The following is a 144,179-nucleotide window of genomic DNA, read 5'->3' on the forward strand; positions in this document are numbered from 1 at the left end:
TAAAGAAAAGTACAAATAATTATAAACCACAGGCTTCTTGTATATGACTTTCTTACAATTTGCATGAAAATAAAAATCTTTTTTTTTTCCATTCAGCAGATAACACCCTGCTGGTCTGGAAGGAAGGTGGTTGTATTGTGCAAATTTAGCAATGTACTTTGCTGGATTAAGTTAAAAATCTATTATTTACAAGTGTTTCCATATGAAAGCCATTGAGATATACAATAGTTTGTTCAAACAGCTTCCCCAGTCAGTGTCCTGGAGAAGTGGCACATCTTTTTTAGCAAAAGGGTAATTATGTTGTAAAACATATATATAAAGGACTGTGCTCATAGCATGTCATTATCACAAACACATTTAGATCAGCCAGGCAGCTAGCCATACAATGGTAAGAATGACTAGCATAGGGTATCCGCTTATTATATCTTTATCCATTCTGTCCCAAGGCTTCCTTTTTTCATTTTCAAAGTCTATCCGCAAATCAGAGAACGATGAGGTTTTGTTAGATACAATTGCTCTAAGAAAAGCATTACGCAATGGCGACGCGACAGATAAATCTTTAGCCAATTCACCAGATCTTTACTCAGCAGACGAAAGCTCAAACATGAAAGAGGAAGAGGAAAGAAGTATAAAGGTAAGTGAAACATATTTAATTTAAAAAATGGGAACTATATTCGTTTTACAATCTATTAATACATAACCAGCTTAATATACATAATCTAATGGATCTACAGTGTTTATAAAAAGTTGCTCTTACACATTCCGACTGTATTCTGCTTAATACAGTAATTTCCTGTGACCATCAGCTCCATCTAGTGGCCATAATGCTGGTTTTTCCCTATTGGGTATTTCTTAAAAAATACCTCATTATGGCCACTAGCTTGGGCTGAAAATTAGGAAACCAATATAATAAGCAAAATACGGTCAGAATGCATGAGGGCTGGGTGAATGCTTTTGACAAAATTCCTGATCATTTTTTATAACTAGAACCTTTTTGGATAGCATTTTAAATCCTCCCATGTGTATAGCTTGTCAATTTATATGGAAACATGAGAAACCAATATTTGCTTGTTATATATGCAGGTTCTGCTTCCTGCTTGAAAGTGCTCCACATTGACTGCATTTCTCTGCTCCTCTTTCCGAATGCAAATCTATTGCCGCGTACACACGGTCGTTTTTGACATTTTTCAGCATGTCCAAAAAAAGACATTTTTCCAACTTCATCATTAAAAACGATGTTGCCCACACACCATCGTTTTTGAAAAATGATGAACAAAGCGCGGTGACGTACAACACGTACGACGGCACTCTAAAGGGGAAGTTCTATTCGCCGTTGGGCTGCTTTTAGCCGATTCCGTGTTAGTAAAAGACGATTCGCGCTTTTTTGTCTGTTACAGCGTGATGAATGTGCTTACTCCATTACGAATGGTAGTTTTACCAGAACGAGTGCTCCCGTCTCATAACTCGCTTCTGGGCATGCGCGGGTTTAAAACGTCATTTTAGCCCACACACAATCATTTTTTACAACCCAAAAAATGACATTTTAAAAACCGCCTTTAAAAAATACAGCATGTTCGAATTTTTTTTTTTTTTTTTCGTTTTTCATAAGCCGATGATTTTAAATGACGTTTTTAAAAATGTCATTTTTTTTCATGCCGAAAAACTACCGTGTGTACGCGGCATATGGGTCTAGTCTTACCGTAATGAAAACAGGCTCTCTAAATTCATATCGCAGAGCAAGGGAATAAGGTCCTTTTCACACGGACAGATCCGTTTTTAGACATAGGCTTGCTCAGCGGGGATCGCTCCGTTGATTCCTGACAGATGACTAGTCCATCTCTGCACACTGTGGGGGGATCAGATGAAAATGGACCATCTGTCCATTTTCATCCGATCCGATAGATGGATGGATGGAAAGCAGGGTTTCCATCCGTATGTATTTAGCGGAGAGGGGCGGATTGGATGTCAGAGGACATGTCACTGCTGACATTCGTCGCTTCATAGAAATGTATGGAGCGTCTGTTCAGGTCCGCCTGAAAGACTGAGGCCCCGTACACACGACCGAGTTTCTCGGTCGTGTGTACACTTTTCACCGAGGAAACCGACGAAGATGTCGTCAGGCCAAAAAGAGAACTCTCTATTTCCTCGTTAGTCAATGGGAAAAGTTGGCTCGGCTAGATCCTTGGCGGCTTCACAAGGAACTCGACGAGCAAAACAATGTGTTTTTCCCGTCGAGTTTCTCGGACGTGTGTACGGGGCCTCACAGGCGGATCTGAACGGTCCGCCCGTGTGAAAGGGCCCTAACATATTAAGTATGGTAGGAGGAGAAAATGTAAACAGAAAGCTAATTTTTCAAATGTGTTTTAAAGGACAGTAAAATTTGATACAGACTAAAAGTCAGCTATTCTATAATATGATGCTCAAGTTACATTTCAATGCACAAATGCATGGTAGAATTGCAGATTTTCAGAGGTAAGAGGCACTGCTATACGCATATTTTTCGGGAGGTGTTGGGCAGTTACTAAACTCTTCTTTCATGTTTATCATGTAAGCATCCTTCTTGAAAGATGAAGCAGGAATCAGACTTAGAATGGTATAAAGTAGGGTTGTCCCGATACCGATACTAGTATCGGTATCGGGACCGATTCCGAGTTTTTTCGGCGGTACTCAGACGCCGATACCCTGCCCCGATACACAAATAGAATACTTAACCCCCCCGCCGCCGCCGCCGCCGCCGCAAACCACCGCCGCGATCCGCCGCCGTTACGCCGCATCCCCGCTACCGCCGACTGTGTAATACGGGCGGGAACATTACAGCTTTGAATAGCTGTAATGATTGGCGCCGCGCATAGACACTCCCCCTTGCTCGGGTGAACTGTCCAATCCCGAGCGAGGGGGAGTGTCTATACACGCAGCGCGGCTCCAATCATTAAAGCTATTCAAAGCTGTAATGTTCCTGGCCGTAGTACTGTACACAGTCGGCGGTAGCAGGTTAGCGGGCCATGGCTGCATATGGGGGGGAAACATGGCTGGATGGGGGGGAGACACATGGCTGGATGGGGGGGGAGACACATGGCTGGATGGGGGGGAGACACATGGCTGGATGGGGGGGAGACAGATGGCTGGATGGGGGGGAGACAGATGGCTGGATGGGGGGGAGACAGATGGCTGGATGGGGGGGAGACAGCTGAGCTTCCGTAGTGTACTTTTGCAGTTACTGTGGAGATGTAGGCATGGGCAGTAAAGCCCATTGTCACTATATCAGGCCAATTGCTTTCTGGGGGAAGTGATTTATTGGAAAGTTGGAAGTTTTATGATTACCATAGTTCCCATCAAAGAGATAATGGTGCAGGCAGTGTCTGGCCATTTCTGCATCCTCCCCTTGCATAGTTTGAAAAAAAAAAAAAAACACTTGGCCAAGTGTTTATGGAAGATCAAGATGACCACATTGCCTTAGGGTAGTTGAATGTTGACTACACATCCAAGTTTCCCTTTAAACCAAAGCTGAAGTTTTGCATATAGCTTTGTTAGCACATGGCAGACTCCTTGAGGAGCCTGCACATTGTCATTTCTCTTGTGACCATAATGCTCAAGCGCTATGATGTACACTTCCTGGTTTGATAGGTCTGTAACCTGGCCTCACTCCTTTTCACTACATAAACTTGCGTACACTACCTACTGTACCGCATTAACAGGCCACAAAGAAGCCTTAGAAAATATGTAGGAGCAAAATTCTAAATTTGACACATGGCTGGATGGGGGGGAGACAGATGGCTGGATGGGGGGGAGACAGATGGCTGGATGGGGGGGAGACAGATGGCTGGATGGGGGGGGAGACACATGGCTGGATGGGGGGGGGGGAGACACATGGCTGGATGGGGGGGAGACACAAGGCTGGATGGGGGGGAGACACAAGGCTGGATGGGGGGGAGACACAAGGCTGGATGGGAGGAGACACAAGGCTGGATGGGGGGGAGACACAAGGCTGGATGGGGGGGAGACACATAGCTGGATGGGGGGAGACACATGTCTGGATGGGGGGAGACAGATGGCTGGATGGGGGGGGAGACAGATGGCTGGATGGGGGGGGAGACAGATGGCTGGATAATGGGGGGACATGGCTGCATATGGGGGGGACATGGCTGGATATGGGGGGGGACATGGCTGCATATATGGGGGGGACATGGCTGGATATGGGGGGGACATGGCTGCATTTGTGGGGAGACATGGCTGCATTTGAGGGCACATTAAAAAAAAGTATCGGTATTCAGTATCGGCGACTACTTGAAAAAAAGTATCGGTACTTGTACTCAGTCCTAAAAAAGTGGTATCGGGACAACCCTAGTATAAAGGAAACCCAAGTTTTAAACCTCGGCTCACACTATAACCTGCATGTAAATAGCATAGGAACCACATTGTATTCCTGTGCAATTCAAATGCGATTCAGAATGGTGCCATTTGTGCCAATTGATTTTCAATGGGCTCAATACACACTGCTTTGCACCAGAGAAGTGCAGGCACCTTTTTGGGCTTCAACCCCAGTGTGGTGCGCGAAACGCACAGGGATCAGTGTTTTTTCCCTCACCGCTGTGTGAACCTACAGCTGGATCTTCCGGACACAACCAGTGAAAGCATTAGAAAAAGATGGTAAGTTAGATAACAATTGCATATGGTAACACAACTAAATACACCACTAACACCAGGTCAAGAACATCTCAAATTGATAAAAAAGTACATCTAGTATTTGAAAAAGTGTAAATATAATAATGATGATGATTTTTACAAAGCACATAGCCCCCTACTTTGAAAGAACTGTAGGGTTGGATACAAAAGTAAACAAAGGTGAAATCTGGGAACACAAAGCAACTTCCTGGATAAGCTGGCCCACCAAATGTTTGAATAAAACATATATATATATTCTAGAAGCTTCTTACATATTAATGTCCTCACAGATAAGGGAAACAAATTCTCCATTACATTTTTCCAGTTTTAATTTTATAAGAGTACAAAACATTATAATGTTTTTTCCTGTGTGTCATCCTATATTGTATGTTGACCTCCTCTCTTCTTTAAGCCAGCCTCATAGTTTAACTACAATTCTCAAGATTCTACCTGAGTTTTCCATGCTTTCCCTAGAAAGAAAGGGACATTAAATTACAATAGATAACATGGATAATTCAGGAAAAAGATCTGAAGCAAGATACTGCAATTAAACTGATGGGGAAGTTAGTGCTCCTCAATGAAAAGCAGAGGAGATGAGAACTAGCAGACAATTTCTCTGCCAAAGTCATACTATGATCATGCAAAGGTTGCACAATTTGCTTGAAGCTTGCCACTTGCTGGATTCAAGAGGTGAATGATACTTTATACTAAACTTTTTATTTAAAAAATAAATAAATATATATATGTATAAATATATATTTCCATACATGTCTGCTCAGAAGGGGTGTGATATTCTAGATAATGGCTCACCCAAGTTTTCCAAGTTGTCTAACCAATACGATATTTCCTCTTCTTAACTCTACTCATATATTCAAATAACCATTTTTTTGGGGGAAACACCCTATCCCAGCGATAAAAATTCCTGTTGTGATACATACCTAGTATGAATCTCCATCACCTGGTCTTAAAAGGCATCTCCCTCTTCTACAATGCCCTTCACTGTAAAACTACATTATGATCTATCCTACAACGGGAGACAAATTTACAGAATACCTACACACCAGAGCAGTGGCTCCAGTCGTTCAAATTCACTCATAGTATTTCATGATGTACCAACCCGTTGGGAGCTCTCTCTCAAAAAAAAATCTTGATGATGGTACCTTACAGCCTATCGGGTAGCCCAGTTCTACCCTTCGCAATCACCTCTATGCTGGCATAACTGTGGTCAAGTGGGTAACCTCCATTATACAGGGCGGCAAAGTGGTGTAGTGGGTAGCACGCCCGCCTAGCAGTAAAAAGGGTCGCTGGCTCAAATCTCAACCACGACACTACCTGCTTGCATGTTCTCCCTGTGCCTGTGTGGGCTACCTCTGGGCACTCTGGTTTCCTCCCACACTCCAAAGACATGCTAGGTGAATTGACTTCTGTCTAAAATTGGCCCTAGTAAATGAATGTGAGTTAGGGACCTTAGATTGTAAGCTCCTTGAGGGTAGGGACCGATGTGAATGTACAATGTATATGTAAAAGCGTTGCGTAAATCGACGACGCTATACAAGTACCTAAATAATAATTATACTCTATGTATGTCCTGTAAGAGTCTTACGAGCTTTTGGAACAGAGTATTTGGCCTAATTTCTTCTGTTACAGGTATACTAACTTCCCCCAACCCAGCTTTGGCCCTGCTAAATCTGGAAACTTTCCACCTTCCTTTCGTTTGGTAGTTGCCCACATACTGTTAGCATCCAGATCTGTAATAACCAAAAATGGGGGGGGGGGGGGGGGGGGGGGGGGGGGGAATGTCCATTAACCTAAAAAAAACGCTCTCATTGCATGTTGCTATATTTGGAAAGTTTGCAAGATCATGGGAACCACGATTATCCTGAGTTGATGCCTAATTGTATATATTTTGTTATAGACATCCCATTTCTTTAAGCCTCGTACCATTATCTGACCACAAGTTATATGATCTACCCACCCAGTCTGTCGCTGTATCTAATAGACTCTTTTTATTGCTTTACATGGTGTTGTACCTGCTTTTTTTATATTCTGTACACTATACCACTCTATATCTATGCATAAACAAATAAAAACAGTAAGTATATCTAAAAAAAAATGTATTACATATACAAAATATCTTTTCATTTTATTGTAGACATGATATACAGTATGTAGGCATTTGGTGGACAGTCTCTGATACAATATATATATAAAAAAAAGGGGTAACGTGTGAGTTCACACAAAAAAAATGAACCCTTTGTTACAATTCGATCGGTGTCATATATATATATATATATATATATTGTATACACACACAATTATCAAACGTATTGGGATGCCTTCCTTTACATACACACATGGGCGTCCGATCCATAGGGCAAGGAGGGGGTGAATTCACCCCCCCCCTGGAAAATCGAGAAGGTGTTGAAGAGTCTCGCAGCCGCAGGCTGTCTAAGCAGTCCCGGGCCGGACGTCACACAGGCACAGCGAGCAGAGTGAAGCCGCCTTCCCCTCCAGTGTTTATATGTAGACAGGGGGAGGGAACCTGCTGTGCCACGCTGATGGCTGATCTGAGGTACTGAATGGGACAGGGAGTCCGTCTGTGCTGAAGGGGGGACTGTGCGGAATGGAGGGGGGGGGGGAGTCCATCTGTGCTGAATGGAGGGATCTGTGCTGAAGGGGGGGGGCATACATTCTCTAGGCCAGAGCTACTAGCCAGGCCTCAAAGGTTACTCGCCACCAGTTGCCACACCCAACCCCTACAGAGGAGCATTAGCCGGCCGGATGATAAGAGGGCAGAGGGACAGCTTTGATTAAAATCGATGTGTGTTCCCGCTGCTCGGCGACACATACAGCCCTGCACCCTGGCCGGGGAACTTTGATTCATGTCATTCGTCCCGGGATTGAACAGGTGATCGGTCTATCAAATTCCCAGGGACCAGGGCTGTGTGACAGCGAGTGCGGGGAACATTCGGCTATTGCAAAGAAAGCCGCTAGTGATTTCCCCTGCGCTCTGAATCATACAGCCGGCTCTCTCTTCTCATCCCCTCCACAAGCACTGGGATAAGAAGTCCCTTACAACCCGTCGGCTGGCAGTGCTCACCCCTCTCTCCCAGGCAACCCTTCCTCGCCAGACCTCAATATCCACTCGCAAAATGCGAGCAGGCGAGATTTTTTTGGAGGGCTGCTCTAGGCTATATTTATATTGGCATGGAGTGAAGCTGAATTATCAAGAGCTATTTCACACTAGCAGCTGGCCGCGTTATCGGTAAAGCGCCGCTTTACCATTGTATTAGCTGTGCTATTCAGCCACTAGCGGGATGCTTTTGACCCCCGTTAGCATTTGAAGAAAGTGGTTAAATGCGACTAAAAAGCTCAGGCTGGACTTCTCCTTTAAGGGCAGGTATGTTTGCAGGTACCTCTGTCCAAAGCTGAACTCTTGCTTTTGTTACACATTACATAGTTTGTTTGGGTCTGGCCCAAACAAACCAACTATGTCCCTCACTAACATGTGAGGCCGCTGGATGTGTGGTATAAACTTTATTCAGCTGAGATTACATACAGCATTAAGTACTGTGTTCCGGGTTCGAACCGAGACCTTCACGTCTCATATCTGGAAGAGTCTGAGCGGTGCTCAGCTATTCAAAGAAAGATGCATTCTAGCGATGAATACACAGCTTACTCTGATTGGCTGAGTCAGAGGTTGTGACAGCCATCCTCTGATGAAGCTTGGTATTCATGGCTAGAATACATTGTTTTCCATGAATGGCTGAGCACTGATCAGATAGACTATTGTGCCATGACACAGGAAGTCTCAGCTCAAATCTGATACACAGTGAGGTATGTAGCCTCAGCTACATACAGTTTATATACTGCACATTCAGGGGCCTCACGTGTTAGTGAGGGACATAGTTCGTTTTGGCTAGCTTGGCCCAAACAAACTATGCAAAGTATAACAAAAAGCTGGAGTTCAGCGTTAAAAGGCACAGGAACACATTAGACGTTCAGCAAGAGCAATAACAGTGGAAGACATACAATGTGCCCCCACACATGCATACACACCCACTCTTGATGCTCCTTAAATGTTAGCAAGTACAGTCAGGAAAACTGAACTGCAAACTGCTCAGCATCCACCAAAAACTGAAAAGTCACTCTTGGTAAATCAGCCCTTTAACTTTAATTACCTGGAATTTTACAAAAACCATTACCTAATAGTGGTCCCTATTTGAAGAAAGTAAAAGTATTAAAAATGTATTTAAATATACTTTGAAAAACAGAATGTATTTGTTATTCCCATTCTTGCAAATCTATAATACATTTTTTTCCCCCCCAGAGTTTGGGTTCTCGTAACAGTTACTTCAGCCAAGATGTTCTTCCTATAAGCAGTGGAGTGAAGCAAATGGCCTTTTCACCACTTAAAAGCTCACTACGACATTTAGACACTGGGGATGAGAATGTTGAGTTGACTCATGAAAGAAGGGATACTGGAGAAGAGGAAAATAAGTTTCCCATTGGAAGGCGAGATTTTGACAGTAAGTATTAAAGCAGAACTTTTTTAATCCTTACGGTGCTAGCATTAGTAAATAGAAAAGCAAAGGATATTATATTTGCTTGTTATGAACTTTTTTTTTACATTTCTTCACTTACTTTCTTGTTGCCAGGCCTAGTCAAATATTTTCATACATCCCAGGAGTCTTAACCACTTCAATACAGGGCATTTTCACCCCCTTCCTGCCCAGACCAATTTTAGTTTTCAGCGCCGTCGCACTCTGTACACAATTGCGCAGTCATGCAACACTGTACCCAAATGAAATCTTTATGGGGGACTTCCCCCCCCCAAATTTTTTTTTACCATACAGTTTCTAATGGCTTAGCTTTCTTACCATGGATTAACCCATTCAAATTTTCCCGCAGCTTCTAAATTAGACAAAGCTACTAATATGCAAATCATTTGAGAGCCAGAGACTGGCACCCCCCCCCCCCCCCCTCTGCATATGGTGATCTGTGCCTTGACTGAAATCTATGGCTCTTAATGCCTCCAACCCAGAATCATTTCAAGGGGGTATCCAAAAAACTAAGGGTACCAAACCTAGGTCTTAAGGGAAATCATTTTTTCCCCACCGTTATGTAGGGGGAACTGCATAAATAAATGGGGAGGACATTAAATACCATGCCTGTGAGTCAAGGAAAACATGCTCTGTTGGTGACAAGAGCTGCGCATTTTTGCCTTAAAAGTGAAACGTCTTTTTTTTCCCCTAAAAGTGCAACACTATTATTTTAGGTTGCCAATTTAGCTGCAGTAGGGTTTACTTTTATTGCACTTCGGGAATTCATTAGACATGCAACATGGCAACCAAAAACAGAAGAGCACTTACCAACTCTCCTCCTGTTGTAGACCACAAGCACCCCACAATGTCAATGTCCTACATAAACTCCTTCCAGACTTTTGTGACCGGAAAAGGCCAGCATAGAGCAGTCTAGCTCAACATGTCAAACAATTGGGTAGATTGGAGACTCAAAATGCACAGCACAATGGAAACTCATGTGCAAACATTAATGATTTGAAATACCTTTGTTTGCCAAGAAATCTCTATGGATAAAATGCCTCAAGCATGTCCGATGCGGTGCCCAGAGGGCTGGCCCATAGAATTGTTCAGAGCCAGATTAAAGTGGAGTTCCACCCATAAATATAACATTACATCAGTAGTTTTAAAAAAAATTCATTAGTCCTTTACGGAAATTCTTTTTTTTTTTTTAGATGCCTTCAAAGTGTTGTTGCTAGGCAGAATAGTTAATCTTCCCACTTCCTGCACCTAGGTGCGTAATGCTTCCTAACCTACACCGCACAGACTCCTGGGAATGTAGTGGGTGCAGAGGCGTACCTAGAACATTTGGCACCCGGGGCGGATTCAATATCTGGCACCCCCCACGGTAAAATGTAAAAACACCCCACTGTGCCCCCTGCATCCTTCAATATCTCTTTGTCACTACTGTGTACCCCCTCTCCACATCTGCACCACGGGACCCCTTTACATTTCACAGCACTCTGGACCCCTTTACATTACACAGCACCCTGCATCTCTGGACCCCTTTACATTAAACAGCACCCTGCATCTCTGGACCCCTTACATTACACAGCACCCTGCACCTCTGGACCCCTTTACATTACACAGCACCCTGCATCACTGGACCCCTTTACATTACACAGCACCCTGCACCTGTGGACCCCTTTACATTACACAGCACCCTGCACCACTGGACCCCTTTACATTACACAGCACCCTGCACCACTGGACCCCTTTACATTACACAGCACCCTGCATCACTGGACCCCTTTACATTACACAGCACCTCTGGACCCCTTACATTACACACCACCCTGAACCTCTGGATCCCTTTAGATTACACAGCACCCTGCATCTCTGGACCCCTTACATTACACAGCACCCTTCACCTCTGGATCCCTTTACAATACACAGCACCCTGCATCTCTGGACCCCTTTACAATACACAGCACTCTGGACCCCTTTATATTACACATCACTCTGCATCTCTGGACCCCTTTAAATTACACAGCACCCTGCATCTCTGGACCCCTTTACATTACACACCACCCTGCACCTCTGGATCCCTTTACATTACACAGCACCCTGCATCTCTGGACCCCTTTACATTACACAGCACCTCTGGACCCCTTTACATTACACAGCACCCTGCACCACTGGTCCCCTTTACATTGCACAGCACCCTGCACCTCTGGACCCTTTTACATTACACAGCACCCTGCATCACTGGACCCCTTACATTACACAGCACCCTGCACCTCTGGACCCCTTTACATTACATAGCACCCTGCATCACTGGACCCCTTACATTACACAGCACCCTGCACCTCTTTACATTACACTGCACTTCTGGACCCCTTTACATTACACAGCACCCTGCATCTCTGGACCCCTTTACAATACACATCACCTCTGGACCCCTTTACATTACACAGCACCCTGCACCACTGCCCTTTACATTACACAGCACCCTGCACCTCTGGACCCCTTACATTACACAGCACCCTGCACCTCTGGACCCCTTACATTACACAGCACCTTGCACCTCTGGACCCCTTTACATTACACAACACCCTGCACCTCTGGACCCCTTTATATTACACAGCACCCTGCACCTCTGGCCCCTTTACATTACACAGCACCCTGCATCTCTGGACCCCTTTACATTACACTGCACCCCTTTACATTAGACTGCACCTCTGGACAGTGCAGACCCCTCCCTACAATACAGACTCCCCTACAGAACCCCCTTACAATACAGACCCCCCCTACAGTTCAGAACCCCCCTACAATACAGAACACCCCCAGAATACAGAACCCCCCCTCATATACAGAACCACCCCCTATACAGAGAACACACCCCCAGAATACAGAACCCCCAGAATACAGAATCCCCCCTCATATACAGAACCACCCCCTACAATACAGAACACCCCCGCCCCCCACAATACAGAACCCCCTCAGAATACAGAACCCCCCTATACAGATACCACCCCCCTACAATACATAACACCCCCCCCCCCACAATACAGAACCCCCCAGAATACAGAACCCCCCCTATACAGATACCACCCCCCTACAATACAGAACTCCCCCCACACAATACAGAACCCCCCTCATATACATAACCCCCCCATACAGATACCACCCCCTACAATACAGAACACCCCCCCCCAGAATACAGAACCCCCAGAATACAGAACCCCTCTCATATACAGAACCACCCCCTACAATACAGAACACCCCCCCCCAGAATACAGAACCCCCCCTATACAGATACCACCCCCCTACATTACAGAACCCCCCCCCCCACAATACAGAATACCCCCTATACAGATACCACCCCCTACAATACAGAAGACCCCCCCCCCACACAATACAGAACCCCCCCAGAATACAAAACCCCCCTCATATACAGATGCCACCCCCTACAATACAGAACATCCCCCCCAGAATACAGAACCCCCCTCATATACAGAACCCCCCTCATATACAGAACACCCCTCATATACAGAACACCCCCCCTCATATACAGAACACCTCCCCCTTACAATAGTGCACACACACCCCTTGCCTTCAGACCCATAATGCTGTCAGACAGATGATCATCAGCGCGCCGCGTGTTACACTACACACACAGGCAGCACAGCACAGGGGGAGGCGGCTGCAGCTTCACGCTCCTCGGCTGTGTGACTGTCAGTGTCAGACAGTCACAGCCGTATCTATCAGAGCCGCGGGCGCTGCGCTGCCACAAAGAAGGGGATAATTGCGGTCCCGGGTATGGGTACGGCTCGCACGAGTCACACCCGCCCCCCTGAAAAGCCACGCTTCAGCTGTGTCTTACCTAGACTGCCGCTAGCGCTGCCTCCCTGTTACCGCGCTATCATCATGCTGCACGCTACAGTCCCCTTCATTCGCGGAGGGGGGGCGTCGGCCTGACACCCCTCCAGGGTGTGGCACCCGGTGCGGCCCGCCCCATGCTTAGTACGCCTCTGAGTGGGTGTAACTTTCCAGGAGTCTGTGCACTCCCCAGTCTCAAAGAATCATGTGACTTGGACAGCACAGGTGCTGAAACCTGATCTGACACTGCTTGTGCAGCACTGAGCATGTGCTTGATCTGCAAGGCTGAAATCCAGGAAGATATACAGTCGGGCTTCATGATGCCCACACTTAAGATGGCCCCAGTCAATTTCTATTTTATAAAGTGTCTAAATGCTGTAACAACCTAACAAAACAGACCTTAGTTTACAGACTAACTTTACTAGAATACATTAAGCTTGTGTATTGCAGGGGTATTTAGATTTAAAAAGTGAAATTGTGGCCGGAACTCCGCTTTAAAACTGGAGCTGATCTATACATACCCGATAGAGAATAGGATTTTCAACACAAGAGTAAAATCTATTTCTTTGGGTACTGCACAGAACATGATTCTTCAAGTTAACTTTTTAGGAGCAGGTTACACATATTTAGGGTGTAGCATGTCCCAGTAGTTTTATAGCAAGCAATAGGGAGATCATAACAAAGGAGACCTGTAACCTGTACTTCAGGAAAGTTTTTACTGCAAGTCAAAAATCCCATTTTTTTTTAAAGTCGTACAGGATATAGCAGGGGGTCTTGAATTAAAATTCAAGGAGGTGCGGTCACTAAAATATTCTTTGGGCCGAGGTCCGAATCTCAAGTCCCCATCACAGTACTCCTTTACATCAGGAGTCAACATCATAGCGCTCATTTACATCAGGCATTCCCGTGCCTCCTTACATTAGATGTCTCCATCAGAGTCCCCCTCAACATAAAAGGGTCACGCTGATGGGCACATTTTTTTATTAAGGGGGACAACAAAACGTAATAGCTGCCCATCAGAGTTCCCCTTAATTCAAAATGTGCCCATCAATGTTGCTCTTAAAAAAAGGGACACGCTGATGGGCATATTTTAACATAAAATAAGGGTCATGCTGATGGGCATTGGTTATTTTAAGGGGCACACTGATGGGCTTATTTTATTTTAAGAGGCACGCTGATGGCTATATTTTTAATATGCACACTGATGGCTATATTTTATGTTAAGGGGGAACAACAAAATGTGTCCATCAGAGGGCCCCTTGACAAAAAAAAAAAAAAATGCCCAGCAGCGTGCACAATATAAAATATGCCCATTAGTGATCACTACCTACCTAACATGTGGCCCACATACCTTGAATGAGGGCACAACTGAAGGAGTAGCAGATATGATGTCACAGCCCTTTTTTGCAAAGAGTCAGGACCAGGTGTCCGAACACCGGGAACCGCGAGCAGCAGGGGGCGGGGTGAGCACGTGACTTCACACCCCTACTTGCAAGGAGAGCCAGGAACTGCGAGCTGCAAGGGGGCGGGGCACACGTGACATCACACCCCTACTCTGCCACGCAGCATTGCTGGGGAAACCCGCGGTCCCAGCAAACAACTGGTTGAGGACATTTATGATTATACTGGCAGCCTGGGCAGAAGCGTCACTCGGTCCTGGATCTGTTGTAATCATTAGGACTGTGAGGTCTAATAGAAAGCAAAAAAAAAAAAAAAAAAAAAAAAAAAAAAAGGGGGCAGACAAACAGGACCAAATTAAAAACAGGTCAAGAAGGGTTTAAAGGCAGCAGCTTATAACACCTGGCAGCCAAAGCTGGCATCGGGAGGATTGAACATCCACCTGATAGAACTTGCGTGTTAAACCGAAGACAAGGTGGTTACCTTGAAAATCTGAGACAGACACATTGGGGGTTATTTACGAAAGGCAAATCCACTTTGCACAAGTGCAAAGTGCACTTGAAAGGGGAGTTGCCAAAAAAATCTCAGGGATAGATCTGAAATGATAGAGAAGCTCTGCTGAAATTATGCAATCAACTGCAAGCTAAAATGCCGTTTTATTCTCCTTGCATGTCTCCCTCGGATCTACAGTGACTGCACTTTGCACTTGTAGTGCAAAGTGGATTTGTCTTAGTAAATAACCCCCATTATGCTGAAAATGCCTGTGAAACACTAAATAGATCTGGTAAGGTGCACAGGGAAGAGAGGAACCCTATCCCTCAAACAGACTCAAATTATAACTTGCTAAAACCATTTAGCAATGGTAGAGTCAGAAGCAAGGAGATGCCTGTTAAAACCCCTCAAATACAAAGAGGAACTGATCGGCAAGACAGACGATGTAAAATTTCCGTTGAAGGAAGGTGTCTTGGTAAAAAGGTGGGAGGGCTAGTCCTCCATAGGAAACAGTCTGGTGTGCATTTCAGGGATAGGGCTCCTCCATTGGCAGACCACAACCCCTCACCCTGCTGCCAACTCCAAGCATAAGTGTGCCCCAAGAAGATGAATTAGACTGTACCGTTTACAAGCTGCAGGGCTTGTGAATGAACCATGTGGCCGCTCAGTGAGAACTACAAGCCGTTAAACACAATGGCTGGCGGTAGTTCTAGTTTGTGCATTCACAGGAAACTGAATGAATGATGCGGTCATGTAGGTGGAGCCCTTCATGGCTGCGTAATTAGGAAATGGTGACAACTGGCACAAGGAGAAGATCTGGGGGAGAGGCTACAGAACATGTTGCATGTTCTACCCCAAATAAAGGTGGAACATGTAACAAAAAGGTGAACTTATCTTTTAGAAGAGGTCCACCAAAAAGACAAAAAAAAAAAAAAAAAAAAACACCTGAGGCTAGCAGCAAGATGAAGAGGTCATTATAAAAAGGGACTGTCCCAGCAGCTTTTTTGGGCCAGTGGCCAATCACCTGAAAGAGGCTGCATAGAACTCATAATAAAGACAAAAGATTCTGCATACGATTAAGAAAGTTTTTTTTACACTACAAGCTCCTCTCTAGCTGCTTTAATTTTTAACCTCTCAAATTACAAAGACTCCAACGTCGGCCATAGATGGGTTTATCTCTGCCGGTCTGAGATTCGACCCATCTATGGGCAGGCAGATTGTACCCAAGTCGATCCATCAATCGACTTGTGTCGAACCAGCAGATCTGACGATAACATTCAATTGCCAATGGCTATAGCTGCTGGCAATAATCAAAATCTCCCAGCATGCTGGTTGTACCAAAGTCGATCAATGGAACAGATGCATACCCAAAAGTCTCCTCTCAGCCAAGCCATCTGACCAGGGCGATCCGCCCTATAGGCTCACTATGCAAGCCGCTTAGGGCCATGCAAAGCTGTGGAGGGCCCCCCCCAAATTACTAGAGGCCCCGCCTGGTGAGAAGTCATTTTCAGCCCCTCACCCCGCTTCTCAACTCGCTCAACTGGCTGCATGGGGAGAAGAGGCAAGAAGTCGGCACCCCCAGCTTCTCACTTTAATGTAAGATGTCATTTCCAATAGCAGAACACCCCCTCCCCCCGCTTTTCAACTTTAATGCGACATGTAGTTTTGCTTAGGGCCCCAGGGAGGTCAGGATCGGCACTACATATGACCCCTCTATTTGGATGTTCCGCCTTCCCCCCAGCACTTCATCGCTCACAAAACTTCTCATAGCAGAGAAGTGCCAAACCTCAGCTAGAACACAATCAGATAGGGAAGGTAATTTACTTCTGTACAAACACTGACGAATTGCCAAACCCCTTCAAGAGCATGGTTAGAATATACTTCACCACTACCTCAGAACTCTACTACTCTTGGACTTTGTCCAGATCCCACACAGACTTGGAGTTGCTGCATGCCCAGTCCACCAGGCTGGAATGTCCCCTTTCCTTACTGTACCAGATCTTGCAAAAATAATCTTATCCAGACCCTCCAGCTTTTATAACGAAGTGGGAGAGGGAGTTGGATGGGTCCCCTGAGCATTTGGTTTGGAACAAGACACTGGCATACAAAATGTCCATTCGTTAGGCCAAGAGCGCAACTACAAGATATGATACAGTTGACCTGTACTCCTGCATGAGGAACCCAACTATCCCAGAAAAGTGTTGCAGATTCCTACATAGAACGGGCACCATGACCCAAGATCATTTTGAGATGAGATATTAAAGCTGTATGAAATGTTGGAAGGAAAGAAATTCCCCAAATATGCCTTAAATTACTGTCCTCTATGCTCCCTGGTACTTACAAAAATATAATAGAAAAAAAAACAAAAAAAAAAAAGAAAAGCTTGACAAGACACTTTTACAGCTGCAGTTTGTAAATCGCCGGATACAAGCAGAACCCTGAACTCCCTAGCTAAAATGGGAATGCCAAGGTGGCACATATGATTGCTAGGGAATAGATAAGTTGGAGTCACAAGCTCATTTGGATGGTATGGTCCCACTTGTTATTCATTTGACTTGGACTCCTAAGCATTGGCTTGGGTAGTTTACAGAGCCAACCTCTGGAAGAGGTTGGATAGCTGCATAACCCCCCCGCCCCCTCCTCCCTTTTTTACCCAAATATGCTCTCCACCCTTACCACTTTGTTGAATTTATTATTAGTTTAACGGTATCCATCAATTGTCAAGCTGCCACACCTTACTATGCCCATCTCCTTATGCCCCGTTTGCCATGTGTATTCTGTATTTGCACTCGGTTCGATTTCTGATACATTTGTGAGCCTTGTAAGAAAATGCCTACACCTTTGTGTGGTGTGAATTGAGCTCACAGAAAATTGGCTCAAATCGCACTACAAAACAATTGAATGAGATTTGAATAGGAATGCAGTGCAATTCCTACCCAAATCACATGAGGTGTCCTGCAACACATATAGGTAAACCCAACCTAATAGTTTAATGTTTGTGTTGCAAACATATCTATAAGCATTGTGAAAATAGTTTTCAGGAGTAGGGCTGGTTTTAAAGTGCTTTTTACTATATATATATATATATATATATATATATATATATATATATATATATATATATATATATATAAATAATCTGGGCACAGGTTCACTTTAACTATGGAGCTTCTGATAATAACTCAATTATCCATGAGATTTTAGAACAAGTAAGGTGGGAAGACTGTCTACTTATTCAAATAACTACATTGTAAATGGAGGTGACATTTCAGGTAGATGCTCCCCTTTGAGTGACATTTGTTTTGCTTCCAGTGTAAAAGATACATACAGGAGACACTGATTATTTTTGTTCTCTTCAGTGCTTAGGTGTATGCTTGGAAGAGTCTATAGACCATGCTGGCAGATATGAGATGAACAAGGATAAAAATCGATGAAAGGACATCCACCATGGACACATGAATACAATTTAACGTACAGGAAAAAGTGCATTGTGTACATTTATTAAATGTAAATAAAGTGATCAGTGCAATATAAAAACCATGTCATTTTCTGAAAAAAAAAAAAAAAAACATGATAAAATGCAATAAAAATAAATAAAACAAGCCACAAAACAATTTAACAGCTAAATAGTCAGGTATACAAACCATTTTAACTATGAAGAAAACAAAACAAAAAAACAACCTACAACCGGAAAAAGGTTGTTAACTTAGCTTGTCCCACAATATGCTTGTTCTTGGCTACAGCTTTAACTTTAGTTTTACTACTAGCTGCCTTTTCCTTTGTTTTTGTCAATCCAGCAAGCTTCTTTTGTGGAGGTTCATCTTCAATGTTGCCTTGGTCCTCACCAGTGTCCACTTGCTTTCTCTTTGAGCTCTTTTGGACTGACTGTTTACTGGGTTTTCCCTTCACATCTTTATTACCAGAGTCAATATTACCAGAACGTATGCCAAAGGTTTTCTTGCTTATATCACCTGCAGGTAAAATGAAAAAAAAAAAAAAAAAATAGAAAGGGAGGATTTATCCAAACTTGGCAGTAGTGTACTTTATTTCTTCTATAAACTAGCCATCTTCTCTGCCCATTACTGCAAACGTGACAGGTTTCCTTAACACAAACCTACAACTTCCATTATACTCACCTTCATAGTCATCCCCTGTTGTAGCTGCAGCAAAATGTCCAGTGCTTCAGGGTATGAGTGAACATCTTACAGGGTACAGTGCCAGTAAAACAGAAAAATGGCAAGGGGTGGCATAAAGAAGAGTAACTGGGGAAGGGAGTAGGTTGGTGGAAGTCAATCACACCTGGCAGATCCCACATGTGTTTCAGGTTTTTAGGAGACCCAAAAAGCCAAAATTTTGATTCTTACACCAAGTACACAATTTTCCCCCTCTTTTTTTTAGCTGCCTAGTCTGCACATTGTTTCCAAATAGACAAGACAATTTCAGGATTTACAGAAAGTGAAAAACACACACACACACACACACACACACACACACACACACACACACACTTTGGATGAATGGCAGCAGAAACATGGGTTCCCAAGTGAAGCCACCAATTTCTGACACACTAGATTACAGTAGTTTGTGCTTTTTACAAAATAGTGCCACCACATTTTGTGTATGTTTGAAAGATATGCGATACTACATAATCAATACCTATTGGTTCTTCATCAAAACAAAGCACTGGAACAAATTTTGGAGCTGGATGGATGCAAGTTGGAACTTGGCTCATACTTGGAAAATCTATCTTGGGCTGATATGCTGAGGTTTCTTTGTAAGTGCAGGAAAATTGAGATTTTATCAAGTTCTGCTTCAGCTGAAGGAAAAAAACAAACAAAAAACAAATATAATAATATCTAAATTTTTGTGGTGCAGCAACTCATGTCAACATGCTAATTACTCCAAGAGTATTAAGGGCAAGCAACAGGGGTTCTCTGAAGCCAACCCACCCAAACTAAATTAGACTCACTTTCATAGACCTGCCCAGTCATGATCATTCCCGACTAAAATTACCTAGCGTGTCCCAAAATAAAAAATGTAAGCACACAGTCTAACACCTTTAAAATAAAAAATTACATATTCGGTGAACCTTTTCCGATAAATACAAGATTTGTTGGTACTGTAGTGGCAATTTTATATAATCTTTATATTTTGCAAGAATACATTATCTGGTAGGATTAGAAGAGGTTTTGCATTCACTCATTACAATACCTTAGGTTTGTCTTTGTTAATGCACTTCTGGACACGCTGGCTGAGAGATTTGAGAGAAGATTCATTACACTGTTCAGGAGTCCTAGGAATTCAAATCAAAATATATGAACTTAAAAAGATGATTAATTTCATTTAGGAAATACACTGCATTAAAGCAGCATTAGGGTAAACTCCTGGGTCATTTCCCAACATCCAAATATTCTCCTGTTCTATTCACCATTTAGCTCCAACTCTCAGCTCACCAAAGTGGAGCTACCTGACATCTTTAACAAAAAAAAAAAAAAAAAAAAAAGATGCTTTTATCTCGGAATATGTGACCAAACCCCCCCCCCCCCCCAAAAAAAAAAAAAAAAAAAGAAAAGTACAAGTAAATACAACACATAATAGGTCAATACTCAAGGTTAAAAAAGGTGAATCATGATAAAAAAAGGTTTATAAAAATGCACTCCAACCACATATAGAGAATAGCAAACACTAAAATCGTATGACCACATTTCTCCAGCGGCAACTGTCCCAGCAAAAACTGGGAGAGAGAAACCCCCAACCCCCCCGAAAAAATTATCTGCGCATTATAAGTCTGCCAGAAATCGGTCTCCAATGCCCAGCTTACGGACCTCAGCGCTAAAAATCATCCCAGAACAATTAGGCCAGCATGCAGAAAATTGCACAAAATCCCGTCCTATCAGATACCTCAAGTATGCCATTATGCAGAAATTTCACCGGTTCCGTTCTCTATCCGTTGATGGTGCAAGACTACTGCTCTTTGCGGATTACTCAGTGGAAGGGACGACACAACGTAAGGCTCTCAGTGATTTGTTCCACACTACAGCAATAAAATCAAATTCACCCTTGCTTACCCGGCAGTCCTGCATAGCCAATCCCATGCAGGAGAACATTTTACCTTCACCTCCTCAGATAGCGGAGCTCTACAGTAACAATTCTTCCGATGGCCCATTTCTGCCACTGCTTCCTCGGCCTTACCTAGACACCAACACAGTCCAAATAAGCCTCCCTATAAACATAGTCGTTTTGCTCCCCAGGATGACTGCCCTGGAATTCGCTGAACAGCTTCTGTGTAACTTTGACATTACTGGAGATGTGCAGGAGAAGGGCAACTCTGCCCCTTTATCTTTCCTTCCCCAGAAATCCTCTTTACATTTTAGGGGGTACACTGTTGCATTTGTTAAAAGCACGTTGTCACTAAACAGGGGGGGGGGGTACCTGTGTAATTTAGGTATTTGCTCCCACTTCCGGGCATAGGTCTTCTGGAGACACACAGGTTCGATGACAGCAGGGACCAGCACGACTCACGCATGCGCAGTAGGGAACCAGAAAGTAAAGCCACAAGTTGACAAAAAAAAATGAAAGAAGAAGGAAAAAGGAAAAGGAAAAGAAAGAAAAGACAGAAGGAGACCCCCAATCCCCCCCCCCCCCCCCACAGGCTCATATCGTCCAATCTCCCTAATCAATGTAGACGTTAAAGTATCTAAAAATAGCCTCACGTCTAGCTCCATTACTCTCCTTTACTTCACCCAGCCAAAGCTGGTTTTGTTCCAGGATGTTCTGCCACCTTGAACATCCATAAGGTTTAGATGGCGCTGGAGTATGCCAAATCACACCCAGACCAAGAGGTGGCCATCTCACTTGATGCCAAAAAAGCTTAGACAATATCAGTTTGTCGTGGCTATTTAAAGTGATGGAAGTATTCGGTTTCTCGGCCCGATTACACTTGAGTGTATGCTTCCGACGGTTCACTTTGTCACTCGATTTAGTCCGACACAATCCCTTTGACAAAAAGGAACAAGTCAAGGATGCCCTCTCCCCTTCAATATAGCTATTGAGCCTCTATCAAGGATACTAAACTCAACTGACGGAGTCAGTGGCATCACTGTAGCCAACCAAGTATTCCGTTTTGCCCTACTCACGTACAATATCGACCCTCTTGTGGACTTTGACAAACTCAGAGCACTGACCTTTAGGCTCTAGAATAAAAATTGACAAAAAGCGATGTTTTACCATTACACCCCCAAACATCAGCTAAATGGAAGGTCATCATCCCCTTTTACCTTAGCAGCTCACCACATCACCTACTTGGGTATCCTTATAGGCCGAGAACCTTCCTCTTTATGGTCTTAACTACCCACCTCCAATAATAAAAATTGTAAGAGTTGGAAGCTTGGGCAACCCTTCCCCTCTCGCCATTTGGGAGATGTCACCTCTATAAAAAATTGTTTCGTTGGCATGTCCACTTAATCCAAAGCAAACCATACCCCTTTTATTAAAGCACTCCGAAGTACAGAAAATACATGAGGTACTTATGGCCACACGGTCAGCCATCTTACAATCAAACTCTAACACCCCACCTTAAAAAACAAGTGTTCGTTATCAAAAGACAATTATTGCATGGAGAGAAGTGCAGAGACTGTTGGGGCTTCCCTCAAGTACAGTGCCTTGCAAAAGTATTCACCCCCTTAGCTTTTTACCTATTTTGTTACATTACAGCAAAAATTACACACACACACACACACACACACACACACACACACACAGCCTTGCGAAAGTATTCGGCCCCCTTGAACTTTGCAACCTTTTGCCACATTTCAGGCTTCAAAACATAAAGATATAAAAAAAAAATTGAAGAATCAACAAGTGGGACACAATCAAAGTGGAACGAAATTTATTGGATATTTCAAAACTAACTACTAAAAAACTGAAAAATTGGGCATGCAAAATTATTCAGCCCCTTTACTTTCAGTGCAGCAAACTCTCTCCAGAAGTTCAGCGAGGATCTCTGAATGATCCAATGTTGACCTAAATGACTAATGATGATAAATAGAATCCACCTGTGTGTAATCAAGTCTCCGTATAAACGCACCTGCACTGTGATAGTCTCATGTAGTGATCTAATTTGTCCAATAAATGTAGTGATCATGTATAGTGTCCAGTACTCCGGTCAGATAATTAATATCTTAGATGTTTAGTATAATGACCATAAATTACGTTGTTCCGCAGCAACTCACACCAGGTTCTCCAGAGAACGCATTTAATGGATCTTCCAATAACATACAAAGTCCAAATTCCACAGACGATACAAGAATCCAACAGAGTATAATTCAGAATCCCATCTTCTCCTAGACCTGTGCAATGTTCATCATAGAGTGACAAAACTAGACTCCTTGAATGCCAGCTTGAGTCCTTCAGATATTGGACTCACACTGGAAGGGGGGGGGGGGTCAACCAAATGTTCCCATTGAATGAACATCCCACAAGTCTAATTAACATTAATAAACACTTCCTTATGTAAGGAAGTACCAGGCCACACACCTAGGTCTTCAGCTGTCCCTTTGATCTGTGTTTGACCACTAACCCTTTTGGTCAGCAAACACCTTTTCATGTGTAACCTTGAATGCCTGTATGTAAACCATGATATATATAATCTCATAACATTTTAAATACCTACACATCTATATTAATATTACAACATCTCAGAGGTCCGTTTAAAGCGTAGAGAGCATCATGAAGAACAAGGAACACACCAGGCAGGTCCGAGATACTGTTGGAGAAGTTTAAAGCCGGATTTGGATACAAAAGATTTCCCAAGCTTTAAACATCCCAAGGAGCACTGTGCAAGCGATAATATTGAAATGGGAGTATCAGACCACTGCAAATCTACGAAGACCTGGCCGTCCCTCTAAACTTTCAGCTCATACAAGGAGAAGACTGATCAGAGACGCAGCCAAGAGGCCCATGATCACTCTGGATGAACTGCAGAGATCTACAGCTGAGGTGGGAGACTCTGTCCATAGGACAACAATCAGTCGTATACTGCACAAATCTGGCCTTTATGGAAGCGTGGCAGGAAGAAAGACATTTCTTAAAGATATCCATAAAAAGGGTCGTTTAAAGTTTGCCACAAGCCACCTGGGAGACACACCAAACATGTGGAAGAAGGTGCTCTGGTCAGATGAAACCAAAATCGAACTTTTTGGCAACAATGCAAAACGTTATGTTTGGTGTAAAAGCAACACAGCTCATCACCCTGAACACACCGGGCCAGATTCAGGTACATTTACATTGCTCCGCGGTGACGCAACGTATCTGATTTACGTTACACCGCCGCAAGTTTACAGCGCAAGTGCCTGATTCACAAAGCTCTTACCTGTAAACTTGCGGCGGTGCAACGTGAATCCGCTCGGCGCAAGCCCACCCAATTCAAATATGGCGGTCACCATTTAAATTAGGCGCGTTTCCCCGCGCCGAACGTACTGCGCATGTTCCGTTGGGAAAATTACCCGACGTGCATTGCGCTAAATGACGTCGCACGGACGTCATTTGTTTAGACGTTAACGTAAATGGCGTCCAGCGCCATTCACGGACGACTTACGCAAACTACGTGATTTTTTAAATTTCTGTGCGGGAACGACAGCCATACTTAACATGGCTTAGAACACCTAGGAGGCAGCCCTAACTTTACGACGTGTATCGCTATGGAAACAACGTAAATTTAGATCGACGGGCATCGCGGACGTTCGTGAATTGCCGCAACTAGTCATTTGCATATTCTACACCGACCGCAATGGCCTCGCCACCTAGCGGCCGGCCTAGAATTGCATCCTAAGATCTGACGGTGTAAGTCAATTACACCTGTCGGATCTCAGGGCTATCTATGTGTAACTGATTCTATGAATCAGCCGCCTAGTTAGGACGGGCGGATCACAGAGATACGATGACGTATCAGGAGATACGCCGTCCGTATCTCTTTTGTGAATCTGGCCCACCATCCCCACTGTCAAACATGGTGGTGGCAGAATCATGGTTTGGGCCTGCTTTTCTTCAGCAGGGACAGGGAAGATGGTTAAAATTGATAGGAAGATGGATGGAGCCAAATACAGGACCATTCTGGAAGAAAACCTGATGGAGTCTGCAAAAGACCTGAGACTGGGATGGTGATTTGTCTTCCAACAAGACAATGATCCAAAACAAAGCAAAATCTACAATGGAATGGTTCACAAATAAACATATCCAGGTGTTAGAATGGCCAAGTCAAAGTCCAGACCTGAATCCAATCGAGAATCTGTGGAAAGAACTGAAAACCGCTGTTCAAACGCTCTCCATCCAACCTCACTGAGCTCGAGCGGTTTTGCAAGGAGGAATGGGCAAAAATGTCAGTCTCTCGATGTGCAAAACTGATGGAGACATACCCCAAGCGACTTACAGCTGTAATCGCAGCAAAAAGGTGGCGCTACAAAGTATTAACTTAAGGGGGGTCGAATAATTTTGCACGCCCCAATTTCAGTTTTTTTATTTGTTAAAAAAGTTTTAAATATCCAATAAATTTCGTTCCACTTCATGATTGTGTCCCACTTGTTGATTCTTCCAAAAAAATTACAGTTTTATATCTTTAAAGCCTGAAATGTGGCAAAAGGTCGCAAAGTTCAAGGGGGCCAAATACTTTCGCAAAGGCCCAGAGGCTGCAACACCTAAGCAAGAGGCACCACTAACCAAACACTGCCATGAAGACCAAGGAACTCTCCAAGCAAGTAAGGGACAATGTTGTTAAGAAGTACAAGTCAGGGATAGATATATATATATATATATATAGATATATATATATATATATATATATATATATACACACACACACATACATATACACACACACACACACACACACACAGGGCTCAAAATTTCAAGTCCTGAGCTACTAGCCAGGCCTCAAGAGTTACTCACCACTAGTTGCCCCACCTAATTCATACACTGCCCTGCGCCTAATTGCACCCGTAAACACGCCCTTGTAGATTATCTCATGGAATGACACTGTTAAATGTTTTATGCAGAATCAAGTTACAAAATTAAATATTACCAACAACAACTTTAACAAAATGGGGCAGGGCACTGGGGTCAGACCAGAGTGACAGGGCACTGGGGTCAGACCAGAGGGACAGGGCACTGGGGGCAGATCAGAGAAACAGGGCACTACAACTGGGTCTCTTCCCCATTCTCTTGCTGCCTCCTCTGCAACTCCCATCCATCCTCTCTCTCTCTCTCCCATTCATCTCATCATCAGGAGCCTGTGTGTGCGGCTCCACGCTTGGATGTCCCCACTTCCCCCTTTTATTCAGGTTGGCAGTGAGGAGAGGAGTTGCAGCACAGCAGGAGGGAGTACAATCCAGCACTGAGATCCACACAACTGCACAGCCATTGACACCATAGCACAGCGCACACTGACACCGCACAGCACACATTGAGACCAGTCTGCTCACAGTGCTCAGGCTGAACTGGACACTTACATAGAGCACAAGGAGAAGAAAACTGGAAGGCTGCCGCTGTCATGTCAGGGCAACTTTCAGTGAGCGCTGCACTGGAGTGGTAATTTTCGCAATCCTCCACCTCACTCATTACTTTCTGCTCTCCAACTACATTGGTCGGGGCCCGGGGGAGGGGGGGCAGGCTCAGAGAGGTCATACTGTTAGGTCCCATGGCTTAATGAGAATTGTAAGTAGAGCACCTGTGTACTGCTCTGCCTGTGCGCGGCTCACCAGACTACTTTTCCCGAGCATGCACCTTTCCTCTTTGGCCGCCAATCTCATCGGGACTCTAAGTGTAGGCACAGATTGGAGGGAGATTGGTCATGTAGCCCTGTCATCACTCGCCCCCAGCTTAAATCCACTCGCCAAATGATAGTAGGCGAGTGGAAATTTTGAGGGCTGTGTATATACAGGTAGTGCAGAATTATTAGGCAAGTTGTATTTTTGAGGATTCATTTTATTATTGAACAACAACCATGTTCTCAATGAACCCAAAAAACTCATTAATATCAAAGCTGAATATTTTTGGAAGTAGTTTTTAGTATGTTTTTAGTTTTAGCTATTTTAGGGGGATATCTGTGTGTGCAGGTGACTATTACTGTGCATAATTATTAGGCAACTTAACAAAAAAAAAAAATATATACCCATTTCAATTATCTATTTTTACCAGTGAAACCAATATAACATCTCAACATTCACAAATATACATTTCTGACATTCAAAAACAAAACAAAAACAAATCAGTGACCAATATAGCCACCTTTCTTTGCAAGGACACTCAAAAGCCTGCCATCCATGGATTCTGTCAGTGTTTTGATCTGTTCACCATCAACATTGCGTGCAGCAGCAACCGCAGCCTCCCAGACACTGTTCAGAGAGGTGTACTGTTTTCCCTCCTTGTAAATCTCACATTTGATGATGGGCCACAGGTTCTCAATGGGGTTCAGATCAGGTGAACAAGGAGGCCATGTCATTAGTTTTTCTTCTTTTATACCCTTTCTTGCCAGCCACGCTGTGGAGTACTTGGACGCGTGTGATGGAGCATTGTCCTGCATGAAAATCATGTTTTTCTTGAAGGATGCAGACTTCTTCCTGTACCACTGCTTGAAGAAGGTCTCTTCCATAATCTGGCAGTAGGACTGGGAGTTGAGCTTGACTCCATCCTCAACCCGAAAAGGCCCCACAAGCTCATCTTTGATGATACCAGCCCAAACCAGTACTCCACCTCCACCTTGCTGGCGTCTGAGTCGGACTGGAGCTCTCTGCCCTTTACCAATCCAGCCACGGGCCCATCCATCTGGCCCATCAAGACTCACTCTCATTTCAGCAGTCCATAAAACCCTAGAAAAATCAGTCTTGAGATATTTCTTGGCCCAGTCTTGACGTTTCAGCTTGTGTGTCTTGTTCAGTGGTGGTCGTCTTTCAGCCTTTCTTACCTTGGCCATGTCTCTGAGTATTGCACACCTTGTGCTTTTGGGCACTCCAGTGATGTTGCAGCTCTGAAATATGGCCAAACTGGTGGCAAGTGGCATCTTGGCAGCTGCACGCTTGACTTTTCTCAGTTCATGGGCAGTTATTTTGCGCCTTTGTTTTTCCACACGCTTCTTGCGACCCTGTTGACTATTTTGAATGAAACGCTTGATTGTTCGATGATCACGCTTCAGAAGCTTTGCAATTTTAAGAGTGCTGCATCCCTCTGCAAGATATCTCACTATTTTTGACTTTTCTGAGCCTGTCAAGTCCTTCTTTTGACCCATTTTGCCAAAGGAAAGGAAGTTGCCTAATAATTATGCACACCTGATATAGGGTGCTGATGTCATTAGACCACACCCCTTCTCATTACAGAGATGCACATCACCTAATATGCTTAATTGGTAGTAGGCTTTCGAGCCTATACAGCTTGGAGTAAGACAACATGCATAAAGAGGATGATGTGGTCAAAATACTCATTTGCCTAATAATTCTGCACTCCCTGTAATATATATATATATATATATATATATATATATATATATATATATATATATATATATAAAAATCTTTGATGATCCCTACAAGCACCAAATACATCATAACCAAATGGAAAGAACATGGCACAACAGCAAACCTGACAAGAGACGGTCGCACACCAAAACTCATGGACCAGGTAAGGAGGGCATTAATCAGAGGCAGCACAGAGACCTAAAAAGGTAACCCTGGAGGAGCTGCAGAGTTCCACAGCAGAGACTGGAGTATCTGTACATAGGACGACAATAAGCCGTACGCTCCATAGAGTTGGGCTTTATGGCAGATTGGCCAGAAAAAAAAAAAATTACTTCACACACACACACACACACACACACACACACACACACACACACACGATTTTGAGTTTGTGAAAAGGCACGTGGGAGACTCAAAAAATGAATGGAGGAAGGTTGCTCTGGTCTGAGACTAAAAATGAACTTTTTGGCCATCAGAAAAAAAAAAAGCCATGTCTGGCGCAAACCCAACACATCACCCAAAACTATCGCAGTTGGGACTGGCAAACTGGTCAGAGTTGAGGGAAAGATGGATGGTGCCAAATACAGGGATATTCTTGAGCAAAACCTGTACCACTGTGTGATTTGAGGCCATGACGAAGGTTCACCTTCCAGCAGAACAATGACCCCAAACACTGCTAAAGCAACACTTGAGTGGTTTAAGAGGAAACATGTAAATGGGTTAAAATAGCCTAGTCAAAGCCCAGACCTCAATTCAATAGAAAATCTGTGGTCAGACTTAAAGTTTGCTGTTCACAAGTGCAAACCATCCAACTTAAAGGAGCTGGAGCAGTTTTGCAAGAAGGAATGGGCAAATATCCAAAGAGACTTTGAGCTGTGATAGCCGCAAAAGGTGGCTCTACAAAGTATCAACTTTAGGGGGGGGGGGGGGTGAATAGTTATGCACAATGACTTATTGTGAAGCAAACAAATGGGACACCCCACACACACCCATCTTTAAAGTTGTGGGCATGTTCTGTAAATTAATGATGCAAATCCTCACCCAAGCCATGTGGGGGGGCGTGAATACTTTTGCAAGGCACATCTGCATTGGGAAATTTGATTACATATGCCTGCTGCCATTTTTTTTCTGTAGGTTTTCATCTGTAGGATGTGGAAACAAGGCTTAGCGACTCAACTATGGAGGAAAACAAACTTGGAGGTGCAGAAAATGGCAGCAGGTGCTCTGGTCTGAGAAGTAAAAAAATCGAAATTTGGTTGTAGTAGGAGGCAGTTAGTTCACCGAAGGGCTTGAGAGCGATACAATAATGAGTGTCTGCAGGAAACAGTGAAGCATGGTTGCGGTTCCTTGCAAGTCTGGGGCTGCATTTCTTGCAAATGGAGTTGGAGATTGTCAGAATCAATGGTGTCCTCAATGCTGAGAAACACAGGCAGATACTTATGGCATACCATCAGGGAGGTGTGCGATTGGCCCCAAATTTATTTTGCAGGACAATGGTCCCAAACATACAGCCAATGTCATCAAGAACCATCTTCAGTGTAAAGTCCTGGAACTGATGGTTTGGCCCCCACAGAGCTGTGGTGTCAACATTGACTCAGTTTAGGTTTACATGGAGACAGAAGAATTTGAGGCAGGCTACATACACACAAGAGATTATTCAGCGCTGAAAAAATAAACAAACTATACAATAAGAATGCTAGCCAGCACTTAGGACAAATTCAAATAAAACATCCCACAGTAACATGTGATATAAAAAGTGCAGCGCAAAAAATTACTTAATAAAAAATATATAAATAAAGTCCATAAGTGAAATAAGTGCAAGAAAAAAATCCAATAATTTTATACAGGTGTGAATCCAGAAACGTGACTAGAGTAAAGATCCTCCACCAGAAAGTACGGATGGGCCCCTCACCTCCTTAATTTGACCTCACAAAGCGTGGTAAGCTGATATCACAGATCCTGGTATCAAGGGTCAGTAGATGTCTGGTAACTCCGTATCCAAAAACAAACAGCCCAAGATTTGGCAGCAATAGGACATGTAGAACAAAGAGGAAAGAAATCTAGTGCTCTCTGTAGCTAAACCAGCATTTATTCAGGTAAAAATTTATTAAAATACACTCACATTGTATGGCACTCTCAGCCGAGTGCTAAGCTCCAAGCGGTACACTCAAACAGTGTGAAACGGCCAGGATCATCGTGAGTCAGCGATCGCGGGTGGCGTCACACATTGGCTCCTCCCTTCGAGCGCCATACAATGTGAGTGTATTTTAATCAATTTTTACCTGAATAAATGCTGGTTTAGCTACAGAGAGCACTAGACACCTGTATATGAAATTGGATTTTTTCTTGCACTTTTATACATTTATTTTTTATTAAGTAATTTTTTCCGCTGCACTTTTTACATCCACACAAGATCTGTGGTTAGCTTGAGTTCCTTCAAAAAACTACGCAAGTGTACCTAGAATTGATGAGGTTTTGATGGCAAGAGGGTGGTCAAACCATTATAGGCAAACACCAGAAAAAAATGCAGTGGGCTTTTACCATGGATTTCAATTTTCATAAAAAAAATTTTTAAAAACAAACATTGGCAAGTTATGAAAGGAAAAAAAAAAAAAAAAAAAAAAAAAAAAAAATCCATCAATACTAGGAAACAAATATCACAATAGCTTTTGAATATTGTGAATCCTCTTATTTGTCATATTTTGGTTTGATCAAATTGGGATTTTTTGCATGTGGGAAAAGTTTATCCTTTAATTAACCACTTAAGACCCGGAACAAAATGCAGCTAAAGGACCTGGCCAGGTTTTGCGATTCGGCACTGTGTCGCTTTAACAGACAATTGCACAGTCGTGCGACGTGACTGCCAAACAAAATTGGTGTCCTTTTTTCCCCCCCCCACAAATAGAGCTCTCTTTTGGTGGCATTTGATCACCTCTGGGGTTTTTAATTTTGTGCGCTATAAACAAAAGTAGAGCGACAATTTTGAAAAATGCAATGTTTTTTACTTTTTGCTATAATAAATATCCCCCAAAAATATATAAACAAACATTTTTTTCCCTCAGTTTAGGCCGGTACGTATTCTACCTATTTTTGGTAAAAAAAATAAATAAAAAAATATATATTTGCAATAAGCGTCTATCGGTTGGTTTGCAAAAAATTTATAGCGTTTACAAAATAGGGGATAGTTTTATTGCATTTTTATTTTACTACTACAGCATTTTTTTTTCGTGACTGACATTATGGCGGACACATCGGACAATTGACACATTTTTGGGACCTTTTTTTTTTCCCCCGGTGAAAATGACAAAGCATTTAAAATGCATTGTTTACTGTGAAAATTACAGTTGCAGTTTGGGAGTTAACCCCTTCAGCGCCCCCTGTGGTTATGTGTGACCTAATGTGTTTACAACTGTAGGGGGGTGTGGCTGTAGGTGTGACATCAATTGTGTCCCCCTATAAAAATGGATCACACGATTGATGCTGCCGCCACAGTGAAGAACGGGGGAGCTGTGTTTACACACGGCTCTCCCCGTTCTTCAGCTCCAGGGACCGATTGCGGGACTCCAGCGGCGATCGGGTCCCGCGGTCACGGAGCTTCGGGTCGCGGGAGCGCGCCCGCACGGCTGGGCTTTAAGGGCAAAGTACATATACGTTGATGTGCCCAGCCGTGCCATTCTGCCGACGTATATCGGCGTGAAGGGGTCCTTAGTTATGATCACCAATGACAAAAAGATTTTCCCTGTGGATAATATACATGTAGGAGTTCCAGCAAGTGGAGAATTCCATGAGTCACATTAGCTCTGCATCATCAAAGTCCAGTGTGCATGAGGCCCAAGGTGTTACATGGATCTAAAAAAGCATTTTTTTTTATATAAAATATTGCTATGTTATATTGGTTTACCTTACAACCTATTCAATAAAAATTATCAAAATGTTATATGTCACTTTACAGTTCTCCAGTGGTGAAGGGCTCACTCATCTGGCTTTGCCAGCACAGTACAGCCCCATAGCAAGTCTATGGATCTATAGGGAGCAGGCGCTGCCATCGACTATAAGGCCTCATTCACACGACGGATCGTTCAAGTCCGCATGTCAGTTTTGACGCGGACCTGAACGGCCGCTCCATGCAATCCTATGGAGCGTCGGATGTCAGCAGACATGTCCGCTGACATCCGATCCGCTAAACACAGACGTATGGGGGGGGGGGGGGGGGCACGTCCCCATCCGTATCGGATAAGACATGCTGTCCGTTTTCATCAGATCGCTCCATAGGAGATAGCGGTGCCCGACAAGCCCCTCCCCGCTCAGTGAGCAGGGAGGAGCTTGTCATCCGTGGGCTCAGCGGAGATCTGCGGACTGCTCTCCCGCTGAGCTGGCGGACTCCGTAGGAACGGAGTCCGCCTCGTATGAATGGGGCCTAAAAGAAAGACTGGTCAATGAAATCTCAGTAATGATACATCTGCAGGGGGGGGGGGCATTGTTTAAGTCAGGGGAAAAAAAATGTGCACCTTGTTTAAAAAGGGCACTTGTTTAACCAGTTTCCACAGGTTATTGGATATCTGTGGCCTCTCAACAGGTGGTCTTCACCACTAAGCAGCCACATGCATGCATCCATAGGGTACCATTTACTGTGGAGAGCACGCTAATTGTGCGCTCCTGGCACAGTAACTAAAGTGAAACTAGAAAGCTCCCAAAGTTTACTTGCAAATGTGAGCTTCAGCTCATGCGACTGCCAATCGTAGTCACATGATCTGAATACCCATCTCCACCTCCCAGCCTTTAGATCCACTATAAAGGTATGGGAGGTGGCAGCAGGAAGGTGTTAACAGAAACCATAACAAAATACAAGTCACCATGAGCACATTTCTTTTCCCCTATTAATTGGAGAGTTATCAGCGAGTTAGTGGGCACAACCCAAGGAAGAAGGCCATGCCTACGAATCACGTTATGGCAACTGTGCAACATCCCCCCCCCCCTAAATCTTGCTCATTTGTCCTCAAAGAGCAGTGCTGGACAGCGCCGGTCACTGGACCGGACGCATGCACATTAGAACCTGCATGGTGGGCAGTACCTAGGTATTAAATTGGCCAACACAGCCCAGAAGATGTATAAAATAAACTACGTTCCCTTATTAAATGAGATCAAGAGCGAATTAAAAAGAACGGTAAATAAACCCATATCATGGATAGGACGTATTAATATGCTGAAGATGGTTGTTGTCCCAAAAATTCTTTATACATTTTTATTAGTTCCCATAGCCCTCCCTCAGCAATTTTTGAGAATTCTCAATGCCCTGTTACTAAACTATGTCTGGAAAAATAAGAAGCACAGAATATCCCTCTCCACCTTAAAACAGGGAAAGCCACTCGGCGGTCTGGCAGTTCCGGACATTAAAAGCTATTATAAGGCAGCGGTCTTATCACGGGCCATAGAATGGGCACGGGATAGGAGGGACAAAAGGTGGGTGCAAATTGAGAAAGCATCAACAAGTAAATATTTGAATAATATTATTTGGATCCCTGCACAACACAGAGCACTAGATCACAAAACACAAGATTTAACACGGGACACTTTAAGAATGTGGGACAGGACCCTGACACAATTAGAGGGGAAATTTAATTCCCCATTAATGAACTTAAAAGAAAACTCTTATTTTGCACCAGGCGAAAATAAAATTGGAGGGAATTGGATTAAAGTAGACACTGTTCACTTAGGGGATATCATTAAAGACGGAGAAATAATGACCTATGAAGATTTGAGAGCCAAAACGGAATTTTGGAATCTAGATAGGTGGCATTATTCACAGTTGCACCACTTTGTGCGGCACCTCCCCCGCCCATTACGGACGGAGGCGGAGCTAACCCCACTTGAGAAGATTTGCAAAATTAAGAATTCAAAGGGCACTATCACTAAACTATATGAGTTATTGGTAAAGATAGGTTCACGGAGCGAAACACCCTTTATAGGTAAATGGGAAAGAGAGTTAGGAATCACAAGAGGGACAAATTGTTTTAAGAGGATTATGCACCTTACCCATGCATCCGCAATCGATATACGAACTGCTGAAACAAATTACAAGTGTATCTCAGGGTGGTATATCACCCCGGATAAAGCAAACAAATACAAAGCGGATCAGACCGCAGAGTGTTGGCGGGGCTGTTCAGAAAGAGGCACGATGGCCCACCTTTGGTGGTTATGCCCAAAAATACAAACCTACTGGGACATAATTTTGAGTCAAATCAAGGTTATTACGGGCGAAGATTTAAAGAGAGACCCTTGGGTCGTGCTCTTTCATTGCAGCCAAGAGGGAAAAAAAAAATATAAGCAGTCTTTACTTCCTCATCTTCTAAACGCTGCTAAGAAACTTATACCCAAAAAGTGGCAGGAGACGGAAAGTCCACACGTCTGGGACTGGATAGACGAAGTGGAGGAAACGTATAGGCTGGAAGAGTTAAAGGTCAGTCATCTAGAGATGATCGGTGAACATAGGGAGAAATGGGAAAAATGGAGAGATTATAAAAAAACTTGGAGTTATGCAGAGAGAGTAAGGTTAAGCTATTAACAAGCCATATGTAGTAGCATGAAAACTATAGCCTCTTCTTTTATGGTCATTTCCTTGAGGAAATCACATACTATTTATGATTGATAAATGCTAGAGAGTGCTCTAGTATCCTGAGGGATAAGTTTGAGATTCCTGGGAGCCAAGGGGTGGGGGGGGGGGGGTGTAAATAATTTAGTGCCATAATAGCAAGTTAATGTAATAAGCTATTTTTCCCTTTCTTCAATTTGCGAGTTGGCCTAAATAATTAAAAAAAAAACAAAAAAACACAAGGAACATAGAATGTATACCACATATGATGCAACCCACTAACGGAGACGTAAGAAGCATCAAATCATGAGCTGGTCTCTAGGATTGGACAAAAGCGGAGGTGGTAAAAAAAAAAAAAAAAAAAAAGAACCTGCATGGTGGTGGATAGCCTTGAATGTGCTGCCAGAATCCGGGCAGCTAGGTTGAATGTCCACGGCTCCCCCTTCCCCTGTCAAAATCTTGTGGTTATAAGTGCGGCCACAGTGGATTCCTTATGCTGTATCCATCTTCACACAAAGCAAGTTTGAACATTGTAGGGTTTTTAACATATTAAAAGCAGAGTTACACTAGGGCGGCTTTGCGCTTGTGTTTTGTCAAGATGTGTCCCTGCCACCCAGAGGATCCACAGAGAGCAGCAGCACCAACAGCCTTTGACTTGTCTAATTACCAATAGCCAGCTGGAGGGTTATACCAAACCGTTGATCGCTATTTTTGTGTGTGTGTGTGCATACAGAAACCATACAAGACTAACCAAATGTCAATATCATTTGGAGTGATAGAGGACTTAAAGTGGAGTTGCACCCAAAAGTGGAACTTTTGCTCATTTGTCTCCTCCCTCGCAGCTCAGCACCATGCCTCCCCCCCGGTGCCAGGCATGTAGAACGCAGCTGTGTCTTGCGCATGGGCAGCAGGGAACAAAATGCTTCACTTTCCCGGGTTTCCTTACCGGCAATTGCGGCGACAGTGTCGAACAGCTGATGGAAACGTCAATGGAAACGTCAACTGCAGTGCCGACATCGCTGGACATGCAAGTGTCCTATTAAAAGTCAGCAGCTGCAGTATGTGTAGCTGCTGGCTCAATTTTTTGCAGGGGTGGGCGCTTTAACTTTGCTCATATGGTTTATGGGAAAGTACCTATCAAAAAAAACTCTACGTACCTAAACAGTGACAGGATAGAAATGGATCCAAAGAGGGTGGCATCTTCAGCATATAATAAGTCAGCTTTGCTTTTGCTGGGTGGATTGGCAGCTTCTTCATCCAGAAGTACTAGCAACGTTTTTATGGTTTCCCTACCACATAAAGCTGTGCCTCGGTTGATTGCATGAATTCTAGGCTGTAAAGAGAAAAACAAATTCCATTATGCTTTAATACAAAAAAAAAAAAAAAAAAAAAAAGAAGGGGTTGTTTCTTAAAGGAAAGGTTTAGTACAGATTGTTTATATTAGGAATGAAATATAAATGCCCAAGCCACCAAGCTTTCTGTGGAGAGAAAGTGGGCAAAGGGAACAGGCCTTAGACAAAACCAGAGAGTCAGATTGCTTTTGGGTGAATGGGTTTGGATCAGAGACTGGAGTCTGCAGTTTCCCCTACGAAAACACTCCTCCCTGAGATGTCTAGGACGTGACCGAGATTATCCAAGCAGTAGGTCCATTTTATTTATTTGTATGCCTTTAGAATCACTTTATTGCTGGTTGCGATTGAAAGGTGTCAGAACACAGTGCATCACAATTTGTTGCATATTAGGCTACATAGCCGCAGACCGGTCCAGATTCTCATACTAAACTTGTGTCCAGAGCCAAAAAGTGCCTACAATGTGCACTTGAACATCACAACTGGAACACAAGAGCAATGGGAGAAGGTAGTCAGGTCTGATGAACTCAAGTTTGGAGGTGTTGATTTGCACTGTAAAAATTCTCCAGATCTCAAGCATCTGCGGGATGTGTTGGAAAAACAAGTCCAAACCATGGAGACTACATCACAAATTTCAGGACTTGATAAAAGGATCTGCTACCGACGGTTTTGTGCCAGACACCACAGCATACCTTCAGAGGCATCCTGGAATTTTGGCAGTTCTAGAATTAAAAAATGAAGGATTAGAAAAAAAAAAAAAAAAAAAATATATGCATCAAAAAGCTTACCCGTGCTGGACTGATTCCTGTGGAGCTCTCGTTTTTCTCTTCACTAGAATTAATAAGGTTTTTAATTCTCAGATCCAAACTGTGTGCAACCTCCATCACAGCTTCACTAAACAGATCCCCACTGCATCTTCCTTTAATAAGGTGCATCTTTATGGTTGACAAAATCCGCTCTGCTGCAGTTCTGAAAGACATAGGAAAGACCTAACCAAATGCCCTTATAAAAAATAGGCAATTACATCAAACAGGAATTGTTGGGGGGGGGGGGGGGGGGGAATATTGTATTCCAGTATGTCTTTTTAAAGTATCGAAGACCAGTATAGCAAAATTCCATCCAAACTTTCCTCTATAGTCCACCCTTTGAGTTTTGCAAAGAGTGCTGGGAGAGTCAGCAGCTGTCAAGATTTTATTGCTTTGTCTACTCAGGAGAATTACCTTCAATCCCATTACTACAACCTTAATGAAGAAAGGGCTCCTTACAGGTGCAAAAAAATATGGAACGTGTCAAGCAGAAGCATTGGCATAATAAAAATAATTTAATAAAGACATCACAAGTTAGGCTATAACAAGAAACCTCTTGTCAAAAGACCAGGAGCAGTCCAAAGGAACTGATAGAAACCATGTTGAGACCTCCACTGAACACACACACACACACGAAAAAAAAGAAAATGCAATCACAAAAGTAGTCAGGAGCAAGCAGCCCACTGAAATTAAACTCTTGATGGTCCTCAGATCCATGCCAGACTGGAGAAGCCAGGATTTATCCCATGAAGTGCAGCCTGAGATAGAAAGTCCTGGTTATGCACAAAGTTAAAAACAAAGAATCAAGAGAAGTTACCCTAAGCCACAAGAGCATTGGTTGGATTTCATCAGAGCACTCGCTGCAAAGACTAGGGGTATCCCTGGGACTGGAGACAGACAATCCAGTGCAGTTTGTGGCTGAATGTGGAGGCTAGAATGGCCACATCCTATATCACTACCGACAAAAGGAGGTTCTAAGCGGCTTGGACAAGCATCTGGAGTCCATATGTTGGAGACTGGGGAAGTGTGCCTACCAGGTTTCCATACTATGGACATGCACGGTGGTCAGTGCTGGAGCCATAAAGCCTGCCTAGGTCAGAAGCAGATTCACTTCCTTGTAATTTGTGAGCCATCGGATTACTGCCTGATGGTCCATGCAAGCCACCACATTAGCATAGCCTGACAGGAACCATATCGGATGACCTTAGACAAAAAAAAAAAAAAAAAAAAAAAAAAAAGTCAAAAAGGGGGTACCTGAATTTCTCAAAGTTCAATGATGTTAATTGAGAGGAGTTTTCCCCTTCCTACCAAGAAAGAACCAAGGACTTCACCCCAGACCTAGGAGCTGAAATTTCTCAGGAGCACCAATGAAGGAAGAAGTACTTGTCTGTGTACAATGCTGAACTCAGGACAAACCTGCTCTTTTCAAATAGGTGACTAGGAGGATTCAGAAACTGCACCCTAATATCCCACATTGCCAGAATAGTGAAAAGCCACAGCCTGTTGTGAAAATGAGCATACAGGACTGTCGAAGAGGAAGAGGACCCCCATTAGACCCAAGACACACACACACACACACACACACACACGAAATTTGGAACAAGGCTGGAAGTAGGATCAGGCTCAGATACTCAAAGCGATCAGAGTTCCCGAGACGTTTTACACACAACACACACACACACACACACACACTTTGCCTACCCCCATAGATAGCGTAGATCATTTGATGAGAACCCAAGAAAAAAGGTGTCACATTTGCCCTTAAAAGCTACGTTTATGGAGTGGGGGGGGGGGGGGGGCACACACACACACTTTCATTTACGGGTCAGGAAAAGGGTACATGAATTTGTCATAGGAGGCAGCAGGTATTTAGGCTGGAGTGTCCAAGCCAGACTCTGTCCAGCTTAGTGCATTTAAGCCTGATACAGAGGCTCAGTGATGCTACCTGCTCAGTCACTGCATCCATCACACAGACAGGCCCATAGGCATTTTGTTGAGGGGTAGGCAGAGCCTCATGGAGAACTTATACCAATTCCCCATCAGATCCATCTCCCATGGGATTTACAGCAGAGGGTAGTGGGTCGATACCATAGCCACTGTTCAGTACAGTAGCATCTAGGGCACAGGTGTCAAAAACAAGGCCTGTGGGCCGAATCCGACCCTCCAGGCCATTTCATGTGGCCCTCAAGACCCTAACTTTCTGCTTTTAAACAATGCATCCAGCTTCTTCCGAGCAGCAGCTCGAGGAAAGGGGGTGCACCAATGCAGGGGAGAGTGGGGGACTCAACTTCTAAGGCGAGTTGGCTCTTAACATCTAATGTAAGGGAAGGGAAGGATGTGCTGGACATCTAATCTTACAGATACAACCAGCCCTTTTGAGGGCAATCATAATTCTGATGTGGCCCTCGATGAAATTGAGTTTGACAGGGAGCTGCGGTGGCTCAACGCGATTGGCACTGCGCTGACAAGCCATTCACCTCTGCAGCTAGAGGTTCAGATCCCGGTCTCGGCTTCATGTGAATTGAGTTTGGTGGTCTCAGCCCGGCTCCCGGTGGGTGTGCTATGCAAGGTAAGCCTGTGCTTAGTACGCCCACCCCCCTCCCACAAAAACCACCACACCTACACACGCACTCTAAATTGGGTTAACACACGCACATTGACCACGCGGTCTCTAAAGAGAGGCGAAGGACTAATGGGGCTGGTTGAGCGGGCTAATCCTCTCACTCCCTTATAGGGAGTCCCTCTGCCCCGTTGGGCTTCAAAGCGGAGCAGGTAGGGCGGGCTGTGTGGGAGGACCCCCTCACACACCCGCCATTGCCACCCGGGGCATGGAGAAAGGTGGCAGATTGCCTCTGGGGGAGGCCTGCCTACTCCCAACTCCTGCAGTCCAGCTCCTCTCGAGCACACGCACAAAATACACTTTAAAAAAAAAAAAAAAAAAAAAAAAATTGAGTTTGACACCCCTGATCTAGGGAATCCAGCCACTGCCAATCACAAGACATGTGGACTCTGCATCACCATCAGGCTCCACCCACTGTCCAAGTTCAGCCCTATGTCATTGGTTGTCAAGTCCTAGCAACCAATAAATCAAATACACACAACTCTAATCTGTCTGTATTCCAACTTTAAGTTGGTCTTAACTACCTGAAGTCATTTTATTTGTTCTCCCCTTTTAAAAAAACACACACACACACACACACTAACCGGCAGCATAGCAACACATTGTAAATGTTACACATCTAAAACCTAGAAGATTGTCGTACATGTCATAGCTGTTAACCAAAACCGTTGCAGGGCTTTCGTGAATTTGGCTCATGACATTTTTAAATTTTACCATACTGCCAGAAAAGTGCCGTAAATGCTTTATTGAATTCTCCCCACTGCTTTCCATTTATAGTTTATATATTTTTAGCCAAACAATGAAAAAACACCATTCTTTGGCGCATGGCATGGAACTGCTTTTGTGAGTTACAGGAAAATAATCACAAAGGGAAAAATAAAAATAATTATTAAGGGCCATTGTGAGTTTAGAGTTTATGTACCAAAAACTGTTCTCCATAGCCAAAACAATATTTTCTCGAATGCATAAATCACAACACACAAAACCAGTGAATGATTTAAACATCTCAAAGCGCATATTCTCTGAAAGAAAATTCTTTACTGGAAAAAGACTAAAGCACTCTAGTGAGAAAATAGGGATATGGACAAATTCCAAATGCCTGTTAAAATGTAAAACAGATTCATAATTACAATTCCAAAAACTAGAAAGAATTTCACATTTTCTACTGGTCTGGACAACTGTTAAGACGATTTATAAAACCGAAACACACAGATGGTCTGAAAATTCTCTTGACTGCCATCTTAAGGATGGCTTTGAAAAAAAAAAAAAAAAAAAAAAAAAAAAAAACACAGAAAGGCCCAATAATGAGGTGTGCAGAAACTTGTTTCAAAAGACTCAAGGAACTCATGCACCTTGCAATCTTGAAGCCGTTTTAATGCATACCGTTAGATCAGTTGATTCGGTTGTCAGCGGGCTGGCCGGTGAGTAAAGCTTGGATCTTTCCTTGGTATTGTTTATAACAATCTGAAAGCATGCATGTCATTACTGTGAGGGGGCATTGGAGATTGACACTCTCAAAGCTCGTTTCTTAGCAGACTTAAAGCGGTGGTTCACCCTCCATAGCAGCTTTTTAGCATAAAATGAGGCATAGTAGCGCGAGCTACAGTATGCCTGTCTTGATTTTTTTTATCCCCGTACTCACAGTGCAATCCTACATTGAAGATTCCGTCTCCCCGCGGGGAATGGGCGTTCCTATCCAGACGGAGGATGCTTGACGGCCGGCTCTGGCACATCACGCTCCCCGAAGACAGCTGGAGTAGGTCTCGGCGCTACTAAACAAAACAGGCATACTGTAGCTCGCGCTACTATGCCTCATTTTATGCATTTGTTTATAGGGTGAACCCCCGCTTTAAGGAAATGTCTCTTAAATCAAAAGTGGGCAGAAGGTGCTTTTAACCCTTTGTGCACTTTATTAAATTTTGCATACTGCACTTCGAGGAGCCTTTCCTGGTAAATACTTGAATGCTAAAAATCAGCAAGTACAGTATTTGCATCTGCTGACTTTAAAACACAAGTGATGATGCTCTTTAAAAAGCAGGGGGTCTCCAAACTATTGCCCTCAATTTGTTCAAGGACTACAACTCCCATCATGCCTACTCATGTCTGTAAAATGTCAGAGTTATACAATGCGATGTGTAGTTCTGCAACAGCTGGAGGGCCATAGTTTGAAGATCCCTGCTTTAAAGGATTCAAGATGTCTAAACTGCAAATATTTTGTAAAATATTAGATTGCAAGCTCTTCTGAGCAAGGCCCTCTTAATCCTCTTGTATTATAACGGTTTTGTCTCCCTTTTATATTGTAAAGCGATGCGTAAACTGTTGGCGAATAATAAGATTGTTGTACACATTGCTCTTATATAAGCTGAAGTAGTTGGGGGGGGGGGGGGGGGGGGGGACACATTACATAAACACAGCTATACACACACACAAATGTCCAATGACTTTATACAACTGTTTAAAGCGGGATTCCACCCACAATTTTTTTTTTTTTAAGTCAGAAGCTACCAACAGTGTAGCTGCTGACTTTAAATAAGGACACTTACCTGTCCTACTCGCCCACACTGATGGGGGCCCCCCCCCCCCATGTCGATCCCTCGATCGGTACAGGTCCTGCGCAGCCATTCACACTAAGGGAAACAGGCAGTGAAGCCTTACGGCCCGTTTCCTACTGCGCGAGTCTCGCGCCGACTTGTGAATAGGCCCCATTCACTAGAAGATGAAGATAGACCGCGGGTACGGAAGAGGCAGATTACGGACTTCCGCATAGCAACGGGTATTTCGGGCGAGTATAACTTTTTTTTTAGGCTAAATTTTTCCTGGGTGGAACTCAACTTTAAGTATGTAATACACCGATATGAGTCAGAGTGTGCAGGTTACTAATGAACAATGGTCTAGTATATGAGGTGAGAGAAGACCTAAAGAAAACTGTAGATTTACCTTGCATTTTGTGTTTCCCCAAGGACTTCGCTGAGCTTGTCAATAAAATGAACAAACAGAGAAAGGCCCTTCAAATGTTTCCTTAATGGATCAGATTCAGATGGCGCATAGCCCTTTCCACCAAGCTCCAGGATCCTTATAAATGATGTTGCCGCCTAGCACAAAGAATCACTGTTAATTTCAGAGAATTTGCACACAAAAGATGCCACTAAAGTGCATGGAAAAAAAATAAAAAATAAAGTATTGTGCTATACATTTGGTTCCTAAAATAATGTAGCCACTGAGTGTTCAAAGGCACAGAAGCAGATCCATGCTAGTGTGGTTAGTTTGCATCGCCTCCCCTGACTTGGGATATGTGCCTACATTATGCACAGGTAACTATAGTCCTGTAGTCAGTTTCAGCTGCCACTCCCCCCTCCCCCATGCAGCCCTCCAGCGTGGCTGACAGGTGCAGAAGTCAATATCCTTATATGATGCCAGAAGCCACAGAGCATCTCCTGCCAAATCCCCCTCTAGCATGTGCGTGCAATGCATACTAGCACATTATGCCTTTAACCTTGCAGGATTTTATTTTTATTTTTTTAAACATTTACAACTGCTTTAAAACGAGTTGACCGTCTGATAATTAGTTAGCAATTAACAAAAACAAAATGCACATTACCAAATCACTTGACAGGTAAAAAATCAACAGCACCCATATACGTAATAAAGCTATTCAATTCGCTTTTGGATTTAGTCAGACCTCATTTACACTGGCGTACATCTGTGTTAAGGGCCATCTGTACCCACACAGGATGCCCAGATGTTCTGTGCAACCGTACGCAGGCAGTCCTATTCGTGTATTTTGGGATGAAGTGGCTGCACAGACAGCTACTGGTTTTCAGCACCTGCAGGGCTGTCAAATAGGGACAAGGGACTGTCCATACAGCTGCTGTATCCCAATAAAGATAAATGGTACTGCCAACACACAGATGCATGCAACACTTGTGCACCCCCCAGCGGATGAAGATTGTCCTTTGCAGGGGTGCATGCATAGACACGTCCATGTGAATGAGGCATCACATTTTCAACCTAAACACCACTCAAACAGTTGGTGAATTTTACATCTTCAAAATTTTCTATGCCACCCTCAAGCATCTTTAGTGCAGGATTTACAATACTCTGTCAATTAAAGTGTTACTAAACCCACAACAATAAAATCAGTCTGTATCTGCAGTAAAGCATGCTTGTTATACTCAATGTGGAACCTAAGGGGTTAATCCTCTGCATTGTGTAAAAAGGCCGTTTGATCCGATCCTCCCCTTTTTCTGTCTCCAAGTCATCTGCTTATAGTAAAGAGCCATAGAAGGCACTCTGCACATGCTCAGTTTGGTGTGTATTGAAAGATTTTCTTTTGGGAGGGTGCATATGATAAACACAGGGCCAATCAGCATGCCAGGGGACAAGCAGCCTCATAGGACAGTCAGAAGAATAAACTCTTCCTACAAGCTTTAACCAGTGCTCAGCAGGACACTGAGAATTTACAAGACTTTATTCTGCCTATAAAAAAAAAAAAAAAAAAAAAAAAAAAAAGGTAGGGGAGTGTACTGTGGGAGACCAGATATAGTGAATGCAGGATCTTGGGTTTAACACTTTAAGGGTGTGAGAACTGGCAAGTCCAATCTTTTTCCAATTCAGTCATATATGATCTATGAATAACTTACCAAGAACAAGGACATTTGCTTGTTTCTTGCAGCATGTTTAAGGTCTGTAAAGGCTTCTCTTTCCAGGCCTCTGTCTGGGCAGTTTAGGACTTGGGCTAGAGCAAGGTCATTTTTAGAATTCACTAGAAGACTTAAGTATGAACAAAAGATCCTTTGTACAACTTCTTTCCTCTGTAAAAAAAAAAAAACAATTTAATAGTAAATAATGTCATTTAATTTTTATTTTTTTCAAAAAATAAAAACCCAAACAAGGGGAGGGTAGAAGGTTTTAAACAAATACCTTTCTTAAATCCATATTCTTACATGGGGTTGAAACCGAGGCTATCCTGCACTCGTCTTCCAACTGGCTTCCAGATAGAAATTCCAGTAAGTGTTCCTATGAAAAGTAGTAATTTAAAACACTAGACGTCAAACTCAAAATTCTTGGCTGTTAAAATGTAAAATATTAATAAATAATAATTAGGCCCGCCATCTACTTTCTTTGCACTGCTAGAGCACCTAATCTGTATTTCAACAGACCAAACCTTCCTATCCTATAAAGCCAAGTAAGCTACCATCTTAGCCCATTTAAGCTGCCATGGTGCTATACATGTGATCAGTTAGGGCACCAGCTATTGGATGGCTTGACAGTTTGAGAGCCAACATTGGTACAATGGTAAACGTAACAGTTATACATTCTCATTCAAGGCATGCATCAAAATAAAAAAAAGTTGGTGTATTTAGTTTCAATTTAACTACAGCATTTCAGATCAATCCAACATATGTATCACTGTACGAAGCCTTTGCCATACAGTGCTGTGTTCCTGCAGCACAAATGAGACTTCTCATCTCCAAAACAAAGCACATTGGGTCGAGCGCTGCTCAGCCATTCACAGAAAGTCTTGTAATTTGCGATTGAATCCAAAAGTTCCTCTAATTGACTGAGGTGAAGAGATGGGCAGAGAACTTCACAATCTCTACCTCGGCCATTCAGAGGAAACTTTGCATTTCATTCATAAAATACAAAGCTTCTTGTGAATGGCTGAGCACAACTCAGCCCAACTGGAGCTACTGCATGTATATTAGGAAAAAAAAAAAAAAAAAAAAAAAAAAAATTATTACACACACCCTGGGGTGACATTTAGAGTGGCAAAATATACAGTGCAAGTTTGTGTAGTGGTTTCCCTCCCAACAGTCCATCGTCATGCAACTCCCGGTCACTCCTACTCTGATCCGGGGCTACAGCAGGAGCGGAGCGGACAGCACGGTGGTCACGTGACCTCCAGGCTGACAGAGGGAAATCTCAGCCCCTCCCACTGTAGCCCTGAAACAGTATTAAAGCGGCCGGGAGTCACGTGATGGGCCTAGATATACCGTATGTATGCGAGTATAACGCGCACCCCTAATTTTCGATAAAAAAATAAAAAAGTATAAAATCATTGTAATTGCCAAAAATCATTTATTGACAATGTATTGACCCCTGTATGTCCAGCCACCTACTGTTAATCACCGCGGCGCGGGAACATTACAGACAGCGTTCGTTTGAACAGCTGTTTTCCCTGCCACGCATAGACACTCGCGATTGGACAGATCCGTCCAAGGGGGAGTGTCTACGCGCGGCGGGGAACCCAGCTATTCAAACGAAAGCTGTCTGTAATGTGCCGCGGTGATTAACGTTGTAGTGGCATTGGTGGCTTCGGTAGCAGCAGCGGCGGGGGGGGCGGCTGCAAGGAGATACAAAAGGCTAGGTTTAAAGTGGAACGCCACTGCCACCCCAGTCCTCGTGTATAACGCGCACCCAAACTGATTTTTTTTTTGGGTATAAAATTTTGCGCGTTATACTCGAATAAATACGGTACATTTCAAAAGATGTATAGAAGCTTTTGGGAAGAGGATAGCGTCAGGAAAAGATTGCTTCTTATTTAAAAGACTGGCTCTTGTATTTTGTTAACATTTTACAGTTTTTTTTGGGTGAATGGGTATAATGTACCCAATAGCCATTCACATAGGGGGCTGCCCTCGTTAAATAGGGGCTTCCAGATTCCTATAAGCCCCCTGACAACCACCAGCTAGGGTTGTGGGGAAGAGACCCTTGTCCTCATCAACATGGGGGCAAGGTGCTTTGGGGTGGGGCACAGAGCCATGACCACACAATTGTCATTCACAGTGTGACAGTGCTGGAAGCTGAAAATTGACCTGGGCAGGAAGGGGGATGAACGTACCCAGTAGTGGAGGTACTTAAAAGGAAAAATAGAGACGCACACAAACTTAACAGAAAGAGAACACCAAACATTAGGTAAAGGGTGGAGAGCACACATACAGTCTTTTAACACTTACAGAAGAAAGGTTGCTTGCTTCTGGAGTACAACTCAGTTTTCCATGTATATCAATTAGATCCAGTGTATTGCCATTTTTCAATAAAAGGTTGTAGGTTTTTTGAACATCATCATAGTTCTCAGGAGCTACGGTGCCATCACGAATAAAGCCAAGTTTATCTTTAATCAAGTGTTTCCACATAAGCAGTACATCACTAAGGGAAGCTGTAAATTCTTCCCCATTCTAAATTGAGAGAAAAAAGAAATTTATATAGAGCACAATAGCCATTTTGAAGAAATTAAGAAAATAAAATAAAAAATGAGTGTCATTAAACCCTAGGACAAATACTTACCCAATTATAAAGCATACCAATCCTTAAGCCTAGGTTCAAACTGGTGCATGTGAAACACTGCATGCAATTTGTACAGAAAGCACACCGCATTCCTATGCACATAACATGCGATGTCCGAGTCGCGATTTGAGCCATACATCACGTATGGCTCAAATCGCATTTGCACCAAAATGGTGCAGGACACTCCCCCCATTGCAATCCGTTTTAGGGTGTCATTAATCCAGTGTTTCTCAATTCCAGTCCTCAGGCCCCAACCCGCCCCCCCCCCCCCCCCCCAACAGGTCAGGTTTTCCCTCAGATGAAAAGGCTGTGGTGATTACTAAGGCACCCTACAGTTGTGTACACACAACCCCTTCAGCGCCCCCTGTGGTCAACTCCCAAACTGTAACGGTCATTTCCACAGTAAACTATGCATTTTGAATGCATGTTTTGCTGTGAAAATGACAATGGTCCCAAAAATGTGTCAAAATTGTCCGCCATAATGTCGCAGTCACGGGGAAAAAAATAAAAATAAAAGCTGATCGTCGCCATTAGTAGTAAAAAAAAAAAAAAATTCTAAAAATGCAATAAAACTATCCCCTATTTTGTAAACACTATAAATTTTGCGCAAACCAACCGATAAACGCTTATTGCTATTTTTTTTTTACCAAAAACAGGTAGAAGAATATGTATCGGCCTTTTTATATATATTTTTGGGGGATATTTATTATAGCAAAAAGAAAAAATATTGCATTTTTTTCAAAATTGTTGCTCTAGCGCAAAAAAATAAAAACTGCAGAGGTGATCAAATACCACCAAAAGAAAGCCATTTGCGGAAAAAAAAAAGCCAATTTTGTTTGGGAGCCACGTCGCACGACCGTGCAATTGTCAGTTAAAGCGACGCAGTCCCGATTTTCAAACAGGGGCCTGGTCCTTTAGCTGCATTTTGGTCCGGGTCTTAAGTGGTTAAATGGTTGACCACTGTAAGCATGCAATCCCATTATTTGTATGTTCTGCCCCCAAATACTTACCTCACTCGATTCAGCACTGTGCCTGTCAGTAGGAGCCTTCTCACCCCTACATTAACGGGACAGAGGCAGCTGTGGGAGTCATTGGCTCCTGTCAATTAAATCCTGTGTGGAGGGAGTAGGGGGTGGGACTAAGCCACGCTGTGTGCGACTATGGACGCATGCAGTCTGGCATCGGAGCAAGCCCATAGATGTGCCATCAAAAGAATTGGCTTAGGGGGACACCAAAAGAGGTTTTACTCACATGTAAAAGCCATCTTAGTGTATGTTAAGCTGCTTGATTGCTTTTACAGGCGGCGGGACACTTTTCTCTCCCACCACCCTTCGGGTTTGCCCATCGTGGAGCTGGAAAATTAATCTGGTGGCAGTTTACCATAGAGCTGGCCATGGACCACATGGTTCCCAGTCATCTCTATGACCCCTGAAGGCTGAAAGCGACGTCACATCACTGCCTATTATCAGGCTTTCCAGCATAGAGAAAAAAAAAAAAAAAAAAAAAAAAAAGTGTGGGAAGTTCCAGACCCCAAATCTCTCCATAAAGAGGACCCATGCCCTATTCCTATTACAAAGGAGGTTTACATTCCTCGTAATAGCAATAAAAAAAGAAAAAGGGAAGTGTAAAAATAAAACCTTACAATTTTTAAAAGCACCCCCATCCCCTCATGCTTGCACAAAGAAGCGATTGCATATGTAGGTCATGCCCGCATATGTAAATGACGTTCTAACACTTTAGGTATCATTGAGAACATTAGAGCGAGAGCAATAATTCTAGCACAAGACCTCTAACCCTAAACTGATAACCTGTAAAAAAAAATTAAAGCATAGCCTATGGAGCACCAAAGTTTGGTGCCATTCCACAAGTGTGCACAATTTTAAAGTGTGACATTTTATATATCTATTTACTTGGTGTAACATCTTTCACATTATCCAAAAAGAATGGGGGTAAATACTGGTAGCACTTTTTTTTTTTTTTAAGTGGGTCCTTCTCTTTCATGAATGAAAAAAATAAATAAATAAATAAATAAAAAAAAAGGGTAGTAGGAGGCAATAGCTGGTTTAGGTAACAGTCATTGTAGGCAACTTTAACCACTTAAGCCCCGGACCAATATGCTGCCAAAGGCGTTTTTACAAATCGGCACTGCGTTGCTTTAACAGACAATTGCGCGGTCGTGCGACGTGGCTCCCAAACAAAATTTGCATCCTTTTCTTCCCACAAATAGAGCTTTCTTTTGATTGCCTCTGCGATTTATTTTTTGCACCATAAATAAAAATAGAGCGACATTATTGAAAGAAAAAAAAATACAATATTTTTTACTTTTTGTTAAGAAAAATCTAAATTTTAGTCAAAAATGTAGGCCAAAATGTATTCAGCCACATGTCTTTAGTTAAAAAAACAAAACAAAAAAAAAAAAAAAAAAAAATTAGCTACCTAGCGGCAACAGTGACACTAATACAGAGATCAGAAAACCGATCGCTTAGTGACACTGGCAATAGGGGGTGAAAGGGTTAACTAGGGCGGTGATCAAGGGGTTAAACCTTTATTAGGGGGGGGTACGGGGCTACCCTGGACCTAACACTAACTGCCTGTCACACTGACACTAAATGCAGTGATCAGTAAATATATGATCACTGCAATTAGTGACACTGACAGGGGGCTGGGGGGGGGGGGGTGATCAGAAGGGGTTAAGTGTGCCTATGTGTGTGGTGTCAGTGTAGTGTTGGTGCCACTTACTGTGATGTCTTCTCTCGTCGGATTGAAAATACCGCCGAGAGGAGAGCTGACATCACTTCCTCTGCCAGTGTTTACATTACACAGGCAGAGGAAGTCACACGGCGGGGGGTTGCCGGATTGGCTGGGAGCGATCACGAGGGGGCCGACAAAAACGAACAGCCGCCCCCTCATCACGGATCGCTCCCAGAGGTAAGACGCCCGCCGCATGTAGTGGGGGGGGGGGGGGTGTCCCGATCGGACCCGCAAAAAGGCAGGGACGTACATGTACGCCCATATGCCTGTACGTGCCATTCTGTGGACGTACATATACATGCGGCAGGCGTTAAGCAGTTAATGAGGTTTCAGTGTTCTCAAAAGACACAGAAACAGGTCCAGATAAAGTAGGTTTACCCATTGAGGACTACAGCATACTTTGCTTACCTTTTTGTTCACTTCTGCCGTTGCCAACTGTAACATAAGCAGCATGTCATCTGCACTGCATATGGTGGTCCTCTCACTGTCACACAGAAGGGAACACTGCTGCCTGAAACATTTAATCAAATCTAAAACACTCTGACGATCAGCCATCGCGACCTAATATTAAAAAAAAAAAAAAAAAAAAAAAAAAAAATGAGAACTCAGAAATAGAAATAAATATAGAGATAAAAATAGAGAACATAAGTAGACACACATGTTAGTAAACCTGGTAATTCAACTTCCAGGACAGCATACTAAAGTGTGGCTCTAAAATGGATTTATCATCAATTATTTTTTCCACTGGATGACAGATATCTGACTTGTATCTCATTGTAGACTTCTAGGAAAACCAGTGAGCCAATCACACAAGTATGAAATTATGTTTCTGGGGGACATTCTGTGTACAGAACACCTCCGGGTAGCCATATTGCATTTTCAGAAAATTACAGCAGAATATATATATATATATATATATATATATATATATTTCTACATCCCCCGCCCCAGAGTTACCCTTTAATAAAATTTTGTAAATTTCGATTTTGTTTCAAGTTGAGTAATTTTTCACTTTGTTGTTAATGTCTTTAGTAACCTATTTGTTTTTTTATGTGCAACCAACATGAAGAAAAAAAATATATAATAATGTTTTAATCATCATGGTTTGCATTAGGCTACACAGTCACATCAAGTCGATATTTTGCTTGCAGTGGTATAAGTAACAGTCTGCTGAATGGCAGAACATTTACTTGTATTTTTTTAGATTTGCAAGCATCACTTTATACCTGCAGTTATTTGCATACACTGATAATCAGGAAAACAACATTTAAACCAGAAATAAAACGTACACCTGCACTACCGCTGATAAATTACGGGCTGGGCGCTCCAAGGACATTTAAAAAGCCGACAGAGCCAGAACTGGCTGAAGCACAGTTGACACATACTAAGTACACTATAGGATGCCATCATTCAGTTGTTCTATTAATGATAAGACGATAGTATCATCTCAGCACAGAGGACGCCATACACACTATACTCACACTCTGCCCTTTCTCCTACAGCAACCGATCTGAACACCCAACACAACGGCTCGGCACATCCACTCTAGATTTAAACAATTTAAATGCTGCTCACGTGACCCGTCCTCTAGTCAATCAGCGGGCGCGACCTATTACCCGGAAGTAGAAGCCCTGTAGAGGCGTGATTGAGGACAGAGCTACGAATCTGCTGGCGGGAGTGGTATGTACATATAGTTGGTGACAGTATTTGTACGGGAATGTCGCTGTAGTTTACTGATATGTTTCTGGGTAATTCACAACAGGAGCATTGTTCCCATGAAGTCCTGTCTTCAACGCATGGATCTGTAACAAATAAGCTATGCGAATGGCAGTAGGTCACACTGGAGTGTCTCCCTGTTAAAGTCTATGGGCATTACTTTCTGTCATTCCTTTTAGTGTGTCCCAAAAAAATAGATCGATTGAAGGATACGTTCACCTTTTAACAAAAAATTATAAAGGCACGTTTTTTTGCAGGTAAAAAAAAAATGTGCATTTATATATATTCTTTTGTTTTAGGAGCCTGTAAAGCAGGCGTCGCAGGTCCCGTCCTCAGGACTAAGGATGCGCTCCAGCATGTTCGCACAGTCCACGCCAGGAAGTCTGCACGGTGCTGCGCTAATCGCAGACAGGGAGACATTGTCCCAATGCTCGGCTGCAGAGATCGAGAAATGTCTCCCTGCCTGTGATTAGCGCAGTGTAGACTTCCTGGCGGGCTCTGCACGTGGAGTGTGCGAACACGCTGGAGCTCATCCTTACTCAGGACCCACTTGGGCCCCTTTCACACGGGCAGATAGAATTCAGCTTTTAGCTGCCGATAGTTATCTACCGCAGCTTAAAGTGGGGGTTCACCCAAAAAAAATTTTTTAACATTAGATTCAGCCGAGTTGTCAGAATGAAAATCGGCTGTTTTTTTTTTATTTTATCGCCGTACATACCGTATTTTCACCTCCGCTTCCGGGTATGTCTTCTGCGGGACTGGGCGTTCCTAATTGATTGACAGGCTTCCGACCGTCACATACAGCGCGTCACGAGTTGCCGAAAGAAGACGAACGTCGGTGCGCAGGCGCCGTATAGAGCCGACTCGCAGTCCGACTTCTTTCGGCAACTTCTGACGCGTTGTATGCGACGGTCGGAAGCCTGTCAATCAATTAGGAACAGGCCAGAATTCCTATTTTTTTGTGGATTATCTCTATTATGTTGGTGGATAATGATGTTCAATGGGAATGGTGATTTGTGTGACTCAGTGCACATTCTGCGCCATTTGTATAGGTTCCTTGAAAAAAACGTTTCCAGTTTGAATTCTGCTGTACAAAATGTGGGCAAGTTGTTACAGTGGAAATGAAAACTCAGTTCCTGAATCTAAGGAAGCGGAAAGCATTGCCAACCTGAAAGGGAGTTTGATCCGTACCCGACAGATGCTGGCCATTATAAAGGAAGGTAGAGATATGGAGGTGCGGGCACCAGAGGAGAGTAGAGAGAAAAATATGTTGGCCTAGTTGTGAGCTGACACATTCCAAAAAGGAAACCCAGTTGCGTGATGTTTGGCATATCAGTTCAGAAGTAGCATTGCTAGAGCAGTGTACCTCCCTTAGCTTCCTGGGGGAACAACAGAAACCGATAGTCAGATACTGGTGGTAGGGGACTCCGTTATTAGGAGGACAGATAGGGCAATATGTCATAAAGACCATGATCACCGAACACTATGTTGTTTATTGGGCTCTCAGGTTCAGCACGTTGCGGATTGAATGGACAGATTGCTGGGGGTGACCCAGCTGTCATGGTACATATTGGTACAAATGACAAAGTCTGAGGAAGATGGAACATCCTAAAAAAACTATTTAGGGACTAAGGTGCTATATCAAAGAAAAGGACCTCCGAGGCAGTATGTCTTTTGAACACTTTTTTTTTTTTGCAAAAATGTGTTCGCTTTGCGTTTAAGTGTGGAGAGCATCAGAATAGGGGTGGGGGTTACAGAAAAAAAAATTGCAGTTAATGTTCCTTTACATGTTCAATCTAGGTGAAAACAGAAGACTAAATTCCAGAGGATGAAACAAGACAACGCCAGAGGTGCCACCTACACAGTGGACTGTGAAGACTATATACATGTGGTGGAGTTTAATCCCTTTGACTCTGAAAGCCCAGTGTCACTGATTGCCTATGGTGGAAACGATTATGTAGCTATTGCTTCTTGTAGATTTCAGGTAAGTACATTGTCATATTGTCTTGGCAGATTTTAATTAAATGGCAAAATTCTAATAACTTGCTTTAAAATCTTCTAACATTTTTATTGTGATGTACAGTGTAGTACATCCTATTCTATTTCCATTCCTGATCCTACTGAAACAATAGGACGATGTAGGGCAATAAAAGGCTGGCAGTCAATGTTAAACATAATTTTTTTTTTTTTACGAGTGATTAGGGTGGATGTACGGTAATCTTGCAGTCAGCCATTTAAGGTACCAGTAATCACCAATAGGATATCTTGTTTTTGCCTAGAAAAAATACTTGGCATTGTGTTTTTCTCCAGGCATTAAACATTTGCTTTGTTAAAGCTGAAATCCTGGAATTCAGCAACTTGTAAAAATTGCAGGCATGCTATGAGTTAAGTCCAGCAAATTGCATACAACCTTCTGAACTTCTCTTTTATTGAACAGCTGACAGGTTTATGTCACTCCTGGGCATTGGAAGCTGTCTTCCTGGATCACAATAAACCTGTCAGGTGTAAATGAAAGATTTAAGTTCATGAGGTGGCATGCACCTCACTGGACTTAACTCAAAGTATGCCTGCACTTTTTTTTTTACAACGTTTTTGAATTCCTGGAGTTCAGCTTTACAGAGGACCTGAACGGTGTAAGTTGTGCCCACAAAAAAGGCAAGCAGGGTTAACGTGTAAATTCACTTTTGTAACACGTTGCATGTTCCACTCATTTTTAGGGTGGAACATGAAACATGCTCCAACAACTGCAGCCTCTCTCCCCCCTCCCAGTGACAGTGGGCTGGGGATATTCTCCCCACACCTTTTGAAAACTGTGTAGCCGTGCAAAGCCACGTCATTCATTCGGTTTCCTTTACATGAATGCCTACAAGTACCATCAGCCATTGTAGCTGGCTGCTTGTAGTTTTCAATGAGCTGCAAGGATGCTGAGGAGCATCCTCATAGTTCATTGATCTTCCTGCTCTCAGGTAACTGCCTGCTTTATATGAGGTATGAGCAGACAGCTATTCTGAGTAGAGGTGCGCATCTTCACTGGTCTCTTGATTCGATTCCGCGATGACGAGCTCCCACTTCCGCTTGGGCCGCCTAGGCAGCCCTTCCTCCCTGCGATCTTCTGGGACACATCACAGGTCCCAGAAGATTGCCCAGCTATGCAGGACAGCGCAGTGAGACTTGCGCACCTGGCTGTGAAGCTGCAAGCTGTCACAGCCGGGTGCCCACAGTAGTATTGCCAGCTCCGTGGACAGGCGGGTGAGAGAATGGAGGGTTCAGGTGGCCACCTCGCTGGATTGTGGGACAGGCGAGTGTCTTTTTGCGCACAGTCGTGGAATGGCAACAAACTATGGTACCTAAAAACCTCCATAGGTGACGATTTAAAAAAAAAATACCGGTTACCAGGTTAGAGTTACAGAGGAGGCTTAGTGCTAAAATTTTTGCTCTCGATCTGTTAATCGCGGCAATACCTTGCATGTGTGATTTCAATACTGTTTACATATGCGGGTGCGACTTGCGTATGTGTTTTCTTTGCTGCGCGGGGGCGCTTAAAAAATAAATAAAAAAATCCCCATTTACTTATTTTATTACATTTTTTTTACATTTGTGTTTAAAAAAAAAAAAAAAGTTGATCACTTTTATTGCACATCCCTTGTGACAGTAATAGGTGGTGACAGGTACTCTTTATGGACCCCCTCCTTTGCACTTCAAAGTATTCAGATCGCCAAAAACTGTGATTGTATTTTTTATTTTTTTTTAAACTGGCGCCATTGGTAGCCGAGTAAACCGGAAGTGATGTTGTGACATCACTTCCGTGTTTACATAAGACTGGAACGAAACCGACGCTTCATGCCAGTCTGTCTCTAGCCACCGGAAGTGGCGACTCGTGGATCGGGTCTCCCGGTGAGACGGGAGGCCCGTTAAGTGTGGCGGAAGGGGGGGGGGTGTCTCCTCCGGAATAACAACCGAGCAGCTTTATGCCGCATCGGTTGTGATCCCTGAAAAGCCGACCGCCCGCTATAAGAACGGTACCAGGATGATGCCTGCAACTGCAGGCATCATCCCGGTATAACCCCCTAAAGCCGAGGCCGCATAGGCCTTAATGGCTCAGCGCACTCTCCTGGGAGGGGCAAGTCGGGATGACGTCACCTGACATAGATTTTTCCCGGTTGCATGCATCGATGCTGCATCAGGGACACCTGAATGGCGATGCAGTGATTTCATTTAGACACCCCTAATTCTGAGAGTTTGCAGGAGCTGGGCATTGCACACCTAATCTGTTGATCTCGGGTTTAATGCTCTGCAGACTCCTTAGAAAAAATAAGTGCACATTTTTTACCTTCAAAAATGTGCATTTATTTATTTTAAAGGTGGACTAATCCTTAAAAGGACGAGTTATCAGAGATGTCTGGTTTCTATGCAGCCATTACTTTCCCCATTACTGACTTATGCCTTTCTTTGCACTATGTCTCAATGTGAAGGCAGCCATAGAGCGGATCTGCATTTTTCTTTCTAGCAAATCCTAATTTATTGAGTTCAGGAGTACATACTGTATATGTTGTGTGATATATGTATCTCTTGACCCTCCCTCTTAGATTGTAAGCTCTAATGAGCAGGGTGCTCTGATTCATACTTTCCTACTGTATTAAATTGTATTGTAATTGTACTGTCTGTCCTCATGTTGTGAAGCGCTGTGTAAACTGTGCCACTAAATAAATCCTGTAAAATAATAATATATGTATTATGTATACACATTTCTGCTATTACAATCAAACTTCTCCTGTATTTTATTTGATAATATGGCTTGAATGCTTGAAGACAAACATTCTGTGATTCAGACTATGCAGTGCCTGTAACATTAAAGAGATCCTGTCAGGTCTCTGAAGATTTAAAAAACAAGGTCCCTACAACTAGGGTTGTCCCGATACCACTTTTTTAGGACCGAGTACAAGTACCGATACTTTTTTTCAAGTAGTCGCCGATACCGAATACCGATACTTTTTTTAAATGTGTCCCCAAATGCAGCCATGTCCCCCCCATATGCAGCCATGTCCCCCATATATGCAGCCATGTCCCTCTAGCCATGTCCCCCATATATGCAGCCATGTCCCCCATATATACAGCCATGTCCCTCTAGCCATGTCCCTCACATATGCAGCAATGTCCCTCTAGCCATGTCCCTCACATATGCAGCCATGTCCCTCACATATGCAGCCATGTCCCTCACATATGCAGCAATGTCCCTCACATATGCAGCAATGTCCCTCTAGCCATGTCCCTCACATATGCAGCAATGTCCCTCTAGCCATGTCCCTCGATGCGGCGGCACGATGCGGGGGGGGGAAGTATTCTATTTAGGTATCGGGGGTATTTGCGCGAGTACGAGTACTCCTGCAAATACTCGGTATCGGTCCCGATACCGATACTGGTATCGGTATCTGGACAACCCTACCTACAACAGATGGAATCTGTGCACTGTATGGTGTACTCTTTTTAGCAGGGAGACTTCCTTGCATCAGTGGATATTAGAGGTACCTGCCTACACATCTCTTGAGGATTTGTGATGAAGGGTTACCATTTCCAGTTTGTGGGCCTGCCGTTCGTTCTGACCACTGCCCCCAGAGTGGTCACCAAGGTCCTGACTCCAGTTCTGGGGCTCTTGCATACTCAGGGGCAGCACAGTGGTGTAGTGGTTAGCACGTTCACCTAGCAGCAAAAGGGTCGCTGGTTTGAATCCCAACCACGACACCATCTGCTTGGAGTTTGCATGTTCTCCCTGTGTCTGCATGGGTTTCCTCCGGGTTCTCCGGTTCCCTCCCACACTCCAAAGACATGCTAGTAGGTTAATGGATCCTGGCCAAATTGGCCCAGTATATATATGTATATATGTGTGTATGACTGTGTGTCCCAAGCGTGTCAAGATCCTACGGGGTAAATGACCCCACCAGCCAGGAAGACACTGGCTGCAAAAAGTGCCTAGAGGCGATTAAGTTTGCATGTGTAGTGCTATACAAGTCATTCATTCAGGGTGTCCCCATTATAGGATGATCTGAGCATGCAATCGCTTTGCTTCTGGAGACCAATGTGCCTCACATGGTGCACACTCTGGAAAGGCATGGATGGGTTCTGAATTTACAGAAGTCTGCCTTAATCCCAGTCTGGGACTTTGATTATCTGGGTGTGACCCTGAATACAGGCCTGGTGAGAGACCCCACCCCCGGAACAAATGTCTTTCTCTGAGGACTCACTCAAGACAACAAATCCCTCAATTTGCCATTGCCTGAAGGTTCTGGAAAAAATGGTTGCCGTCTTGCCCACTTTCATTCCAGGCCCCTCCAATGGAATGTCTTGATAGTATTAGACTAGAGGATGCACTCTTTGGATTCAACAATGCCATTATTCCCCAGCATGAGACTGAAACGGAGCAAAAACTGTCTTTGGACTGATTGACTTCCTCATGGATGCTGGAAATGGAAAAACTTTTCTCCCTCTATCTTTTAAGGTCCTGATCACAGGAGCCAGCCTGGTGGTCTAGGATGAGGTTCTGGGCTATGTTTTGGTCCAGGGAATTTGGTCACTGCAGGAGAGGTCATTGGACATCAACATCTTAGAACTGAGGGTGATTTGCCTTGCCCTACTACATTGTTCAGCGTAGCTGAAGGACCTCACTGTGAGGGTCCAGCCAGACAAAACCAAGGCAGTCATGTACAAAAATCATCAAGGAGGCACCAGAAGTCAGACAGTCCCAGGAGAAAGTTGATCTCATCCTGTCTTGGTAGGTGAAACGAGACAGGTTTGTCTCCAGGACCAGGAATCCTTGTGCGTTTGCGGTAGATGTTTTGGTAACACCGTACGACCAGTTCTCCCTAATATATGCCTTCCCTCCATTACAGTTTCTACCTTGCCTACTTCACTGGATTTGAGTGCAAGGAATTTTGGTGATTCTGATCCCAGGAAAACTTGGTACTCCAACATTAACATATCGGCAGACCCTAGCGTCCATCCTTCTTTACAGTGCTGGTCTTGATGGCATGGCTGTTGAAGCCAGGGTCCTAAAGGACATGGGAGTCTGATTCAGTTATTTCTACCCTTTTGAAGGGTAGGAAGGTGTGACTTCTAGAAAGAATTTACAACAGGGCTTTGAAGTCTTATTTTGCCTGGTGTGATGATCAGCGTTTTTGCTTTCTCTCATATATGTGATTGGCCACATCCTTGCATTTCTGTAGTCTGGATTTGATTTGGGACTGGCCTTAAATGGTAACTCCACATTCATGTGGGAAAAATATTGGCAATAAAAAATAGCATATACAATTGCGACAAAAGCCATATTGTAATTTATTGTTATTAAAAATTTCCTTTTTTTCTCTCTTAAAAAAATAAATTTCCTTTTTTAGTCTGTAGTGCTGTATTTTTTTTTAATGCAATTGAATGCAAATTCAATGGAATATGGCAACCTGGAGACATTCTGTACACATTTAGTGTACAAGTCAAATTTTAGGCATCTTTAGGCAATTTTTGTCAATCTTGTTTCAGAGATCAGTTGCTTCATTCTCTTTGGTGCTGGCCTTTATGCATGTCGCATTGTTCTTAATACTCCTTGACACTATCAATCCGTATTGCCATAATTCTCCATTTTAACCTATCTGGGATATTCCTTTATTTGTTCTTATTGCTATTACTTTCTTCATTCCATCTCAACCAGGACATTGTGCTACTGTGCTTCTGTCCTAAGCATCAGATGTCGGGGTGCAAGGCTCTTCACACCTTAATTGTGCTATTGGGTGTTACCTCAAGTGGACTGATGCAATTTGTCAGTGGGATTCCCTCTTTGTGCATCCTGAGGGCCCAAGAAAATGTCATGCAGCTTCCAAATATATCATCTCATGTCAGCTTATTTCTGAAGAGTGGTCAAGAGAAAAACCGAAGCCTTCCCTAAAGGGTTATGCCTAGGAGAAGACTTCCTGTCTTTCTTTCTTTTATTTTTATTTTTATTTTTTGGGCCTTTTGTACAGCCATTTGAATGTGGCAACATAACTCTATTGTAATAGAAATTAAGATACCCTGTGTTCAGTGATGTGATGTATTCCAAAAAAAGGATTTTACAGTTAAAACTGATCTCCAGGCTTCCTTTAACGTTAATTAGTTTGTTTTGGACCAAACTGATCCAAAAAAAATATTTCCTTCACTTATTGCTGCATTGGCTTTACGTGCTGTATGAACTGCGAAGATTGTGACATCATCAGCCCTCCTCTCCGCCTCTGCCAATAAGAGGACGTTTTTTTTTTTGGTATTCTTTCACAGAATACTAAGCTGCCCATGAATGACTGAGCGCTGCTCAAACCTACTCGGGTTTTGTTGTTGGTGTGAAATGGGAAATCTGTCTCGCAGCTGAAACCCAGCACTGTGTACTATATGCAGCTGGGGCTACATACAGTACTTGCAGGGTTGGAGCCAATGCAGCACGTTCACTTTTATTTATTTTCTAAATTTTAGCTCTCCTTTGTACCGATATACTATTAAAAGATCTTTTATTTTTTTTTAAATACCAAAAAGTAAGTTATCATACTCACCTAGGTGGCTGCAGCTTCGATCTGATGCTGCATCTTTTTTTCCCTTGGCTCAGATGTGAGAACCGAGCAATCAACCACCGGTCGCTTAGTTTTCCCCCTCTGCTCTGAGCATAGAGCCTTGACTGTCAGTCAGCGGTTCTTTGCTCTCACCTCCATCACTCACTGTAACGCTGGCTATAGGGGGGACGGGAGGGGCATCTGGGTGGATCCTGACCACATGGTCGGGATCTTTAGCAAGCCTTGACCGACTGAGTGACGTCAGCTGACAGTGGCTTTAGCCCACTGTCGGCTAAAAACATGTCACAGGAGTGAAGAACGATCTGTCCCCAAAAAAGTTCTGGCCAAAGTTCTCCCTTTTTAATGTAATTATTTTGCAGAAAAGAAAACGCTGCGCTATTCTACACATCCCGTACCTCAGTGTCAGTGCTTGTTTGTATTAAGGGGGGGGGGGGGAAGCTTCTCCATTACTTTCTGGATCGACCTTGGGATGTGAAAACTGTGAAGATGCAGTGAGGATTTCACGCACTGACCTGATTATAACACACTCTGCAGCTGCCCTCCCTCTTCCAGAAAATCGTTTTCACCTCCTCAGGTGCATGGTTTTCCAATGCAATCGATGATCACTGTTCTCAATAATGCACACTACCTCACTTTTATCTTGCATAGCTTGTTCATTTGGCAGAGTGTGCAGGAGCTCTCCTGAGTGATCCGATAATAACCTATGTAGATAGAGCTGTACAGTAGTATTGAAAACAGGAGAAGTATGTCCTGATTCTGTAAAGCTCACCATACACCTATACAATCTGATTGTGTTATCTCCTTTAGATTTACTATCAACTATGTAGTGCAAGGACCTGCCTGATTGGATAGATGTTGTGTCGTCCTAATAAAATAATTTTGGTAAATCTAACCAGATTGTTCAGTGCTTGTACAATCAAATTGTAAAGTGTATAGCCATCTTTTATGTACTTAAAATAAACTAGTTCCTCTTTTAGTGCCAGTAATTGTTAATAGCACTCAGGAGCAAACCAACATTTTTGCCACGTGAAAAAACAAGTGAAAAACGCAGCAAAACGCACAGTAAAAAGGTGCAAACTGCAACACACCAAAATGTCCCATGAGCTACTTTACCACGTGTAGGGCAGCCATTAAAATCAATGGGCTTCCTATAGATATCACAGGGGAAAACCAAAAAAACGGGTGTTAATGGGGCCCAAAAATGTAATTGGTGCATTTGCACAAGAACAATGAGGCTCCGTTCACATCTGTGCTTTTACCACACTTTTAGGTGAGTTTGCCATGCATTTGTCGCATGGCAAATGCATGCCTGCTACTCGTCTTGGGGTGCCTTTTAGCAAGCTGCACAGAAAACGCATGCTTTGCCATGCATTTCAAAAACACTGCAAATGTGCATTATGCTTGCATTGTCATTACTTGCTAAAAGGCACCACAAGTGCGAGTAGCAGGCATGCATTTGCCATGCGACAAACGCATGGCAAATGCACCTAAAAGCGTGCTAAAGCACACTATGGTCTGCTCCACAAAAAAAAAAGTTCTGGAGCTTCTCATTCATAGTGCCCTATGCGTGATGAGCAAAAAACGCCCACAAAAAACCCTGCATGCGGGAACATGACAGCTAAGTGTTTCTGTTCTCTTTATCCTCTAATGTACTTCTATAAAGATGGCCATACACTATGCAATCTAAACTATGGAATTGTATTACCCACCTGAACAACCCATTCAATTTGTATCAAATCGGGCAGGCCCTTGCACTACATAGCTAAAGGGGTATCTAAATGAGATTGTACAATTACAGTGGGTGGAAAATAAAAGGTGGTATAGTGACCCTTTCAGGCCCTCTTATGTGATGCAGCAAGGAAGTGCATGGGGGGGGGGGGGATACAATCTATAGCAAGTGTTGGAATCAAAAAGCATTTTTAAACATCCAAACAGATGAAAGTTTAAAGTGTCTATAGATGAGGCAAGGAAGAGGTGACATTGAGATTTCTGAGCCAGAAGTGACAATAGAAAACGCTTCTATTTATTATGAAAAGTGAAATTCTATCTGAAAGGGTGCACTTAGCCTTTAAAGTGACAGGAAACCTCTAGATCAGTTTTAACCAAAAATTCCTTTTTATTTGATTGAATGAAGATAAAACCTGAGATGTTTTCAATCTGAAAGCATTTTTACAGATGGCCACCTAGTGTTTGCAGTTTTGTATTTTGGGAGGTGTGCAGAGTTATATTGGTGTTCAGAATTGTAAAATGTCTGTCCCAGTCACATTGTCCTTTATTGGAAATGAACAATCAGGGATTCCTTCTCTTTTTAAAGGAATTTTTCTCACTTCCTGTTTTGGCTATGGGAGGATCGATAGGGCACAAATGGTTAAAAAAAAAAAAAAAGCTGACCGGGGTTACAACTATTTTTTTTACTCTGCCCAAAAACAACAAAAAATCCCATTTTAGTTTCCATTTAAATTAAGTTGTGGTTCATTCAAATATCACCCCCAGCATCCCTTCAATGTGGAATCTTAAGTGATTTCCTCAACATGGACACTGTAAATACAGTACTAAGCCCCTCTGGGGACACTTTCATTATCTAACAATAGTTACAGCAGAGACTTGGGGGTCTGTTTAAAGCCATTCTTTCTATATATGACTTGTTAAAGCCATTTCAAGTGGGTGGGGCGTAAATCGTCAGACCGGCTGAGGGAGGGTGAATAGGTGAACTTTTTGCAAGATAATGTGAGATTCTGGCATTGACCCCAAATTGTTAAGTGTATTAGTTAAAGAGGAACTGCAGTCTGCTCACATAATTTGGAATAAAAACATCTTTGCCATTCTGAAGCTTCCCCCCAACCAATTTGCATATTATTTTATATATATACTGTGATTCTGTACTTGCCAAATAGTCTGGCTGCATCCATTTTAGCTGTGGGCAGCTGAAGCTGCTGCCTGTTCACTTCCTGGATTTACACCTCCAGCTTTCATTGGCCCTCTTATGACTCATCCCCCCCTCTCTTCCTGGCAAACTCTCACAGGAGTGCGAGAGTGAACTGTGCATAATGTCATAAGCCTAGGCTTTTTACCAGACAAGAAACAGGAAGGGGGCTGTATAAGGTATGTACTGGCAGAAAAATAATGTTTTACTATCCAAAGTTAAAACAACAAGGGCAGAACATCTAATACAGGCATGTCCGAAGTCCGGCCCGCCTTCATGTTTAGTACGGCCCCCCTGGTGATTTGGATATATATATCTTCTGTGGCCCCCAGGGCCACAAAAGATATGTACTGTATTTATCGGCGCTGCCTCAGAGGGGACAGGGATGGGGGCGGGACAAACGCCTTCAGATTACATACTGGAGGATCTCCTGTTTACTCTCCGACATTTGTAATCGGAAGTCCTGTCTCCTGGGCTGCCATTGGACGACTGTTCTGTCTATTATAGGAGGCGGGACTTTGTATTAAGGAGGCCGCCGAGTAAACAGGAGATTCTCCTGTATGTAATCTGTTGGCACTCGTCCTGCCACCCTCACTGTCCTCTCTGAGGCTGCAGATGGGCATCGATCAGGCTGTACTAATGGCAATGGTGAGGCTTTAGATGGGCACTGACCCTTATTTAGCTTCACAGTTCTTTAATTAAAATGTACGTTTTTTTCCTGAAACTTCTTTCCTAAAGTGATGGTGCGTGTTATACACCGATAAATACGGTATATCCAAATAACACGCCCAAGATCATCTCTTCACCACACACAGCCACAAAGGCAATATAATTCTTGTTGGGTAGTGTATTAGTGCTCGGACGAACACACCTAGACCAAATTTTAATGGTTCAAATAATGTCAGGCAAAATGGTTGGCCCTCACACATGTTCACTTCATCAAATTTGGCCCTCTTTGAAAAAAGTTTGGACACCCCTGATCTAATAGATGGAAAGATGAAAAAATGACTGAAGGTCCGTTTTAAAGTTCTATTAAGCCAAAGGCATATTGCCTGAAATAGTCTTCAAAACAAAGTACATTTAAATTGGAAGAGAACAAAACCTTCTTGTTGTCTAAAATGTGACAGATATTTTATGTGCTAGTGAAACCTTTTGGAAGTTCATAAAAATATTATATTGACTTGTTTTATTAGTCCCAGATATGTAACTAATATAGGACTTTGTGTAACCACATAGGTTTTTGTGAAGTCCCTGAGCCAAGTTAGAGTAAGAATTTCGAGACTAACTTTTTTTTTTTTTCTAAAGCAACATCAAAATGTGTTTAGTAGACCTGTGGCTTGACATTGACAATTATAACCATAAAAATGTATACAAAAAAGTCATATGAGGATGTACATGAATGTGGGCATACTTCTAATGCAGCAGATGTGACGTTTACCTGACATTCACTGATAGTTAATCAATTGTCATTTAAAGCATGTGAAAAATTCCCCTGAAGTGAATGTCAGACCACCTGCTTTATAAATATGCTTCTAAAGTCGAGGGCTTACTCCATCAGGGACTGATGACTCTCTGGTCCGTCCTCGAAAGGTTTAAGGATTTTTATTATTTTATGATGTCAATCTGTTTATATTGCCAAAGAAGGATGGCATTCAGATGATCCTGAGACCCAGGTTGCTCAATGTCTTTGTGAAAGTCTGGCAGTGGGCAAACCATCACATTTCTGCTCTCTCCGTGTTCTACATTCCAGGAGTGGTAATGCCTATTACCTAAATGAGGACATTGTCTTTTCTTCTTCCGGTCCTCGACCAACACACCCTAATGCCGCGTACAAACGATCGGATTTTCCTTCGCAAATACCTTGTATTGTTTTTCCGATGGAATTCCGCTCAAGCTTAGCTTGCACGCACACACAGTCACACAAAAGTTCTCTGGACTTTTGACCGCCAAGAACACAGTAACGTACAACACTATGACGAGCCAGGAAAATTAAGTTCAATGCTTTTGTGCATCGGAATTGCTACAAACGTTCGGAATTTCCAATTGGAATTATTTCCATTGGAAAATTTGAGAACCAGCTCTCAAATTTTTGTTGGCGGAAATTCCAACAGGAAAAAGTCCGATGGATCCTACACACGGTCGGAATTTCCGACCAAAAGCTCACATCGGACTTTTTTTGTCGGAACATAAGCATATTCTCTAGATGTGTTTCAGGCTGTTCCGGTGTATCTGTTGGCTATGGCTTTGTTTTATTAAGACAGACTCTTTGTGGTCATCCATGGTCCACAAAAGGAGTTGGCACGTCCTGGGCCTTTTGTCGTCAGGTGTCTACGTCTTGGGTCTGTTAGGCGGCTACATGGTCATCTGTCCACACCTTCATTAAGTTCTAAATGGTGGATTTAGCTGCACCGTCAAATGTGTGTTTTGGCTGCAAGATTTTGCAATTTTTTTATTTCTGCCTTTTGGTGTTTTTTTTTATTTTTTTCTGGTTTTCCCACCCCTTTAATGGTCACTGCTTTGGGATGTCCCTAGGGTGAAGACTAGGGATGCACTGAAACTACTTTTTTATCAACAAGTAAGATTACCAATAACTTTTTTTTATCAGGTGCCAGCTGAATTGTCACCTGGTGGGCTGAGCAAGGCTGATATAGGAAGCATTCTGAAAGATGTTCCTTCATCCCCACGCTCCACTGCGGTGGTGCATCCAGGCTGTTCCTCCCTCCATGCACGACAGACTCCACAGGTGAAAATTCAGCTCTTGCAGACACACTGATGGCTAGCGGCAGGACTGGTGCAAACATTTTTGTCTACTTAGGCGAAGGAGCCCTAAGCCTCCTGGATATGTCCCCGATCGCTGTGAATTGTCCCCACTTCTAATAAAAGTCTGGAAAAAAAGCACCTCAGATCACCCCGATTGCTGCATCACTGTAGACCACTGCTCTGCTGCTGTACCGCCCTGCATACCTCTGTTCCCCACTGTATCACCCTGAATGCCCCTGCACACCTGTTCCCCACTGTACCTCCTAAATACCTATTCCTCACTGTGCAACCCTGCACTCCTGTTCCCCACTGCACCACCATGAATGCCTGTCTTCCTCTTTCCTGCACACCTGTTCCCCACTATACCCACCATGCACCCCTTTTCCCCACTGTACCCCACTCTACCTCCTACATACCTGTGCCCCTCTTATGTACATCTGTACCACCTTTTAACCCCTCTTCCCCACTATAGCCCCCCTGCGCACACCAGTTCCCCACTGTAATCTGTACTACCTACTGCTCTACTATTGTGATGTCGCACGATTTCAAAGCCACATTCAGTGTGAACCTAGACTAAGAGAAAATGGATGGGCAGCATAGATAAAAAGTAAGACTAAAATAAAACTATTATATCTTTCCTTCACTGGCCAGAGTGAACACAGAATACTGTCTGTAGGTGCCCCGAGGGCTGCAAATTGAGCATCGGGAAACTAATTTTTTTCTTGCGAAGTTGCCACTCTTTTTTTTTTTTATGTCTATTCACCATGCACACCTCTCAGTAATGCCTCTTGGAAAGAACACAGCCTCTTTTGGCACTTGAGGGGTTGTCACTCGCCAACAATTCTAAAAAAGTGCCCTGCACCAATGTCTTAACAGTACAAAATTAACAATTTAATTACATATAGAGATTGTCCATTACAAAGTTGCAAAATTTCTATTGCAACATTGCTACGTCTCCAACCCTAACAGGTTAGTTATTTAGGCTTGAAGCAATAAGCTTGATACCAAGCTTGATCAGAGTACTTTCTTTAGCAAAGAAACTCCGGTCAAGATTGGTATCAAGCTTGATAACAAATCTTGTAGGGTTTGAAACCTAGTAATGTTGCAATGAAGACTTTGCATTGCATATTTTCATGTAGAATAAAACAATTTTACATTGTTTTAAAGTTTGGTGTAGATCAATTTTTCACTCATTAGTACATGGCATGAATACATTCAGTGGATATATTCAAGTAACAAGATCTACAAACTCAATTAATGTTCTTTTATATAATTACAAAAAATTAACACTAGGAAAAACTACAGTTTCTTTGCAATGATTATAATAAAATTATTCTGAATATGTTGAAAGGACCAAGGTGATCAAAATCCCTTTATCAAAACACTGTGCAGTATAGCATTGGCTAAATGAAACAAACTATTTCTCTTTATGTCCTCACTTATTCAGACACGACACAAGAACCATTGGCTTTCTTGCTTAAGTATAAGCAGTTGTGAAGTACCAGGAAAGAAGTCTGACAATGTCCTTTTATTGGTGCCTTTTTAGGATTAAATGAATATTGTATTTTATACAAGGAAAATAAATATACAGTAATTGATAATGCACTTTATTTGATTTTCCTTTGGTAACCATTGCAGTGCTGTAGCAAAGTTGTTTTTATCAACTACCTCTACAGTATCTTACATTAAACGAGAATTGCATAACCTGTCAAAATACTACTAGTACCAGTTTACCACCTCTTACATCCTGAGTAAGCAAGCATATGAAAAGAAAGACCCCCGCTATTACAAATGTTGTCTAACAACATAATACTGATTGTATGTGTTTGACAGCCAAAACTGCTCATTGAAACAAATTGGGGGGGGGGGGGGGGGGGGCCCCGAATGTCGAAAGTCTGTAGTTCTCAAATGCATATATAAATCTTGACTGTTTTTAAGCGTTCATACCTGTTAACTCCTGTTTTTCCAGAAATAAAGATTTAAACCACGAAAATAAGATAAACTCACCGTGTCAGATGAGATGCCAGTCCTTTTGTTTTAATGAGCCTTCTTCCTGCACATTTTGCTTCATGATGTATTCCAGAATGTACATTGGAACCCTACAGCTAACTGCATAATCTTCACCATGTCATGTAGAAAGCTGCAAACGCTGTGGAGATGATCTGTCTGTGGTGCTGCAGTACAAGCAGCTTCACAGAAACTGGGTAAAAAGCGCAGCAACCAATCTAAGGGTTGTTGTGTTTTTTTAGCCAATGAGAACTGCAGTGTTTTGTAGAACGTCCTAATTGCCCCCTGAAGCTAGTTTGTCCTCCCCAATAGAATGCACTTATATTGATCATGTAGTAAAGGTGTATATTGTTAACTGAACACCATAAGGTTCTATTAAAATTGTTTTACATTGCCTTTAATTATAGATCAGATATCCCCACTCTGAACTTCACACCAGAGGTGATCACAGACACAATGAAAAGTTTAAAAAGCTTTATTGCAAAAACTTGGCAACACTTTACAGCATCATAGCAAGTGGTACCTGAAGGGACTTGCCTGATGTAGCACAATACATATGATGTACCAATCTATCTGCATAAGTAGTTCTATGTGAGCTTAGAGTATATAGGATGGAAGACCACCAACTATTCAGTTTGGCCCCCAGTCCCATGCACACAATGGCATTTCACCCTCCTCTACTTTCTTCTCCCCCACTTTATTTTACTTGCTTACCTTTTTGTATTTTTTTTGTTTGTACACGGTTTGTTGCACTGTATAACTGGTAAGGTGTAGGTCCTCGGGCCTGCCCTGCAAGTTTTGGGAGGGGGTGGACATGGCCTTTTGGCTTAGTTTGCCCTCTCCCATTGGGTTTCTCTTTGGGGGAGCTCCACTTAGTACTTGGGTGGGTCTGTTTCGGCATACCCTCCAGAGAAAAGGGTACGTCTGGTTTAGGCCAGATGGACCAAGTGTAAGCACCCTTGTCCCCGTCTGGAGCCTAACGCCCCAGGGAATTCAGGGCAAGACCCTCTGATTTTAGAGGGCTTGCCTTGTGTACACCCGTTGCATATTTTATGTCACCTATTTTATGGTGTGCAAATTTTTTGGGCACCGGTGAAGTTTTTGAGTGTGTTTCACACCCCATAGGCTTTCAATAAAAAATAAACCATCACTTGCTATTAGTAGCAACTAAACCTCATATGGGGGAAAAAAACAGTAATTGTGCATTTATTGGTGTCAACAATATGTGCAGCCACTTACTTGACAATTGACACTGGTGTTGAGCATGTTATAGCAATGGCATTTGGAACTGAAGCAACAGTAAATGTATAATCTCATAAACAATGGTATGGGTGACCAGCATTACCAATTTGTTGCCCTCCCATTTAGCCTGTCCACAACCCCTTGGGTTTCACCATAGTGTTTGCCCTGGTTTTGGCTCTGCTTTATGCTAATCCATGTAGTGGGGTACCTGGATGAAGAACCAGTTTTTTCGGTCCCTGACAGTTCCAGGTGGATCCTCTGTCTGAGGTCATTGCTGGACCTATCTCAGATTAAAACATTTGGGCTTGAATCTAGACACAGCCCTGTACAAAATCTTCCTGCCTTGGGTTTAAACTGCTGTCCCATTACGCTCAGCTCTGAATGAAGATATTGGGTCTCATTGTTCTCTCCTTCGAGGCTGTTCCATATGCCCAGTTTCACCCCAAACCATTGCAGCTTAACATTCTTGCAGCGTGGGACAGACTCTGTAATTAGACCACACCATTCGTCTGACCCCCAGGGCCAGACTGCCCTTGGCATGGTTGATTTCCATCTCTGAACAGGAGTTAGGGAAGCTTTCTCCTACAACTGTGGAGTGTTTTCGCGATGCCAACCTGTCAGGCTGGGATACTGTCCTGGGGACCCTCTTGGTGAAGGGAACATGGGCATCCAGAGAAAGCTCACCTTCCCATAAACATCCTTAAATTCAAACTGATTTGGTTGTCACTTCAATGTGGGACTCTTCTTCAAGGACAACCAACTAGAATCCAGTTAAACAATGCCACTGTCATGGTCTACGTCAATCCTCAAGGAGACGCTTGGCATCGTGCCACTCTTGATTCTCTCTTGGGTGGAACTTCACTGGCTCTGCCCACCGTTCACATCCCAGGTGTAGACAATTGGCAGAAAGACTTTATCTTTTGCCAGTGTCTGTATATGTGGGCTGGAGACCTCCATTCAGAGGTATCTCAAGCCTTTTGTCATAGATGGGGTACACTTGATGTAGATTTATTGGCATCCAGGTTCTGCAACTTACTGGACTTTTTTTTTTTACCAAATCCAGGAATGCTTTGTGGGCCTTTGCAGTGGATACTCTGGTGACTCCATGGAATCGGTTCAGCCTGTTCTATGGTTTTCTGCCCCACCTACTTCGCAGGATTGAGATAAAGGGCCTTCCGGTGATTCTCATAGCACCTAATTGGCCCAGGAGAATGAAGTGCTTAGACATACTCTAACTTCTGACAGACGCTCCGTGGGCACTTCTGGACGGTGCTGACCTCCTGTCACAAGTACCGGTGTTCCATCCTGCTTCTCAGTTTCTGGCCTAAGTGGTATGGCTGTGGAAGCCACAGTCCTGAGGGACAGTGGTCTGTTATATTAAAGTGATTGTAAAGTCTTGCTTAAGAAAATAATTAAACATGTTGTTATACTTGCCTCCGCTGTGCAGTTGGTTTTGCACAGAGCAGCCTGGACCCCCCTCTTCTCAGGTCTCTCTTTATTGCTCCTGGCCCCTCCCTCTTGTTTAGTACCCCCCACAACAAGTGGCTTGCTATGGGGGCACCCGAGCCGAATCACAGCTCCATGTGTCCAGACACAGAGCCCCGACCCGGCCCCTCTCTCTGCTGATTGGCTAACTGACTTTGACAGCTGCGGGAGCCAATGGCGCTGCTGCGGTGTCTCGGTCAATCAGGGGGAGAGTCCCGGATGGCTAAGACACTTGTGAACATCGCTGGAGAGAAAAGGGGCTCAGGTAAGTAATTAGGGGGTGCTATAGAGGCAGCTACACACGGAACATTTTTTTATCTTCATGCATTAAGATAATAAAATCCCAAAAATGCTGCCTTTACAACTCCTTTAAGGCTAGGAAGTCTAATTTTCATAAAGTCTACCATCCTACCTGAAAGTTGTATTTTGCTTGGTGCAAGGTGAGGGATTTCATTCTAGAAAGTGCTGGACCAACATCTGACCATGAGTAGCGTCAAAGGACAAATCTCAACCTCAGCCATTATGTTTCTACGTAGCTCACATGTCGCCTCCTGACTGATCCACTATGTCGCTTTTGGGACCTCAATCTTGTTCTCAGCTTTGCAGTAGCTGCCCTTTAAACATGCCCGTAAGATGGCTTTTCTTGTTGCTATCTAATCTGCAAGGACAGTCACTGAATTAGCAACCTTATTCCATAAGAAACACTTCTTAATTTTGCAGAGGGAGAAAGTTATTTTCAGGTCTAAGGTCTCCTTTTTCCCCCAGGGTGGTCCCTGCTTTCTACCTCCTATAAAGAGATGGTCTATTTCCTTATGTACGTCTCCAAACATCCTAGGGAAATTCCCTTGCACTGTTTGCACGCAGTGTGCCCTGTGAGTGGCAACTTAATTTCAGAAATCTGATTCCTTCTTTGTGCTTCCTGAGAGCTCTGGTAAGCGTCTCCCTGCATTTTACTCCAACTTTGCTAGGTGGATCAGACAAGTGATTAAGACCTCTTTTGATTCCACATTCAGGTGTATACTACAAGCTGCTCTGAATAAGTGTTGACTGCTTTTGGATGTCCTGGTCATAATGATATAAAGAAGCTCATGTCCTGTACCATACTGTATCATCAACCAGTAAAAACTTACCAGTAAAATCTGTGTCCTGGAACCAGTGCCGATCCTGACCTCCCCTGGGCCCTAAGCAAAATGAGGTGTCACATTAAACTTGAGAAACGGTGGGGGGGGGGGTGGCGCTACCGACCGTGACATGTGACATTAAAGATTAAGGTTGAGAAGTGGGGGAGGGGGTGTTCTGCTGTCGGAATTGACATCTTACATTAAAGTAATTTGGGGGGCCCTCCGCAAAGGGGCCCTAAGCGGCTTGCATAGTGAGCCTATAGGGGGCGGATCGGCCCTGCCTGGAACACGTTACAATACACAGGTCCTTCGCCAATGCTCTCACAATCTTCATATTATATGCTTCAAAACTTAAGGTAGGTGGGAGTGGGAAGGGTTATAAGAATGTGTCCCAGCAGCCAGTGTCAAGTCACCTGAATGTGGCTGCAAGTAATCCAGTTGTAATGATATAAAGAAGCCTGTGTCCTGTACTGTACTCCAGGAAATTGATTTTAGTGGTAAGGTAAAAATCCTATTTTATTAAATCTGTGTGTGCTGTATTGCAGAAATATTTGTATGCAGCTGTCTATAACATAAAAAATTTGTATTATTTGTAATACAGGAAGAAGATACCTCGGTAAATGGTATAGAGTTTAAGATTCTCAAAACATTTCACCATGAAGTAAGAGTGGATGCTATAACCTGGAGTCCAGAAACTAGATATGATACATTAACTCCCGTTTTAAAGTAAGTTTTAAAGTATTTATAAAAAAAAAAATATATACCATATTTGCCGGCGTATAAGGCGACCGGGCGTATAAGACGACCCCCTAATTTTACAGTTATTAAAAGATTTTTTGCCTGTATTAACCGTATAAGACGACCCCTATTCCGATGCTTCATATTTCTTTCTTTTGGAGCCATATTCTTCTTCATTCTTGCTGGAGCTGAAGCCAATCACGGCGATCGATGTATTCTACTAATGAATACAAAGCCTGCTTGGATTGGCAGAGGCTGTAACATCATCAGCCCACGCTTCTCTGACTCTCAAAGCCAATCCGAGCAGGCTACTGTATGTAGGCACTCGGATTGGCAGAGGTTGTTACCCCAATCCGAGCAGGCTCTGTATTCATTTGAATACATCGCTCACCGGGATTGGCTAAGCGGTATATACTGTTTGTAGCCAAAGCTACATACAGTATTACCGCACATGCAGCAGGCATTCGAGCAGCTGGCCCAGTGTATAAGACGACCCCTGCTTTTTGGCCAGTCTTTTTAACTGTAAAAGGTAGTCTTATACGCCAGCAAATACAGTACTATATAAAGCGGTTTTGTATGTATTAAAATTGATCTTTAAATTCCACTTATATATGCAAGAACATATCTTTATATCTCCTTCCTGCAATCCAGTGTAGTGTGTTTATTCATTCAGTTTTTGGTAAGCTGTACTGTTTTTAAATGAAGCCTGTACTAAGAAAAATAGAAATCTACCAACATGTATGAAGTACATTTTTGCAATGCTTTCACATTTTCCCATGTTTTATCCCTTGTCTCATCCCTTTTAAGACCGTGTGTGTGTGTTCGCGCAAGTGAGCCCAGGCTGCTGTATTTCACTTTTTATTGTAACAATGTTGTCATGATTTTTTAATATTGGTGAAGGTTTTACTGTTATTGTGACTAATAGCCATACATTTTTGGAATTGTGTCTCTTTTCTATTAACAAACTTTGTATCTATGACGCTGTGCGTTCCATATTGAAGCCCCTTTACAAGCCTTTGCATATTCTATTTGGCTTTGGGAACCCCAACCTACTAAGTTGAGTCGGTAAAATAAATACCATCTAAACTTTCAGTGTTGATATTTTCCCTATTTTATGTAATTTTGAATCATACTTTTCAGTAAGCCAACAATTTTGTAATAAAAATAATTTTTTGTCATTGGTCTTATGTAATAACCTAGTTTTCTGAGATCCTGAATTTTGGGTTTTCACTAGCTGAAAGCCATAGTTATCAAAATTTATAGGAGAGAAATTCTTGAAATGTATCTCTCCATGTGTATCCCATCTATATAAAATATGAAATTCACTTTTTGAATTCAAATTACTGAAATAAATTAACGTTTTGATGATATTCTAATATTATGAGATGCACCTGTACTTCTGCTAAAGAAAATGGATTGCACTTCCACCAGAAGGTCTACTACTGATGTTCGAAAAGGTTTCTTTCATCCATCCCAAGCCTCCAGTTCCAAATCTAAGACAGGAACGTGCATGGCCCTCCAAACGAACCAAAGCTTGTCGCAAGGGTTCTTCCCAGTGGCACCCCCCACTTCTCAGTGCACTCATGTTGTGGGTTAGCTGGACCTGACTTTAGACATGACCCAGAATCTTCCTGCCTTGAGACAAACTTCTGCCCAGCCATTCTCGTACCCAAGTTCTTCTGGCCCAAACAAAGCCATTAATCTTTGCCTGTATAAGACCCTTTTCACACTGTTAGCATGGCCGCGTTGGTGGTAAAGTGGCGCTTTACTGCTGCTATAGTAACGCTTTTCGGCTGATAGCAGCCTAGGAAAGGGTTAAAACCGACCGCAAATCGATGTGGCCGAATCGCTTTGCAGGCGTATCGGCAGCGCTGCTCATTGATTTCAATGGCAGGGGCGGTTTAGGAGCGGTGTATACACCGCTCCCACACCACCCCAAAGATGCTGCTTGCAGGACTTTTTTTTTTTTTTTTTTTTCAGTCTTGCAAGCACACCGCCCCAGTGTGACCGCACTCAGGCTTTCACACTGGGGTGACTTGAGAGGTGTTATTTTTAGCGCTAAAACACCTGAAAAGTGGACTTAATACCTCAACAAATACCTTCCAGGTCAAAAATTTCACATGGTTGGTAATTGCCTTTTTGAAACAAGGGAAATACATGGCAGCTGTAAATGTCCAAGATGCCTATCTACATGTTCCCATCCAGCTGCCTGCATCAGTTCTTTTTGTGCTTCGCAGTGGCAAACAATCACTTCCAGTTTGTTGCACTGAATTGTGGCCTATCCTCTGCTCCCAGAGTATTCACAAAGATCTTGGGCACACCCAGTTCACAGGCTACCTAGACATCCTTCTCCTGTAGGACTACTTTCCCATCCAGCTATCGGCTAACATCCACAGGACAGTTGAGATGCTTTTCACATTGAGATTTTTCCATGAGAATTCAAGGCCTCATAGTAACCTCCCTCGAGGCTGTAACTTTTTTACCAATTTCATTCAAGCGCTCTCCAACACAACAACCTGTCAACAGACATGCTCCTTCTCTCAATCTGCCCATGCGCCTGTCCAGCCAAGCAGGAAAACTATTCTAATTCCACAAAATTGGCTTAATAGATCTGGAACACAGACATACATAGGCTAATCCCCTATTCCATCCTGCTTCACTTTCTGTGACTTTAATGGGATGGCTGTTGAAGATCAGGTCTTAAAGGTAGAGAGGTCTTTGAGTTTATTGCCATCTTGCTAAAAGCAAGCACAGCCACTTTCTGCCATAGTACCTGGATATCCTCCTTCGCCTGATGTGAACAGAGGCACTTCAATCCAAGAGATTACTCAATGCCTCACATTCTGGCCTTCATCCAATCAGGACTTGACCAGAACTTGGCCTTAAGCGCTCTGAAAAGACAGGTCTCAGCCTTGCCCGTTTTCCTTTTATAGAACTCTGGCTTTACTCGCCCTTTTATATAACCTTTTCTTAAAAGCTTGAAGCACCCTTTGCTTCCTTGAGATCTAAACTTGATTATCTCTGTCCTGCCAAAACCACCCTCTGAACCCATAAGGGATATTCTCTTAGATTTCTTCTGCATAGTAGCCTTTTTGGTTGCTTTCACTGTAAGATGGTTCTATGAGTTGGCTGACCTCTCCTGTAAGGAGGTGTTCCTCATACTCCACACAGAAAATATTGCCTTACACCCAAGACCACATTTTCTTCCTAAAGTGAGATGGGACTTCAACCTCAATGAGGACATAGACCAGACCTATCATCCTTCTGCTCTGCTCCTAAGCATCTAAAAAAAAGAAGTATGAGAATTAAAAAAAAAAAAAAACACAATTCTTCTCACCTAGATGAATGCAGCATCGGTCCAATGCTGCACCTGTCCCCTGCTACTTCAAAAACTGAGAACCAAGCAATCAAAAAAAGCTGATTTCTCAGTCTTCAGTGAGCTGAGATTCGCTGACTGTCACTCACTGGCCCTCTGCTCTGCCCCTCCAGCGCTCACTGGAGCGCCGGGCTGTGCAGTGGGAGGGAGCGGCTGGCTCCGGCTCTCAGGAGCGTGCTGAGAGGCTAAGCCAGCTGCTGGTCCAGGCATCTGGATGAATGCTGACATTTAAGTTGGAATCACTTCAGAGCTTAGACCAGCTGAGTGACATCAGCCGACAGGCCACAGAAAAAGTTGGGCTAAAAGAGCTTAAGCCCCCATATCTCCTTTAAGTATACCTCAAGGCTAAAGCATTGATCATACAGATAGATTCCCTATTTGTTCACAGGACCTCATAAGGGACACCCTAGTTCCCAGTACACCATTGCAAGATTACTGGAGCTTATACTCCTAAAGGACAAATATCTTCCTGTGCTTTTACGTGCCCATTACACCAGATCAGTAGCTTAGCTGTGTAAGGCCACCACCTGGTCCCCTTGTTATACAAGGTCCTACTAGGTAGACATCCAATCCTCTGCGGATGCCGCTTTTGGCTTTGCAAGGTTTATGCAGTAGCACTGTAAATTTAAATCCTTTCTTAACCCTTGCTGTTGTTGGTCCTCTTGTCACAGTTCTGTTTGCCTAATTGTCCACCCTTTTCATTCATTGCTTGAACACGTATTGGGGTTTAGTTTATAAATACTTTGCTTGTGTCCTGTACTGTACAATTAAGATAAGAGACATTTTAACTTGCCTGTAAATTTCATAGCTTGGAGTATAGTACAGGACTCGTTTTGTGGCAAGCAATGCAGAGTGACCTAGGAGCTAGGAGTGGTGTAGGGTTATAGGAGAGGCTCCCGGGGGCATGTCCTCAAGACCTTTGTCAGTGTCCAGTTACCCGAATAATGAGCCTATATTCTAGGGTCTATGAATACGTTGACTGTGGACTATACTCCAGCATATAGAATTTACAGGCAAGTAAAAATTCTAACTTTTTTTTTTTTTTTTTTTTTTACTTATTAGATGTGACAAAACACTTTTTTGATCAATAGGAGTTTACTATTGGGATTTACAAACACGTTTTTAAAGGCTCATTCACATGAATTACTTTTTGTGTTGCTCTGGAGCAATCCATCTAAATTTTTGAGAATGGGGCCATTTTCACTGTGGTGAACTGCAAAACGCTACACTTTAACAACCTTGGGTCTTTTTGAATCATAGCTTTCAACACAATAAAACCTACAATAAGGTTTAGAGTGCTAAATGTGTTTCTTTTCAAACTAGATTTTGCACAGCTGCTGGAGATAAAACGTTAAGAGTATTCACATCTGACTTTCATGAACAGAATAAGTGCCAGGTAAGACTCAGACTGTAAAGTGTCCAAGCAGTTGCCGTTGCCATTAAAACCTGTGTCTCTACCAAACATGTAACAAAGTAGGCACATTAATCCACAGCAGATGCATCCCTTTTAGGGGTTGCAGAGCTTTATATGATTAAATGTATATTTTTGTTGTTGAGCCATGTAATCTATCAAAAACATCCAACTGCACCATGTTTAAAAGAGAAGTTGAAGATTTTCTTTTTCAAGAATCATACTTGGCTAGGTGGATGCAGCATTGGTCTGATGCTGCATATTTCCCCTGCTGGCTCTAAGACTGAGAACTGAGCAATAAAAGATTGCTGATCGCTTGATTCTCTGAGCCCTGTGAGCAGAGAGCTGATGACTGTCAGTCACCAGCTCTCTGCTCGCGGCTTGCTGAGAGGCTGAGCCAGGTGCTGGGGTTGTGGGTGGATCCCAACCATATTGTTGCGATCTTGCCCCAGCCTGGACTGGCTCTGTGATGTTTTTCGACAGCGGGCTTCAGCCCTCGGTCTGCTGACATAGGGTCACAGCAGTGCAGAACAAACTGCGCTCTTGTGATCCACGGGAAAAGTATAGCCAAGCAAGCTTTGGCTGTACTTCTGTACTTCTCCTTTAAATCCTGGGTGAAAGTTGCATGATTCTTGTTGGAAAATCTTGCTAATGTCCTATATTTTATCTTCATATTCAGTGAAGTGTATATAGTATGTTTAAAAAAAAAAAGACAGACGGGGGGCTCATTGGAATCTGGGATCCCCCTTCAATAAGAGGGCCCCCAGATCCCGGCCCCCTTACCCTATGTAAAGGAGTATGGGGTACATCGCTCCCCTACCCATTCACCTGGAAAAAAGTGTCAAAAATAAAACACACTACACAGGTTTTTAAAGTAATTTATTAGGCAGTAACAGGGGTCTCTTCCGACTTCTCCAGTTCTTCTCCCACTGTCCGTTGTCTTCTGCTGGGCTCCTCCGCTATCTTCTGCTCTTTTGCCCGGTCTTCTTCATTGTCTTCTTGCCTCTGCTCTTCAGTGCAGTGCGCAACAACTTATATTGGCATGGGGCGTGGTCCCCAGGTGATGTCACTCGATGACCCCGCCCCTTATTACGTCACCATCCTATCATGCCCCAGGTGGTGACATAAGGGGCTGGGTCACTGGATTACATCACCTGGTGACCACGCCTCATGCCACATGGCATTAGAGCGGGAGAGAGCGTTGCGTCAACATCGGAAGAAGAGCAGAGGGAAGATGATGATGAAGAAGAGCGGGCAAAAGAACAGGAGATGGCTGAGGAGCCCGGCAGAAGACACGGAGAAGAGGCCGGAGAGAGCGGAGATGTGGGAAGAGACCCCCGAAGTCGGAAGAGACCCCAGAGCTGCCTAATAAATTACTTTAAAAACCTGTGTAGTGTGTTTTATTTTTGACACTTTTTTTTTTCCAGGTGAATGGGTAGGGGAACGATGTACCCCATACTCATTCACATAGGGTGGGGGGCTGGGATCTGGGGGCCCCCTTATTAAAGGGGGATTCCAATGAGCCACCCCCCCATGTTGAGGGCATGCAGCCTGGTACGGTTCAGGAGGAGGGGGGGCACTCGCTCGTCCCCACCCCCTTTCCTGACCGGTCAGGCTGCGTGCTTGGATAAGAGTCTGGTATGGATTTTGGGGGGACTCTCACAACGTTCTTTCGGCGTAGGGGGTTCCCCTTAAAATCCATACCAGACCGAAGGGCCTGGTATGCTCTTAGAGGGGAACCCATGCGGTGTTTTTATTTTTTTTGTTTGACGTGGAGTTCCCCTCAAGATTCATACCAGAAACCGTGCCTGGTATTGTCGGGGCTTGAAGACTGATCCCTGTTCATTGAAGTGGGACGCATTTCGGACTTCAAGTCGCAGGGCAAAGTCGGATCCAAAGTAGTACGACTGTCGTGTCGTACCAGTGTGAGAACCCAGCCATAGAGTGATAATGCCAAATTTAACACACCTGCTCCCCATTCACACCTGAGATTTTGTAATACTAACGAATCACATGACACTGGGAAGGGAAAATGGGCCCAATTTGGACATTTTCACTGAGGGGTGTACTCACTTTTGTTGCCAGCGGTTTAGACATTAATGGCTGTGTGTTGTTATATTGAGGGGACAGCAAATTTACACTGTTATACAAACTGTACACTTGCTACTTTTACATTGTAGCCAAGTGTAATTTCTTCAGTGTCACATGAAAAAATATAGTAAAACTATTTACAAAAATGTGAGGGTGTACTCACTTTTGTGAGATGGTGTCGCTCTGTGAATCTCGGGATCTGTTGATTTGCTGATGCTATGCTATCCAGGCTCCTAATGTGCTTTTATTTATTGTTGTTTTTTTTTTTTTTTAAGTGAACTTTTCCTCTAATAAATGCAAGGAAAAAAAGCTGACAATGCAAACTGCAATAATCCTTTGCAACCAATCGCATTATTTTAATTAAGTCACTCCACTAAAAGAAGCATTCTGACTGGTTACTGTCGATATCTGTACATTGAACGTTGTTTTATGCTTTTTGCTACTGAATGAGCCTTCTAGTGTATATAACAAATTACCATTAGCCACATAATTTGTACAATTTCCTACAATTTTAGAAAAAAAAGTCATATTTGGGTTTTTTTTGTGCACTTTTCTATTTGAAAGGTCATAGATGGTCACTCTGGCTACATCAACGATGTCGTTTACTGTTCTTGTGAAGGAAATGATATTGCAAGTGTCAGTGATGACCACACATGCAGGTAAGACATTTATGTGTCTAAATGTTGTGCTGTTTAATGAGACTTTGAAACTCCTGACCTAGATAGAATCCTGGAAACGGCAGAATGAATTGTGTGTTTTTTTTGTTACTTGCCCCTTTCTTTTCCAATACCTTTTGACTAGCTAGCTGTGATTTTTTTTTTTTTTTTTTCCAATATACTTGCTCAATACTAGGAATGAGCTAATGTGAAATTACAGAATAGTACAAATTAACCCTATAAATGTGACATAAAAAAACATTACTATTGCTAAATTACCAGTTCCCAGCCTGCTCTGCTGGTTAAAAAAAAAAAAAAGTCTGAAGTTGTGTTCGGTTCAACATCCTAAGAGTCGGATATGTTTTAGCAAAAATTATGTTTGTTTCATTTCCCTTGCATGAGTGAGTATTCAAAGTGAAAACTTGTTCACCTACACATTCTGCAAAGTAAAGAGCCGGTTCTCATGTGGTAATAGATCAGCCCAATGACTTAGAACAGTATGCAGATTAGGAAGTTTGGGCCAGATTCACAAAGGAGATACGACGGAGTATCTCAGATACTCCGTCGTATCTCTCAGAGTATCTATGCAAATTTCCAGGTAAGTGCTTTGTGGATCGGGCACTTAGACTGAAAACTTGCGGCGGTGTAACGTAAACGGTTTACGTTACGCTGCGCCGCGGGTATGTGAATCTGGCCCTTTGAGTGTAAAGTTAGAAGTTTTTGTCTGCCTATTTGTTTTATATTAGACACTTAGGGCCAGATCCACGTAGCGTGTCGCATTGTTGCGTCCGGCGTAGCGTATCTCTGATACGCTACGCCACCGTAACTTGCAGCGTATTTTCCTTATCCTGAAAGAATTTGCGCCGTAAGTTTGGCGGCTTAAGGGCGCGCAATTCAAATGGATGTGATGGGGGCGTGTTTTATGTTAATACATCTTGACCCAACGTAAATTAAAACATTTTTTACAGCGCATGCGCCGTCCATGGGGGTATCCCAGTGCGCATGCCCGAAATTAACCCGAAACAAGACAATGCTTACGACGTGAACGTCATTCTACGCAAAGCCCTATTTGCGAACGACTTAAGCAAACAACGTAAAATTTTCAAATTTCAACGCGGGAACGACGTCCATGCTTGAGTACGCCTCATATAGCGGGTAACTTTACGCCTAAAAAAGCCTTACGGAAACAATGTAAAAAAATGCGCCGGACGGATGTACGTTTGTGGATTCGCGTATCTAGCTAATTTGCATACCCGACGCGGCATTCGACTGAAACGCCACCTAGCGGCCAGCGTAAATATGCACCTTAGATCCGACAGCGTTCTAAGACGTACGCCAGTCGGATCTAGCCCAGCTTCAAGCGTATCTTGTTTTGTTGATACAAAACAAAGATACGCCGGAGCAAAATAGAAGTTGCGCGGCGTATCAATAGATACGCTGTCGTAACTTCTTCGTGGATCTGCCCCTTAGGCTCCACATTTGTGCAACTTTGGACATCAAAGTTGCATGACAAGTCATTTCCCATGTTTTCCAATGATAACCATTTGTATATGTGCGACTTAAAGTTGCAGCGACTTTAAAGTAGATTATGCAGTACTTTGGTCCTACTTTTATGCAACTTGAGGGCCATAGACTTCAATGTTAACCCTCAAAAGTTGCATGAAAGTGGTACTTGAATGTTATACAGTGCAACAGTTGTTCATTATCCCTGGTCAAAGCCAAAGTCGTATCTAAGTTCCACCCATCCAAAGTTGCACTCCAAAGTCGACGCGACTTTGGAGTTGTACAAGTGTGAATGAAGCCATAGAGTTTCAGGATGACAGCCAGGCAGATAGCATTTTTTTTTACCAGTGGTTAAATAAAATATGAACAAATTAGAAACCAAATTTTTTTTTATCAACTAGAAGGTTCATAGACTAGGATTGTGAGAAGGAGCAGTAAAGCCAGCCACTGTGTAGCACTGCAAAACAAGAAGATAGGGTTTTTAATGAACAAATATCGCTGTCCCATATATATGTAAGCTATACAAATGTTTTTTGTTTTTTAACCACACTCTATTTTAAGATTTATTGCTAGCTTATATCTTTTACATGTAACTAAAAGAAAACATTGAAAGGTCGAAACGTTCCTTTTTAAGGTTTTAACATTTAAAATTTCTGTTGTATATAATCAAGAACTAAAACCTACACATGGGTTTATTGAGTTACATTTTCCTCCAATTCAAATCAGCACATTGTCAGCATTTGCTTCTAAAATGTTTCTGTGCAGTGATGGCTTAAATCTTGGGAAAGCATTATGACATTGGAGAGAAACCAGAAATCATTGCCAACTATATTAAAAACTAAGTACTCTCTAAAAGAACACCAAGAGCGTTTGCAAAAGGTCAACTTGTTCTCATTCTGCACAACTTCAAATGCATAATTTCTCTTGTAAAGGGTAGTTTTTACAGCCGAGGCTTTCATCCATTCATTTAGGAAAAACAGACATGTCTTTTATACATAAATGGTCCCTATGTAAATTGAGGTTTACTGTCTTAGCTATGACATGCTATGATGTAGAAGATTAATCTGATTTTTAACAGCTGATAGTTTTATTTTACCGATTAGCAGCTGCTGTGTATGTATGTATGTGTATGTGTGTGTGTGTGTGTATATATATATATATATATATATATATATATATATATATATATATATATATATATATATATATATATATACATACATACATACATACATACATATATATATATATATATATATATATATATATATATATATATATATATATATATATATATATATATATATATATATATATATATATATACATATACATATACACACGCCCTAAAAGCATGTATAATTTTTAACTAATTCCCCCCAAACCATGTTTAAACCCTTTATTATATCAAAACTTTATACTATGGTTCTTTCCTATGCTCTTCACATTCAAGGTAAAGTTTTGCTGTTGCCTGCCATAGCCTGGCAGAAATCAGGTTGGTTGTATGGTAAATAGCGGTAAGTCTTGTTCCTGCTTTGTTTAAAAAAAAAAAATCTGGAGCTCGGGGCAGATCTCTAAATTTGCCTGGATAATGTCATACGTTCATTATAATGTCATGGATTACAGGACTGCTGCAGTTAGTGACAATAGGATTGAAGGTATACCGAGAGAAATGCAGGGGCTGCCATTGCTATCTTTGGCTTCGGTACTCAATGAGTGTAAAATCGGGACTCCTGACCTAATGTAAATATCTGTTTCAGGTCCATGCTTCAGAAATGATTAAAGCTGTTAGATCAGCATGACTGTCAGGCAAATGGCATTCTCAGAAAGGTCAGCAGTGACAGCCTTAATAACTTTTTATTACAACCAGCAGCCTGTAAAGGCCCTCTTTTGCAGCCTACAATGCCCCAGCTAGACAGTGCCAAATGTAGAATGACCGTGGGGTGCCAAGTATTGGAATGCTCTTTGTGTTCCGGCACTGACCTCGGGCTGAGACAGGAGCACTCAGTCCCAACCAGGGTAACGGCCAAGAAGCAGGCCAGATTTGCATGGTGTAATCCATTTGTAATATAAGGACACATCTATTCCACACTGTTCTGAAAAATAGTGTACAGGTATATCAGGTAAGTATTAAACTCGGTACTGCCTATCGCACAGAGTGATTTACTGCTTGTCAATCTGGACAGGGAGTTTTCTTTGCCAACAGGAATAGTGTAGTTTCAGCCCAAAAGGAAGACCGAAAAGAGCATGGGAACGTGTCTTCAGCATTATTGCTGTCCCTTTCAATGAAATGAGTGAAAAGGGGAAGGGGGTTTATTATTGCTGTCTGACACTAGTGAATGGGGTGAGGTTTATTATTGCCGCCTCTGCACTGAGCTCAATGCCACAAACCCTTCCAGCACATCACTTCTTTATAGACTAGTGTGCGATAGGGATACAGCTGCAGTAGCAGTTGAGCAGAAGGATCTCTGAGGACAATACTTATGGCCATCCCCTAATATTTGTGAATTAAAGAAAAAGGTCAAATTAGAAGTGGCCCCCTCACTTGGCCTCTGGATATAGATATGGTCAGCGCTTTTTTTACTCAGAAATTGGGTACAGGAACTCAATCACGAATCCCATCCCCCTACCCCCCCCCCCCCCTCGTCCCTTACACACGCCCTCCAAACCACATCAAATAGTGGGTGTGGTCAAATTTTACTAACAGTGGGAGGTTCTAAACAGAGTCATTAAATACCAGGAGTGCATTATGTACAGTGCAAGAGTTCAGGGAGTGGGTTACACACAGACTGCAGCGTGAAGGGGGTGCTACATAAATAGTGCAGAGTTCAGGGGTGAACTGCATACAGAGTGCAGAGTTTAGTGGTGCGCTACACACAGAGTGCAGAATTCAGTCTTCTTCCACTGCGCCCCGTGTACCTGCATCAAATTTTTTGTCACAATTTTTTGAAAACATAGGAAATTTAATAAAACTTGTTTTTTTTTATCATTTTTTTTTCTACATACTGTCACCAATATAAAATGGATAAAGGTCGTGCTATTCAATTATGTATATACAAATTTAAAAATTGGATGATTAGAACAGTCCACAAGTGATGTGAAAATAAATCCTGATGTTAATCTTCTTCATCCACAACTGTAGTGATCTTAAATATCGGTGCCTCCACCAACAGCTTAAAGGCTCGCTTACCAGCTCCTATTGATCCCTCCTTACAAGGGATTGTTTGCGCGTGTGGCTTTGGCCCAGCCAAGGCCTTTCTCCAGGTCCAGATGGTACATCCCTTGGCACCGTATAAGATGTGAAGATTCTCACTCAGGTTCCAGGTGATGCATCTATTCTGGAAACACAGACTGAGTCTTTTGTTGCTGGTAAGCGAGCCTTTCAGCTGTTGGTGGAGGCACTGATATTTAAGATAACTACAGTGGTGGATGGTGGAGATTGACATCAGGATTTATTTTCACATCTCTTGTGGACTGTTCTAATCATCAAATTTTACATTTGTATATACGTGATTGAATAGCGCAACCTTTTTATCCATTTTATGTTTACTCATTGTGTATATGTCTCTCAGAAGGCTTGCTGACCACACTTTTTTTCATTCCGAATATTTTTTAGCTTTTTTTTTTCTTCGCAGTTTTTATACTGTCCAGTGCAGTACAGCATCATTATAGGACTAGCGTGACAGTGATCAGGGATATTGAGTGGTGACCGTATGTATATCATTTTTTTTTTTTTTTTTTTAATATATATAGTAATGTTGGGGGTTGTTTCGCTTCTGTGTAGAGCATACCAGTGAGCAGAGTCCACGCCAGTTGTGCTTTTTAAGAGGTTGTTGGCCCACTTTTATTAAAGAAAGAAAAATCCATCTAGAATTTCCCAAGCAGGGGGGGTTCAGGTTGCTATAGCAGTAAAATAATAAATGATGGAAAATGCAGAGCCTCCTGGCTCTCTTCAGAAATACTGCCGCTTAGGCTTTACACTTCAGCCCTCTTGGCCATACAATAAAGTTTCGATACAACCACTGTATCTTCTCCCAGCTTCCGTGCTGCTCAGCCCACAGCTTTGGGCTCTCTGTCTATACCATGCAGACATGCATGCTTCTCCCTTGCTTTCCTGGACTCCTCGGGAGGGTGGAGCCCAGAACCCTATTCCTGACTCTGCTATAAGCCCAGGAGCCACCTGCTCAATCAACCAGCCAGAGTCCTGGCTGTTTCCGAAACCCGGTCCCAGGATTGGAGATTCCATCCCACCCATATCGCTATGGAATCTCCGGGCTCCAGGTCCCCAAGTGGATTTTATAAACTTTGGAGGAAACTGATCAAACAGATTCCTCCACATTAAATAACCCTGGAGCCCCTCAACCTACCTATTTGAGAATCCTGGGCGACTATTACCAGGACAGGGAACTGTACTGTCACAATATTATATAAAATATATACATTTTTAACAGATGTTGTTATTTTACATTTACTGTCATCAGAGTAGTTCCGTGTCACCAGGGTACTTGGAAGGGATGGAGATCAGGGATTTTTTATTTATTTTTTTACACTGTTATTGATCATTGTTATAAGCAATTTTTATCTGGCGTGAATGGCTTTTATTCATGACAGCTTGCTTATTATTGTGATGCTGTGATTGAATACAGCTAATCACATGGTACAGGGTGCTGTGATTGGCCCAGGTACCATGGGATAGCTGTGGGCCAATTATGGAATCACAATACCGAGCAAGCCATAATGAATGGAAGCCATTCATGACAGTTTTGCTTACATTTAAAGGAGAAGTACAGCTTGTTTGGCTGTACTTCTCCTGTGGATCACAGGAGTGTAGCTTTCTGCACTCCTGTGACCCGGTTTCAGCAAATTGCTGGCTGAAACCCACTGTTGGCTGATGTCATAGAGCTGGTCCAGGCTGGGAAAAGATTGCGGTATAGGAGGTCGGGATCCATGTTGACCATCACTCGGCTCACCCTGCCACTGAGGGCATAACATGATATATAACATGTAGTGCATTTGATGTTTTCATATGTAGGTGCCCTTGATGTGTGTGTTGAGGGGAAGGATGTGGGGGCGAGGGGGTCTTAAATGATTCTACTTTAATATTTTGCATTTTTGTTTGTTTATTTTAGAATTTGGGATTTAGGAGGAAATCAGATTGCAATGTTTATGCTACGATCACCTGGGATGAGTGTAGCCTGGCATCCAGAAGAAGCATTTAAGGTTTGAAAGAGTCCATTTTTAACAGAATCCAGTACATTTAAGTCGTGCCAACCTTAAAAAGAAGTTCTGATTCAGTCCGCTATATACCGATTTAGTTTATCACCAGTTATATTCGATGCACAAAGGGTCACTGCATTGTAATTCATGTTATTGTTACACTGCATTTGGCTATGGGCCTAGCCTGGAGAGTGATAACCGGAATACATTTTCCACTAACAAAGATAACTGTGTGGATTTTTCATCTCTGTATATATGTGTGAAGTCGGGTAGCTGTGTGCTTATGGCTAATGCTGGAGGCTGTGGGTATACAGTAAATGCACTACTGCCATTCTACCATTCCTTTTATTCTTCCGCACTTTCCTTTTTCTACTGCTTGCTTATAATATATTCCTGTAGCCAAGGGTACGGAACTAATTGCAGCCCCCCAAAAGATTTCCCAGTATGTGTTCTTGCCACCTTCATCGAACTGTCGAAATCAAAAAACATTAGCACCAGCCCTATTAGGCACCAGTAAGCTTAGTTTTAGTTTATATATGATTTTCAACTGTTCTGCTCCTAGCTTTTTGTAAGGATTTTGTTACTCAAGTCACAACTTGAAATCTAGGTGCAGTTACTAGCAATGTTGCTTTCATATCATCGGACGTATTAAGTCCTGATTTTTTTCACTTTGATCCCAGGTGCAATATAACAGAGAATGATTGAGAGATTGTTTGTTTCTTATATTTCTAGAAAAACCCACATAATATAAGATCCTGGAAGTGTAAAGTGGCTATGGTGCCTAAACCCAAAATATGGGGAGGTGCATCCAAAACACTGCACAACCCAAGAAACCACAAAGGATAAAGCAGGCTAAGGCTACCATATACCTTTAAATGGGACATTGTGTAAGAATAACATACCAGTGATATAAACCCAATAACCTTGGGTCACCTCCCTCCCCCTCAATGTCCCCACTCACACACCCCTCTTATAATTGCCAACTCCTAGTCCCGTGGTGGGGCTCTGATAGGACTCCAAATTTGACAACAGGGGAAGGGGCTCAGGGGAAGGTGGAGAGGGCGGGACCACGGGGCTAGGAGTTTGGTGGGAGAGGGGATATTGAGGTGCAAGGAAGAAGACCCAGGGGGTATTGGTTTAGATCAGAGGTCACCAAACTTTCTAAACAATGGGCCAGTTTAATGTCCTTCAAAATTTAGGGGGGGCGGACTGTGGTCAGTGGAAGCAGAAAATGTCCTGGAATCAGTGGGAGTAAACTATGCCCCATCATTGGTTTCAATGGGAGAAATAGTGCACCGTCGTTGGTGTCAGGGAGATGAACAGATCCCCGGTGTCAGGGAGAGCAATAGTGCCCCATTGTCGGTGGCAGGAACTGTGCCTCACTTGCTGACAGTAAGGGGAATAATGCCCTAAGGGCCGGATAAAAGCAAGCTAAGGTCCTCATCCGGCCCTCAGGCCGCAGTTTGGAGACCACTGGTTTAGATCACTGGCATCTTATTGTTATATGTCCCATTTTCAATAAAGATGTATGGTAGCTTTAGTAGGTGCTTTATCCTTTGCATTTTCTTTTGTGGTCCCTATACTTTCCCAAAGGGTATTAAGATCCCCTGTTGTAGAGATAGAAATGTGTAGAGAAAGAAATGTGTTTAAAGTGGATATAAACCCACACATATACCCAGTGAACAGCCTCAGATGATGCACGTTTAATATTTTTGAATCTTTTGTGTTATTAAAATAGTTGATCTTATGTAATTATTTGGTCGATTTTACTTATTTGGTGCCTATAAAGTCCACGTTTCCTCTTTCATGTATTTGTTCAGATTGGTTATATTAATTGGATGTGGGACCATTTATTGTATTAACAAGCAAATCTCCACACTGCCACCCAGTGGAGCCTGATAGTGTTTTGTTTTTTTTTCTTTTCTCAAAATTAACTGACTAGTGTGTTTCCCGATGACAAGTTTATTATAAGTGCCACAATCATACTCCCAAAATGCCAAAGACAAAAAACTTTGAATAAACAAGACCCATGTGGCAGGGAAGGTCAGAACGTAGATGCGTATCACCAAGAGTAAGACATGCTGACACATTACATGGGACAAGCCATTTTTCCTTAAAACAGTTTGTCAGCTCACCTTTAAATTTACTAGGAGTTGAACCACATGACCAGTACCACACAGACCCTCACCTTTCCGGGAAGGGGCTATTGCATAAGCAGTGATTGTCCTCTAGAGCAATAAACACAAATAGAAAGCAGGAATAAATATGAAGGTAAATTGCTTAGTAAACTAGATCCAGTCATTGCTGACCTCTACAGTATAACATTGGATAAAGTAGAAGGTGATGATTTCATTTTATAATGAGTTTTGTGTAATTATGAATATATTGTTCAGAGGAACTGACATCCTTAAACCAATTATTAATTAGGAAGGGCGTGTGAAGTGTCTGCACGTTTCTTGTGTTCGCTTGGCTGCAGCATATGTGCTGGTTTAATGCCTATTTTTTACTCCTCCCTGTGTGGTGGTGGAAGTTGCATGTGAATTTCCGGGCACTGAATTCCACGTTCCATCTGTTCTTTGATGGGTGGAGCGGTCCAATTGCGGGGTGTGTATGTGACGGCGTGTGTTCCAGGAGCCCCGTGGTGTGCGTTTGAGGAGACATAATGCCACTTTGGGGAGCTGGGGCAGCCTTTAGAGCAGTTCTTTTAATCCATTTTACTCTTGGGAAGGAACAGAATTATGGGAAGCACTGGATAAGACCAGAGAATACTCAATAGAACACAGTTGAGAAGATTAGTTATGTGACTTTTAGTCCATTAGCAAGCTCTTAAGTATTTAACACTATACTGTTTACATACCAGGTACAATCAATTCAGCAGTGAAGAAGGCAGCTATTCTCAATAATAATAATAACACCAGTAATGACTGGATCTAGATTACTGAACATTTTACCTTCATTTTTGTTTTTTGTCTCTACTGTTTTATTTTTGTTTTTTTTATTGTTCATGGCTCTAAAAGACAATCATTGCTAATGCAGTAGCCTCCCTGGAAGATGAAGGTATTTGTGGTACCAGTCATATGGTTGAGATCCTAGTAAATTTAAAGGTGAGCTAATATACAGAGGAACTATGCTCGAGTGATGTCTGGACTTGGTGATGCACATCTATAGTTGTGTGAAAAAGTATTGGCCCCCTTTCTGACTTTATATATATTTTTTGCATATTTCTCACACTTAAATGATTCAGATCATCAAACAAATTTTAATATTACACAAAGATAAGTAAATCCAAGATGCCATTTTTAACTTATTATTTCATTTATTAAGGGAAAAAAGCTGTTCAAACCTGCCTGGCCCTATGTGAAAAAGTAATTGCCCCATCCCATGCTGAATCATGAATGAACTATGATTTAACTGCAATTTTTTTGGAAAGCTGAGGTAAATTTCACTCGCCACACCCAGGCCTGATTACTGCCAGACCTGTTGAATCAAGAAATCGCATAAATAGAAGCTGTCTGACGAAGTGAAGCATGCTAATAGATCACAAAAAGCCACACATCATGCCACAATCTAAAACAAGTTTAAGAACAGTTTAGAAACAAAGTAATGTGCATGTATCATTCTAGGAAGGGTTTTTAAAGCCATTTCTAATGCCGCGTACACACAATCATTTTTCGGCATGGAAAAAAACAACGTTTTTAAAAAATGTAATTTAAAATGATCGTGTGTGGGCTTCAACATCATTTTTCGGGTTTTGAAAAACGACAATTTTTTTTTTTTTTTTTCGAACATGCTGCATTTTTTTTACGACGTTTTAAACAATGTCGTCTTTAGGGTTGTAAAACATTATCGTGTGTGGGCTAAAACGACGGTAAAAACCCGCGCATGCTCAGAAGCAAGTTATGAGATGGGAGCATTCGTTCTGGTAAAACTACCGTTCGTAATGGAGTAAGCACATTGATCCCGCTGTAACAGACAGAAAAGCACGCATCGTCTTTTACTAACACAAAATCTGCTAAAGCAGCCCCAAGGGTGGCGTCATCCGCATGGAACTTCCCCTTTTATAGTGCCATCGTACGTGTTGTACGTCCCCGCGCTTTGCTAGAGCATTTTTTTAAAACGATCGTGTGTGGGCAACGTTGTTTTAATGATGAAGTTGGAAAAAACAAAGTTTTTTCGAGATGCTGAAAAACGTTGTTTTTTTCATGCCAAAAAATGATCGTGTGTAGGCGGCATAAGGCTTTGAAACTACAGTGAACCACAGAGAGAGACATTTTCTACAAATTGAGATAACTTGGAACAGTGGTGAAGCTTCCTAGGAGTGGCCGGCCTACAAAAATTACTCCAAGAGCATGACGACGACTCATCCAGGAGGTCATAAAAAGAACCCAGAACAACATATAAAGAATTGCAGGCCTTGGTTGCCTCAGGTAAGATCAGTGTTCGTGATTCAACAATAAGAAAGAGACTGTGCAAAAATTTCTTCCATGGGAGAGTTCCAAGGCCAAAGCCACTGCTGGCCTAAAAGAACGCAAAGGCTCATCTCACATTTACCCCAAAAAAAGAATTCTAAGACTTTTAGGCAAATAGTCTGTGGACTGATGAGACAAAAAATTTACTTTTTGAAAGGTGTGCGTTCTGTTGCATCTGGCATAAAACTAATACAGTATTTCCTAACAAGAACATCATACCAACAGTCAGATATGGTGGTGGTAGCGTGATGGTCTGGGGCTGCTTTGCAGCTTTAGGACCTGGACGACTTACCATAATTGATGGAACCATGAATTCTGAGCTCTACCAGAAATTCCTAAAGGATAATGTCCGGCCATCAGTTCGTGAACTCAAGCTCAAGTGCACTTGGATTATGCAGTAGGACAATTATCCGAAACACAACAGCAAGTCCACCTCCAAATGGTCCAAACAAAGCAAAATTTAGGTTTTGGAGTGGCATAGTCAAAGCCTGGACTTAAATCCAATTGAGATGCTGATCATGACCTTACACAGGCCATTTATGCTGAAAAACCCTCCAATGTGGTGAAATTAAAACAATTCTGCAAAGAAGAGTCGGCCAAAATTGTTTCACAGCAATGTGAAAGGCTCATTGCCAGTTATCGCAAACGCTTGATTGCACTTGTTGCCCCCCAAGGGTGGCACAACCAGTTATTAGGTTTATGATGCAATTACTGTTTCACATAAAGCCAGGCAGGTTTGGACAGATTTTTTGCCTTAATAAATGAAACCATCATTTAAAAACTGCATTTTGAAATTCACTCAAGTTATCTTTGTGTAATAATAATATTTGTTTAATCTGAGTCATTTTAGTGTGACAAATTTGGAGAAAAAAAAAAAATCAGAACGGGGCAAATATTTTTTCACACAACTGTACTAACCTTCCTGTCACTTGTTCATTCAACTTTTTTTTTTTTTACCTTGGGCATACTGGGCCAGATTCACAGACAAATACGTTACGCTGCGGCGGCGTAACGTATCCCATTTACGTTACACCGCCGCAGGTTTACAGCATAAGTGCCTGATTCACAAAGCACTTACCTGTAAACTTGCGGCGGTGTAAACGCTCGGCGCAAGCCCGCCTAATTCAAATGGGGCGGGCACCATTTAAATTAGGCGCGTTCCCGCGCCGAACGTACTGCGCATGCTCCGTCCATCAAATTACCCAACGTGCATTGCGCTAAATGACGTCACAAGGACGTCATTGGTTTCGACAGTAACGTAAATGGCGTCCAGCGCCATTCACGGACGACTTGCGCAAACGACGTGAATTTTAAAATTTCGACGTGGGAACGACGGCCATACTTAACATTGGCTAGGCCACCTAGAGGGCAGCCTTAGTTTTATGCGGCGTATCTCGACGGAAACTATGTAAATTTAGAGCGACGTTCGTGAATCGCCGTAACTAGTCATTTGCATATTCTACGCCGACCGCAATGGAATCGCCACCTAGCGGCCGGCCTAGAATTGCATCCTAAGATCCGACGGTGTAAGTCAATTACAGTAACTGATTCTATGAATCAGCCGCATAGATACGACAATCGTATCAGGAGATAAGCCGTCGTATCTCTTTTGTGAATCTGGCCCTTTGTGAGTATGATTTTGGTAATTGTTTTGAAATTCGCAACATTAACCACTGCAACCGCAGATTGTGGAAGGATTCCACATTCTTGCAGCTCTAACAGTAAAAAAAAAATATTTGCGCAGTTTAAGGTTGAACCTTTTGTCGTTCAACTTCATTGAGTGGTGACGCGAGACTAAATAGTTTCCTCTCAATGCTGGACTTACCATTAAGATATTTGTATATCGCTATCATTTCTCCTCTTAAAAGAGAAGTAAAGGTGTCCGTCCCCCGTTCCCCCCCTATTAATACTTACCTAGGTGGATGCAGCATCGGTCCCCCGGCACCTCTACACTGTACACTGAGCGATCGAACATCGCCAATCACTCTGTTTTCAAAACTCTGTGAGCAGAGAGCTGCAGACTTATCAGTCACAGCTCTCTGCTCATCTACCTCTGCACTCATTGGAGGACTGAGCTGTGGAGGGGGTGGACCGGGCTCTCAGTGGCTCACTAAGAGGCTGAGATGGGTCAGTTCAGGTACCTGGCAGATCCAGACTTTGTCACAATGACGTGGTGTAAAATCTGTGACTTCAGCCCACTCTCTGCTGAAAACGGGTCCCAGGGGTGCAAAACAAATTGCACTCATGTGATCAATAGGAGAACCCCAGACAAACGAGCTTTGGCTGGATGACTTATTTAAAAGTCTCTTCTCCAGGGAGAATATGTTTAATGCTTGTTGTCGCTCCTCATAACTGAGGTCCTCCAGCCCTCTTGTTAGCTTTGTTGCCCTTCTCTGGACTTATTCCAGTTCTTGTACATCCTTCCTGAGGACTGGTGACCAGAACTAAACTACATACTCAAGATGTGGCCATACAAGAACTTTGTAAAGTGGTAGAATTATAGTTTTATCTCTTGTGTAAATGCTATAATAAACGTGTCACCAGGTAATGCACTAGCCTTCTGTGCCCTTTTGCCTTTATTTTACTGTGTGTTGGAAATATTTGCCATTCTAAAGAGGTCTGCATCTGGTAATGCCAAGAATGATCACAAAGAGTTTTTGTATTGACACAACTCCTGGCCCCAGCAAATGCTTAGTGCTATGGTGTAATTTATGTGGATTCTTCTTTAAATAAGTAGGAGGAGGTCCCAGGAAAGAAAGCATAGGTCTATTACTTACAATAGTGCAAGAACAAACTTATAAATCTTTTGAAAGCTAAGACAGCTAGCACATATGTATTTTAACTGCATGTTTGGCAGTTTGTCATTTTAACTATTTAAACTTCTACAACTCCACTTTTTCAGCTAATGGTAGCAGAGAAAACTGGCACCATACGTTTCTATGATTTGACTACACACCAGGCCATTCTGTCCCTTGAGTCTATGCAAGTGCCTTTGATGTCTGCAGACTGGTGCTTGAAGAATACCTTCAGAGTTGGAGCAGTTGCAGGAAATGACTGGGTCATTTGGGAGATGCCACGCTCAAGGTTGGCACTTATTTTGTTACTGATTTTCCTAGAAGCCTGTTTATATAGATTGGTAAAATTGTTGCTAATTTATTTGCTGTGGTTTTTGTGATATTTTCCTTCGACTTTAAAATATACAATTTTAAGGTGATGTGTAAATCCGGTTCTATAAATAGAGTAGAGTAAAAAAAAATGTTAAAAACCAGCACAGGAAAACGCACACTGAGGTAAGTTCCATCTTTGTAGGTCTCCTCCAGACCAGGTTTAGGGTGGAATACATTGGCAATTTTTTTTTCGGAAATAACAGTTGGCCGTTAAAGTTTTACCTTCAGTCCATTGTGCCATTTTGATCTAAGGAATCATTCTGGATTAGTAAAATCTTACTCATATCACATACAATTTTTTATTTGTGTTTGCCATATAATAACTTATTACTATTTGATTTGCTAAGACACAACGTTTTAATTTTCTTTTCTTTTTTTTTCTTTTTTTTTAAGCTATCCTCAGGATAATAAGCCATCACATGCTGACAGAGCAAGATCTTTCAGGTATGTACAGGTACCCCCCCCCCCCCCTTTTTTTTTCCTAGTTACTGAAAATCAAGGTATATATTTTCCCTCTGACTTATTTTAGGCTTCCAGTTTAAGCACTAAAGTGGACCTTTGTTTTGCCCATGCAGGGCAAAGAAATAGGTTTATGTTAGTGATTGCCCCTCCAGCAACCCATACTTGCCTTCTCAGTGCTCTTCAGCTGTTAGGAGCAAAAATAACTACCTGGTACTTTTCAGTATGTGGGGAGTATGACAGTGCTGGTACATGGCAATTGCCAGCTAACACAGGACACAGCACTCTGGGCTGCAGGAACTTTTCTTATTGACTGACTGGATTGCTGCAGGAGTCATCTATTGCATGTTTTGCACTGAAAAGCACTTTTGGCGACCCCCATGCTGCTATCCAGTTTTTCTCAAACACACACACATACATACAGTATAATGATACTGCAAAGCTGAGCAATTATGATTTCTTCACAATAGTTTTAGGACCACTGAAGACTACCGTATTTATCGCGGTATAACGCGCTCCCGTGTATACCGCGCACCCCTAAAGTTGCCCCCGAAATTCCTGTAAAAAAAAAGTTATATGATTTTATTACTTACAGTTTTGGTGTCTTCCTAGCGTCCATCGTCCGGTCCGGTGTCCGTCTCCGGCCTCGATGGTGTCCTCCCGGCTTCTCCAGAGCCTGCCCCAAGTCGAGTCCCCGCTTCCCACGCTCAGTTCGAACGCCTCCGCCGACATATACCGAGTGCAGTACACTTGGGTACATTTGGCAAGGCTCGGAGTCGCTCACGCTCTGTGACGTTTATGCGTGAGCACGAGCGAAGCCGAGACTAGCCGAATGTACCCGAGTGTACTGCACTCGGTATATGTCGGCGCAGGATTTCAAACTGAGCGCGGGGACTCGACTTGAGGTGCGCGCTGGAGAAGCCGGGAGGAATTTCGGGGGCAACTTTAGGGGTGCGCGGTATACGCGGGGAAAAAGTGCGGGATATACGGCGATAAATACGGTATTTACAAAAAAACTATAATTTATCCCATTGATCCTTTTGTGTGTATGTATATGTGTGTGTGTGTGTATGTGTATTTATATGTATGTGTATATATATATATATATATATATATATATATATATATATATATATATATATATATATGTATGTATATATTAGTACAGTGATCATTTTAAAACAAGTGTTGCTATAGATTTCTGCAATTTCTCAGATTTTTTATTATTTTTTTACATCAACATAAAGTTATTTTCAAATGATAACAAATAGACCCTGTCGGAAGACCATTTACTTTAACAAAAAGCTGCTCCTAAAATTATATGTAAATGTAATGCCTTTCCCTTTAAAGGCCTCCTTTTGCATAGACATCCAAAGGGCCCAAAGCCTCATACACAAGATCGGATTTTCTGAAGAAAATTGTGTGATGACAGGCTGTTGGCATAAAATCCGACCATGTGTATGCTCCATCGGACAATTGTCGGATTTTCCGCGAAAAATGTTGGATGGCATGCTTTAATATTTTCCGCCAACAATCGTGCGTTTTCTAAATTTTCCGAGCGTGTGTACACAACTCCAAAACACAAACACGCATGCTCGTAATCAATGCTCACCAAACACGACATTCGCAGAAGGTGCCCAAAGGGTGCCGCTAAAGAGCTGAAAGAACGTATTGTTTCGTGTTTGTTGGTTGGCAATTGTGTGCCGTTTGTCTGCAAGACAAATTCCTGGCCAACGCCCATCGGACAAAAGTCTTAAGCTTTGTCTGCGGAAAATCCGATCGTGTGTACGGGGCTTAACACTGCTGCTTGGTGCTGCCATCTTGGATGAGATGTTGGCAGCCCCAGAAGAGCTGTCGCACAACATTTTAAATATTAGATTTTTGATCATTTTTTATTTGATGTCGTGGTACCTAAAAAAAAATGTTTTTACTTTTGCAATCAAACTTAAGAAAATGCTACATTATGTTATGTATTCCCATTCACACAGCATACCTACCAATTTTTTGAGTTTTACTGGCAGGATCATCAGGTAAAAATAAAGAGTGAAAACTTAAAAAAAGGAATGTTAATGCAGTCACCGCATCTAAGGACTGGTAAGCTGCAATACAGAACATTTGTGTTCTTTGTATTGGATACAATTTAATTAGGGCTAATGAGGTGCCGCAAGGTTTATTAGACTGTAAAATCTAAAAAGCAAATTTTTTTTTTTTTCTTTACCCCCTCCTACTTACTACTTTAATTTGTGTCGCAGCACACTGCATGGGTCGTGACCACAGCTCATTTGTTTGAAATGGGCCACATTTTAGGAAAAGATACTTCTGCTGTTTTTCGGTTTTGTTTATTTTATGCAGCACAGGTGTGCTCTGAAGTATGTTAAGATGTTAGTCTAAATTTCTGTAACACAGTGGGGTGAATCGGCCCTAATACCTCTCTTACTAAAGGTGCTAATTCTGTTGTTAACATTGTTCCAATGTAGGTGGTCTAAATGTAATGAGAACTTGTTTGCAACCACGGGATGTCCAGGAAAAATGAACAGCCAACTTCTTATTCATCATTTAGGTCACCCTCATGTAAGATATTTATTTTGCTATTGAATGGGTAATAATGGTGCCTTGTTTTGTATATTAACAAATTGCCATTTCTTCTGTAGCCCATCCTCGTTGGATCTGCATCTGTAGGATCTGGACTCAGCTGGCACAGGACTCTGCCACTGTGTGTAGTTGGTGGTTACCGCAAGCTGTTTTTTTGGCTCACAGAAATGTAAATTTACAAAATATATTAAATAATTATAACGTTTGTATTAAAAAATTTGTATATAAATTGGACAGATCTTTAAATAATTTTTGTGTCAAGTGCATGCATACTAAGTAAGGAATACGTCTAATGGCCCTTTCACTCAGGCCGCATCCTTTTTGATTAGCAGGGACCTGTGAACAGATCCCTGCTACTTCAGACTGGAAGAGATGTCATTTCTGTGACAACTGTGATCATTCAGTTTTTTTCATCATTGAATCATGTTAACGCAGTGAGGAGGTGGATGTAAGTGATCTGTCATGTTTATGTGTAAAAAAAAAAAAAAAATGGAAAAGGACGCACACACGTAATAACTTGGATGGAGAATAGGAACTATGGGATGCCCAACTTTATAGCAACAAAATCAGAGACAACTTCCTCCCTATGTACAACTCTGATAAAAAAAAAAAGATATTAAAAAAGCCCCTTAAGGACTAGGAACTCTCAGTCCCTTTGGAAAGTAGCACAAAGTATTGTAGCTTGCATAGAGGAATAACTCCACCATAGACACTGATCCAAGTTTTACTGGCTGCAGGAACTACCAGCCCACCCGGCTGCTTCTGCACCAGCCCACCCGGCTGCTACTGAAGATCTCCCAGGGCAAGGTAAAGGAAAAATTTAAGCACAATGCTGTCTTCCGGAAAGGCTTGCTACGTGTGGCAGTCTTTGCCCCCTGTAAGTTCCTGACCATGCTGATGTACTCACACTGTCCTCCTTGCTCCTGCTGCCTCTAAGGTAAGATTCCTTGCAAACTGTGATGCTGTCAGGATCATCCCAAGGCAGAGTTCCACCTCCCAGCATGGGTTCCCCTCAAGGGCCACTGACAGCCTCCTCAGCACTCCATCTTTCACCCATCTCCCCTGTCAGCATGACTTTAAAGACTAGCTTGGCCACCATGCCAGGCCCACTGCCAGGGAATTGGCCAAACTTCCCCAAATATGCAGATCAACCCTCCTGGCCTCTGCCCTCCAGCTTCTAGAAGTTTCTTCAAACTCCCAAAACATGGGGGAGGCACCAGAGACCTGCCTGTATGAGTCATCCAGCTCTGACCTGCAAAACATTTTTTTACCAAGATTCAAGACTCCTCTGTTAAAGGGGTTGTAATGGTTAGTTTGTTTTATAAAAAAAAAAAAAACATGGTATACTTGCCTCTTCTGTGCAAGGGTTTTGCACAGTGTCCCCAATTCTCCTCTTCTGGGGTCCCCCAGCGGCGCTCCTCCCGCATTCCAAGGGGGCACCCGTGCTGGCACGCTCTCCTGCTGCTACGTCCATTCACACAGGCAGCAGGACTCGCCCCGACTCCCGTGTCACTGGATTTGATTAACAGCAGCCAATGGCTGCTGCTGCTGCTATCAGTATATTCAATGAGGGCCCAAAGACCGCGGCTGGAGCTGCTGAGCTCGTTCTTGTCGCTGGAAAGATAGGGTTCAGGTAAGTAAAAGGGGGGCTGCTGCACTACAGAAGGTTGTTCACCTTGATGCATATAAGGCATGAAGGTAAAAATACCTTGAGGGTTTACAAGCCCTTTAACCATTAGCCATAACATAAATTTGTAGAAAAAGGCAGTTTGTGAATGGCTGGAGAGAGTTACAATATTGTGTGTCTGCAGGCAACAGTGAAGCATGGTGGAGACTCCTTGCAAGTTTGGGGCTGCATTACTGCAAATGGAGTTGGAGATTTGGTCAGGGTCAATGCTGAGAAATACTGACAGATACTTATCATACCATGCCATCGGGGAAGCATGTGATTGGCCCCACATTTTTTCTGCAGCAGGACAAAAACCCCAAACATATAGCTTATGTCATTAAGAACTTTAGTGTAAAGGAGTCCTGGAAGTGATGGTTTGGCCCCAAAACGGCAAGCAACATAAGCTTGAAATGTTCATTTAATATATCAGTAGCTTATATGGAAAAATCCTATACATTATAGAGATAGAGCTTTGCATATTGTACTTGGAGGATAGTAAGGTCAGTGTTAGGGCATAATTGGATAATACCTCTCCCAGAGATCACAATCTCTGGCAAAGCTTTCATTCATTTTTCTCTCCAGGAGGACGGTGCCATCATCTAGGGTCAACATATTGCTTCTCAGACAGACACTGGTTCAGAGATGAAGTAGTCATGTAAACTCTGCTGCAGCTATGTTCACAAGCGTCTGGCACAGCTTCTCACTTGTGACTTGTTACAAAATCGAAATGTTGCAGTCTGTTGACTTGGGTAGAGGAGACTGATTGAAAATGATTCCTCCTGCCTGCAGCAGACTGAAGAAATCCTCACTTATCATTTGGAATAAAATACACAGCTTTTTGCTATGTAGCAGGAAATAAACATTTTGCAGACAATGTGCTTTTATAGGGACCAGACTGCAAATTAGCCAGTATACACATTTCATCCAATAAGAAATAAATTAATGTGCTGCGCTATCTCGCACAAAATCTTCCCAAAAATAAAATTAAATCCTTTATGTCTATGGGACATAATCTATGATAAGTGTCACAATCTGCAGTAAATATATAATACTATAGATAGAGATCTCATAATTTATTTATTTTTTGTTAAAAAATGTGTAAATAAAATGATATATAGTGGCACAGGCATGAAAATAATACTAGAAAAAACAATTTATATAAAGTATATATAGTGCCACAAACGTGAATCATAAAGTGTTGTAATGCATGAAATGGTGACGTTCTAATCGGAGATGGAAATCTGTCCGGTATAGCTGATATAAAGTCCTTATATAGTGGTGACTTCATAGAAACGTGAAAAACAATGTGTTGCAGTATCCACACTCCAGTGCTCCCCACCCTCAGGTAATGGCCGCTCACCTCCGAGCGTGGAACCTCACACCTAAGTATGGTCAAACACGCTTATGAATCGCCTTAATGATTCTAGGTTAGCTGTCTGATTCTGGTGCTGTCTCCTCATATGCAAACAGTAAAAAGAAACTCCATAGCATGATATCGTTTTAAACAGTTTATTATACAAACAATACACTACAGCAGGGATATGCAATTAGCGGACCTCCAGCTGTTGCAGAACTTAAAGTCCCATGAGGCATAGAAAGACTCTGACAGCCACAAGCATGATACCCAGAGGCAGAGACATGATTCGGAAATTCACGCAAAGGCCCGAGGACAGCTCGGCTGACCTTGGAAAGGGATTCTTTCAGAGGTTTGTCAAGGTCAGCTGAACTGTCCTCGGGCCTTTTCGGCCATTTCCGAGGCTCTCTGGCCGCATGTGGTATTGCATGCCATTGAAGTCAATGTAGAAAACGAAGAACAATGACTTCAATGGGGAAACTGGCTTTGATATGCGAGTACTTTGGATTACGATCATTCTCCTGGAACAGATTATGCTCATAATCTCAGGTTCCACTGTACATTTAAAATGTACAAATGTTCATTCAGTTTTATTTTTCTACATTTAGTAGGAGTTTTGTAAGTTATGTTGTGTTTGTATGCATTAGTAATGATTTTAGTGTATTTTATTGAAAATCTAAATTTGTGCATTTATAAAGTGTATGGGTTAGGGCATCCCTCAAAAAATCCACTAGCCTGCTCGCATTTTGCGAGTGGATTTTGAGGGCTGACGAGTGTGGGCTGCCTGGTAGGGGGAGCACCGCCAGTAGCCTGAGTTTGTAGGGGAAGGGAGAGAAGAGGAGAGTCGCCGCTGCGGTCTGGTTTATCAGCGCACTGGGAACATATACAGACCCTCCCCCTTGTCTGTGCACTTTGATAGACAGATTACCCATCCCAGGATTGGACGGGTGATCCGTCTATCAAAGTGCACGGACAAGGGGAGGCTCTGTATATGACGTGAGCGACGGGGAACACACAGCTATTAAAATTTAAGCTGTTATGTTCCCCGTACGCTGATAAACTAGACAGCAGCGGCTCTCCTCTCCTCTCTCTTCCCCTATACAGTACACAGAGCTTCATGGGGGACACGGAGCTGCACTGGCGGACACAGAGCTGCACTGGCGGACACAGATAGTTGTTAATATTTATTTATGTAACTTAATAAAACATTTAAGTGTCATTTCATGAGATCATTTATGAGGGCGTGTTTAGAGGCGGGCATTGTAGGGGTTGGGCAGGGCAACTGGTGGCGAGTAACCCTTGAGACCTGGCTAGTAGCTCAGGACTTGAAATGTTTAAACCCTGGGTTAGGGGGTCTTTTACAACGTCAGAAATCTGCCAGTGAAAAATGTTGTAAAAAGGGTCTGGCCACCTGAGGCAGAGCACAGGGCCTGGCACCAAAAATCAAAGTGAACCAGTTTTTTTTTTTGTTGTTGTTGTGAAGGCTTTTAAAACTTAATATGTAATGCCCTAAATGGGTAAATTGTCAGTGTCTTTAAGCAGAAAGTTTAATTTCAACACCTTTGCAAATGCTAACAGATTTTGCTTTAAAGCTGAAGGTAGAATAATTGCATAGTTAGTTTTGGATTTATGTCTAGTGTACCCTGGTGAACTCCATGTCCAGGAGGGTTAAGGCAGTGCTGGGAAATAATGGTGGCCTCACAAAATATTGACGCTTTGGGCCCAATTTGGACATTTTCACTTAGGGGTGTACTCACTTTTTTGTTGCCAGCGGTTTAGACATTAATGGCTGTGTGTTGAGTTATTTTGAGGGGATAGTGTTGTCACACGAAAAGATAGAATAAAATATTTACAAAAATGTGAGGGGTGTACTCACTTTTGTGAGATACTGTGTGTGTATATATGAGAGAGAGAGAGAGATGCTGCTTATCAGTGTTTCGGAACATTTGAATGAATCATCAGAACATTGATAAAAATAAAGATATGCCTTTTTGAATATGTATATTAAAATGACATGGCACATTTATTATTGTGGTTATTGAGTATGTTACCTGGCAAAATGCCATTACTGTTGTAACTTGTCAATGTTTCCAAACCTGAGATGGCTGGTAATTTGGGCAATGGGGAAGATTTGCTCATAATTTCAGGCACTCTTCACTTTGTGGTTTTGGGTGGGGTTGATCAAGAATAGCTGTTGGTCCAGGGGAATGTTGGTGGCAATTTTTCTGTTTAAGGTCACAGGAGGGTGAAAGTTTATAAGTCGAGTGGGTTAAATGGAGAATGTGTCCTGTTAGGCCCCGTACAGACGACCGAACATGTCTGCTGAAACAGGTCCGCGGACCAGTTTCAGCAGACATGTTCGGTCGTCTGTACAGCCGAGCGGACAGGATTCCAGCATACATTTGCCCGCCGGGCCTTTTTCCAGCGGGCAAATATTTCCAAACTTGTTTAGAAACAGCCCGCTGAAATCCTGTCCGCTCGGACATGTTCGAGCGGCCGCCATCCCTCGCATGCATCGAATGACTTCGACGCATGCGTGGAAGCATTGAACTGGCAGGGCTGCGCACGTCGACGGCACGGCCTCGTCGCCACGTATCGAGTACGCGCGGATTTCTGTATGATGGTGAGTACAGCCATCATACAGAAATCCCCGGGCAGACATGTACGCTGAAAACGGTCCGGCGGACCGTTTTCATCGTACATGTTTGCCCGTGTGTACAAGGCCTTAGAGCAATGCTTCTCAATCTGGGGGTCGAATGACGATTTGCCAGGGGTCATCAAATCCTGGGCTGTTTCTGAAGCCCGCGCTGCTCTCCCAGCCTTTTCGCAGCCACCCAGCAGGGCTGTTCCTGAAGCCTAGACTGGAGGTCAGCTGACTTGTGAGGAATGTGAAGTGGGAGGGGCTGGAAGAGACCCCCATCTCCTAATTTCAGCATAGGTGTCACTGCTATGAGACAACACAAAGCCAGAGACACAGTGAGTAACACTATCTGTGATTATAGTTACCATTATAAGTCCCCACTACAGTTCTCAGATCAGCAGAAGACCTTGATCAAGAGCAACTAAGTTGGCTGATCAGAACTCCCCCCAGCATTGCAGCTCATGCCAACTCCCACCAGCACTGCCACTGATCCCAACTCCCCCCCTCCCCACCACCATGGAGTAAGAGAAGGAATAAAAATAGAGAATACATGGAAGGGAGAGGAAAAGAGAAGGGATGGAACAAAGAAAGAGGGGGAGAAAGAACAAGAGAACAAAAAAGACGGCTAGAAAGGGATGGGAGGGGAAAAAAATAAATAAATTAGCATAGAGATAGATAAAAGGGAAAGAAAGGAGAACCAAGAGAAAGTGTTACATCCTAAAATGTACCATAAGGGGTTTTTAATATTGTACGAGTGAAAGGGACAACCCACGCTACGAAAGTAATTTTACTGTTAAGGGTCCCCACAACTTGGGAAATTTTATCAAGGGGTCACGGCACTAGTAAGGTTGAGAACCACCGTGTTAGAGGCTACTCTGTTGGAAGGGACTGCCTAAGGTGACTTTACCAAAGCCAGGTTGTACAGGGAAATGCCTCTCTGCTTTTGAAATAGTGAAATTACATATTTAAAAAGTGTATATGTCTGCGCTGTGAATTAAACTAGTGTTATAAGTGAGTGAGTGAAATTACATAACCAGCCTGTAAGGGCCCTTTCACACGGGCGGACGAACGGACCGTTTATTACAAATCCGTTTACGGACTTGTAATGTATCCCTATGGGATTGCAGATATTAGCGGATGATGCATCCGCTAAAGTTCGTAACGATCCGCGTCCGCAAAGTTCCGCTTTTTCAGACGGAAGAAAACCCTATTTTTCTTCCGGCTGGCGGAACAGATCGGATGAATACGGACACACGGTCCTTATTCATCCGATTCCCCATAGGGGAGAGCGGAGAAGAGACAGGGCTATCTCTGCACAGTGTGCGGGGACCGCCCTGTCCGCCGACAGCTCAGCGGGGATTTATGGAGGATCCCCGCTGAGCCGACGGACACACACGGGGCAGATCAATACGGATCCGCTCCGTGTGAAAGGGCCCAATGTGTAGGCTTTCCTGCACATTTCTGCATGCCAGGTTTGGAGGAGGGGAGTGTTTCAGGTGCTCATCAAATGAACAAGAGAGGTTTTGGTCTTTTTGGAGGCATGGGGTTGATGATGCCGGGACATAAATGTTGGGAAGATTGGTGCCATGTTTGTGGATAGTGCATTTATGTTTTATATTGTGAACGGAAACCTTACAAGTGTCTAATGTATATCTATAGAGCATTTCAGCTTTTTACTGTCTACTTCCAGGGCTCTACAATTTCAGATTATATTTTATAGGCCAAAATAAACTAATCTAGGATGAAAGCAGTAAAGGAGTCATTGCACATAGCAAGCAGTCTGTTCTTTTCCACAGCTCATTCAGAACCACAATCTAAATCTGTTGCCCTGCTGTCACGTTTCATAAAGTCCTCTAGGACAGCTGCCCATTGCCATAAATTTTATTTATAGGGAACAGTGACAGGTCACAAAGACTTTGTTTTTAGGTGTTTATTGTTTTTGAAGCACTGTGTCCTAACATGTGTATGCAGTGGTAATTGATTCCATAGCTTTTTTTTGGATCCCACACAGTATGTTAAGACATAAAGAATAGTGGGCCAGATTCACAAAAGGGATACGCAGGCGTATCTGCTGATACGCCGTCGTATCCCTGTTTCTATCTATGCGACTGATTCATAGAATCAGTTACGCATAGATATTCCTAAGATCCGACAGGTGTAATTGTTTTACACTGTCGGATCTTAGGATGCAATACCGCGGCCGCCGCTGGGGGGAGTTCTCGTCGTAAACCAGCGTCGGGTATGCAAATTAGCACTTACGGCGATCCACAAAACCTTTTTCCCGTCGGAAAGTCGCCGCAAGTGTTAGTTTGCTGTCGCAAAGATAGGGCTGCTTTTACAAAGTGTAAAATTAGTACACCATGTAAAAGTATACCCGTCTTTCCCGCGTCGCTTTCAAATTTTTTTTTACATTTTTTTTTTTTACCCGTCGCAATTCACAAAACCTCGGCGCATCGTAACTTCGCGCAAAGCACGTCGGGAAATTTGCGTCGGGAGCATGCGCAGTACGTCCGGGCGCGGGAGCGTGCCTAATTTAAATGGGACTCGCCCCATTTGAATTGGCCCGCCTTGCGCCGAACGGATTTAGGATACACCGCCGCAAATTTCCAGGTAAGTGCTTTGTGGATCGGGCACAAAGCACTTCTGAGAAATGCTCACTTCCTGTTCTTCTGTCTGTTAACTATACACAGTAATGCAAGGCTTTCTCCCTGGTGTGGAGAAAGCCTCTTGAGGGGGCGAGCAGGAGCGTCCGGACACCCACTAACACACAGCTCCCTTCTCTATCTGCAAAGTAGAGTGTCCTGACTTGCCTGCTCTCCCCCTCAAGCTTCCCCATTCTTCAGTGGCAGCTTCATTTATCGTGTGTTCCCTAATATAGGGAAACACGATCAATGACGTCACACATCCAGCCCCGCCTCCCCCTACAGTTAGAAACACACATGAGGTCACACGTAACCCCTTCAGCGCCCCCTAGTGGTTAACTCCCAAACTGCAATTGTCATTTTCACAGTAAACAATGCATTTTTATAACATTTTTTGCTGTGAAAATGACGGTCCTAAAAATGTGTCAAAATTTTCCGATGTGTCCATCATAATTTCGCAGTCACGAAAGAAATCGCTGATCGCCACCATTGGTAGTAAAAAAAAAATATTAATAAAAATGCAATAAAACTAGACCCTATTTTGTAAACGCTATAAATTTTGCACAAACCAATCGATAAACGCTTAATGCGTTTTTTTTTTTTTTTGCCAAAAATATGTAGAAGAATACGTATCGGCCTAAACCTTTTTTGGGGGAGGGGGGATATTTATTATAGCAAAAAGTGGGGAAAAAAGGACATCAATTTTGTTTGGGTACCACGTCGCACGACTGCGCAATTGTTAGTTAAAGCGACGCAGTGCCAAATCGCAAAAAGGGGCCTGGTCCTTTACCTGCATATTGGTCCGGGTCTTAAGTGGTTAAATAGCAACTTGAGAATTGGCAATATGAGAATTGAACTCGTAATCTAGTAAATGTTGCTCTAAAATAAGTAATAAACTGTGCCAAGTGCTCAATCCAAAGAAAATCCAAATAAATAGTCCCATGAATGGTGACTAAAAGAAGTAGGAAGTCTTATAATCAAGGATCAGAGATGAGGCGAATCAACCTTCCTCCACAGCAGGGATCCACCACCACCAAACAGATAAAATATACTCTCACCAGATAGCCAGGAGCTCCCATTAGGAAGATCAGACACACTAGGGTATTTCCCTATTCTGCATGCTCCAACAGGGAGCGCAGAGACGGCAGAGATGTTATCTCCCAATACCATCCACAACAGCAGCCAATGATTTCCGATGGATAATGTGGATAAACAAAACACTATATAGTGTAAAACCTATTGTTTTTATTAGAAAATAAATACACTCACATCGTTGAATGAAATATGCCCATGAAATACAGTACATCCAGGCAGGTAACAGGCATCTGCCTCCACCAGTGGTAAACTGTGGGTAGGGCCACATTCCGTTAACAGTGGGAGGGGCTTAAATGGGCATAGTTAAACAAAAGCCTTCTTGTACTCATAAAATGTGATCAAATTGCTGTTCTGTAAGCCAGAATCTCAGAGCCATATACAAACCACAGCACAATCATTTCTAATTGCACACAACTTGTCTGAGCCTACCTTAACCACTTCAGCCCCAGAAGGATTTACCCCCTTAATGACCAGGCCATTTTGTGATACGGCACTGCGTCGCTTTAACTGACAATTGCGTGTTTGTGTGACGCTGTACCCAAACAAAATTGATGTCCTTTATTTTCCCACAAATAGAGCTTTCCTTTTGGTAGTATTTGATCATCTCTGTTTTTTTGCGCTATAAACAAAAAAAGACTGACTATTTTGGGGAAAGAAATAACTTTTTTACTTTCTGCTATAACACATATCAAAAAAATAAATAATAATAAAACAAATGTATTCATCAGTTTTGGCCAATATGTATTCTGCATTGTATTTTTGGTATAAAAAAAAAAAAGCGCAATAAGTATATATTGCTTGGTTTGCACAAAAGTTATATACAATATACATAATTTTTTTTTTTGGTTTTTACTAGTAATGGCGGCGATCTGCGATTTTTAGTGTGACTGACAATTTTCAGTGTGACTGACATATTTTGTCGACCCAGGTCCCCAAACACTTTTTAGGACAATAACTTGCATATTAGCCTTTAAAATTTGCACTTTAGATTTCAAACGTTCGAGTCCCATAGACTTTAACGGGGTTCTAAGATTACACAAAAAAGTTTGGTCTGTTCGCAGATTCTGGTGCGAACCGAACGGGGTGGGTTGGGGTGGGGGTGTTCGGCTCATCCCTAGTGTGCACAGGAGGCACTGTTGAAATCTACGGCAGGCTGAGTCTGGATGGGATTGAAAGCTCTAGTGAGTGGTACTGGTGTTTAGGTATCTCTGCATTTAGGGTCAAAGATCCGGAAGGGGGAGGGATACACTGCAGCTGGATGTATAGTTCATGAGTAAAAATATAATTCAAATAAGTCTAAAGATATGGTAAGTAAATCCAAAGAAATTGTTATGGCAAAAAGCATTCTTAAAGCGGTTGTAAACCGCATATATAATTTTTTTTTTTTTTTTACCTGCAAGGCAAAATGCATAATCAGCTAGTATGCACCGCATAATAGCTGATTATGAAATACTTACCTAAAAACGAGGTGAACAACACTTACCTGGTTCACGCCGAGCGAGATGTCATCTTGCTCCGGCGTGTCTTCCGGGTATCGCCGCTCCAGCGCTGTGATTGGCTGGAGCGGCGCCGCTCCAGCGCTGTGATTGGCTGGAGCGGCGATGACGTCACTCCCGCGCATGCGCGCGGGAGATTTAAAAATCGGCAAGGTCCGGCGGCTGCCGGATCTTCCGCCGTGGATCCCCCCTGCGCATGCGCCGCCCGCATTGCGAGGGGAATATCTCCTAAACCGTACAGGTTTAGGAGATATTCTTTTTACCTACAGGTAAGCCTTGTTATAGGCTTACCTGTAGGTAAAAGTGCAAATTTAAGGTTTACAACCGCTTTAAGAAACCCTAATCTTCATGGTGCTTGCATAAGGAAGAGAGGAAGGGTGGCAGTACCCACAAATCACAGTTCTCCTAAGATACAGATGACCAGAGTCGCATCACTGCTATTTCATTCTAGCACAACCTAGGAAGTCTCATTCTCCAGTGCTTTTACCCTGGAGGGGGGAAGCGTGTTAGAAAATAGTTCTCTTCTTGACCATGTTTCTGATCAATCTCTCTTCCAAAGAACCACTTAACTCCGCTATACCAGGTCCTTTTATCTCCTCTAAGGAAGCATGGTTGAGAGACAAAATGGGACTTCCGATAAAAGTAACTTCACATTATAGCACAAAGGCAAAACCTGGTGAGCCAATTTTTTTTTTTTTAAATCAAAGATATTTATTGAGACAAAAGCAGAAAAGAAATTTACAGCAAATTCACAGCTCACATGTGGGACACAAAATTATTCCAACAGTTCAGGTATCAGCTCAAGAGGTACATTCAAACAGTTTGCACAACAACCTCTGCCATCACAAATTAAACATGTCAGACACTGCAATTTAAAGGCGCCACTCCTTCAAAAAACCGCCCTAGCACATGAAATGTATACCCGTCATATTCCCCGTCCACACTACATCTCACCCGTCCACCCATCAGCTATCTAAACAGCCTATCCATGACCAAATCAACCGGGGACAGGCCAGGGGTATCCAACCATGGAGCCCACAGCCTATCAAATTTTCCCGAATAACCCCTGAGTTGATAGATATACTTCTCCATTCTTATGGTGTCACCCATTTGTGTAATCAATTCCTTCAACTTTTGGGGGGTCAACCGCCTTCCAACGTCGAAGGATCAGCCTACGGGCCTGAAACAGAGCCCTTAATATGGCCAGCCTGCTATTGTCATACGTGGGGATGTCGTCCAAAATCCCAAGTAAGCAAGGTTTCGGATCAGTGGGTATGGCAGTCAGATAAACTCTGTTAATGGTGGCTACAACCCCTGACCAGAATAAATGAAGTTTGGGGCACCGCCACAACAAATGGATTCGATCCCCATGATCCCTTGCGCATCTAGGGCAGTTGAAGTCTGGTCCCACACCCATTCTAAACAGCCTGTCGGGCGTATAATGTACTCTAAGAACAATGTACAGTTGAGATAACCATTGGGCCACGTTTAAGGAGCAACGTTGCACTGCCTGGAGTGCCTCCTCCCATTGCTCATCCTCGAATGTCCCTACATCCCTCTCCCATTTGTTGGAAGCTGTAAGGGCAAGACCCTCCAGGTATACATTGAGAATCATGGAGTAGGTTCTAGAAATTAAGCCCTTAAACTGAGACACTTCGGCCATATATTTGAATATTGGTGTCTGCGAAAGAACCCACGGGGTCCCCCCTGCCTGTGCCCTCACTGCATGTAATAGAAGAGCATGGACTGCGGGAGGTGAAATCTCTCCCTTAGTTCTGGGAAGGGGATCAGTTCACCTGCCGCAAAAATATGTCTCGTATGTGTGACACCGTATCTCCTCCACCGCAATCCAACGAGAGCAGCTCCTCATAGTACCCATTGTCCCATATCGGGCTGTAACCTGTGAATCCCTCTACCTCCTGCAGCTGCCTAAGTTTATTTCAATTTTTTTGCATCAATACGTACGTGTCGAGGCCAGTGGCGTAACACATTAGGGCCCTAATGGGGTCCGACTGCCTGCTACCCCCTCAAGATCCTGCTCTTCCGGCATAGCCCTGGCGATATGCTGCTCCTGAGCCGCCAAATAGTAGACCCAAGGGTTAGGGAGCGAAGGCCACCCGCTGTCTTGGGCTTTTGAAGCTGCTCCAGTTTCACCCTAGGGCACTTGTCTTGCCATATGAAGGTACTAAAAAGAGAATTGATAATCCTGAACATTTTTAGAGAGATGACCAGAGGAGTGTTGTGTAGGAGGTATAAAAGCTGGGGCATAAAAATCATCTTTATAAGATTAACCCCTCCCACCAAGGACATCTTAAGACGGACCATATTTTAACTCTATCTCGGATTCTATTTAATAGCGGTGTCAAGTTAAGTGGGATAAAATCGCGCCAAGATACTTGAAACCAGTGGACACCGGTACCTTGTGTATTGTCCGTTCCCTGCTACCCGGAATATAAGTGAGTACTTGGTCCAGTTAATTACAAGGCCAAAATAGGGCCCAAACCTGCCAACTACCTCCCTCAGGGAGCCATCCGTGTCTCCCAAAAGCAGCATGGTGTTGTCGGCGTATAACATGATTTTCTCCTGAATCCCCCCATATTTTAATCCTCTCACCCTCTGGTTTGCTCTAATCAAGGCTGCCATGGGCTCAATAACGATGGCGAAGAGGAGCGGGGACAACGGGCACCCTTGACGAGTACCCCTATGCAGGGTAAAAGGTTCAGAAACATGTCCCGCCTCTCTAATAACCGCCTGGGCGAGCAGTTTAACAGCTTCACCCACGACAGGAACTGTTCGCCAAAGCCAAATTTGCCCATGACAGCCCACAGATATCCCCATTCTATGCTGTCAAAGGCCTTGTGGGCATCTAGTGACAGTAGGGCCCTATTCCCGTGTTTTCCGACTGCGTCTGGAGGTTGATGGCCGTGCACTTTTGGGGCATAAAACCAGACTGATCCGAATGGATGATAGAGGAGATGACCCTGTTGAGTCGCAGGGCCAGGACCTTCGCTAGAATTTTTTTATGCCGCTCTGCAAGAGCGAAATTGGTCTGTATGAACCCGGGTCAAGTGGGTCTTTAGTGAGTGAGTGAAAAACTTGTAAAGCGCAACACATGCGAACTGAATCGCCTCTGGGCGCTGTTTCCATTCCAGGGGTAAGGAAGCTCCTCAACCTCAGAAGAGATGGGTTTTAATATTTCTCCTGAAGGCCAAGTAGTCCGACTCCCGTCGGATGGTAGTTGGTAACGCATTCCACAGCCAAGGTCCCTGGACTGCAAATCTTCGATCTCATTTGGACTTGTATCTGGCTTTGGGTATTTGGAGTAGGTTTTGATTTGTGGATCGCAGAATGCGATTTGGGTTATGGGCTTTTATTTTTTCGCATAGATATTGGGGGGCGTTGTCTTGAATACACTTATGCGTTAGGTAAAGTGCCTTGAAAGTGATTCTGTCTTTTACTGGCAACCAATGAAGGGATCTTAACGAAGGTGAGATTGATTACCATGGTTTTTTGCCGGTCACTAATCGAGCGGCCGTATTTTGAACGACTTGCAGACGAGTGATTTGAGTCCTAGGTAGAGGGCATTTGCATAGTCAAGTCTGGAATTGATGATTGTTCCCACCACGACTGCAATGTACTCTTTTGGAATAAAGGGGATGAGTCTGCGTAGTAGGCGCAGCAGATAATAGGATCCGTTGACTACTGACCCTATTTGTGCATCCATTGTCATGCAGGAGTCGAAAATTACTTTTGACTTTGGATAGTTTTCCCCAGAATGGGCAGGGGTGTCCAAGTAGACGCGGGGTGACTTTTTCGGTTTGCGTGAAACAGGAGAAGTTCTGTTTTTAAACCGTTGAGTTTAAAATAACTGGATGTCATCCAGTTATCTATTAGAGAGAGATTTCTCTAGTCCAAGAGAATGATCCTCTTTGTTGCAGATGCGGAAATAGAGTTGAGTGTCGTCTGCATAGGAGTGGTACAGTAGCTTCTGGTTACTGATGATTTCAAAGAGAGGGCGGAGATAGATATTGAACAGTACGGGCGACAAGGGAGATCCCTGAGGGACTCCGCATGATACTGTGCGTTTTTCAGAAGTGAACGCTCCCAGTTTCACCGGTCCAAGGAGGAGAACCAAGATAAATCACCTTCCGCGACTCTGGCTACTTCAGCTAGCCTAGCCAGTAGTAGTCCGTGGTCTACAGTGTCAAAAGCCGCGTTTAGGTCCAGCAGGATCAGGTTTTTACCGGGTTTTAAAAGAAGAACAATGCAAGCTCTAGGCATAGTCAGGTAGGTACTGGTTTTTCCTAGCATAATTAAGGACTTTTAACAGCAGGACAATTCCCCCATATTGTTTGAAAACTTCCATGGGAAGGCCATCGTCCCCTGGGGCTTTAGAATTTGAAAAGAGACTGAGAGCCTCTTGTAACTCCTCCAGCTTAATTGGGGAATCCAGGAATGCCCGCTGGGATGTTGACGACTGGGCAGCTCAATTCCCTGTAGGTATTCCTGTAGATCCGTGGCCAAGTAAGTCACCCGGGACCTATACAAGTCAGAATAGAACCTAACTAACTCCTTCATAATATGCGTGGGAGTGTTCACTAACCTCCTACCTCCATGTACAGTGCACCAATTGACGGGGACGATTGGGATGCCTTCACTATTTTTGCCAGCAAACGGCCTGTCTGCTCACCCCCCTCATAGAAAGCCTGTTTATTTAAAAAAAAACGTTTCCTGTCAGCCGCCTCCCTAGTGATCCGATCCACTGGCTCCTGTGCCGCCAACCATGCCTCCCTAGTTTGTCAGATAGCTTTATTGGAATGTCAAGTCTTTTTAATATGAACTGTATCTTTTATGTTCAAATAAACCCAATTTTAGAGAAATGTTTTCTGTGTGACTATACTCTGACCAACATACAGTGCCTGAAAAGTCCAACAACTCGCCCCTAGTTATTTATCTGCTCATGCCTCCCTAGTTGTGTCAGAGGGGTCTGCAATATATTCTGCCTCTAACCTGCTCACCAACTGTTCAGATTGTTCCCTAACACCATTCGTTCTGGACTTGATACCCGTGACCTCTGTGATCAAGATTCCCCGGAGAAACGCTTTAAACGTCTCCCTGGTCAATCCTAAGTCAGAATGATCCTTATGGCGCCTCCAAAACCCGGCAATCTCAGCCGCTACCCGTTCATGGGAAGGGAATAAAGTTAAGCCATAATGTGTTAAGCTTCCACAGAGCCCTAGGCAGATCCACAGCAGGCCTAGCAATCAAGGACACCAATAGGGGGGAGTGGTCCGGTGCCCCTCTCACCAGGTATCTAAGATCCTCCAGCAGGTGGGTTGCTTGGAGTAAGCATAAACATAGGTCAATACAACACAGGGAAAGGTGAGTTTTGGAAAAACAGGAGAATAACTTTTGCTATGGGTTACGACTGTGCCACGCGTCAATCCAACCTACCTCCTCCATGAACTTCTGCAGTGCCGTTCGAGCTCCTGTCAAGTACCTGGTGGCTGAGCCCGATGTGCAGGGAGCGGCTACTCTTACTCCTCTGACCCCGGAACCCCTGGTAGAGCAGACAGGGAGTTCGAGAGTGCAGAGTCGCACAAGTGCCTGATGTGAATGCTGGTGCTGGAGCTGAGCAGGACTTCCGGGGATGCGTCGGTGGTGCAGGTGCAGACTGGATGGCTGGCAAACTGGAAGCGGAGGTGCTGGAAGCTGCAGCAACGGAAGGCGTACTGTAGTACAGACACAAGCAAGTCCAAACAGGCCGGGTCAGCAACAGGCGGGCAGCAGATGGATCAAAGGGAGAGGCAGAAGAGTAGTCAAAACAAGCCAAAGTCAGGGCAGGCAGAAGTCAGGAGTAATCAGGTACAAGCCGGGTCTCAGGAACAGGATCGGTAGCCGATAACGGGTAGCAGGTGGGTCTCAGGAACACTGTAGACCGAACAGCAAGAGGCCCTGGTGTCAGCTCCCTTAAATGTCCAAATATGGCGCTGAAATGGCGTCAGCACATGCCCGCGCACCTATGCTGCTTGTGCCCGTGCGCGTCAAAATGCTGCGATTGCGCGCACCCGTGTGTGCCGTTATCACGATTGCGTGCGTGCCGCTACCGCCATCTAGTGGACAGGCTTGTCCATGACAGCTCCGTTGCGGAAAGCCACTGGAGGCGGGTGCTTGACTGGATCCATATAACAGTTGAAGTCCCCCACAATAATAAAAGGAACATCAGGGTGGCCCAACTAGTACATCAACAATATCCGTAATACTTCAGAGTTAAACGGAGGGGGCACATACACTGCTGCAAGTATACATTTCAATTGATAAATTTTGCACAATAAAACCACAAAGCGCCCTTCATCTATCAATTTGTCCAGCAGGAGAAACTCCAGGGCACGATGAACCATCACGCTCACCCCCCTAGAATAGGAGGTATGAGTGGAATGGTAGGCCCAGCCCACCCAGGAAAAACCCAGGCAGGAAACCGTGTCCGGCACAAGGCGAGTCTCCTGCAGGACATAAATAGCGGGGGAATATTTAATCAGAATAGTGGTAACCATGGTGCGCTTTAGGGGGCACTGGACTCCCCTAATGTTCCATGAAAGCAAAGGGACAGTACTCCATTATCAGGCAGTCTTATGGCCATATAAAGGTAAAACAACATGTGTACCCTAGGCGCTATAGGGTGTGCAGGGGTCCCGTGCGCTAAGTGTAACAAAAACAAAATACCTAATGCTAGGTCCCCTCACATCCAAGTGTTTCCTGTGAGCACACCGATACTGACTGGTGCTGTAGCTGTGATGACAGAAAAAAAAAAAGGAGAACAAAAAAATGTGTATAACCAGTAAACAAAACACCACAGCGTCCGCAAGGAGAGCCCTCCATTCCACAGGACAAAAGGCGGGGGTTGCAAAGGCAAAAGAAAAATGTAAAATCAAAAAACAAAGAAAAACTTTGGGTCAGGCTGAACACCTCGACCCTAAACTCCAAGTGCTACTTGGGTGAAACTTCCGAAAGGGCAAAACTAAGAAAAGTCGTTGAACTGCTTGTTAGGTGGAATCACTTGCTCTCAACCAGGGCTTTTTTTCAGGTGGAATTTGGTTCCACCACCTCTGGCTCTGACCCTTTGGTGCCTGCTCACTACAATCACTTGTAAACACAGAAGATCTGCACTCTGTGTGTAACCCCCCTGAACTCTGCACTCTGTATGTAATGCAATCCTGGTATTTAATGCCCCTTTAAGACCCTTCTACTGTTTGTGAAATCTGAACAGGGTCGTGGTTGAGTTCCTGCGCCTATTTTCTGAGAAAAAAAGCTCTCCTCTCAACGCTGGTGGAATATCAGTAGGTTGTGGCATCCCAGCCAAACTTGGTTAAACTGACCAGTACGGGTCCGGAATCTGCAAGGGCTTTAAATCAATCCCCCTCTGCCGCTTCTCCTCTATCCGCTTGGCGGATAATATGTTCGTTAGCGTCCAGCCAGGATGATGCATCAGATGCTGACTCAAATAAATGAGACTGGCCACCAGCTACGATCCGGAGTTTTGCCGGGAACAGCATGGCGTACGTGGTACGGAGCCGTTGCAGTCTTTTTTTGACATCAGAGAATCTAGCTCTTCGTTTCTGTACCTCCGCGGAATAATCAGGATAAAATGAGACGCGGGCTCCATTAAATAGAATATTGCGTCGCTCCCTTGCCTGTTGGAGCACAATTTCCTTATCCTTGTAATTGAGTAGTCTGGCTATTATGGTGCGCTGCGGGTTCCCTGGTGGGAGGGGCCTAGGTGGCACTCTGTGCGCCCGATACAACCGAGTAGGTGAGCCAATTCTTACATTTGATTTTTTTTTGTTAAACACACCAAGAAAAGGCAAACTAGTAAGTCTAAGGCCGGGTTCACACCTATGCGAATTGAGTGCGGCTTAAACCGCATCCAATTCGCAGAACATTTCTAAAAACATTGTTTTCAATGAGGCTTGTTCACATATGTGCGATGCATTCGCACTGCGCATTGCCAAAATAAAGAGGTGCGTTTTCTAGGCATTGCAGTGCGGCTCAGGTGTGAATTTCGGCCCATTATCTTCTATGGGTACGCATCTGATTTGCAGAAGTGTTCATTTCTCTTCAGGATTTCTCTCATTCATCTCAATACACTTCCCCCCTCCCCTCTCCCAGGTCTCCAAATTCGCTGCTAAACCGGAGATGATCTGCTGAACAGATCTCTTATCTCTCTGCAGAGATAAGAGAGCTGAAATTCGCACCGCACAAGTGTGAATCCAGCCTTAAAGGAACACTAAAGGCAGATTTTTTTTTTTTTTTTTTTAAACAAACATGTTATACTTACCTCCACTGTGCAGCTCGTTTTGCACAGAGTGGCCCAGAATCCTGTCTTCTGGGGTCCCTCGGCGGCTGTCTCGGCTCCTCCTCGCAAAAGCTTTCCACCTTTGCTGCGCTGCTATCAATTCGCCCAGCCTAGCCAATCAACGGTTAGGCTGGGAACCGAACAGGATGACAAGCACGCGCCCAGGACTTTCGAACGGTGAGGTAAGTAAAACGGGGGCTCGGGGGGGCGGTGCTATCAGATGTTTTTTTACCTTAATGCATAGGATGCATTAGGGTAAAAAAACTTTTACCTTTACAACCCCTTTAATGTTATTATTGGATGTTCATTATAGCATATCTAATACATATAAAACAACTGCATAGATAATATAGTAGTGAATTCATAAACCAAAAAGTAAAACTGCAAAATAGTCCAATCATAGGAAAATTGTTGCAAGGTGATCTTAATTTCCACACTTTTCAGTAAGTAATCCTTCACCAAAGATATTGACACCCAAAGTGAACGAAAAAATATTCTGCTTACCAGATGTATTTGACTTCTTTACTTGAAAAGAAAGTCAAATATCGCTTTGGCAGGATGATGATTTAACCAAAGCGATATTTTACTTTCTTTTTAAGTAAAGAAATCAAATACATCTGGTAAGCAAAATATTTTTTTTATTCACATTGGGTGTGATTTAGACACCTCCCCTTCTTCTTTTCATCACACAGGTAGAAGGTGTTTTTTTTTTTTTTTTTTTTTAATTGTTTATTTAAAGATTTTTAAGTCATACAAAGTAATAACAAAATCCAGACATTGGATTGATCGAGACACACAGGTAGAAGGTGTTTGTAGTTCAGAGAAGCTGCTAACATTTTGGGGGATATCTCAGTGCACAGAAAGATACAAGGACATAGGAATTCTGGTAGGATCAACAGGCACTGAATCCTTGTACACAAAATCAGATTTTCGGATGACCGAACGTCCATTTTTTGTTGCATTCTAGTCTAATGTCGAAAGTGAAGAGGTTACTCACCCTTTGAAAATTCTCTTACAACAGAATACAAATTCAGAAGTGACAAGTTTTGTATGTATTCTTTAGTTTCTGAGCATGCAAAGTCTTGCTCTTACGATTTTTTTTGCACGGAAATCATACTCATTAAACAAAAATCAGACATTGAGTTCACGTACGACAACAATTTTGTAGTCTGCACATCCAGCATTTGTCTGACGAAAAACCGTAATCGGCTGTCAAAAGCACCGTACTAATGATCCGAAATGGGTAGATTGTTCGTCGGACTACATTTTACCTCTGATTTTTCTTATCGTGTGTACGGACCTTTAGACTGAACCCCCTCTGTAATGCAGCAACCACATCTAAGGACTGGTAAGCGGCAATATATTAAATTTTTTGTTTTTGGGTTTAGATTTATTTTAAAGTGGAATTCCAGCTTACACCTAACTAGCCTTAGGCCTTGTACACACGACCGAACATGTCTGCTGAAACTGGTCCGCGGACCAGTTTCCGCGGACATGTCCGACCGTGTGTAGGGCCTACCGGACAGTTTTCCGGCCTAGCGGACAGGTTTCCAGCGGACAAAAGTTTCTTAGCTTGTCTCTTTCTCTTTCCACGGAGAATTTGGTCTGATGGTGTGTACACACATCAGACCAAAACCTCCCAGCAGACATGTCCGATGAAAACGGTCTGCGGACTGTTTTCATCGGACATGTCTGGTCGTGTGTGCAAGGCCTAAAAGTGGTTGTAAAGGCTTTTTTTTTTTTATCCTAATGCATTCTATGCTCCCCCCAGTCCCCCTTAATACCCTATCCAGCGATGTTGCAGGAGAGACTCAGCTTGCCAGGACTCTCCCTCCTCATTAGCTGAGACGGTAGCAGAGAGCCATTGGCTCCCGCTGCTGTCAATCAAAGTCAGTGAGCCAATGAGAAGAGAGAGGAGGCGAAGCCTAGCCGCGGCTCAGTGTCTGAATGGACACACGGAGCTGCAGCTCGGCTCAGGTGGCCCCATAGCAAGCTGCTTGTCATGGGGGCAGAAGGGAGGGGCCAGGAGCGCTGAAGAGGGACACAAGAAGAGGAGGATCTTGACTGCTCTGTGAAAAACAGTTCACAGGGCAGGTAAGTATAAGATGTTTGTTTGTTTTTATTAAACACAAAAAAACAAGACTTTAGTATCACTTTAATTTTGTCCCTCATTAACACCTATGCTAACTAACCTGTGTATGAAAGGTACACTTACCTATCTTTAGGCCATGCTGGTCTGGTCACATGATCCAGCTCCCCTGTGTCAGCCAGCACAGCTGCATGGGAGAGGAGGGAGTGCCAACAACAGATGGGCTATTAAAGCCTATGGGTGAAGTCACCACCCCAGGCTTTACTAGCTGTTGTCAGAGCGCTCTCTCCTCTACCCTGCAACAGCTGCTGGCTGCCACAAGGGAGATTATGTGACTGGGCTGGAGCAGCCTGAAAATAGGCAAATATATACATCTTTCTTACATAGGTGTAAGCTTGAATTCTATTTTAGCTGTGTTCAATTGGTGAGAAAATGTGTTGGTTATTGCATGATTTTTCTCCAGTATAGCTCTGTGGCATTTAACCACTTCCCACCCGGTCAATAGCATATTGACTATAAAGCAAAAGAGATCGCGCTAAAAATAACAGTGAGTGGTGAACAAAGTTCAAATCAATGTGAATAGTCCCGCCACACGGGCAAATTAATAAAGTAATCTCCCAGGTGCACCAACGAAATCCACAAGAAGAGTGCTTTAAAGGAAAGATCCTCCACCAAGGTTAAGAAGGGCCTCTTACGTGATGGAATTGATCTCCAGATTATAAGAGATCTCACACAGCATGATAAGAGGTACTGGAATATATCACATAGGCAGCCACAGCATTGGAATCCTTATGACAGTAAGTCCTCATTAAGCCAGAAACTTCCCAGTAGATCATCCACAGGTATGCAAGAAAACAAAGGCTCACATAGTGTAAAATCCTTATGTTTTAATGGAGAAAGTAAATGCAAACACACTTACGGGGTGACGTCAGCACGCCGCCTCCCAACGTTTCGTCGCAATTGGACTTGATCACGGGATACCTCGTATACCTTCGTACCTTCGTACCTCGATACCTTCGTATCCCGTGATCAAGTCCAATTGCGACGAAACGTTGGGAGGCGGCGTGCTGACGTCACCGCGTACCTTTCACCCGATACGGGCTGTGATTCCAAAGCTGGCCGGCTTTTATGTGCTCGTTTTTTATCTACTACATGTAAGTGTGTTTGCATTTACTTTCTCCATTAAAACATAAGGATTTTACACTATGTGAGCCTTTGTTTTCTTGCATACCTGTGGATGATCTACTGGGAAGTTTCTGGCTTAATGAGGACTTACTGTCATAAGGATTCCAATGCTGTGGCTGCCTATGTGATATATTCCAGTACCTCTTATCATGCTGTGTGAGATCTCTTATAATCTGGAGATCAATTCCATCCGGTAAGAGGCCCTTCTTAACCTTGGTGGAGGATCTTTCCTTTAAAGCACTCTTCTTGTGGATTTCGTTGGTGCACCTGGGAGATTACTTTATTAATTTGCCCGTGTGGCGGGACTATTCACATTGATTTGAACTTTGTTCACCACTCACTGTTATTTTTAGCGCGATCTCTTTTGCTTTATAATCTGTTTTTGTGTAGTATAATACTTTTTGATCGCAGCTTCACATATTTTTGCTAAAATAAGCGCAATATTTTCTTTGTACTAATAGCATATTGACGTCCGGGAAGTGGTTGTGTTACCCTGACTGGACGTCTATTGACGTCCTGCAGGATAACAGCCCGTGGGGGCGTGCATCGCGGCGATCAGTGGTGTGGTGTGTCAGTCTGACACACCGCAACACCGATCTCAGTAAAACGCCTCCGGAGGAGGCTCTTTACCACGTGATCAGCTGTGTCCAATCACGGCTGATCACGATGTAAACAGGAAGAGACGTTGATCGGCTCTTCCTCACTCGTGTCTGACAGACGTGAGTAGAGGAGAGACGATCGGCGGCTCTCCTAACACTGGGGATTGTTTATCAGCGCAGCCCCCCCCCCTCAGATGCCCACACTGGACCACCAGGATGCCGCCCAGGACCACCAGGGAAGCACCCAACATGTGGATGGCAAGGTAAGTCCCCATGGCCATCTACATGTACAAATGTATGCAAAACATATGCCACCCACCAGTGTCCACATCAGTGCTCATCAGTGCCACAAATAAGTACCCATCAGTGCCGCCTATGAATGCCCACCAGTGCCGCCTATGAGTGCCCATCAGTGCCACATACCAGTGCCGCCTTATTGGTGCCCATCAGTGCTGCCTTATCGGTGCCCGTCATTGAAGAAGAAAAGGTACTTATTTATAAAATAAATTAACAGAAACAAAGAAAAATTTTCGTTCTTCTTTTTTTATTTGTTGCGCAAAAAATAAAAATCGCAAAGGTGATCAAATACCACCAAAAGAAAGCTCTACTTGTGGGAACAAAATGATAAAAAAAATGTTTGGGTACAGTGTAGCATGACCGCGCAGTTGTCATTCAAATTTTGACAGCGCTGAAAGCTGAAAATTGGCTTGGGCAGGAAGGTGTATAAGTGCCTGGTATGGAAGTGGTTAATAAGCAAAAGGGTCAACCAACCCCTAATTATTATTTCATTTATTGGCAGTTTCTGTGGAGGCTTTGGTGGTAATATCTGTTGTGCTTCAGTTCTCAGGTCTGTCCATCTACCATGCATGGGCGTCCGCTGAATTTTTTTCAGGGGGGTGCTTCGGCAGCGGCGATACACAGTCGCATTTAACCCTTTCTTCGACCGATAGAGGTTAAAAACGCCCCCCATGTTAAAATGTAAAAACACACCACTGTGCCCCTGCATCTTTCAATATCTCTTTGTACCCCCTCTCCACAACTGCACCTCTGGACCCCTTTACATTACACAGCACCCCACAGCTCTGGACCCTTTTACATTAAACAGCACCCTGCACCACTGGACCCCTTTACATTACACAGCACCCTGCATCACTGGACCCCTTTACACTTCACCCTGCACCACTGGACCCCTTTACATTACACAGACCCCCTATTAAGCACCGACCCTCCCCTTCAGCACAGACTCCCCCATTCAACACAGACCCCCATTGACTCCCCCATTCAGCACAACACAGGTGCAGTGGTGTCACCCCGCACCAGGCCACGGCCAGCAGCTCGCCTCTCTCTGCCTGTTCTACCTTCCTGTAACCGCTGCGCTGTCACTGCTTCAGTCACGGGGGGGGGGGGGCGCCGGCCTGACTCTCTTCAACACCTTCTTGATTCCAGGGGGGGCAATTGCCCCCCTTGCCCTATGGAGCGGATGCCCATGCTGCCATGGTGTGTGAGAAGTTCTATTCTTCATGCTGAAGTTTTCATGTATTTTTATGGACAATTGAAAAAAACAAGACTAAGTAATGGGCAGGCACTATGGCAGACAATCTTCCCACTGGAGTTAGACAGGTTACAGATTTTAGTTAAAAGAATTTTGGTTCATGTAAGCTGTACAAGAATAACAGACCAATGGCTGTTGCATCAATGGGATTCAAGCCCAATGTCTGTACACAGTGTTAATTTATTAACTGAAAAAAATTATGGGGGGGCACAGGTAGAAGCAGAAACTATAGGACTGCTGCCAGGAAACTTTGTGCATGGGGTACAAATACTGAATTCATACAAATTATTAATGTTATTAAAATTTACAGAAAAATACAACTCAAACTGTCTCATCATGCCCCTTTAACAAACTGGAGTTCATTTTGACAGATTTGCTTATACAACGGAAAATAAAGGTCAGTATCCTAAATATATACTTTGGCTTTTTAACTTATAAAAAAAAAAAAAAAAATCATATTTCATGAAGTAATCATCATGTCCTGTGTTTCAACACAACTGCTGAAACGTGATCTACTGACCTGCAAGAACTTCAGCATCATCAGCCAAGCTTGCGGAGCAGGTTAACTTGTTCCTCTAAAAGAGGCTTTGGAGAGTACATGTGAAAATTAAGTTTGGACACTTAGTTTTGTATATTGTGTGACTTTTCTAAATAATATTGCCAAGAGTTTTCTGCAGGAAAAATGTCTGTCAGTATATCAGAGACTTCAAAGTTTTATTAAAGCAAACCTTAAATCAATTGATTTTAGTGTCTGTTTGCCAGCAGACGATGCAATTTAGGACAGGCCGACAAGTGTATCCTACAGGCAACTTTGCATTTTCACTTGAGGTGCTATATGGAGAACGCTCTCCATTTTTTGTGATGAATAAAACTAGTTTGGGTCAAAAGCACACAAGTATATCCTTATGTAAAACAAAGTATACTACTTGTTGCTATCCATTTCATATGTGCGACTTAGGCCCTTTTCAGACTGAGGCGGGAGCCGCGGTGGCGGTATAACGCTGCTAAAAATAGCGGCGCTACACCGCCGGGATTGCCGCGGGAATCAGCCACTAGCAGTGCAGTATTAACCCCCGCTAGCGGCCGATAAAGGGTTAATACCGCCCGCAATGCGCCTCTATAGAGGCGCATTGCGGGCAGTATTGCCGCACTTTCCCATTGTTTTCAATGGGAAGGAGCGGTATACATGCCACTCCTCTCACCGCTCCAAAGATGCTGCTGACAGGAGATTTTTTTGTCTCCCGCCAGCGCATCGCATTCTGCGATCCACCAATCAAAACCTCCTCCAGATACCCAAGGCCAGATACAAGTCCAAAGGAGATCGAAGATTTGCATTCCCGGCCCCCGCCTGTGGAATGCACTACCAACCACCATCCGACTGGAGTTGGACCACTTGGCCTTCAGGAGAAAGATTAAAACCCATCTCTTCTGAGGTCAAGGGGTTCCTTACCCATGAAATGGATACAGCGCCCAGAGGCGATTCAGTTCGCATGTGTTGCGCTTTACAAGTCTCTCTCTCTCTCTCTCTCTCTCTCTTTCACATTGAGTCTGCAGTGAAGGAGTTTTTCAGGCGGGATAGCAGCGCTATTTTTAGCGCTGTACCACCTCAAAAACTCCTCAATGTGAAAGGGGCCTAAGTCACAGGAGGCCTGCAGTAGTATGGTGTCTTCCTACCATGAGAACCTGATGGAGGCAGTCTTTGTACAATTTTGCAGGTGCTGTTCTGGTAAATTAAAGCAAAAAAAAAACAATAAAATGAATAGCCCGTTAAAAGATAAGGCAACAAAAACATATATTTTTTTCTGAAATATTCACCTTCAATCCAGAAATTTTCTCCAAAATATTTCCCCCCAGCCCCCCCGCTAAATGGCTTTAATCTGATGGCCAGCATCAATGATCTGGAACAGGTATGTAAGTAAATTAGGCATCTTGATAGGACTTCATTCACATGGGCACTGTGCATGTTGAACAAGCAGTTTGATTATGTGGCAAGAGCTGTGTGCAGGCAGTCTATGTCACTGAATGGGGATGAAGCGGTGGGACATCCTAATTTGACAGGCATGTCGGGATGGGTCCATGGCTACGAACATTGTACACCCATCGCTACATGCCTGTCAAATTAGTATGTGCATTTGTGACCATACAGCAGCTGTGTACCCATTCAGTTACATAGGATAAAGCTCCAGCCTCCAGGTGACTCCAGCTGAATAAAGAAATGGCTCATTTAAGCTGTACAGGCCTCAGTGCTCATGTAAATGAAGTCTGAGAAGAGACTGTTCATAGAAATAAGTGTACTGTATCCAGGGCCATCAGGGGGGTACAGGCAGTAAGGGGCCGGATAGCATCCCCCCTTTTTTTGTCAGCACCCAAAGCCCCCCCCCCCCCCCGAACTCTAAGGGGCCCGGTGGTCCCTAGGGCCCTGGATTGCATCCCCCATTTTTTTTTTATATATTTTTTTTTCGGCAGCACCCAAAGCCCCCCCCCCCCTAGACCTCTAAGGTCACTGGTGGTCCCCAGGGCCCCGGATGGCATCCCCTTTTTAATTAAATATAAAGAAATCGTCAGCACCCAAAGCCCCCCAGACCTCAATTCGATTCGCGGCGCCCCCCCCCCCCATTCTCAATTTGCGGTGCCCCCCCTCTTCTCACCTTGCGTCACTCCCCCCCGCTTATCAATTTGTGGTTTGTGGCGCAGCCCCCCCCCCCCCCGGTTCTCTGCTCCAGGGGACCCACATGCCTGAAGCTGTATCCAATTGAACAAGTTAGGTCTACATACTGCAAGTTACCAATGTAGCCAAGTGCCAGGAAGTAACCAGCAGTTAGAAGCCATTATTTGTATTATTATTCATGGGATTATACACCCTCATTAACACCTCTCATACTATAACATCACTAAATAATAAAGCATATGCATGATAAAATCCTACCTGCCAGCTCAGTCTTCTTTGGAATGTACGCTGAGCTGCACAAGCCAGGACGATTGCACTAAGGCGCAGATGAGACGCCATTTTACAGTGGTCAATGAAGGCGGCTGCGACCCGGCACCCTGAGGATGGCGTTGGACCATTGAAAGAGGGACAGTGCCACCTACTGCACCTACCTACAGGTTTGTCACTTGATTATTACAACTGTTCATTTATTGCCCACCTATTCTAGCAATTGCTCATTTGTATTGCCTGTTTAATCAGAAAAAAAATGTTGTCTTCATATTGTAAAATCATTGCTTTCATTCTAAAAAATTATTCATACCCCTTGAAATTTTCCACATTTTGTCATGTTGCAACCAAAAAGGAAAATGATAAATGGTTTTCAATTTATTTACAAATAACTATGTGAAAGTGTGGCGTATATTTGTATTCAGCCTCCCTGAGTTAATACTTTTTAGAATCACCTTTCGCTACAATTACAGCTGCAAGTCTTTTTGGGTACTATGGGCCAGATTCACGTACAATTACGTTCCCCTGCCGCAAGTTTTGAGTGTAAGTGCCTGATCCACAAAGCACTTACCTGTAAACTTGCGGCGGTGTATCGTAAACAGATCCGGTGCAAGCCCGCCCAATTCAAATGGGGTGTGTACCATTTAAATTAGGCGCGCTCCCGCGCCGGACGTACTGCGCGTGCTCAGTTTTGAAATTCCCTCGGTGCTTTGCGCAATGTGACGTCATTTTTTTGAACGGCGACGTGAGTTACGGCGTTTCGTATTCCCGGACGTGTTACGCAAAAACAAAAAAAAGTTGAAATTCGAAGCGGGAACGACGGCCATACTTTAACATGGCTCGTGTAAAGTTAAGGCATGTTAAAGCATGACTAACTTTGCGACGGGAAAAAATTACTAGCGACGACGTAACAAGCGCAAAAACCGTCGTGGATCGCCGTAAATGCTCATTGGCATACCCGACGCAGGAAAACGACGCAAACTCCACCCAGCGGCGGCCGAAGTATTGCATCCTAAGATCCGACGGTGTAAGTCAATTACACCTGTCGGATCTTAGGGCTATCTATGCGGAACTGATTCTATGAATCAGCCGCATAGATACGACAAGAGATACGACGGTGTATCAGGAGATACGCCGTCGTATCTCTTCTGTGAATCTGGCCCTATATGTCTTTTCCAGCTTTGCACATCTAGAGAGTGACATTTTTCCCATTCTTCTTTGCAAAATAGCCTGAACTCTGTCAGATTGGATGGAAAGCGTCTGTTAATAGCAAATTGCAAGTCTTGCCACAGATTCTCAATTGGATTTAGGTCTGGACTTTGACTGGGCCATTCTAACACATGAATATGCTTTGATCCAAACCATTCCATTGTAGCCCTGGCTGTATGTTTAGGATTGTTGTCCTGCTGGAAGGTGAACCTCCACCACAGTCTCAAGTCTTTTGCAGACTCTTACACGCGATCGGAAATTCCGACAGCAAAAGTCCGATGTGAGCTCTTGAACGGAAAATCCGACCGTGTGTATGCTCCATCGGACTTTTGCTGTTGGAATTGCCGCCAACAAAATATTGAGAGCTGGTTCTCAAATTTTCCGACGAAAAAAAGAAATTCCTATTGGATAATCCGATCGTCTGTAGCAATTCCAACATGCAAAATTCCAACGCATGCTCGGAAACAATTCGCCGCATGCTCGGAAGCATTCAACTTCATTTTCTCGGCTCGTCATAGTGTTGTACATCATCGCGTTCTTGACGGAGGAATGTTTATAGAACTTTGATGCTGCCGCCACCATGTTTCACGGTGGGGATGGTGTGTTTAGTGTGTTTAGTTTTCCGACTCACATAGAGTTTTGCTTTTGGGACAAAAAAAGTTAAATTTTGGTCTCGTCTGACCAGAGCACCTTCTTCCACATGCTTGCTGTGTCTTCCACATGGCTTCTCACAAAGTGAAAACGGAACTTCTTATGGCTTTCTTTCTACAATAGATTTCTTGCAACTTTCATAAAGGCCTGATTTGTTGGGTGCACGACTAATAGTTGTCCTGTGGACAGATTCTCCCACATGAGCTGTGGATCTCTGCAGCTTTCCCAGAGTTACCATAGGCCTTTTAGCTGCTTCTCTGATTAAATCTCTCCTTGCCCAGCCTGTCAGTTTAGGTGGACGGCCATGTCCTAGTAGGTTTGCAGTTATGTCATACTCTTTCCATTTTCAGATAATGGATTTGAACAGTGAGATATACAAAAAACATTTTTTTTATAACCTAACCCTAGTTTAAACGTCTTCACAACTTTATCCCTGACGTGTCTGGTGTGTTCCTTGGCCTTCGTGATTCTGTTTGCTCATTAGGGGCCCTTTCACACGGGGCGGATCAGTAATGATCCACTCCGTGTGTCTGCAAAGCTCAGCGGGGATCCTCCGTAAAATCCCCGCTGAGCTGGCAGCTGACAGGGCGGTCACCGCACACTGTGCAGGGACCGCCCTGTCTTTCCTCCGCTCTCCCCTATGGGGGATTGGATGAACACGGACCGTATATCCATGTTCATCCGATCCGGCAGATGGAAGAAAAATAGGATTTCTTCCGTCCGCAAATGCGGACCTTTGCGGAGGCGGACAAATTACGGGTGTCAGCAGATGTTCATCCGCTGACACCCGTAATCACATAGGGACCCATGTATGTCCCGTTTTTATCCGCAAACGGACGGATGAAAATGCGGACATACGGTCCGTACGTGTGAAAGGGCCCTAATGTTCTCTAAAAAAACGCTGAAGGCGGAACAGAACAGCTGTATTTATACTGAGATTAAATTGCACACAGGTGGACACTATTTATTAATTAGGTGGCTTCTGAAGGTTCTGCTAGATTTTAGTTAGGGGTATAAGGGCTCTTTTACACGGAACGGATCCGTATTGATCCGCTCCGTTAGCCCGTTTGGCTCAGCGGGGATTCCTCCGTAAATCCCCGCTGAGCTGTCGGCGGACCCCGCACACTGTGCAGAGACCGCCCTGTCTCTCCTCCGCTCTCCCCTATGGGGAATCGGATGAATACGGACCGTGTGTCCATATTCATCCGATCCGTTCCGCCGGACGGAAGAAAAATAGGGTTTTCTTCCGTACGCAAAAGCGGATCTTTGCGGACGCGGATGGTTGCGGACGTTAGCGGATGCATCATCTGCTAACATCTGCAATCCCATAGGGATACATTACAAGTCCGTAAACGGACTTGTAATAAACGGACCGCTTGTCCGTATGTGTGAAAGGGCCCTTAGAGTAAAGAGGGCTGAATACAAATGCACACCACACTTTTCAGATATTTATTTGTAAAAAAAAAAGAAATGAAAACCATTTATCATTTTCCTTTTACTTCACAATTATGTGGAACTTTGTGTTGGTCTATCAGATAAAATCCCAATAAAATACATTTAAGTTTTTTGGTTGTAATATGACAAAATTTTCAGGGGGTATGTATACTTTTCAATGCTTTGTTTAAAGAATCATATCACTAAATAGGCCTGGATTCTTTCCTAAATGTACATAATATAACTGGATACAAACATTTATAGGTAAAGTTGATCCAGGAAATATCCGATTGCATCTTGGATGATTGGTTATTGTCATAATGTTCTAGTGTACACCGAACACTAGAACATTATGACAGACTTGCCTATAAAACCAATCCATCCAGCACCACACTGTCCCCACTAAACTAACATATTCGCCAGCACACCAAGGATCGTCCAATTACGTCCAAAAAATTTTTTAATGCAAAACAAACATCACAATGGTGCAACGTTTCGAGGTCGCGCAGGACCCCTTCGTCAGGCAAGTGATAAAGTCACCACCGATCCCACACTCGAGTGTGTCATCCATTCAGAATGCAGTGACATCACCGGCTGCTACACGTGAATATCTTCTAAACGGTGCACCTTATTTTATGGCTTACCCGTAGGTATAAGTTAAAAAGCGGAGTTTACTAGCGTTTTATGGCAACAAGTGGAGCAACTGAATCAGTTCATAGGCAGGCTAGTTTCTTATCAGAGTCCTAATCCTCATTAATATAAATTATTTATAAACAAATGGGTGACAATTCCACAGGGCCACTTTCTAGTTTTTTTACTTTTGTGGCCCAAATAGGATTTACAGTGGGTAGAATAAGTATTAAACAAGTCACCATTTTTCTAGGTAAATATATTTTTAAAGGTGCTTTGACAGGAAATGTTCACCACATATTCGTGACAACCAATGAAATCCATACATACAAAGAAAACAAAACTAATACGTTCAAAAATTAAGTTATGTGTAATCAGAGCTTTTTTTTCTCAGAAAATAGGTGCAGGAACTCAACCACGACCCCGTTCAGATTTCACAAACAGTAGAAGGGTCTTAAAGGGGCATTACATACGAGGATTGCATTACATACAGAGTTCAGGGGGGTTACACACAGAGTGCAGAGCTGTGACTTGTACACAAAGAAACCAGACTTCTGTGTTTACAAGTGATTGTGGTGAGCAGGCACCAAAGGGTCTGAGCCAGAGGTGGTGGAACTGAGTTCCACCTGAAAAAAAGCCCTGTTGTGTAATAAATGGAATGACACAGGGAAAAAAGAATTGAACACGTGAAGAAAGGAAGGTGTAAAGAGGCATAGAAAGCCAAGACACCCGCTAAAATCTATCAGTAATTAGAAAGCAATCCTGCCCCTTGTCCGTGCAAATCAATATCAGCTTGTTCAGTCTCAGCCTATAAAAAGGTGTCTCATTACCAAGGTGTCACACAAGAAATATCTCATGATGGGTAAAAGCAAAGAGCTCTCACAAGACCTTCTCAACTTTATTTTTGCAAAACATACTGATGGCATTGGTTATATTATGATTTTTAAACTTCTGAATGTTCCAGTGAGCACTGTTGGGCCATAACTTGGAAGTGGAAAGAACATAATTTCACCATAAACTGGCCATGACCAGGTGCTCCTAGCAAGATTTCTGAACATGGCCTGTACACATGCTCACCACACAAGACTCCTTTGCTGAAGAAAGAGCATGTTGAAGTTTGCTGCACAACATGTAGACAAACCTGTGAGATACTGGGAAAATATAGTCTGACCAGATGAGACCAAAATGTAACTCTTTGGATGCCCTAATACACACCATGTCTGGAGGTCAAATGGCACTGCACATCACCCCAAAAACACTATACCAACAGTGAAGTTTGAAGGTGGGAACATTGTGGTGTGGGGCTGTTTTATACATGACGCGATTGTGGCTTAACACAGGGTGCAGAATTTGACAGGTGATACATCATGTCAAACATTGTGGAATTAAATACACTGGTAAGGAGGTGTTATAATGCCACACCTCACTGCCTGTCAAATGCCCTCTGAAAAGTGTTCCAAAAGCGGACTGCCCTTCACAGCTGTACCACACTTCACAGCAAGTGTGAAAGAGCTCTAAAGAAGGTTGAGAATGAACAGGTAAGTTTGTTTTATTGCAGAAAAGATATAACAATAAAGAGTCATGCCACTAGGGTTGCCATCTTCCCTTGATTCACCCAGACAGTTTGGGTTTTGAATCATGTGTCTGTGTTTCAGTCCGCCTGAAATCAGACACAATATTCAGACAGGAATGTGGCTCAGAACAGAACAGGGCCTTACAGGAGGGTGAGGGGTAGGGTGACCACATGTCCCGGATTGCCCCTGGACAGTCCCGCATTTTGCAGGTCTGTCCCGGGCACATTCATTCCAGGACAATACAGTGTCCCGGAATGAAACTGACATAGCCACCCCTCAAGCCAAACTAATACTCCATTTGGCCGCTCAGGCTACTCTGTCTGTGGCTGAGTGACAGGCCAACATGGGAGATCGCCCGGCACTCGCAGGTGTTTGGGAGCCCATAGCTAAATGCGGGAGACTCCCACGACTCGCGGGAGACTTGAGATGTCTGTGTACGCGGCATTACTATTCTCTTTGGAGTGACCAAAGATGTCCCAGGTCTGTTACAATTAGGGTTGTCCCGATACCACTTTTTTAAGACCGAGTACAAGTACCGATACTTTTTTTCAAGTACTCGCCGATACCGAATACCGATACTTTTTTTTTATCTCATGTGACAGCGGCACATGTGTCAGTAGTTTTTTTTTTTTTTTATCTTTAACAATTTGTTTTTAATTTTTTACAATTTTTTTTATTTATAATGCTTTTTTTTTTTAAGGGGGGGGGGGGGGGGTGGACGGTGGACCGTGTCAGTGTGTTTTTTCTTTAATTTTTTTATTTTCTATAATAATTTTTTTTATTCTTTTGTTTTTTTATTCTTTATTTTTTTTATTTTTTTTCCAGCCCTGTTGGGGGGGCTTTGTTAAAATATCAGGGGTCTTAACAGACCTCTGACATCTTCCCTTTGAGTCAGGGAAAGGGACTAGGGACACATGTTCCCCTGTCCCTTTCTCAGCAGCATCAGCTGAAAATGAAAGGAGAGAAGACAGCAGCTTCTCTTCATTCATAAACTGAAACATTGTAAACACAGGTTACAATGTTTCAGTAATGTGAATAGACAGAGTCAGTGATCACTCACTCTGTCCATTCGGAGCAGTAAGGAGCCGGATTTACCGGCTCCTACCCCGCTCTCCATCCTGACATTTCCAGGGGGTGGAGGAGGAGCATGGAAGGGGAGAGAAACACGGGGGGGATACACGGAGGGAGGGAGACAGACTGCAGCAAAACGGAGGGGGGCTGGAGGAGGACACGGGACAGTCAGCGGTGATCGTGTGTGGGGGAGTTACAAGCATGGATCACTGCTGATTTTAAAGCACCTGAAAGCCGCGTGGGGGGAGGGGTGTAGAGAGAAGCGGAGAAATTAATTTTTTTTAATCTATACAGCGGTGATCGGTGCTTGAGACTTCCCCACGCACTGATCACCGCCGACAGTACAAGTATCGGGTGAAGCATCGGGAGCATTTGCCCAAGTACTGGGGCAAATGCTTGGTATCGGTCCCGATACCGATGCTAGTATCGGTATCGGGACAACCCTAGTTACAATCCTATGGTAAAATAGTGTATTTGTGCCACTTAAAGGAGTTGTAAAGGAAAAAAAAATGTTTTATGAAATGACTGTTTACAGGGTATAGAGACATAATAGTTAACTGATTCCTTTTAAAAATTGAAAAAATAAATCATATAATGAACCTGCAGTTTCTAGTTTCGTTGTTGCATGTTGTTTCCTGCTTCTGTGATGTACAGAGCCAATACAGGGCAGTGATGGTTTGGAAAACGAAACTGATTGGTGCTGAGGGCTTTTAGACACACAGTAATCACACCTCCTTGATTAGTGACCACAGAGAGAAAGCTCCCAGTACTGTGGTTATCAGGAAACAGACAACCAGGAAGTGTGGAGATCAGAGAGGAATTACAGCAACTTGAGAGCAAAAACGAACAATGAGGACATGAAAACAGCACTGCATTAAGGTAAAGGAAGCTATTAACTACTTGCCGACCGCCCACCGCCGTTATACGTCATCACTTTAGAGATGAATATCTCGGTAACGGTAGCAGCTGCTGCCACAATCGAGATATTCATCTCTTCTGTGGGCGGCCGTGTTAACGATAATGGCGGTCTCCGCGGCGAATCCGCCGCGAGATCGGCGTTATCGGTGGCGGGAGAGGGGCCCCCCCCCTCCCGCCGCTGTTCCGCGCCCTCCGCCGCTTACCGGAGCCGTCGGTAGCGGCGGAGGAGATCGCGACCATCCGGCAGCTGAGCGGGGACGAGACTGAAGGAAAAATCTCCTTCGCCCGTCCCCATAGCTCCGCTGGGCGGAAGTGACGTCAAAACGTCAGTCCCGCCCAGCGTCTTAAAGAAACATTTTTTTTTTTGTCATTTGAAAAAATGACATTTCCAAATTTTTTTTTTTTTTTTTTTTGCATTTAAGCCTAAATATGAGATCTGAGGTCTTTTTGACCCCAGATCTCATATTTAAGAGGACCTGTCATGCTTTTTTCTATTACAAGGGATGTTTACATTCCTTGTAATAGGAATAAAAGTGATAATTTTTTTTTTTTTTTTTTTCAGTGTTAAAAATTGTAAAATAAATAAAAATAAATGTGAAAAGCAAAAAAAATTTTTTTTAAAGCGCCCCGTCCCGACGAGCTCGCGCGTAGAAGCGAACGTATACGCGAGTAGCGCCGACATATGAAAACGGTATTCAAACCACACAAGTGAGGTATCGCCGCGATCGTTAGAGCGAGAGCATTAATTTTAGCCCTAGGCCTACTCTGTAACTCAAAAAATGCAACCTGTAGAATTTTTTAAACGTCGCCTATCAAGATTTTTAAGGGTAAAAGTTTGACGCCATGCCACGAGCGGGCGAAATTTTTAAGCGTGACATGTTGGGTATCATTTTACTCGGCGTAACATTATCTTTCACAATATATAAAAAAATTGGGCCAAATTTATTGTTGTCTTATTTTTTCATTTAAAAAAGTGAATTTTTTCAAAAAAAAGTGCGCTTGTAAGACCGCTGCGCAAATACGGTGTGACAAAAAGTATTGCAATGACTTCCATTTTATTCTCTAGGGTGTTAGAAAAAAAAATATATAATGTTTGGGGGTTTTAAGTAATTTTCTAGCAAAAAAAAATGGTTTTGTCTCGTAAACACCGACTCTGAAAAACAGGCCCGGGGCTAAAGTGGTTAAGATGAAAACAAAATTTCCTTTACAAACCCTTTAAGTGTTGGAGTGTGGCTTGAAGTAATAGTGACAACCCTACACGCCACTCATTTAAAGGACTTAAATGTCATAGATACAATCCTATTAGGGTTATGCAATCTAGGGTAATGTAAAGACTTCTACTATTGAAACTACATTTATTTGTGCATGCCCCTCTAATAGACCTAATACATAGAGATTCTGTATGAACAGCATTTTTGCATCTGAGGCAATCACCGACAAAATGGCCGATTTCTCCTTTTCTGCAGACTTGACTTCACTGATATGTATTGCCTTGCTACGATTTTTAGTGCTTTCCAATGTCCTCGTTAAAAATAAAGCAGAAAGTGAAGTAAACTGCTATTTAGTGAGATTTAAATACACCCATGGTAGTGACGATGTATTAGTAAGAGCTGAGCTTTCTGGAGATGTGTTTGTAAGGGAAACCCACATCAAAGATGGCGCGTTCAGCTTCTAGAGATCCTCACTGCTTTACATCACGAGAGCTGACATGTGACTGTAGTAGGAAGTGGAGCTGCAGAGATGGATGAAGATGGGCTTCCCATAGTTGGCTCTGGGATAGACCTTACTAAGGTTAGTTAATTTATAGCTGTGCTTTTCTACTTATTTTATTTGCTGTGTTCACTGAGAGAGCTACACAGGCATGCTGTACCTGACTAAACAGACATGGAGCTACTGTTCATTATTATCCTATAGTTTTACTTTTAGGATCGCACAGCTGAATTAATTTGTGTCCTTTTTTATATTTGCCTAGAGTTAAGCTTTTAGGATTAGATAGTCCATTTGTATGGAATGCACAAAAAGTAATGCATGCACCAAATCACTTGTATGATGTGATTGAGTGCGTTTGTAATCTGCGTTTGGGCTGCTGTTAAAAATGTATTGGTACCTGCAGGCAGTAGATTACAAAGACAGTGCATTTTGAACACAGAAAGATGCAAGGAACGTGCTTTTCCCACACCACAATCTGGTGTAAATCGGCCCTTAAAGTGGAGCTCCACCCAAAAGGTGAAGCTCAGCTTGTTCGCTCCCTCACTCCACTGCCACATTTTGCACTTATTGGGGGGAGGAGTGGGTCATAGCGCAAAAAATTGAGGGGAGGAGTGGGTCCCTGGTTTTGACAGGTACCTGCTCCTACTTCTGGATAAGATGGCCGCTCAGCGATCTATGACCTTTCCAGACCCAACTCCGTTCCCCCACTGCCTCCTGGGACACACACAGGTCCCAAAAGACGGCAGGACCATTCAGAAAACACAGTGCGACTCGCACACGTGCAGTAGGAAATGGGCTGTGAAGCCACAAGGCTTCACTTCCTGTTTCCCTTACTACAGATGCCAGCGCCTGCACCCAAAGCCGATTGGCAAATTGGCTAGGGGTGCAAAATCGTGGGATCTCTGGGCAGGTAAGTGTCCTAATATTAAAAGTCAGCAGCTACAGTATTTGGAGCTGCTGACTTTACATTTTTATACTGACTTCCTCTTTAACCACTTGCCGACCAGCCGCCGCAGTTTCACTGCGGCAGGTTGGCTCGGCTGGACGAAATCACGTTATAAAATGTCACTTCGCCCTGTGGCCACTAGAGGCACACGTGCGCCGCCAGAGGCACCCGTGATCGCTCGTGACAGAGCGAGAATCGGGAGCTGTGTGTGTAAACTAAGGATGAGCTCCGGCGTGTTCGCATTGAACACGTGAGGAGCCCGCCAGGAAGTCGGCACCCGTGCTGCGCTAATCACAGCCAGGCAGACATTTCCCGATCTCTGCAGCCGAGCATCGGGAAATGTCTGCCTGGCTGTGATTAGCGCAGCGCGGGTGCCGTCTTCCTGGCGGGCTCCTCACGTGTTCAATGCGAACACGCCGGAGCTCATCCTTAGTGTAAACGCACAGCTCCTGGTTCTTTCAGGGGGAGAAATGACGGATCGTCTGTTCATACAAAGTAGGAACAGCGATCTGTCATTTCCCCTGTCAGTCCCATCCCCCCTTCAGTTAGAACACACTTTAGGAAACATTATTTACCCCTTCCTCACCCCCTAGTGTTAACCCCTTCACTGCCAGTGAAATTTTTACAGTAATCAGTGCATTTTTATAGCACGGATCGCTGTAAAAATGCCAATGGTCCCAAAAATTTGTCAAAAGTGTCTGATATGTCCACCATAATGTCCTGATAAAAATCACAGATCCTCTTTAACCACTTGCCGACCAGCCGCCGCAGTTTCACTGCGGCAGGTTGGCTCGGCTGGACGAAATCACGTTATAAAATGTCACTTCGCCTTGTGGCCACTAGAGGCACACGTGCGCCGCCAGAGGCACCCGTGATCGCTCGTGACAGAGCGAGAATCGGGAGCTGTGTGTGTAAACTAAGGATGAGCTCCGGCGTGTTCGCATTGAACACGTGAGGAGCCCGCCAGGAAGTCGGCACCCGTGCTGCGCTAATCACAGCCAGGCAGACATTTCCCGATCTCTGCAGCCGAGCATCGGGAAATGTCTGCCTGGCTGTGATTAGCGCAGCGCGGGTGCCGTCTTCCTGGCGGGCTCCTCACGTGTTCAATGCGAACACGCCGGAGCTCATCCTTAGTGTAAACGCACAGCTCCTGGTTCTTTCAGGGGGAGAAATGACGGATCGTCTGTTCATACAAAGTAGGAACAGGGATCTGTCATTTCCCCTAGTCAGTCCCATCCCCCTTCAGTTAGAACACACTTTAGGAAACATTATTTACCCCTTCCTCACCCCCTAGTGTTAACCCCTTCACTGCCAGTGAAATTTTTACAGTAATCAGTGCATTTTTATAGCACTGATCGCTGTAAAAATGCCAATGGTCCCAAAAATTTGTCAAAAGTGTCTGATATGTCCACCATAATGTCCTGATAAAAATCACAGATTACCGCCATTACTAGTAAAAAAAAAAAGAAAATTATAAAAAAAATACAATAATTCTATCCCTTATTTTGTAGACGCTATAAATTTTGAGCAAAAAACAATCAATAAATGCTTATTGCGTTTTTTTTACCAGAAATATGTAGAAGAATACATATCGGCCTAAACTGTGGAAAATAAATGTTTTTTTATATATATTTTTTGGGGATATTTATTATAGCAAAAAGTATTGAATTTTTTTATTCATAGCGCAAAAAATAAAAACCGCAGAGGTGATCAAACACCACCAAAAGAAAGCTCTGTTTGTGGGGGAAAAAAGGACGTCAATTTTGTTTGGGTACGGTGTTGCACGACCGCGCAATTGTCAGTTAAAGCGACGCAGTGCCAAATTGTAAAAAGTGCTCTGGTCAGGAAGGGGGTAACATCTTCCGGGGCTGAAGCGGTTAATGTTGGTTATAGGCCTCATACACACTGGGCATCAAACTTCACTTTTAAAGTGACTGAAAAGCCTTAACATTTTTTACCTTAATTTATCTCTTGCAATACGAGAGTGGGGAAGGGGGGGGGGGGGGGGGGGTTGCACAGAGCAGGTAGTAAAGACATGTTTTTTTTATTATAATTTATTTATTTATTTATTATTTACCTTTCCAATCACTTTAATGACGTTTGATTATTTTTGCTGCCTCTAAATGCTCCCCCATGTTGGCCTATATGTCCATGCATAGATAGGTGTTTAGAGACAGAAAACAAATCACTTGAGCATTCCAGCCGGGGGAAAAAATGCAGTAAACGCATGTTGATGCACCCAAGCAATAGCGTAGCAAGTGATTGAGCATTTAGTTTGATGTCCAGTATAAATTCATGTTTTGACTATTGAAATGAACAAACGTGTATGCAAAACCTGGCTTTAGGTGCATTTTTTTTTTTTTAATGCTGCTTTTCTCCTGCCAGGAGAAAAGGCATTTGGGTAAACGCCCAGGACACCTGAGGCGTAAGAGTTAAAACATCCTTCTTGCTGCCCCCCATCCATGGCAGTGATATGTGTGTGGGTGCCTTGGTACATGCCTATTGAAACATAGTGTCCTGGTTGTAATGACGTTTAAGACCCCATTCACGCTGGCAGTGCCTGGCCATTAGCGCTAAAGCGCTGCTCGTTTTTGTGGCACTTTAACGCTGTTTTAGCTGTGCTTTTTGGCTGCTAGCAAGGTGCTTTTTACCCCCAAAAACTGTAAAACGTCCTGTTTTGTGGCGCTTTGGAAGCACTACCCATTCATTGCAATGGGCAAGGCATTTTGGGAGTGCTATATGCAGCGCTCCCAAACCACCCTAAGCATGCTGCTTGCAGGACTTTTCGTAATGTCCCGCAAACGCACCGCCCCAGTGTGAAAGACACGCTGCAATTAATGGGATGTGCTTTTCAGAGGCTATTTCTAGCGCTAAAGCTCCTGAAAATCGCCTCAGTGTGAAAGTAGCCTAAGTGATGGTGTACATGAGAAGTACTGCAGTTTCTGGTCCTCCATTTCTGTACTGTCAGGGGGTGGAGGAGGACTGACGCTAGATTTAACTTTTCCCCTGCTAGATGCTCCAAATTTAACTTCAGGTGGCCAGATCATGTTTACAATATGCCCCTCTCGGTTTCACTATGGCGCACAGATAATGCCGTGGCTCACCCACCCTTCTCTCTGCCCTAGTCTAAGGGCCCGTTCAGGTCCGCCTGCCAGTTTTTTTAGGCGGACCTGAACGGGCGCTCCGTGCTCCTCTATGGATATGCCTGCTGACATCCGACACGCTCCAATCCGCCAAAGTGTGACGGAGGAAAAACCTACTTTTCTATCCGTCTGGCGGATTGTATCGGGTGAACACGGACAGACGGTCCGTGTTCATCCGATCCCCCCCATAGGGGAGAGCGGAGAAAAGACAGGGCGGTCCCTGCACAGTGTGCGGGGACCGCCCTGTCATCTGTGATCAGTGATCAGTGATCCCCGCTGAGGTTCACGGGGCGGATCATTACTGATCCGCCCCGTGTGAAAGGGGCCTTAGGAATACCAACTTTGGATAGTTCCCAGGCCTAGGTAAAAAGAACCCAATAGAGATACCCCATAGAAATGCTGTGGAATGACTTTGAGAGAGCTGATCACACCAGACATCCTACAAATGTGTCTAAGCTGAGGCAGTTTTGTAAAGAGGAATCGCCAAATGTTGTGCAGCTCTGATCCAGAGCTATGGGAGGAGCCACTGCCAAATAAGATTCAACCAGCTATTGACTACAAGGCTTCGCTTTTTTTCCTCCAGTACTGTGAATGTTTAATGGTTGTGGCAATAAAGACACAAGAAACTAGAATTGTTTAATCTCTTGCATACTGCAGCTTGAATAAGCTCAGTACAGCCTTTTTTTTCCTGAGCTAAAATACAGCCCATTCAATGTAATATGCACACAGGCGCGTAAAAAATTGCTGTGCATTCTTTAGTTAAAAAAAATGCGCAAATGCCCATTTACAAGTTTACGTGAATTTATGCAAACGCATATGTGCGAAAATGCATGAAAATATGCGCAAATATATTAAAAAAAAAAAAACCTTGAAAAAGTAGATGCTCAAACACAGGAGTATTGCAAGCAAGAGGCCTTTGTGTGTTATCAGCTTAAAGTGGTTGTACACCCTATACCAGTGATGGCGAATCTTGGCACCCCAGATGTTTTGGAACTACATTTCCCATGATGCTCATGCACTCTGCAGTGTAGTTGGGAATCATGAGAAATGTATTTCCAAAACATCTGGGGTGCCAAGATTCGCCATCACTGCCCTATACAAACACTTTTACCGACAGCAGGCATGTCCAAAGTACGGCCAGAGCTCCGGTTTTGAACGGGCCCGCCTGGTTATATAAACATATATATAATATGTGGCCCCGGACGATCTCCCAGCGCTCGGGCCACAAAAGATATATAGGCTGGCTGCCTCGGAGGGAGGAGTCGGGACAAGTGCCATGAACACAGGAGGAGGATTTCCTGTTTACACGGCAGCCTCTGTAATAGAAAGTCCCGTCTCCGGCGCTGCCATTGGACGACTGTTCTGTCCATCAAAGGAGGCGGGACTTTCTCTTAAAGAGGCCGCTTTGTAAACCGGAGATTCTCCTGTAGAATATCTTTGGCGCTCGTCCTGCCCCCTCCATGTCCACTCCAAGGCTGCACTGATGGCAATGGTGGGTGCTGCCTTTCTGGCAATTGGGGGTCTGCAGATGGGCACTGACCCTTATTTTGCTTCACAGTTCTTTATTTAAAATTATACGTTTTTTTCCTGAAACTTCCCTCTTAACCACTTCATTACTAGGCACTTAAACCCCCTTCTTGCCCAGACCAATTTTCAGCTTTCAGCGCTGACGCATTTTGAATGACAATTGCGCGGTCATACACTGTACCCAAATTATATTTTTATCATTTTTTTTCCCACAAATAGAGCTTTCTTTTGGTGGTATTTGATCATCTCTGCAATTTTTTTATTTTATTTTTTGCGCTAAAAACAAAAAAAAGACAGAACATTTTGAAAAAAAAACACAATATTTTTTACTTTTTGTTATAATAATATCCCAATTTTTTTTTCCTCGGTTTAGGCCGATACATATTCTTCTACATATTTTTGTTTAAAGAAATCGCAATAAGCGTATATTGATTGGTTTGCGCAAAAGTTATAGCGCCTACAAAATAAGGGATAGATTTATGATTTTTTTTTTTTTGTCAGGCCTGCGATATTGCGACGGACATATCGGACACTTTTGACACAATTTTGGGACCATTCACATTTATACAGCGATCAGTGCTATAAAAATGCACTAATTACTGTATAAATGTGACTGGCAGTGAAGGGGTTAACACTAGGAGGTAAGGAAGGGGTTAAATGTATTCCCTGGGTGTGTTCTAACTGTGTGGGGGGAGGGGACTAACTGGGGGAGGTGACCGATCGGTCTCCTCTCTCCCTGACAGGACGTGGAGCTCTGTGTTTACACACAGAGCTCCACGTCCCTGCTGTCACTGCCGATCGCGGGTACCTGGCGGACATCGCGGCCGCCAGGCACACGCGTCGGCTTCTCAGCGATGCGCCGGGCACAGAGTTTACCCGCTGCGCGCCCCCAGCGGCGCGCGCAGGTAATGCACATAAAAGGACGTCCAGGGATGTCCACCCGTCACTTGAGAGCCGCGCTGTGGACGTGAAGGTGCCAATAAATATGGCTCTCAAGTGGTTAAAGTGAAGGTGCCAATAAATACGGTATATCCAAATAACACGCCCACGCTTATCTCTTTTCTCGCACACAGACACAAAGGCAAGAGAATTCTTGTTGTGCAGTGTATTGGTGCTTGAATAAACACACTTAGATCGAATTTTAACGGCTCAAAGAATGTCAGGCAAAATGGTTGGTTCTCACGCATGTTCACTTCATCAAATCTGTCCCTCTTTGAAAAAAGTTTGGACACCCTTGACCTACAGGTAAGCCGACTGGCGCCATCTGGTGGTGAGCCGTTGGTATTACAAGTGAAGCATTACAAGTTAAACAGCAATTCTAATGTCATTTTTCACTGCCATCTTCTTCCCTCTAATTAGAACCCCAAAACATTATATATATTTTTTATCCTAACATCCTAGAGAATAAAATGGCGATCGTTGCAATACTTTCTGTCTAGCCGTATTTGCGCATCGGTCTTACAAGCGCACTTTTTTGGGAAAAAAATTACACTTTTTTTAATTAAAAAATAAGACAACAGTAAAGTTATCCCCATTTTTTTTTTTTTAATATTATGAAAGATAATGTTACGCCGAGTAAATTCATACCCAACATGTCATGCTTCAAAATTGCGTCCGCTCGTGGAATGCCGACAAACTTTTACCCTTTAAAATCTTCATAGGCGACGTTTAAAAAAATCTACAGGTTGCATGTTTTGAGTTACAGAGGAGGTCTAGGGCTAGAATTATTGCTCTCGCTCTACCAATCGCGGCGATACCTCACATGTGTGGTTTGAACACCGTTTACATATGTGGGCGCTGCTCACGTATGTGTTCGCTTCTGCGCGCAAGCTCGTCGGGACGGGGCGCGTTTTCTGGCTCCTAACTTTTTTAGCTTGCTCCTAGATTCCAAGCAAATTTGTCAAACCCTGAGTTAATCCCAAGAGGTTCACATACTTTTTTTTTTTTTTTTTACGCTGTTTATTTTAGGCAACATTAAATACCCTGGTCATATAATCCATGAAGAAAGATCTTTCTGCCCAGTGATAATGGTCACCAGAGAATATGAATTCCTCAGCAATGGGCACAGATGGCAAAAGAAACCTGACAAGCCTTCCACACTCCTATCCAAAAAAACAAATGAAAAAAACAAACAAAAAAAAACACCCGACATCTTCTCCCAAGCCTCCGTTGGCTGGCCGCAAATGATAAAAACTCCTTCTCCTGTGCGTGGCTGTTCATTCATTCCATGCCAGGGTGTGCTGATAACCTTCTTTGAGCTAGGCGATCTCAGCTCAGTGAACATTCCACCGAAGGTTGAGAATGGGCAGGCAAGTTTGTTTTTTACTGCAGAAAAGACTTAACAGTGAAGAGCCTTCCCACTCATATTTTTTTTCCTGTCTCTTCACTGCTGTTTTCCTCCATACCAGTACTTGTATATCATAAATATGCTGTACAGTCTAGAGCAGGGGTCTCCAAACTTTCTAAACAAAGGGCCAGTTTACAGTCCTTCAGACTTTAGGGGGGCCAGACTAGGGTCATGGGGAGTAGAAAATGTCCAGTGGGAGTAAATAATACCATATCTTTGGTGTCAGTGGGACTCCACTAGTGTCCCATGGTTGGTGTCAATGGAAAGAATTGATGGTGTCAGTTGGAGGAATAGTGCCTCGTTGTTGTCAGCAACAAGAATTATGCCCCATTGGAGTTGGATGGAATAGTGTCCCAAGGGCCGCATTAAGGCACGCAAAGGGCCGCAGTTTGGAGACCCCTGGTCTAGAGTAATGTAAAAACTTGTACTATTGAAACAGTGCATTTATTTATACAGACCCCTCTAAGACCCCTTTCACATTGAGGCATTTTTCATGCGGTACAACGCTAAAAATAGCGCTGCTATACCGCATGAAAAAATCATGCCCTGCAGGCTTCAATGTGAAAGCCCGAAGGCTTTCACACTGAAGCGGTGCGGTAGCAGGACCGCTCCAAAAGTCCTGCTAACCGCATCTTTGGAGCGGTATAGGAGCGGGGTGTTTACCGCTCCTATACCGCGCCTTCCCATTGAAATCAATGGGAAACTGCGGTAACGGTATTAACCCTTTTTTGGCCGCTAGAGGGCGTTAAAACCTTACCGCTAGCGCCCGAATATCGCGGGAAATACGACGGTATAACGGCGCTAAAAATAGCGGGGCTTTACCGTCACCGCGGCTCCGCTGCCCAATGTGAAAGCAGCCTAACTGACCTAAAACATGGAGAGATGTAGAGCACATTTGCATCTGAAGTTATCACTGGCAAAGTCGCCATTATGTTTCCCCTTGGTACAGTATTTAGTGTTTATAAAACTTCATTTTCTCAAGGCGTTAGGAAACATGGAGCAAAAAATTAAGTTAACAAAATTTTAGCAAATGTAACTGCGATTTTAGTACGCCCAACTATTTCTGTGACAGAAGCCTCCATCAAAGATGGTGCAGATGCACATGCTCTTGGGGATCCATCCTGCATCCAAAACCAAATGCAAAATGAAATTGACCTGTTGATGAACTTCCTACTGTATACGATTCTCTTTTAACCTTGCATGTCCTTCTGTTCAGGTCCCAGCAATCCAACAGAAGAGGACTGTCGCATTTCTGAATCAGTTTGTGCTGCACACAGTGCAGTTTCTCAATCGCTTCTCAACTGTGTGTGAAGAGGTTTGTTATATTCCTACTCATTTAAGTAATACAACTATTGGTTTTCCTTTTAATTCCTCTTTTAACCACTTCCATCCCAAGGACGTCATATGACGTCTTCGACTTTGAGTGGGGATATCTGAATGATGCCTGCAGCTGCAGGCATCATTCAGATATCTTTTATAGCTGGCAATTCTGTGCACCGTAAGAACCACCATGGCAGCAGTTCAGCCGCTTGATCATTCCTACAGGTGGCAGGAGGGGACATCCTCCCTCCCGTCCTTCTTGGGGCTCGCCCGTGCAATCGGCAAGCCAGACAAGGAATCCGCTGCCGCCTGACGTTGATCATACAGATTTCCAGTGACCAGATGGTCTCCAGTCATCTCTTTGACCTTCGGAGGCCTGGGCACGACATTATGCCATCACGCCCGACCGGAGGAAGTAAGCAAAGCCGAGAACTCGGCTGGAAAGAAAGAGTGTTCATAATTTTTATTTTTATCTCAATCCTTCCAGCCTGGAGGAAAGATCTCTCCATAAAGAGGACCTGTCACGCATCATTCCTATTACTAGGGATGTTTACATTGCTTGTAAAAGGAATGAAAGTGTAAAAATAAAAACATTTAAAGTAAAATAAACAATATAATTTTTTTTTTTTTTTTTAAAGCGCCCCTGTCTCTGTGTGCTGGCACCCAGAAGCGACCGCATATGTAAACGTTATTCAAATCATACATGTGAGGTATCGTCG

At 43.4% G+C, this 144,179-nt stretch overlaps 4 protein-coding genes across 4 annotated transcripts in view; 3 read left to right on the top strand and 1 right to left on the bottom strand.

Annotated features, from left to right (window-relative positions):
- Nucleotides 1-331: 331 nt before the first annotated feature.
- On the top strand, nt 332-18,491 carry PMCH (pro-melanin concentrating hormone). The gene is made up of 3 exons (XM_040344289.1): nt 332-634; nt 8,993-9,191; nt 18,314-18,491. Exons 1-3 carry the CDS (start codon nt 386-388, stop codon nt 18,361-18,363), a joined length of 498 nt encoding a protein of 165 aa, XP_040200223.1. The 5' UTR covers nt 332-385; the 3' UTR covers nt 18,364-18,491.
- On the bottom strand, nt 18,434-51,429 carry LOC120932129 (PARP1 binding protein). The gene is made up of 11 exons (XM_040344287.1): nt 51,340-51,429; nt 50,267-50,419; nt 46,777-46,998; nt 44,741-44,836; nt 44,461-44,631; nt 42,758-42,912; nt 37,183-37,363; nt 36,203-36,378; nt 20,166-20,247; nt 19,611-19,770; nt 18,434-18,925 (listed from the first exon to the last, which is right to left on the bottom strand). Exons 2-11 carry the CDS (start codon nt 50,411-50,413, stop codon nt 18,636-18,638), a joined length of 1,680 nt encoding a protein of 559 aa, XP_040200221.1. The 5' UTR covers nt 50,414-50,419; nt 51,340-51,429; the 3' UTR covers nt 18,434-18,635.
- Nucleotides 51,430-51,437: 8 nt separating this feature from the next.
- Nucleotides 51,438-97,619, top strand: NUP37 (nucleoporin 37). The gene is made up of 10 exons (XM_040344288.1): nt 51,438-51,538; nt 53,375-53,558; nt 72,293-72,417; nt 77,129-77,201; nt 79,872-79,966; nt 86,596-86,686; nt 94,055-94,236; nt 94,713-94,763; nt 97,256-97,349; nt 97,430-97,619. The coding sequence occupies exons 2-10, from the start codon at nt 53,403-53,405 to the stop codon at nt 97,541-97,543; spliced, it is 981 nt and encodes a 326-aa protein (XP_040200222.1). The 5' UTR covers nt 51,438-51,538; nt 53,375-53,402; the 3' UTR covers nt 97,544-97,619.
- A 36,532-nt stretch (nt 97,620-134,151) lies between these two features.
- WASHC3 (WASH complex subunit 3) overlaps nt 134,152-144,179 on the top strand; it is a 17,780-nt gene continuing 7,752 nt past the window's right edge. The window contains exons 1-2 of the mRNA XM_040344290.1: nt 134,152-134,258; nt 143,357-143,455. Coding sequence (XP_040200224.1) covers nt 134,208-134,258; nt 143,357-143,455 — 150 coding nt within the window. The 5' untranslated portion in view covers nt 134,152-134,207. The remainder of the gene's footprint in view (nt 134,259-143,356; nt 143,456-144,179) is intronic.

This window comes from Rana temporaria, chromosome 3 (assembly GCF_905171775.1).
Source record: "Rana temporaria chromosome 3, aRanTem1.1, whole genome shotgun sequence".
NCBI lineage: Eukaryota > Metazoa > Chordata > Amphibia > Anura > Ranidae > Rana > Rana temporaria.

Excerpts from the sequence above, each read along its gene's own strand:
- PMCH (XM_040344289.1), top strand. The coding sequence starts at position 386 with ATGGTAAGAATGACTAGCATAGGGTATCCGCTTATTATATCTTTATCC. Across the intron at positions 635-8,992 it reads AAGAGGAAAGAAGTATAAAG|AGTTTGGGTTCTCGTAACAG; the intron begins GTAAGTGAAACA and ends TTTCCCCCCCAG. Across the intron at positions 9,192-18,313 it reads TGGAAGGCGAGATTTTGACA|TGCTTAGGTGTATGCTTGGA; the intron begins GTAAGTATTAAA and ends TGTTCTCTTCAG.
- LOC120932129 (XM_040344287.1), bottom strand. The coding sequence starts at position 50,413 with ATGGCTGATCGTCAGAGTGTTTTAGATTTGATTAAATGTTTCAGGCAG. Across the intron at positions 19,771-20,165 it reads TTAACAAAGACAAACCTAAG|CTGAAGCAGAACTTGATAAA; the intron begins GTATTGTAATGA and ends TTTTTCCTTCAG. Across the intron at positions 18,926-19,610 it reads TTTTGATGAAGAACCAATAG|GTGATATAAGCAAGAAAACC; the intron begins GTATTGATTATG and ends TTTTACCTGCAG.
- NUP37 (XM_040344288.1), top strand. The coding sequence starts at position 53,403 with ATGAAACAAGACAACGCCAGAGGTGCCACCTACACAGTGGACTGTGAA. Across the intron at positions 86,687-94,054 it reads ATCCAGAAGAAGCATTTAAG|CTAATGGTAGCAGAGAAAAC; the intron begins GTTTGAAAGAGT and ends CCACTTTTTCAG. Across the intron at positions 94,237-94,712 it reads TGGGAGATGCCACGCTCAAG|CTATCCTCAGGATAATAAGC; the intron begins GTTGGCACTTAT and ends TTTTTTTTTAAG.